The sequence below is a fragment of the Mobula birostris genome, chromosome 4 (genome assembly GCF_030028105.1).
Source record: "Mobula birostris isolate sMobBir1 chromosome 4, sMobBir1.hap1, whole genome shotgun sequence".
NCBI classification, from domain to species: domain Eukaryota; kingdom Metazoa; phylum Chordata; class Chondrichthyes; order Myliobatiformes; family Myliobatidae; genus Mobula; species Mobula birostris.
The window spans coordinates 72,172,328-72,316,506 of record NC_092373.1 but is presented as its reverse complement, the minus strand read 5'-3'; the positions used below and the strand labels follow the sequence as shown (position 1 = coordinate 72,316,506).

The following is a 144,179-nucleotide window of genomic DNA, read 5'->3' as shown; positions in this document are numbered from 1 at the left end:
GGCATTGAAGTCCCCGAGAACGATGAGCTTCTCTGACTGTGGGATGGCTGAGATGAGGGCGTCGAGTTCTTCATAGAACTTGTCTTTAATGTCACCTGGGTTGGTCATGGTGGGAGCGTAGGCACTAATCAGCGTAGCACTCTTCTTGTTTGCAAGTGGGAGCTGAAGTGTCATCAGGTGGTCGTTGATGCTCTCTGGGTGCTTGGTGAGTTTACGGGCGAGGTTAGAATTGATGGCAAATCCCACGCCTGCTTCTCGTCGTTCAGCGCTGCTGCAACTGCTCCAGAAGAACATGTATCCACCACTACGTTCTGTCAGCTGGCCCTTGTCTGCTAGGCACGTTTCACTGAGAGCTGCTATGTCCACGTTGTAGCGAGCTAGCTCTTTTGCAACCAGTGCAGTTCTTCCCTCTGGTCTGCCTGCCTTGACGTTATATCGCAGAGTTCTCACGTTCCATGTGCCAAGGTTGAGCACAATCACTTTCTTCTTCACTGTTGTAGGTCGACCGCTGTGAGGTGATCCCCACCAGCCGCGGTAAGCTGGCCAGGGTGAAGTGAAGCAGACTATGTCTGAGGCACCTTTTCCAGCCCCTTCCTCCATGGAGGTGAGCAGAGCTGCTAAAGAGGGCTGCTCAGACACCCAGGGGGCTGCCGAACTCAACTGCTGCTTCAGTCCAGTAGAGAGCGACCCTATGCCCTGGGCCGCCTGGGTGCAGGTTTGTGACTACAGCTTCCAGTGTATCCGTACCTGCTGCTTCGCCACTCCCCCATCGCCACAGAACTTTAGGTTGCGCGTTGGGTTTGAAGTCATGACTTTGTCTTCAAAATCAGAGATTGGGAATTGACAGCAACTGACACCTCTTACTCTCTGTTAACCATCTCTCTACCAATTGAAAGGCAAAGGAAAGTGATGGGATATTCTCCCTGGTCTGGGTTAAGTACAGTTCTGATGGCATGCAAGATAATCTATATCAACAAGCAGAAAGCTACATTCTGGAGCTGTACTGTGCTGTCTTGCAGCTCTTCTGGCCCAGTTTGAATCTTTCATTTGTAAACTTGTGCTATGAAATTGTACGCGCTCCTTGTTATCACACATTCCAAAGATGAGCTCAATGGTTTATTGTCATTATCATAATTTGTTAGTGTAATTAATAATGCAATTAGTTAATGTAATTTGCCCCCTCTGTAGCTGCATGTGGCTCTATGCTGACATCCAGGAAAACTTCATAAAAAAACTTTTCCCCCTCCATAAAGAAACCATTACCAACTACTATAGGTATGATTACAAAGCTTCAGCACTTTGTCAACACCATTTGTGCAAATATAAAAATTAATTAATACATCAGACTAAGGGTCTGTGAAGGTTGGATGAAGCGTCTCGGCACGAAATGTTGACTCTTTATTCCTTTCCATTGATGCTTCCTGACCTGTAGGATTCCTTCAGCATTTTGTGCAAGTTACTCTGGATTTCTAGCATCTGCAGAATCTCTTGTGTTTATCAGACTATTGGAGCTTTCTGTCCTGTCTCTGAGTTTATTGTGGAACAGGATGTTATTTAATTAAAGAGCCACTTGGCCCATCAGATCTACACAAGCTCACAGCAGGGAAATCCCACCATGATTTATATCACTGTAGTCCTGAACTCTCTCATTTAAACATCACCGCTCCTGACTGTTCTGCCACTGACCTATGCTAAATTTGGGCACTTAAATGGAAACTGGCTTAAACACTCAGCAAGTATTAACTGATGTCATCATCTCTCTGTACAAATTTCAGGGTGCTGTCATTGGCGTCATGCCACATTTTTGCTGGTTCTGTCTTCCTTCTCTAATTGCTGAGTCTCAAGTAACGTGTTGAAAGATTTCAGAAGAGCCTTCAGAACATTCAAATGCGGGCTGTGCTAAAGAAATGCAATGAAACGTGGACATTCGACCAAATTACTTCATTACTTGTTTTATATTTATGTGTTTCATGACTTAATTTATTTAACTGTTTGATACACATTTCGCTTACTGCAATTCATAGCTTTTTTTTACTGTATCGGGACATCAGGTGCGGCTGTTGGAAACCTTGGCACCCGATCTCTCGTTCTCTGTCACTGTGAGTCTCCCTCTCACTGTAGCTGAAGCGATATTTCTCTGTCGCTTGTTAGTGAGAGAGAACCTGTTGAGATGTTGAAAAGCTCAAACAAATAAATAGAGGGATAGCTCAAGCGAAGCAGCCAGTGAGTGAGTGGAGCTTTGAGGCTTTGACTCGAGAGGCTTCGACGAGAAGAGGCGGAGGACAAGCTTGCTCGCAGTTGGTCTTTACAATGTCTCCTGAGATGGTGATGTGCCTCTCATGTGAGATGTGGCATTCTTGGGGGAACGCCCTTCTCCCGCAGAGTCACATCTGCCAGAAGTGGATACGGCTGGACGATCTGGAAGACCGTGTAAGGAATCTGGAGCAGCACCTGGATGACCTTTGATTCATAAGGGAGAATGAGACAGTCATAGATGAGAGCTACAGGGAGGTAGTCACACCTAGTCTGTCGGAAGCAGGTCGTTGGGTGACAGTCAGAGGGGGAAAGCGAAGGTGAGCAGACAGGTAGTGCAGAGCACCCCTGTAGCCATTCCCCTGAATAATAAGTTTTTCGTCCTGGATACTGTTGGCGGGGACTACCGACCAGGTGTGAGCCACAGTGGCAGGGCCTCCGGCACTGAGTCTGACCCGGTGGTGCAGAAGCGTGGGACGGAGAAGAGGAGAGCTGTTGTCATTGGAGACTCTATAGTCAGGGGAGCAGACAGGAGATTTTGTGGACATGAGGAGGACACCTACACGGTTTGTTGCCTCCCGGGTGCCAGGGTCCGGGTGCACGACATCCTGGTACGAGAGGGAAAGCAACCAGAAGTCGTGATACATGTTGAGACCGACGACATAGGCAGGAAGAGGGATGAGGTCCTGAAGTGTGAGTTTTGGGAAATAGGCAGAAGGCTGAAGAACAGGACCTCAAGGATGGTGTTCTCAGGATTGCTGCCAGTGCTACGTGACAGTGATGGTAAGAATTGGAGGAGATGGCAGTTGAATGTGTGGCTGAGGAGTTGGTGCAGGGAGCAGGGTTTTAGATTTTTGGATCACTGGGATCTCTTCTGGGGAAATGGGACCTGTACAGATTGGATGGGTTGTACCTGAACTCGAGGGGGAGCAATATCCTTGCAGGTAAGTTTGCTGACATGGTTCGGGAGGGTTTAAACTAATTTGCAAGGGGGATGGGACCCAAAGCGATAGAGCAGTGAAAGAAGTGCTTGGAGTAAAGCCAGATCGAATATATAGAGAGGCTTTGAGGAAAGAGAAGCAGAATAAACGGTGTAAAGACAGTAAGGTAGAAGGGCTGAAATGTGTGTACCTCAATGCAAGAAGCATCAGGAACAAAGGTGATGAACTGAGAGTTTAGATACATACATGGAATTATGATGTAGTGGCCATTACAGAGACTTAGCTGGCACCAGGGCAGGAATGGATTCTCAATATTCCTGGATTTCAGTGCTTTAAGAGGGATAGAGAGGGCGGAAAAAGGGGAGGAGGGGTGGCATTACTGGTCAGAGATACTATTACAGCTACAGAAAGGGTGGGTAATATAGCAGGATCCTCTTTTGAGTCAGTATGGGTGGAAGTCAGGAACAGGAAGGGAGCAGTTACTCTATTGGGGGTATTCTATAGGCCCCCTGGTAGCAGCAGAGATACAGAGGAGCAGATTGGGAGGCAGATTTTGGAAAGGTGCAAAAATAACAGGGTTGTTATCATGGGTGACTTTAACTTCCCTAATATTGACTGGCACCTGATTAGTTCCAAGGGTTTAGATGGGGCAGAGTTTGCTAAGTGTGTCCAGGATGGATCCCTGTCACAGTATGTGGACACGCCAACTAGGGGGAATGCCATACTAGATCTAGTACTAGGTAATGAACCAGGTCAGGTCACAGATCTCTCAGTGGGTGAGCATCTGGGGGACAGTGACCACCGCTCCCTGGCCTTTAACATTATCATGGAAAAGGATAGAATCAGAGAGGACAGGAAAATTTTTAATTGGGGAAGGGCAAATTATGAGGCTATAAGGCTAGAACTTGCGGGTGTGAATTGGGATGATGTTTTTGCAGGGAAATTTACTATGGACATGTGGTCGATGCTTAGAGATCTCTTGCAGGACGTTAGGGATAAATTTGTCCCAGTGAGGAAGATAAAGAATGGTAGGGTGAAGGAACCATGGGTGCAAGTGAGGTGGAAAATCTAGTCAGGTGGAAGAAGGCAGCATACATGAGATTTAGGAAGCAAGGATCAGATGGGTCTATTGAGGAATATAGGGAAGCAAGAAAGGAGCTTAAAAAGGGGCTGAGAAGAGCAAGAAGGGGGCATGAGAAGGCCTTGGCGAGTAGGGTAAAGGAAAACTCCAAGGCATTCTTCAATTATGTGAAGAAAAAAAGGATGACAGGAGTGAAGGTAGGACTGATTAGAGATAAAGTTGGGAAGATGTGCCTGGAGGCTGTGGAAGTGAGCGAGGTCCTCAATGAATACTTCTGTTCAGTATTCACCAATGAGAGGGAACTTGATGATGGTGAGGACAATATGAGTGAGGTTGATGTTCTGGAGCATGTTGATATTAAGGGAGAGGAGGTGTTGGAGTTGTTAAAATACATTAGGTCTGATAAGTCCCCGGGGCCTGACAGAATATTCCCCAGGCTGCTCCACGAGGCAAGAGAAGAGATTGCTGAGCATCTGGCTAGGATCTTTATGTCGTCGTTGTCCACGGGAATGATACCGGAGGATTGGAGGGAGGCGAATGTTGTCCCCTTGTTCAGAAAAGTTAGTAGGGATAGTCTGGGTAATTATAGACCAGTGAGCCTTACATCTGTGGTGAGAAAGCTGTTGGAAAAGATTCTTAGAGATAGGATCTCTGAGCATTTAGAGAATTATGGTCTGATCAGGGACAGTCAGCATGGCTTTGTGAAGGGAAGATCGTGTCTAACAAGCCTGATAGAGTTCTTTGAGGAGGTGACCAGGCATATAGATGAGGGTAGTGCAGTGGATGTAACCTATATGGATTTTAGTAAGGCATTTGACAAGGTTCCACACGGTAGGCTTATTCAGAAAGTCAGAAGGCATGGAATCTAGGGAAGTTTGGCCAGGTGGATTCAGAATTGGCTTGTCTGCGGAAGGCAGAGCGTCGTGGTGGAGGGAGTACATTCAGATTGGAGGATTGTGACTAGTGGTGTCTCACAAGGATCTGTTCTGGGACCTCTACTTTTCGTTATTTTTATTAACGACCTGGATGTGGGGGTAGAAGGGTGGGTTGGCAAGTTTGCAGATGACACAAAGGTTGGTGGTGTTGTGGATAGTGTAGAGGATTGTCAAAGATTGCAGAGAACATTGATAGGATGCGGAAGTGGGCTGAGAAGTAGCAGATGGAGTTCAACCCGGAGAAGTGGGAGGTGGTACACTTTGGAAGGACAAACTCCAAGGCAGAGTACAAAGTATATGGTAGGATGTTTGGTAGTGTGGAGGAACAGAGGGATCTGGGGGTACATGTCCATAGATCCTTGAAAGTTGCCTCACAGGTGGATAGGGTAGTTAAGACAGCTTATGATGTGTTAGCTTTCATAAGTCGAGGGATAGAGTTTAAGAGTCGCGATGTAATGATGCAGCTCTATAAAACTCTGGTTAGGCCATACTTGGAGTACTGTGTCCATTTCTGGTCACCTCACTATAGGAAGGACGTGGAAGCAGAGGAGATTTACCAGGATGCTGCCTGGTTTAGAGAGTATGCATTATGATCAGAGATTAAGGGAGCTAGGGCTTTACTCTTTGGAGAGGAGGATGAGAGGAGACATGATAGAGGTGTACAAGATAATAAGAGGAATAGATAGAGTGGATAGCCAGCGCCTCTTCCCCAGGGCACTACTGCTCAATACAAGAGGACATGGCTTTAAGGTAAGGGGTGGGAAGTTCAAGGGGGATATTAGAGGAAGGTTTTTTACTCAGAGAGTGGTTGGTGCGTGGAATGCACTGCCTGAGTCAGCGGTGGAAGCAGATACACTAGTGAAGTTTAAGAGACTACTAGACAGGTATATGGAGGAATTTAAGGTGGGGGCTTATGTGGGAGGCAGGGCTGAGGGTTGGCACAACATTGTGGGTTGAAGAGCCTGTTCTGTGCTGTACTATTCTATGTTCTATGTTCTAAGTGTTGGGATGGATATCAGTTTTTGTTGGACTCTAAATCATGGTCTCTGGAGGCTTTGTCCTGCCTGCTTGGTGGTGGTGGGGCTGATGCTGTTTGCTGAAATAAGTGGGGGCAGGGTTGATGATTTTGCTGCTGCTTGTACATGGGGGCTTTGGGGTTCTTACGTATTTTCTGTCATTTGTTCACTGAGTTTTCTTCTGTTTTGTGGATGCCTGGGGAGAGTACGAATTTCAGGTTGTATTCTGCATACATTCTCTGATATTTATTGGAATCATTGACCCATTGAACCACAAATGTGGCCTGTAGCTTCTAATAATTTGTCAAGTTAACTCTCCATCCCTGTTGTACTTTGATCTGTTCATGGGATCCTACATTCCTTCATCAGGTGCACGGTGAACTGAAGGAACAAAACACCTTGCAAAATGTCAAATAATAGCCTTCTAAATGTAAGTAGTTTGTGTTTCTTTGATAATTTCAGATTATTCTACATTTGTGTCTGTTAACTAGATCAGTCCTCCCATTTACATCTTTCCTCTTTCCAATCATATACCTTCCCTTTTGTTTCTCCCCCGTTCCTCTTTCTGTATATGGATCTGTTTCTCTCTGTTCCTGATCCTGATAAGAGACATTGAACTGAACTGTGAATTGTTTCTCTCTTCACAGGTGCTGCTTGACCTGCCGAGTATATCCAATACTGTTTATTTTATTATGTTATTTTTCACTGAAAGATACTGACTTGTACTTGAGATTGTCTGAAAAATATCTATTGCCCATATCCGAACCCTGGCATTTAGTGTCTTTTGCACATTTACACATGATGGCAAATCAAGAATGGTTTGTATCCTCGTACCAAGAACCCCATTTCATTTTTGGTAAAGAAAATGTCAGAAATAAGAACTATAACTGTTTTGTTGATTGGAGGAATGTCAACTGGCAGAATTTTTTGCCTTTTGGCAAAATCAGCCTTATTATCATTGAATGACAATCAGACCTGTGCTCCAAACACACAAAAAACCAGGGAAGATTACACATGGCGTTGTTTGAAGGCAGTCTATTATCTGCACTCAGTGTCTGCACTGATTTTGTTCATTTGTGGTCAGTTAGGTGTCCATGGTGGTGTGCAGTGAACAAATTCCTCCATCCATAACTACTGGGAACTAACAGACAGTTTTATGACACTGTGGTGTATTAGTGGAGTTTTGGTTTCATCTATTTCAGTTAAATGCATAATTTGTTACTCAGTTGAAAGGTGGTCTGTCTTTTTTAAACAGTTTTTACTGGAACAGCTGATAATTCGGCCAATATGTACTGGTTCTGATGTACCAATTAACCAGAATCCACTGCACTTGCTGATAAAAATAAGACATCTATAGTTGTGTCTAATTATTTAAAAACTTGAAATTTAAAAATTTTGTTTCACTGTTATTTTGTGTTTCAATTTCATCTTAATCAGAGTCAAATTTGTTATCACTGACATATATTATGAAATTTGGCATTTTATGACAGCAATAAAAAATAAATCAATTGTGCAAAAGAGAAACAGTAAGGTAGTTCTCATGGATGGGTCAGAAATCTATGATAGATGGGAAGATGCTGTTGCAAAAACATTCAGTGTGTGTCTTCAGGCTCCTGACCTCGTCGCTGATGGTAGTAATGAGAAGGTGGCCTGTCCTGGATGGTGAGGGCTCTCAGTGATGGATGTGCACTGAGACACTGCCTTTTGAAGATGTCCTTCATGTTGGAGAGGCTTTGGCCTATGCTTGTGTTGGCAGCCACTTTTGATTCTGTACATTGGAACCTCCATAACAGGCTGTGATGTAACTATTCAGAATGCTCTCCACCATTCATCTAATAGAAATTTACTGATGTAACCCAGGTTAATTAACCCAAAGATGTAATGTTAGAAAGCTCCAGCAGAGGAGGGATGGAAATGAAAATAATTACAATGAAAGAGAACTTGATAAAGATACATATGTGAGAACAAGGCGTGGTTGACGCAGGTGTGGACAAATGACAGAAAAACAATAAACCATTAGAAACTAACTAAGGATATAAATTATTTAAAGTGAATTTACTATTTGGTATCTCTACTTATTTACTGGAAATCCTCAGGGTGAAAGCCTTGGAGGAGAGACGATATTGATAAACGATTTATTGAAGCTGCAGTTATAATGGGGACCAGATATTGTCAGAGGATATCAGCAGAGAATAGTGTCCAAGATCTCTATCTTGTAACCGGGAATTAATTCTGTTAAATCATACCAAGTGGTTTTTGGTGAGTAAAACACTTTTACTATTCCAAGTGTATAATTTGTGTATGAAATATGTTCAGTAGTGTTGTAACTGAGAAATGCATGTAAATGACAATGTGATATTAAGTTATTTTGAAATTGAAAATAGAATGTGTATATGAACTTACGGACTGTAATTCTGTTGTTTGCAGGTCAGATTTTTTTTGTTGTGTAAGTATTATGAATCGACCTTCCATTGATGACCTACTATTTCATCCAAAACACCATGAAACAAGCTATCGAAGAACCAGTGCAGGAATGAAACGTTTCAAGATGCACAGAATTCAATACTGTTGTATATAGAAGTTTATTTCTCATTTGAAGGATCTGAATTTGATTTTCTGGAAGAACTAATTATTTTTTCAAATACTTTTCATAAGTTACTGAATGAGATTTACCTTGTTTAAAACTTATGATGTTGGAGAATTTATCATGAAAGGAGTTAAGTTGTATATATATTATTGTGGGGTTGAGTTTGAATACTGAACTGAATATAAAACTGAGTTTAACCATAACACTTAAAAATAGGAATTTAGTCTAGTTTCCCCACTAACCAGGGGTAATTAATAAGCAGATGTTGATCTGTAAACCTTTTAGTAAGGAATAAGATGCTAGAATTCCAAAGCAATACACAAAATGCTGGAGGAACTCAGCAGGCCAGGCAGCATCTATGGAAAAGTTAAACAGTTGACATTTCGGGCCAAGACCCTCCATCAGTCCTGCAGCATTTCATGGTGAGTTTCTGTAGCATTTTGTATGTGTAGACATTGACATGCCTTCATCGTGATTGCATCAATATGTTGATTCCAGAATAGACCCTTTGAGATGTTGACAACTTTGAAACTGCTCACCTTTTCCACTGCTGAGCCCCAAATGAACACTGGTGTGTATTCTCCCATTTTCCCTTCCTGAAGTCCCCATTTAATCCTTGGTCTTGCTGATTGCTGTTACTACACTACTCAACCAGCTCAGAATTCAAGATGAGATAGTAAATTGGATTAGACATTGGCTTTGCGGGAGAGCCAGAGAGTGGTCGTAGATGGTTGCCTCTCTGACTTGAGGCCTGTGACTTGTGGTGAGCTGCAGGGATCAGTGCTGGGTCCATTGTTGTTTGTCATCTATATCAATGATCTGGATGATAATGTGGTAAATTGGATCAGCAAATTTGCTGATGATACAAAGATTGGAGGTGTAGTAGACAGTGAGGAAGGTTTTCAAAGCCTGCAGAGGGACTTGGACCAGCTGGAAAAATGAGCCGAAAAATGGCAGATGGAGTTTAATACAGACAAGTGTGAGGTATTGCACTTTGGAAGGACAAACCAAGGTAGAACATACAGGGTTAATGGTAAGGCACTGAGGAGTGCAGTAGAACAGAGGGATCTGGGAATACAGATACAAAATTCCCTAAAAGTGGTGTCACAGGTAGATAGGGTCATAAAGAGAGCTTTAGGTCCATTGGCCTTTATTAATCAAAGTATTGATTATAAGAGCTGGAATGTTATGATGAGGTTGTATAAGGCATTGGTGAGGCCGAATCTGGAGTATTGTGTTCAGTTTTGGTCACCAAGTTACAGGAAGGATATTAATAAGGTTGAAAGAGTGCAGAGAAGGTTTACAAGGATGTTGCCGAGACTTGAGAAGCTCGGCTACAGAGAAAGGTTGAATAGGTTAGGACTTTATTCCCTGGAGCGTAGAAGAATGAGGCGAGATTTGATAGAGGTATATAAAATTATGATGGGCATAGATAGAGTGAATGCAAGCAGGCTTTTTCCACTGAGGCAAGGGGAGAAAAAAACCAGAGGACATGGGTTAAGGGTGAGGGGGGAAAAGTTTAAAGGGAACATTAGGGGGGGGGGGCTTCTTCACACAGAGAGTGGTGGGAGTATGGAATGAGCTGCCAGACGAGGTGGTAAATGCGGGTTCTTTTTTAACATTTAAGAATAAATTGGACAGATACATGGATGGGAGGTGTATGGAGGGATATGGTCCGTGTGCAGGTCAGTGGGTCTAGGCAGAAAATGGTTCAGCACAGCCAAGAAGGGCCAAAAGGCCTGTTTCTGTGCTGTAGTTTTTCTATGGTTTCTATGATGGTGGAAGAAAGGAAGCCTCTTTCTTTGAAAAACGAGGACATCTTCTTCGTTCTGTAATGAAAAGCCTCATTCTGAGCACAGATCCGGCAGAGACGGAGGACTTGAGAAAAGGGAATGGCATTTTTACAAGTAGCAGGGAGGGAAGAGGTGTAGGTTAGGTAGTTGTGAGAGCCCTTGGGTTTGTAAGAGACATCAGTGGATCAGCTGTCTCTGGAGATAGAGATAGTGAGATTGAGAAAGGGAAGGGAGGTGTTGGAAATGGACCAGGTGAATTTGAGTGCAGGATAGAAGTTGGAGGCAAAGTAGATGAAGTCGACAAGTTCAGCACAGGTGCAGAAAGCAGCACAAATGCAGTTATCGATGTAGCATAGGGGAAGTGCGGGACGGTCACCAGTGTGGGCTTGGAACATAGACTGTTCCACATACCGACAAGCAGGCAGGCATAACTGGGACGCATGCTGGTGCCCACGGCTACCCCTTTTGTTTGAAGGAAGTGGGAGGACCCAAAGGAGAAATTATTTAGAGTGAGGACAAGTTTCGCTAGAGGGATGAGAGTTGTGGCGGACGGACACTGGTTAGGTCTAACCTAATCCAGCATCTGCAGATTTTCTCTTGGTTTGTGATTGAAGTACTGTATGCAGTTTTGGTCACCTTTGTAAAGAAAAGACGGATACAATGTTAAAATAGTACAGAGGAAATTTATGAGGATGTTTCCAGTTCTGGAGGACTTGAGTTATAAGGAAAGGTTGAATAGGTTAGGACTTTGTTCTTTGGAATGTAGTAGACAGAGGGGAGATTTGATAGAATTATACAAAATTATGTGCGGTATAGATAGCGTAAATGTAACCAGGCTTCTTCCACTGAGGTTGAGTGGGACTTCAACTAGAAGTCATGTGTTAGTGGTGAAAGGTGAAAAGTTTCAGGGGAACATGAGGGGAAACTTCACTCAGAGGGTCTTGAGAGGGTGGAACGAACCGGCTGTGCAAGTGGTGTGTGCGAGCTTGATTTCAACATTTAAAAGAAATTTGGATAGGTACATAGATGATCTGGGTATGGAGGGCTATGTTTTCAGTGCAGGTCAATGGGGCAAGGCATCTTAAATAGCTTGGCACAGACTAGATGGGCCAAAAGGCCTGTTTCTATGCTGTAGTTTTCTGTGACTCTGTGATTCTATTTCTCTGTACAAATTTCAGTGTACTGTCATTGAGGTCATGGTGGGTTTTGGCTGGTTCCATTTCTAGTTCCTGAGTCTCAACTAATATGTCGAAAGATTTCAGCAGAGACTTCACATCATTCAAATATAGGCTGTGGAAAACAAATGCAATGAAACGTGAACGTTTGACCAATCCCATCAGCAGGGAAGTGATCTGATTGTGTTTTTCTAAGTATGATAAAGATTAAATTTCTATTTACTGGAAGCACACTCAGAAAGAGGAAATCCTGTCCCCACCCATTCAAGTTGTTTACTTTAAAGTGCCTCTGTATTAATCCTCCTGGAAACCCCTTAACAATTTAACTTAGTGAATCCACACCAGTGACTTCTCAGCTCTGTCTCAGCTCAATTTGTTTTCCCATTCTATATCTACTTTGCTTACTAGCTCTTCACTCGTCAATCTTAGTGTCATTCTGTGCTTTGTATTATGCACTCTCTCCTACCTCCTGGGCCCTCCACTGCTAATCTATGCAAACACTTCCTTGTAACACACATAAAAGTTGCTGGTGAACGCAGCAGGCCAGGCAGCATCTCGAGGAAGAGGTATGGTCGATGTTTCGGGCCGAGACCCTTCATCAGGACTAACTGAAAGAACAGCTAATAAGAGATTTGAAAGTGGGAGGGGGAGGGGGTGATCCAAAATGATCGGAGAAGACAGGAGGGGGAGGGATAGAGCCAAGAGCTGGACAGGTGATTGGCAAAAGGGATATGAGAGGATCATGGGACAGGAGATCTAGGGGGAAAGAAAAGGGGGAGGGGGGGAAGCCCAGAGGATGGGCAAGGGGTATAGTGAGAGGGACAGAGGGAGAAAAATGAGAGTGAGAGAAAGAATGTGTGTATATAAATAAATAACGGATGGGGTAGGAGTGGGAGATGGGGCATTAGCGGAAGTTTGAGAAGTCAATGTTCATGCCATCAGGTTGGAGGCTACCCAGATGGAATATAAGGTGTTGTTCCTCCAACCTGAGTGTGGCTTCATCTTGACAGTAGAGGAGGCCGTGGATAAACATATCAGAATGGGAATGGGACATGGAATTAAAATGTGGCCACTGGGAGATCCTGCTTTCTCTGGTGGACAGAGCGTAGGTGTTCAGCAAAATCATCTCCTAGTCTGTGTCGGGTCTTGCCAATGTATAGAAGGCCACATCGGGAACACCGGACGCAGTATATCACCTCAGCTGACTAACGGGTGAGGTGTCGCCTCACCTGGAAGGACTGTCTGGGGCCCTGAATGGTGGTGAAGGAGGAAGTGTAAGGGCATGTGTAGCACTTTTTCCGCTTACAAGGATAAGTGCCAGGAGGGAGATCAGTGGAGAGGGTTGGGGCGGACGACTGGACAAGGGAGTCACGTAGGGAGCGATCCCTGCGGAAAGCGGGGGAGGTGGTGGGGAGGGAAAGATGTGCTTAGTGGTGGGATCCCATTGGAGGTGGCGGAAGTTATGGAGAATTATATGTTGGACCCGGAGGCTGGTGGGGTGGTAGGTGAGGAGAAGGGGAACCCGATTTCTAGTGTGGTGGTGGGAGGATGGAGTGAGAGCAGATGTGTGTGGAGTGGGGGAGGTGCATTTGAGAGCAGAGTTGATGGTGGAGGAAGGGAAGCCCCTTTCTATGAAAGGAGGAGGACATCTCCTTCGTCCTGGAATGAAAAGCCTCATTCTGAGAGCAGATGCGGTGGAGACAGAGGAATTGCGAGAAGGAGATGGCATCTTTGCAAGAGACAGGGTGAGAAGAGGAACAGTCCAGCTAGCTGTGAGAGTCAGTAGGCTTATAGTAGACATCAGTAGATAAGCTGTCTCTAGAAATAGAGACAGAAAGATCTAGAAAGGGGAGGGAGGTGTCAGAAATGGACCAAGTAAACTTGAGGGCAGGGTGAAAGTTAGGGGCAAAGTTAATGAAGTCAACGAGCTCAGCATGTGTGCAGGAAGCAGTGCCAATGTAGTCGTTGATTTAGCAAAGGAAAAGTGGGGGACAGATACCAGAATAAGTTTGGAACATGGATTGTTCCACAAAGCCAACAAAAAGGCAGGCATAGCTCAGACCCATACGGGTGCCCATAGCTACACCTTTAGCTTGGAGGAAGTGAGAGGAGCCAAAGGGGAAATTATTAAGAGTAAGGACTAATTCCGCTAGATGGAGCAGAGTGGTGGTAGGGGGGAACTGGTTAGGTCTGGAAACACTTCCTTGTCCTTGGTTTGAGATCCGGGAATTTTTGCCAATCTCTTTGCCACAGTGGGGGTGGAGGAATTATATTCTCTGCTTGCCCAAACAAATAATAAATCAAATGATTGATCCACCTGACTGCTGGAGATCAGATTGACTGAATGTTAAAAACAGATAAACACTTGAATTACTGAAGTTTGTCAACCAGATGCTGATAAAAGGGATTAGTATAATAGGGAACACATGAGATTCTGCAGATGCTGAACATCCAGAGAAACACACAGTCAATGCTGGAGAAACTCAGGTCAGGCAGCATCAATGGAAATGAATAAACAGTTGATGTTTTGGGCTGAGGCCCTTCATCAGGATGGGAAAGTGTGGGTGAAGAAGCCAGAATAAGAAGGTAGGGAGAGAGGAAGGAGAACAAGCGAGAGGGTGATAGGTGAAGCCAGGTGGGTGGGGGGGGGGTGGAGATGGATGAAGTAAGAAGCTGGGAGGTGATGTGTGAAAAATAAAGGACTGGAGAAGAAGGAATGTGACAGGAAAGGAGATGGAACCATGGGAAAATCAGAAGGAGGATGGACACCAGGAGAATGTGAGGAGAAGAAGGAGGAGGGAGGCTGGAATTGCGAATTGAAGAAGAGGGAAGGAGGAGTGGAAAAATTACCAGTGCGGGAGAAATCATCCACATCTCGGTTTCCTGAACATCTGCCCTCACCCCACCTTCCCATCACCTTAACAGGGGCACAGGCCCTCTTGCCCTCTCCTACCACCCTATGAGACCCACCACCAGCACATCATTCTGCACAGCTTCCATTAATATGGAAGTATTAATATGGCAGCCGCTCTAGAGAAATTGGCCAATGACACTGCTGATGCCCTAACTGACGTGCAGACTCAAGTGAAAGACCTAACAACAGAAGTAGTAGCCCTTAGGACGGTAGCCTTGCAAAATAGAATGGCCCTGAACCTACTCTTTGCCGAAAAAGGAGGGGCATGCGCCATGGTAGGGCAGGAATGTTGCACTTATAATCCCAATGCCTTAGAAAACATAACTGACTTTAGTCAACACATAAGTGGAAAAATTGAGGAGATTAGAAAGATAAGGAAATAGCTTAAGAATTTTGGTTCAGGAACGAAATGGTGGGAAATAATAGGGGGATGGTTTTTATGGCTGGGGAAGCTGGATTACCCCTGGGATAACTATAGTGGTAATGGTACGTGTTTTAGGGTGCTGTGTATGTGGAGCATTACGATTGTATTGTTACCAGTTAATGAAAAGAGCCTTACTTGGAGCTGAAAATGTCCCTATGATACCCCAGATGGTGAGAGAAATGCGCAGTAGGTGAAACTGGTGGAGAGAGGAGGTACATCCTGGCAAAGAAAGACCCTTCCAGAGGGTTATGAACCCCCATGAGGAAGAGTAGGGAATACCTCATGAGGAATGTTGATCTGAAAGGATCAACAAGGAGGGAACTGTGGAAGAATTTAAGACTCTTTGGATATGTAGCCGTTCATCTAATCGCTTGTGAATGCTCTTAAAATTTAGCTGAAGTCTTTCAAGTCTTCAAATTTAGCTAAAGTCCTTGCTAAAGTCTAAACAATGTTTTGGCACTACATTTACGTCATGCTCTTGTTTGTCGAAAATTAGTCCGAAGTTCAAAGTCACGTTGTTTGTTACATTCTAGACCTAAGTTCATAGTCAAGCAATGTTATTGTTAATTGCTTTTGGCTACGTACGCTGTGTCTATATAATGACACATATCTGAAAGCTAACCAGAGCTTCTGAACACCACTTTTAGGAAAAGAGGCTCTCCCTTATATAATGCATAAATAAAGTCCTCTAGTCTGAAACAATTCTCTGAGTCGGCCTGATTTGTTCTGTCTGCTGCTCCTGAGATTTTTCCACAACAGCGTGATAGGTGAAGCCAGGTGGGTTGGGGGGGGGGTGGGAAGATGGATGAAGTATGAAGCTGGGAGGTGATAAGTGTGAAAACTAAAGGACTGGCGAAGAAGGAATGTGACAGGAGAGGAGAGGAAACCATGGGAAATCTGAAGGAGGATAGACACCAGGAGAATGTGAGGAGAAGAAGAAAGAGGGAGGCTGGAGTCGTGAATTGAAGAAGAGGGAAGGGGGAGTGGCAAAATTACCAGTGTGGGAGAAATCATCCACATCTCCTCCGTTTCCTGAACATCAGCCCTCACCCTACCTTCCCATCACCTTAACAGGGGCACAGGCCCTCTTGCCCTGTCCTACCACCCTATGAGACTCCACCTCCAGCACATCATTCTGCACAGCTTCCATACACCAAACACAAACACAGGACCATATACCCAACACAAACACAGGACCATATACCCAGCACAAACACAGGACCATACACCCAGCACAAACACAGGACCATACACCAAACACAAACACAGGACCATACACCAAACACAACTTCACCTCTACCTCCACCCACTCTCTGTGATTCCCTTGGATTTGTCCCTCCCCACAAATCTCCAGCCTGGCACTTATCCTCTCCTAACAAATTCCTTCTTCTCCAGCCCTTTACCTTTTTCACCTTTTCTGTGATATCACTCCAGAGAAACATTGATTCATTTCTTAATGCATGTATGCATTTCTAAATAACAATAAAAGAGGACTGAGTGTTCTCATAATCTAATCTAACCTGTCACCTCACAGCTTCTTACTTCATCCCCCTTCTCCACCCAACCGGCTTCGCTCATCATTTTCTAGCTTGTACCCCTTCTGCTCCCCGACTCCTCATGTCTTCTTGCTCGGGCTTCTTCTCCCTTCCTTTCCAGTCCTGATGAATGGTCTCAGCCAGAAACATTGACTTTTTATTCATTCCCATAGATGCTGCCTGATCTGCTGTGTTCCTCCAGCATTTTCACTGTGTTACAGTGTAAGTTGGTCTTTGTTGACATAGACTTTGTGGGCTGAAAGATGTGTGTCTGTGCTGTTTGAATTTGTCACCCAATTAACCTTCATGTAACTGCATTATTGGTTGCCAGCATTTGTCAAATTGGACCTTCTGCAATCTCTATATTGAGAAAACCAGATTAAAAATTGAAAAAAGTCTTTCAAAATTAGAACTTCTACCTTTACAATAAAATTCAGCAGATGCTAGTCTGTGCACAAAGCTTGTGTTTTCCATTGGCAGATGACTATTTATACGGTACAGTACACAGGCTCTGAGTTAGGGACATGACTGGATGCAGACTAGGAGCTGGGACAAGAACACAGACTTGGGCTAGGACATCGGCTAGGCAAGTGAGACCAGGACTAGGAACTGGGAACTAGGAGCCTGGGCTTGGACTCCGAGCCAGAGACTGGACAAGGACCCAGAATCTGGGTCTTGACTCAGGCTCGGACCCTGGAAGTAGGCGAGGACAGGACGTGGCTACAGGACCGGACATGGCTTGAGTTCCTCGAGGCGAGGACATGACGAGGCTTGGGTTTGGACTCTGAGCCAGATACTGGACAAGGGCCCAAAACCTGGGACTTGACTCGGACTCGGACTCCGGAACTAGGCAAAGACATGACGTGGTCTTGGGAGATAGGACTAGGCGAGGCTACAGGACAGGACGATAGACTCTTGGGCAAGACGAGGGATCTCCAGTACAGGACGAGGGAACTCCAGCACAGGACAAAGCACGTGGATAGGAGGAGGCACATGGACAGGACGAGAACATGAAGCCTTCACTTGGTACTCGGGAAGCACCAAGCCTTGGACTTGGGACGACAGGAACGCAGAACACAGAGCCTTGGTCTTGGGGAGCACAGGAACACAGAGTCTTGGTCTAGAGCATGGCAACACAGAGCCTTGGACCTCAGAAACAGGAACATGGAATGCAGAGCTGGGACCCCTCCTTGGGAACAGGACGTAGGGCTAGGACTCATACACAGAATGCTGAACACAACGAGACAGTTCCCAACACTAGGTAGCGGCAAACGGCCAGATCTACCTAGTGAAGGCGTGGACATAGAGATGGTTCCAAACAATGAAAGACAGTTCTTTCTCTAGGCACAGCTAGGCTCCAGTCTAGCTCCAGCGGTAGAACTTGACAGCAATATCAGCCAGGATGCAGGCGAGGTTGCAGGCAAGTCTTCAGGCCAATGCTTCAGACACCGGTTGGAGGGCAAGGCTCCAGACGCAGGTTGCAGGCAAGGCTTCAGACAGAAGGTGAAGGGAAGGATAGGGAACTGTCCAGTAACTGAAGCTGAACCGAGGAGCTGTTTATGTAGCCAGCCCAAAATGAGAATCATGTGACAGGACAAGGGAAAACTGGAAAACCTGGAATAAGGATCGATGGACCGGACCGTGAACCTGAATGCAGACTTCATGGACTATACCATGACAGCAGCCTTATAAAACCCCACATCTGGAATATTTCATTCAGTTCCAATTGCCCCTTTATAGGAAGGATGTCAATATTTTGGAAAGTGTGCAGAAGAGATTTATCATGATGCTGTCTGGATTAGAGAGCATGTGCTCTCAGGAGAGGTTGGACAAACTTGAACTCTTTTCTCTGGAACGATGGATGCCGAGGCCTGATAGATGCTCATAATATTATGAGAGACATAGGCAGAATAGACAGTCAGTAACATTTACCAGGGTTGAAATGTTTAATAGCAGAGGGCATGTATTTAAGGTGAGGGGGGGTAATTTCAAAGGACACGTGCAGTACAAGATTGGTGGATGCCTGGAATGCGCTGTCGAGGGTGGTGGTGGAGGCAAACACAACAGGTGTTAGATAGACACATGAATGTGCAGGAAATGGAAGATCATGGACATTGTGTAGGCAGAAAGCACTAGTTTTGTTGGACATTTTATTACTGATTTAATTAGTTTAGCACAGCATTGTGGGCTGAAGGGCCTGTTTCTCTGCTGTACCATTCTATGTTCTATTTTCTCATTCACCTGTCAGAATGTGAGATTGTCCATTGGAATGTGAGGACAAATTGGAGCAATCAGATGGTGCAATGTGTTCACAGGAAGAGCATCCAGCCACACAGTAACCTGATGTCGGGATCAAAGCCAGGTCCCTTCAGTTGTGAGGCAACAAACTTAAATGTTGCATCACTGGGCTAATGGTGTAGTTACATCAGCACTGGACTTCAAGGCGAATGATCCTGAGTTCAAATCCGGACAGCTCTTTCAACACTTTCCACCTGAGCTGGGTTGAGCGGTCAGCTAGCAACTTGACCTTGTGAAAAAAACAGTCAGATGCTACGGAAACAGCAAAACTACCACCCAATGCGCCACAAGGTGTAGAAATGAACGACAACAACAATTTGGCCACACTATCTTTTCCTTCAACAACTTTCTAAACTATGCCAAAAGTCCATAAGTCCATAAGATATAGGAGCAGAAGTAGGCCATTCAATCAATTGCTGATCCAATTCTTCCAGTAATCCCCACTCCCCTGCTTTCTCCCCATACCCTTTGATGCCCTGTCTGATCAAGAACCTATCTATCTTTGCCTCAACAGACACTCGTGGCAACAAATTCCACCGATTTACCACCCTCTGACTAAAGTAATTTCTTCGCATCTCTGTTCTAAATGGATGTCCTTCAATCCTGAATTCATGCCCTCTTGTCCTAGACTCCCCAACCATGGGAGATAACTTTGCCATATCTAAACTGTTCAGGCCTTTTAACATACAGAATGTTTCAATGAGATCCCCCGTCATTCTCCTGAACTCCAGGGAATCAGCCCAAGAGCTGCCAGACAGTCCTCATACGGTAACCCTTTCATGACTGGAATCATTCTCGTGAGCCTTCTCTGAACCCTCTCCAGTGTCAGTATATCCTTTCTAAAATAAGGAGCCTAAAACTGCACACAATACTCCAAGTGTGGTCTCACGAGTGCCTTAAGGAGTCTCAACATTATATCCCTGCTCTTATATTCTATACCTCCAGAAATGCCAACATTGCACTTGCCTTCTTCACAACAGACTCAAACTGGAGGTTAACCTTTTAGGGTATCTTGCACAAGGACTTCCAAAGTACCTTTGCATCTCTGCATTTTGAATTCTCTCCCCATCTAAATAATAGTCTGCCCATTTATTTCTTCCAGCAAAGTGCATGACCATACAATTTCCAACATCGTATTTCATTTGCCGCTTCTTTGTCCATTCCCCTAAACTATCTAAGTCTCTCTGCAGGCTCTCTGTTTCCTCAACATTACCCACTCCTCCACCTATCTTTGTATCATCGGCAAATTTAGCCACAAATCCGTTAATCCCATAGTCCAAATCATTGACATACATTGTAAAAAGCAGCGGTCCAAACACCAAACCCTATGGAACTCTACTGGTATCCAGCAGCCAGCCAGAATAAGATCCCTTTATTCCCACACTGTTTTTTGTCGATCAGTCAATGCTCCACCCATGCAAGTAACTTCCCTGTAATTCCATGGGCTCTTATCTTGCTAAGCAGCCTCATGTGTGGCATCTTGTCAAAAACTTTTTGAAAATCCAAGTGCCCCACATCTACTGCATCTCCTTTGTCTACCCTGTTTGTAATTTCCTCAAAAAATTGCAGAAGGTTAGTCAGGCAAGATTTTCCTTTTAGGAAACCATACTGGCTTTGGCCTATCTTGTCATGTGCCTCCAGGTAGTCTGTAATCTCATCCCTGACAAGCGATTCCAACAACTTCTCAAGCATAGATGTCAGGCTAACAGCTCTATAGTTTCCTTTCTGCTGTCTCCCACCCTTCTTAATTAGCAGAGTAACATTTGCAATTTTCCAGTCATCTGGTACAATGCCAGAATCTATCGATCTTGAAAGATCATTGTTAATGCCTCTGCAATTTCTCCAGCTACTTCCTTCAGAGCCCAAGGGTGCATTCCATCAGGTCCAGGAGATTTATCCACCCTCAGACCATAAGCTTCCTGAGCACCTTCTCAGTTGTAATTTTCACTGCCCATACTTCATTTCTCTGACACTCTTGAATGTCCAGTATACTGTAGATGTCTTCCACTGTGAAGACTGATGCAAAATACGCATTTAGTCCTCTGTCATCTCTGCATCTCTCATTGCAATATCTCCAGCATCATTTTGTATTGGTACTATTTCTACCCTCAACTCTCTTTTACCTTTTATATACTTAAAAAGCTTTTAGTATCTTCTTTGATATTAGTTGCCAGCTTCCTCTCATAAGTCATCTTTTCCTTCCTAATGACCTTCTTAGTTTCCTTCTGCAAGTTTTTAAAAGCTTCCCAATCCTCTATCTTGCCACTAGCTTTAGCTTCCTTGTATGCCCTCTCTTTTGCTTTTACTTTGGCTCTGACTTCACTTGTCAGCCATGGTAGTGTCCTTCTTCCCTTTGAAAATTTCTTCTTATTTGGAATATATCTGTCTTGACTTCCCTCATTTTTTAAAGAAACTCCAGCCATTGCTGCCCTGCCCCCTACACCAGTCTCTCATCCACACAACAATATACCTGATTATGCTATTCTTGCACTCATTAGCACATGGCACAAGCAACAATCCCAAGATTACTACCCTGGGGGTCCTGCTTTTCAGTTTCCCACCCAACTCCCTGAATTGTCTCTTCAGGACCTCCTCCCTTTTTCTACCTATGTCATTGGTACCAATGTGTACCAAGACTTCTGGCTGTCCACCCTCTCCCTTCAGAATACTCTGCACCCGATCTGAGACATCCCAACCCTGGCAGCTGTGAGGCAACACACTGTGTGGTTATCTCTATCAGGCTGACAGAAACTTCTGCCTGTTCCTCTCACTCTGAAATCCCCTATGACTACCACATTCCTCATCTCCTTCTCTTTCTTCTGCACCACAGAAACAGGCTCTATGCGAGGGAACCGGTCGCCGTGGTTGTCCTCTATCAGGTCACACCCCTCAACAGCATCCAAAGCGAGATAACTATTACTGAGGGGGATGGCCACAGGGTTGCTCTCTACTATCTGAGCTCTTCCCTTCCTTGACAGTCACCCCCTTTTCTAACTCCTGCAGCCTCATCCAGATCATTCCCAGCTGCTCTGTCAGATTAGATATTGCAAACATCATTTATCTTGAGAAATTGGGCATGAACTGCTAATCCATATATGTCATTTAATCCTGAGTATGATTACCACCATATTCCACTCTTGCACTTTAATTCCATTAGACATTACAGAAAACTCAGCACTCAATGATCCAATTTCCATACAGGTTATTTTGAAAATTGCCATACTCAGAGAAATATGGATTGTACTAGTGAATATAAAGAGTTACTATTAGAATTGTCTGCATTTATATGGAAACAACATTGGCCAAGGATGAAATTACTGGATTTAAGCAGGATTTTGGGTTTATTCCATGTTGTGGGTTACTTGTGTTTTGGCCAGAATGGTTAGGTAGGTAACTGTGAATTATTTAGATCCCCTTTGAATTGATAGGCTCAGTTAATATTCAGAAGTAAATATTCCTGGAGGGATAAATAAATTTTGACTTGTACTATTTATATGGTGAGGATTTATGCTTGATGAAATATTCAGTTCACCATCAAATGATTCAATTGGGGAATTGGTTCTAGCTGCATTTGTGCAAGAAAAAAATAAATTATATTAATAAATAAAAGAGAAATAAATATTGAGAAGATGAGATGATGAGCCCTTTAAAGTGAGTGCATAGGTTGTGGGAACAGTTCGGTGATGGGCAAGTGAAGATGAGTGAAGTTATCCACACTGGTTCAAGAGCCTGCGGGTTGAGGGGTAATAACTGTTCCTGAACTCGGTGGTGTACATCCTGACTCCTGCACCTTCTTTCTGATGGCAGGAGTGAGAAGAGTATGTGGCCTGGATGATGGGGGTCCTTGATGGACGCTGCTTTCCTGTAACAGCGCTCCATGTAGATGTGCTTAAAGTTGAGGAGATCTTTATTTGGATGGACTGGTCCTTATCCACTACTTTCTGTATGATTTTCCATTCAAGGGCTTGGTGTTCCCATAGCAGGCTGTGATGCAGCCAGTCAATATACTCTCCAAAACATATCTATAGAAGTTTGTCAAATTTATAATGTCATCCTGAATCTTTGCAAACTTCTAAGGAAGTAGAGGTGCTGTCATGCTTTCTTTGTAATTACACTTCTGTGCTGGTCCCAGGACACATTTTCTGAAATTATAACACAGAGTATGTAAAGCAGTTGGCTCTCTCCACCTCCAATCCCCTAGTGAGAACTGGTTCATGGACTTCTGGGTTCTTCCTCTGGAAGTCAATAATCAGCTTCTTACTCTTGTTGACAGTGAGTGAGAGGTTGTTCTTGTGGCCAGGTGAATGAGAATGCTGGTGGGATGGCTGAACCTATGAGAGTGCAGGAAGTAAGATGACACATGACTAATGAAACTGCTGCTTAGCCAATGAGAATGAAGTGGATGGGAAGGAGAAAAGGGGCTTGTTCTGATGTTGTTCTGTTTTGTTGCTGTTGGGTTGTTACTGGAGTTGTTCTGCTGATCATTGAGGGCATGCTATGTTGGCACTGGTTAGCACCACAGCCAGTCGTAATGATAGATGTGGGTTCAATTGTAGCACTTAAGAGAAGTTTGGATAGGTACATGGATAGGTGTGGTATGTATGGCTATGGCCTGGGACACCATTACGAGGCAGTGCCAATGGAAAAGTCAAAGTTTATAAGTGATCACCTGGACTGGTGTGACATTTTAACGGTTAGTGGATCAGTGAGAGTACTCAAGGCAAGATAGCAGGAGTGGGACAACGTTCAAAGGATGCTCCCAAAGAATACATTACAGGAGTCAGCAGGGAGAGGGGTAGTGTTCACAGGAGTTCAACAGTAACATCACTGTGTTTTCTAGGGGACTGCAGGGAGTGACATTTTCATGATTCATATGTGTTTCTCCCTGCAATATTTCAGTCTATTGGACAAGGGGGCAAGATAAATGAACAATCCCACCTCTACCATTCCTGAGTTCACAGACCCAGTGTCACCATGGAAACCAGTTGTGCCTTTCACTCTCATCATGTCATTGTAACCCAGCCAATGAACAGGGCCTTTACTAAACATGGAGATGCCGAGGTGTGCCCACTCAGGTAGAAGTCAACCCTGACATCACAAGGTTACTGTGACACCAGTGGGACACATCACAATGTAGCATCTTGAAAGGTTTCAAACTCTGGTCACTTGGAGACCAGAGGAAGATGCACTGTTTGCTGCTCTGGAGGCTGGTCTAGACACAATGCTCGAAAATGCCTTGTTCTGGGCTTCAGATTTCCTTGACTCTCAGATGGCGATGATGAGATTTGCTTGGGCCCCAAGTGAGAAATTTGGTCCTGGATCTTCCTGCTCACCAGCATTTTCAATGGAGTGGCACTGATCGGATCAGGACCTGGAAAATTCGAACCTGCAAACTAACAACATCACAGTGAGCAGAAAGGTCTCGTCTTGGACTCTAGAATTCTTCTTTCCTGTGGGATTTCATTGTGGCCTCTACTTGCAGGACTCGTTTGAAAACACAGACTGGAACATGTTCAGGGAGGTGGCTACCTATGACCATCACATTAACATTGATGAGTATGTGTATCTGTGACTGGCAATATAGAGAATTGTACTGAGGATGTCAACATTATTAAACATATCTCTGTGAGGGCAAGTCAGAAGCCATGGTTGACAATAGAGGTTTGGGCACTGCTGAGACATCAGGATACCGTCTTCAGTTCAGGCAATAAGATGGCACTCAGGACTATAAGAACTGTGTTTTCCACACCATCAGGAATGCAAAACGTGATTATTCACGGAGGATACATAGACATTTCTGTAACATCAGAGACACAAGGTGCATGTAACTGGGCATTCAGACCATAATGGACTTCAAGACCACCCTGTGCTCAAAACTCTGATAGGTTAAATGCCTTTGGTGCGCCTCATGGTGTGGAGAAACATTGTTTCGCTTGGCGACATGCACCTATATGATTGAAAAGAAAATAAACTTGGACTTGAACATTAGCTTCTACTCTTCCTGAACTGCATTTCCACATCAGGAAAGGATGGACAGAGCAGTGTGTTGAAGAGAGCATATTCTCATGTTGCTACAATGTGGGTTGGTTTGTCCCTAAGTGTGACCCTCTACTGGTGGACATCCCAGCATGTGATGTTATGGTCTCTGACTATTCACATCCAGCGAGAGTAATCCTGAATCCTCGTGATGCCCCTCCTCACCAGGAATGTGTCCATGGATCTCCTGTGTTGCAGCATCTGAATGAGCCGGAGTCTCAGGAGCCCAGCCTTCTCCCGGCTTGGTGCAGTTGCTCTCAGGCCCTTCAGATGCTTTGCCACCTGGGTGGGGACCACCCTGAGGACCAGTGGGCTTCAAGGCCAATGGACATGGATGTGTTCAGCTGGGATTTCCATAGGCACAAAGAGTGAAGGAACAATGGACATTATCCAATTCCAGACTTGGGGCTGAGTTAAATCAGTGTGTCTTCAGACAGACAGTATGACCAGAGTCTGGACATCTGCAGGTAATGCAGGGCTCCTCTCCTGGGTCTCTCTATCTCTTGACACACTGCTTCCTATTGGTGCTCGAATGATGGGGTGACACTCCTGGCCACATCAGTCGGAGTCTGTCAATCCAACAATTGGCTCCCTCAGCTGCTCTGAGTTTCACCCTCATGAGTGGATGATCCACACGGAGTCAGTCCGAAATCCCTTCTGAACTCAGGAGTGTTTTGGCTGAGTAATCTGCTCACACCCCTAGACCATCATCATTCTGCTTGGACCTCAGTCAGACAAGATGGAGGCTCCAGTCTGTGGTTCTTGCCTGGAGAGAAGACAAGCTCCATTGTAAGCTGGTCCTTTGCTCGCTGTTCTCTGGTAAGCTGCTCTTCATTGATCAGATAATGTGGCATTTTCCACCCGGCTGTTTGTCCCCATGGTTTTTTATTGTCACATGTACCAAGACACAGTGAATAGCTGGTCTCGAATACTGTTCACACAGATCAAATCATTACATGGTGAATTGATGTAGAACAAGGGACAAGATTAACAATGCAGAATAAATTATAAAATCTATAGAGAAAGTGCAGAGTAGGGAAATGATAAAGTGCAAGATCATAAGGACATAGACTGAGTGGCCAAGGTTCCATCTTGTAAAAGTGGTACATGAAAGAGTCTGATAACAGCGGGGTAGAAGCTGCCCATGAGCCTGGTGATACGTACCTTCAAGCTTTTGTAAGTTTTGCCTGATGCAGGAGGGGAGAAGAGAAAATGTTGTGTGGGCCCTTTGATTATTCTGCCTGCTTTATTGAGGCAGTGAGAAGTGTAGACAGAGTCCACAGAGGAGACTCTGGTTTCCATGATATGCCGAACTGTGTTGACAACTCTGCAGATTCTTTCTTGTGTTCATGTATAGAACAGTTGCCATACAGTGCGGGTTTGCATCCAAATAGAATCCTTTCTATGATACATCAGTAATATTTAGTAAGGGTCAAGACTGAAAAAGAAAAATATCTAGTCTAAGGTAGGGTTCTTCAGGTCAGCTCAGAGACCCAGTGGCAGTGTGGAAGAAGCTGTTGTTTAACTGGGTTAATGTTCAATTGTGATTGTGTGGGCAGTGGGAAAATTATCCCTCTTGTGCTTCTTGATCTCATCACTCGAGATTCGAGACTTGAGATAGAGTTAGACTTGGGATTAGGGTGGGGTCTTTAGGCTCCTGTACCTCCTGCCTGATGGCAGCGCATTGTCAGATCATGGCAGCAGACAGAATCTAACTCGAAGGCTCCGGTCTGTTGTTCTTGCCCGGAGTGAAGATGTGGGAGGAAGCCAGAGCAACAGTGGGAAGCCCACACATCACAGAGAGAGCAGACATCTCCTGATGTCTGGATGCAGCTCAGGTCCCTGCAGCTGGAGAGCAGAATTGTTCAATAATGCATGACTGTGTGATGGATATTTACTGCTAGGCCATGAGAGGCTTTCTTGTACAGCAGCATGACTTTCCCAAAGAGTCAGAGTTGTTTCTGACAAAGTTAATTCAACTGATAACAAACATCCCTTGCTCAACATCTTGTTGTGAACAGGAACCAGTTTTCCGTTCTTAATGTAAATTGCAAGCAGAATCCGTTTTAAGTTAGAAAGGCTCCTGGGTTGGTTACTAAAGGATATGTTTTGCAAAGTGAGTTGCTCATGAGACTTCGTCCCTGCATTGGCCAAACAGAAGACATTAAAACTCCAATATAAAACTATTGAGCCCCCAAACTGCTATGGGTGAAGAAGTGTGATGGATATTCACTTTCTGAGTTCTAAAAAGCTTATTGCCAACCTCAGTTTTCTAGTACAGCAGCATGACTTTTTCAAAGGGTTGAAGTTATTTCTCACAAAGTTAAAATTCTAACAAAATTGTAGCTAATTTATTTGCACCGTTGTCCTCAGAAGCTTTGAGACCATCTGTATAAATTATTTCAACCTAGCAATGGTATCTGGAACATATCATATGCAGATGATGTTATCTGGTAGAAAATGTCCTTAAGCAATCCTAGTATATTACAGCACTGCTCCTGTGGTCAAACATGAATCAACTCAGGGACACACTCGATACCAATCTGGCAGCCTGACAAACAGGGAAAATGCTGGGACCTAGAATGAAATATGCAATAACAGAACAAAATAATAAGAATGTAAAGATTTATGAATAAGGTGTCATATTTGATGATTTTAGTAGATTTTTTGAGTATATGACTAGAGAATAGATAACAGAGATTCAGCAGACATCATGTTCTGACTTTTTGGAGGCTTTCAATAAAGTCCCAATGAAGAGCGTGTCAAGACGGTTGGAGTTGGGTATAATATTCTGACATGAATTGGGAACTGGTAATTGGACAGAAGCCTAAGAGTAGGAATGAATGTCACACTCAGGTCCCAGGCTGTGTCTGATCGGTTAAAGCAGGGATCAGCACTTGGCATCCAACTATTCAGGAACCACAGCAGCATTTTGATGGAGAGGGTGAAATGTTGTATTTCTTGGTTTGCTGACAAGACATATATGGGTTGCATTGAGAATCTGAAGGAGGATGAAAAGGGGTTTCAGTGGGATAAAGGGAAACTGACTGAGGCCACAGGAATGTGGCACAGTACAGAAAAATAGAGTGATTCTAAAATGTTGAGAGATTGAATAATGTTGATGTTCAAAGGATCCCAAGTGATTTCACACTGAAGTCAATCAAAGCCAACATGCAGGTGAAGCAAGTAATTAGGAAGACAAATGTTGGGTTTTATTGAAAAAAAGTATGAGTACAGGACAGCTTACCACAATAGCAGTATATAAGACCATGTCTGGGTTTGTCGAACTCTGGTTCTCTGTTTGCCTGGGGTCCCCCATTCACCCTGTCTGATGTCTGTACATTAGGTGTCAGCCTACCCAATGAAGCTACAAGAGCAAGTTGTGAGGAAGAGAAGTCGATCAAAAATTGGCAATGCATCTCACCCAAAGTTTCTCACGGATTTTACACATACATCTTGTAAGCCAGCCTGCCAGCCTTGAAACCTCTGCAGAACACCGCTGGTGTACATGTCAGATGGCCAGCAAAAGTTCTGGTGCAGTGACTGGAGACAGAGATGAAAGCAAGTTGATGTGAGCAGTACAGCAGAAGGAAGTGGGCAATTCTATCATTACAAATGTTAACCATACAACTATATTGGTGGCAGGTTAACATTAGGTTCACCACTGATTAAAGTGTTGTAAGTATTAGCTACAGATCTTAGAAATGTATATCTTAGCAGGGATGTGGGCTTGAGCAATATTTTAACTATGAACTATCTTCTAATATCATTATCTGTTAATTGTATTATTGTAAGATGATTTTAGTCTATGGAATTACTAAATATATTGACAGCACACTTAAATGCATACAGTACATATTTAAACCACTGTGAAGGGCAACAATCACGGACTGATAGAGTAATTCAGCACAGGAACAGGCTATTTCACCCAACTCATTCATCAAGTAATTTCTCTGGCAACAGGTTTCATACACTCACCTCCTTCTGTATGAAGAAGTTGCTCTTCAGGTGTCTTAGATTTTTCCCTTCACGTCTTCAACCTATGTCTCACGACTGTATACACCACTGAAGGATAAGTTCTCCGTCTCCTGTGATGCTGTGTTTCTCAGGGAGTAACCAACATTTTTCAAAACGTTGCATAATTTAAATTATAAAGACTCCTCGCAAGTACTTATAATGGATTAAACATCTGATGGATGTGAGTGGGTAACATGTCAGAGGTTTTTGTCTACATTTTGTGATTTGAACAACTTATTTTTGTTTCTGTTTCCATTTATTCATTTAAATAGACTTGCACCACATTCCTTTTTGCGTAACTCTGTTCAATATAAATTTTATTTTACAAAAGATTATAAAATAGTTGAATATATTTTAATAACATTACCACTCCAGATGATATACTACTTAATGCACCAGCCTATTTTTGGATATTTGAATACTGACGCACTTCACAAGTTAACACTTTTAAACTTAATAAAGCAAGAATATTGTCCGGGAAGTGCTTGCAGAAGAACACACTAAACACAAAGACAATCAATTATGATTTCCTCATATTATACAGAGAATGTTGCAGAAAAATATAGAGACATGATTATTATGCACTTAAACTGTATATACACATAATGCATTAGTCCACTTAAACCAGGGCTGGGTGTTTTATGGAAGATGAAATGACAATTATTTATTCCACTTATGGATTCTCAGATCACATCACCATTGGAACAATGAATGAAACAATCTGGCACAAGAGAACAAAGGGTCAGGCATATTACAATGTTTAAATGACTATTCTGCATTTTTGTACCTTCTGCAATCTCTGATCTAGATTGTTTACTTTCAGAATTGTTCAATTAGAATTAGAATTTAAAGAAGGATCCTGAACAGGTTTTCGAGTGGGATTTTGTATAGCAATCAGCATTCAATTTGGAGTGGGACTTGGAGCGGGATGTGGATTCGGAGTGGGACTTGGAGCAGGATGTGGTTTTGGAGCGGGACCTGGAGTGGGACTTGGACTACCGAATGAATCGGAATCTGAAATGGGATTGGAGGTCTGATCTTGAGTACGATTCCACATGGGAATACTTGTTTGCCTTGGGGCTACAGGTACAGCACAATGAAAAGAATACTCAGATGATTCACTGCAAATTGCCTTTGTGTTAAGGCAGGCAAAGCAAAATTCCACATGGCATCTGATGCACACGACATATTTGCACAGATTTTTATTCTCTATAGTCAACCCAGAAGTGGGAGAAGCACAGAATTTTAGGACAATTTTGAATATTGCTGTAAGGTAAAGTTTTTGTGTCACAATTCTTCAAGGCTTCCAGCTGGATATTAATGCATCCTTTATTGTCACATTTATCAGAGCGTGGAGCTGGGCCTTTCCACTCCTTCATACATTGCCAGCAAAATTCAAAAGGGATTCCATCGTTGGCCGTGCAGACTGAACAAGTCACTGATATGTTCGTCTCATCTTTCCATTCCACATAACTCCCACACCTAGGACACCAAACAAAGACAGATGATGAAATTAGTAATTAAGGACATACACTTCTGATAATCCACTGTACATAATAATGTAATCCTAGCTTTTAAATGTTATGGCATCTCCTGCATTGATATTTTTTGATGTTCCATACAAATTAAAAGTTTGTTGTAATTTAGACATGAAATCATTATCGCAGTAACAATATCTAGATTCCCGACCCCCCCCCCCCCCCCCGGAAGTGTAACACCTAAGCAATTGGCTAAGTATTAAATACATTGAGAGATTTCTGGAGTGATATTCAACTGATGATCAATTCTTTGATCAAATGGGTTTCTACCACAGTCACTGAATGAGACTGTCTTCCCCTGACATTGATTTACAGTGGAGTCACAGAGTCATAGATTCAACTCCGTGCAAACCAAGCCATCCATCTGAGCTGATCGCATTTCACAATCAGAATCAGGTTTAATATCACCGGCATGTGTCATGAAATTTGAAGTCTTTGTAGCAGCAGTAACATGCAATAAATAATAACAGGGAGAAAACCATGAATTACAGTAAATACAGTGTCATGAAAAAGTTTGGGCACCCTGGTCAAAATTTCTGTTACTGTGAATAGCTAAGCAAGTAAAAGATGACCGGATTTCCAAAAGGCATCAAGTTAAAGATGACACAATACTTTGATATTTTAAGCAAGATTACTCCTTTATTTCCATCTTTTACAGTTTTAAAATAAAAAAGTAAAAGGGCCTGAAGAAAAAGTTTGGGCACCCTGCATGGTCGGTACTTAGTAACACCCCCTTTGGCAAGTATCACAGCTTGCAAGCGCTTTCTGTAGCCAGCTAAGAGTCTTTCAATTCATGTTTGGGAGATTTCCGTCCATTCTTCCTTGCAAAAGGCTTCTAGTTCCGTAAGATTCTTGGGCCGTCTTCCATGTTCTGCTCTTTTGAGGTCTATCCACAGATCTTCAATGATGTTTATGTCGGGGAACTGTGAGTGCCGTAGCAAAATCTTCTGCTTCCACCTCTTGAGATAGTCCATTGTGGATTTTGAGGTGTGTTTAGGATCATTTTCCTGTTGTAGAAGCCACCCTCTTTTCATCTTCAGCTTTTTTACAGATGGTGTGATGTTTGCTTCCAGAATTTGCTGGTATTTAATTGAATTCACTCTTCCCTCTACCAGTGAAATGTTCCCCGTGCCAGTGGCTGCAACACAAGCCCAAAGCATGATCGACCCACCCCCGTGCTTAACAGTTGGAGAGGTGTTCTTTTCATGAAATTCTGCACCCTTTTTTCTCCAAACATACCTTTGCTCAATGCAGCCAAAAAGTTCTATTTTAACTTCATCAGTCCACAGGACTTGTTTCCAAAATGCATCAGGCTTGTTTAGATGTTCCTTTGCAATCTTCTGACACTGAATATTGTGGTGAGGACGCAGGAAAGATTTTCTTCTGATGACTCTTCCATGAAGGTCACATTTGTGCAGGTGTCGCTGCACAGTAAAACAGTGCACCACCACTCCAGAGTCTGCTAAATCTTCCAAAGGTCTTTTGCAGTCAAACGGGGGCTTTGATTTGCCTTTCTAGCAATCCTACGAGCAGTCTCTCAGAAAGCTTCCTTGGTCTTCCAGACCTCAACTTGACCTCCACCTTTCCTGTTAACTGCCATTTCTTAATTACATTATGAACTGAGTAAATGGCTACCTGAAAACACATTGCTATCCTCTTATAGTCTTCTGCTTTGTGGGTTTCAATTATTTTAATTTTCAGAGTGCTAGGCAGATGCTTAGAGGAGTCCATGGCTGCTGATATTTGGGACAAGTTTTGAGGAGTCACAGTATTTATAAAGCTTTGAAATTTCCATCGCCTGGCCTTTCCTAACGATGATTGTGAAAAAGCCATAGCCTTAACCAGCTGTTTAAGGTCTGAGACCTTGGTATAATTTGAGAGCTCAAATCTCTTGGGATGCCAAACTTTTGCATGGTGCTCCTTTCCTTTTTCTCCACTCTAAAATCGTACAAACAAAAATAATACACTCATCATGCTTAAAATGTTGAAAAGAATGTTTCATCTTCAACTTTATGACTTTTGGAGATCAGTTCATCTTCTACTCACTTAACTATTCACAGTAACAGAAATTTTGACCGGGGGGCCCAAGCTTTTGCATGCCACTGTATATATACGGTATATAATAGTTAAGTTAAATAGGGAAAAATATAAAAATAAAAAAGTAGCGAGGTAGAGTTCATGGGTTCTATGTCCATTCAGAAACTGGATGACAGAGGGGAAGAAGCTGTTCCTGAACCACTGAGTGTGTGTTTCAGGCTCATGAACCTCCGTGATGGTAGCAATGAGATGGGGTATGTTCTGGGTGATGGAGATCCTGAATGATGGATGCGGCCTTTTTGAGGCATTGCTCCATTAAGATGTCCTGGATGCTACAGAGGCTAGTGCTCACAATGGAGCTGACTATGTTCATAACTTCTTGTAGTTTCTTTTGATCCTATGCGGTAGCACCCCATCATACCAGACGGAGAAGCTCATTTGCTTGTGTTTGATACATATGTCTCTAAATCCTTCCTATTCTTGGTTCATGCTGATCTCCACAATATAAAGTAAGGAATAGTATATATCTTATTTCCAACAACCTAGGAAAGAAGAGTCTGATGCTGTGGCTCAGAAGAGAATGGAGGAGAAGAGGAATGCAGTATTGATTGGGGATTCCATTAGACAGGAGATCCTGTGGACACCATAGAGACACCTAGATGGTATAATGCATCTCGGGTGCCAGGATCAGGCCATTTCAGATTGGGTCCATGGCATTCTAAAGGGGCAGGGGAAGCAGTCTTGATCAATTTTGGCACCAATAACGTTGATAAGAAAAGGGAGGAGGTCCTGAAGAGAGAACTTAGGGAGCTAGGTAGAAAGCTGAAAAGCAGTACCTCCAGGATAGTAATCTGTGGATTTTTGTCTGTGTCACAGGCCAGTGAGGGTAAAATACAAATAATGGAAGGTAAGTAATATTTTCATTCTAGCAACAATTTCAGGTTTATTATCACCGGCATGTGTTGTGGAATTTGTTAACTTAGCAGCAGCAGTTCAATGCAATGCATATATAGAAGCAGCAAAAATAATAATAAATAAAGAGAACAATCACAGTATAATTATATTGAATAGATTAAAAATCATGCATAAACAGAAATAAGATATCCTGAAAAAGTGAGGTGGTGTTCATGGTTTCAATGTCCAGTTAGGAATCGGATGACAGAGACGAAGATACTGCTCCTGCATTACTGAGTGTGTACCTCTTACCTGATGGTAACAGTGAGAAAAGGACATGCCCTGGGTGCTGGAGGCCCTTAATAATGGACGCTGCCTTTCTGAGACACCACTTCTTTAAGGTGTCCTAGGTACTTTGTAGTCTAGTACCCAAGATGGAGCTGACTAAATTTCCGACGCTCTTCAGTTGTTTTTTGCTCCTGTGCAGTAGCTGCTCTCCCATTACCAGACAGGAATGCAGCCTATCAGAATGCTCTCCATGGTACATCTACAGAAGTTTTTGAGTGTTCCTGTTGACATACCAAATCTCCTCAAACTCCTAATGAAGTATAGTTGCTATCTTGTCTTCTTTATATTTGCATCAATACGTTGGGACCAGGTTAGGTTCTCAGAGATCTTGACACCCAGGAACTTGAAAATTCTCACTCTCTCCACTTCTGATCTCTCTATGATGATTGGTTCATGTTCCCTTGTCTCACCCTTCCTGGAGTCCACAATCAGCTCTTTCGTCTTATTGGCATTGGGTGCAAGGTTGTTGCTGCGACACCACTCCACTAGTTGGCACTGAAAAGTTCATGGATCCTGTATCTTGTCTAACCTGATGCAGGGTCAGAGAACTATTTTTCTAACCTACATACTGTGAATTCCACAAACTCCTTCTGACAGAATTCATGCAGAATCCATTGTTGGAACATGACTGAGGGATTGACAATCAATAATTCTGGGACTTTCACATTCACGAGCACCAGTAAAAAAAATGTTGACAAATCTGTGTAGAACTATTGGTGAGAATCATGCTACAGAATTAACAGTCTAGAAGTGATACAATACCTGGATGTGTATAATCCACATATGAAGCTTAAACACAAGAGATTCTGCAGATGCTGGAATTCCAGATCGACACACACAAAATGCTGGAGGAACTTAGCAGGTCAGGTAGCTATGGAAATGAGAAAATAATCAACATTTCCAGTTGAGACTCTTCTTCAAGACTGGAAAGGAAGGGAAAGATGTCAGAATAAAAATGTGGGGGAAGGGAAGGAGGACTAGCTAGAAGGTGATAGGTGAAGCCAGGCGGGTGGCAAAGGTCAAGGGCTGGAGAAGAAGGGATCTAATAGGAGAGGAGGGTGGACCAGGAGAAATGTAAGTAGGAGTGGGTAGAAGGAGGAAGTGATAGGGAGGTGAGGAGAGGTCAGAGGTCAGAGTGAGGAATAAAACAAGAGGAGCCTTTGGCAGCTTTAGGCCTGTACTCACTGGAATTTAGAAGAATGCAGGGGAATCTCATTGAAACCTATCGAATGTTGAAAGAACTAGATAGGAAGGATGGTTCCTAGGGTGGGGGTATCCAGAACTAGAGGGGCTCAAAATCAAGGGGAAACCCTTTGGTAGAGAGTTAAGGAGGAATTTATTAAGCCAGAGAATAGTAAATCTGTGGAATGTTCTGCCACAGACTGGTGGAAACCAAGTCTGTGAGTATATTTAAGGTAGAAGTTGATCATCTTCTGATCCGTCAGGGGATCAAAGGATACGGCGAGGAGGCAGGTCGATGGGGTTGAATGGGATCTGCGTTCAGACATGATGGAATGGCAGAGCAGACTCAATGGGCTGAACGGCCTAATTCTGCTCCTATATGTTATGGCCCTTGGTCTGAGAGGCAAGTGTGAGGGAAAAAATTACCGGAAGGAGAAACCGATGTTCATCAGGTTGGAGGCTACCCAGACGGAACATCAGATGTTGCTCCTCCACCCTGACTATAGCCTCATTGTGACAAAAGAGGAGGCCATGGACCACATGTCAGAACAGGAATGGGGATAGGAATTAAAGTGTTTGGCCAAGGGGAAATTCTGCTTTTGACGGTGAAGAAGAGGTGCACAGCAAAGAGATCCCTCAATTTTTATTGGGTCTCATCAATGTAGAGAAGGCCACATCGGGATCTCTGACGACAATAGATGCAGGTGAAGTTTCCACACCAAGTCAGACCGCTAGGGGCCCTGAATGGAGGTAAGGGCCATGAATGAGGAGGAGGATGTGTCACACTTTTATCGTGTGCAGGGATATGTGCCAGGAGGGAAATCAGAGGGGAGGTTAGAATGGCCATGGGAATCAAAGAGGGAGTGATCCCGGTGGAAAGTAGAGAGTGGGGGTAGAAGCAAAGATGTGTTGGGCTAGTATTGAAGATGGTGGAAATTGTGGAGAATAATAGGTGAGGCCAAGAGGAATTCTAAACCTGTTCAGAAGTGGGTGTCTGGAAGAGGAAGAGATGCAGGTGAGGGCAGCATCAATGGTAGAGGAAGGGAAATCCCATTCTTTGAAGAAGGAGGACATCTCTGATGTCCTGGAAAGGAAAGCCTCATCCTGGAACAAATACAGTGGAAATGAAGGAACTGAGATAAGAGAACAGCATTTTTACAAGAGACAGGGTGAGAAGAGAGATAGTTCAAGATAGCTGTGGGAATTAGTAGGTTTATAAAAGTTGTGGGTAGATAGCATGTATCCAGGGATGGATACATGCGAGATCGAGAAAGGAGAAAGGTGAGCCAAGTGAATGTAAGGGTAGGTTGGAAGTTGGAGGCAAAGTTGATGAAATTAACAAGCTCAGCATGGGTGCCGGGAGGAGCATCAATGTAGACATCAAGGTATCACAAGAAGAGTTGGGGAGCAGTACGAGGGAAGGTTGGGAACATGGACAGGGTGGTGGTAGAGGAAAACTGGTTGGATCTTTTTTTGCAGAAAGATTTAAGGCCTTCTTGATGCAGGGGGGGTGGGGCGGTGGGTAGAGTGTATAGACAAGTACTTCACGAACCTTGGTTTTCGCCCTCAGCCGGCACAGACTGAACAGCTTCCCGTCTGTTCTGGTGTGGAGGTAGACACCATCAGCTGATGTTCCAAAGGCATGTTTCAGCAAAGGCAGCCACTACACTACAACAGTCCAAAAACCATTTGTCTGCGGGTCTGATGGGAAAGTCCTTCTTCTCCAACTCTTTACCTTTACCACCCATCTGAGTTCATCTCTCATCTTCTAGCTAGTCCTCCTTCCACGTGCCCCCCCCCCCCCCCGCCTCCATGTTCTTATTCTGGTGTCTTCAACTTTCCTTTCCAATCCTACAGAAGGGCCTCAGCCTGAAACACGGACTGTTTTCTCATTTTCACGTATAAAACTTGTCAGTTTATTTCATGTCAGCCCCTCAGTGTATCTTCATTTCTTCATGTACTCATCCACTTTCCTCACCTGCTTTGCAATTGTTCTCAGTTACTATATATTTTTCTCTAGTCTCTCCTGAATTCCCGATGGCATTTCTTCTTGAAAGCTCTGTATTAAAGTATCTAAAATTGTATTCTTCCACAGTGAAAATTTCTTCTCTACATTGATCATTTCAAATCTTCTTATAATTTTAAACACTTTGATCAGGTAATCTCTCAGTTCTCTTTTGCAGAAAACTGGTCAGTTAACCTATTCATTGTTATAGTCTTTGGGAAATCCTTGTGAGAATCCTGGCTTATTATGTTGAAACTTCTGTTATATAGTGGTCCCTTTTTAAAACATTGCCTGTCAACCTCCCTGAATATTACCTCATTCTTCAGACTCTCACACCATCCCAAGCTTCACAGCTTTCTCAAATCCAGTAATGACCCCTATTTATTAGCAGTTAGTTAGATGCCAGTCCTGCTTTACCTGTTTGTATTCACAGTAACTTGAAGCAGCGAGAGTGACAAGCCTCTCTTCAAAAATCTGCCGTTCCTCAACAGAGAGCAATGCGTGTCTGCACACCTCCATGTAGGACCATTCCTCTCCACATCCTTCATCTGTCTCATCTATTAATGCAGGGCAGTGGAATTTGAAATGACCCTGGAAAAAGACATTGAAAAGTATTGTAAAATACTCCCATTTAAAAAGTGGATTGAGCATGAGATATAACAGAAATGATTGTTTGTGATATCCACCTGACTTATACGGGTCCAACACCATTCTGTTGGAGGAATGGGATCCACAGCATGTCCATAGGACATTTCCACTCTGTAAACATTTGGGTCATCATCTCCCGCAATAGAACATTTTGTTGGAATTACTACAGAACTTGTTTAAGGATTTACGTATACACCAACCACAAATTCTTGAACAGTGCTTTCATTAAAAGTATTTGCTTGGATAAAACAAAATAAAATGGTTCAATAAATTTGATCTGATTGGTAAAGAGACTACCAGAAATGTGAGTGAAGAAAGGAATAGATTTTCCAATGGTTACAAAACATATATTTGATTTGAAGGAGCTCTGGGTTGTTTTCTGTTATAGAACATAGAAAAGTACAGAACAGGAAAAGGCTCATTGGTACATCATGTCTGCACCAACCATGAAGCCAAGTTAAACTAATCCCATCTGCTTGCATAGGGTCTGTGTTCTGTCAAACTCTTTCAGTTCATGTGTCTGTTTAAATTCTTCTTCTACGCTGCAGCATATCTTTTTCTGTCACCTCCACTGCAGCACGTTCCAAACATCTACTAATTCCTGTGTTCTCCCTAAAGTAGCCAAGGGTTTTAAACAAAGACAACGTAATAGTATCATCTAAATTTAGTGTTTATATTTCTGAAAAAAATTAGAAGCACGAACCATTTGATTAAGGTTATTATGATTTGAAAATCCTTTCAAATTATTAATAGTGACTGGCATGTAAAATTACTTCTACCAGATTTAGGTCTACTGACTAGATCTTAACATCCCACACCTCACCCGAACTCAGCTCCCCTGATAATAACCTAGGGACTCTCTTTCCTCTCAGTGTCTCACTTGGTTTGTGTCCTCTTGCCAGTCAGTGTGCCAAAACTCTGCAGGTCGTGCCTGCATCACTGGAAGAGGCCATTGCCCGTTGATAGTTGCAACATGAGGTTGGAATGTCAGAGCTGCTATATGATGCATTCCTACCTGAAAGTAATATTTGTAGAACGCTGAAATCTTGGCAACATAGCTGAAGTCCCATCAAATATGGCAGACTTTCCTGGCAAATCCTGCGACATAGGTCCGTGATGTAGGATATGGGACTGGGCTTTTCCTGGGCTGAGGCATATAGTTAGGAAGCCACACCCTACTCAAAGGGACAGGCTTTTGAACTTTGTTGCAAACTATAACTGACAGCTCAAACCCAACAGGCTTACCATTTTACATTTAGAGACAAAGAGCACAAGATGTAGCACATCAGGATACCACAGACACAAGAGAGAAGAGTAACTCAGCATAAATCAACAATGTTTGATTGCTAATCCACAGAAGAACAAGTACAAGTAACAAAAAGATAAATTATAAATGATTATAACAGTAAAGAATACTTGACCGAGTACATAAACCATTTATTGGTTTAAAGTAAAATGTAATTTTGTTCAAATGAAAGAATGTAAGACCATGTGATATAGGAGCCGAAGTAGGCTATTCGGCCCATCAAATCTGCTGCGCCATTCAATCATAGCTTATCCAATTCTTCCAGTCATCCCAACTCCCCTGCCTTCTCCCCATCCCCTTTGATGCCCTGGCTAATCAAGAACCTATCTATCTCTGCCTTAAATGCACCCAGTAACTCGGCCTCCACAGCTGCTCATAGCAACAAATTCCACAGATTTACCATCTTCTGACTAAAGTAATTTCTCTGCATCTCTGTTCTAAATGGACATCCTTCAATCCTGAAGTCGTGCCCTCTTGTCCTAGCATCCCCTACCATGGGAAATAACTTTGCCATATCTAATCTGTTGAGGCCTTTTTACATTTGGAATGTTTCAAAGAGATCCCTCCTCATTCTCCTGAACCCTAGGGAATACAACCCAAGAATGCCAGATGTTCCTCATATGGTAACTCTTTCATTCCTGGAATCTTTCTCAAAAATGTTCTCTGAACCCTCTCCAAAGTCAGTATATCCTTTCTAAAGTAAGGAGCACAAAACTGCACACACTACTCCAAGTTTGGTCTCACGAGTGCCTTATAGAGCCACAACATCACATCCCTGCTCTTATATCGTGTACCTCTAGAAATGAGTGAGAACATTGCATTTGCCTTCTTCACCACTGACTCAACCTGGAGGTTAACCTTTAGGGTGTCCTGTACAAGGACTCCCAAATCCCTTTGCATCTCTGCATTTTGAATCTGTCTCCACCTACATAATAGTCTGCCAGTTTATTTCTTCCACCAAAGTGCATGACCATACACTTTCCAACATTGTATTTCATTTGCCACTTCTTTGCCTGTTCCCCTAACCTACCTAAGTCTCTCTGCAGGCTCTCTGTTTCCTCAACACTACCCACTCCTCCACCTATCTTTGTATCATTGGCAAATTTTTCACAAATCCATTAAGCCCATAGTCCAATTCATTGAAATACATCATAAAAAGCAGCAGTCCCAACACTAACCCCGTGGAACTCCACTTAACCGGCAGCCAACCAGAATAAGGTCCCATTATTCCCACTCTCCGTTTTCTGCCAAACAGCCAATGCTCCACATACTCGAGTAACTTCCCTGTAATTACATGGGAATCTTATCTTGCTAAGCAGCCTCATGTGCAGCACCTTGTCAAAGGCCTTCTGAAAATCTAAGCACACCACATCTCCTTTGTCTAACCTGCTTGTAATTTCCTCAAAAAATTGCAGTAGGTTAGTCAGACAGGATTTTCCCTTCAGGAAACCATGCTGGCTTTGGCCTATTTTGCCATGTGCCTCCAGGTACTCCATAATCTCATCCCTAACAATCAATTCCAACAACTTCCCAACCACTGATGTCAGGCTAACAGGTCTATAGTTTCCTTTCTGCTTCCTCCCACCCTTCTTAAATAGCGGAGTAACATGCACAATTTTCCAGTCATCTGGTACAAAGCCAGGATCTATCAATTCTTGAAATATCATTGTTATTGCCTTCGCATTCTCTCCAGCTACTTCCTTCAGAACCTGAAGGTGCATCCCATCAGGTCCAGGAGATTTAACCACCTTTAGACCATTAAGCTTCCTGAGCACCCTCTCAGTCGTAATTTTCACTGCATTTACTTCAATTCCCTGACACTCTTGAATGTCCAGTATACTGCAGGCGTCTTCCACTGTGAAGACTGATGCAAAATACGCATTCAGTTCCTCTGCCATCTCTGCATCTCTCATTACAATATCTCCAGCGTCTTTTTCTATTGGTCCTATATCTATCCTCTATTCTCTTTTACCCTTTATATACTTAAAATGCTTTTAGTATCTTCTTTCATATCAGTCGCCAGCTTCCTTTCATAATCTAGCTTTTCCTTCTGAATGGCCTTCTTAGTTTCCTTCTGCAAGTTTCTAAAAGCTCCCCAATCCTCTATCTTCCCACTAGTTCTGGCTTCTTTGTATACCCTCTCTTTTGCTTTTACTTTTGCTCTGACTTCACTTGTCAACCATGGTAGTGTCCTTCTTCCCTTTGAAAATTTCTTCTTATTTGGAATATATCTGTCTTGCAGTTCCCTCATATTTCGCAGGAACTCCAGCCATTGCTGCTCTGCTTTCCTTCCTGTCAGTGTCCCTTTGTAATTTGTAATCCACAACCTCAGCTGCTGTTTGGAGGCCAGTAAGCAACTGCCATTTGGGTCCTTTTACCCTTGCCCTTTCTTAATTCAACCCACAGAGACTCTACACCTTCCGATCCTTTGTCATCCCTATCCAATGATTTAATATTATTTCTTATACACAGGGCCACACCACCCCCTCTGCCCACTAACCTATCTTTCCGATACAGTATACCGTAAATCCTTGGACGTCCAGCTCCCAGGGTCTTTTTTTTCAATGGAATGATTTTAATAAGACAGATGAAAACTAAAATAAAACCAAACAATTTGCAGCCACATACTATGAAATGGTTGCAAAAGTCACTTATATTACTTTCCATGAAAATTACAATGACCAGTTAGGCTACTAACCGATAGGTTACCCACGCGGTCACGGGGAGAAATGAACTGGGAACTTCGACGCCCCGAGCTGTAATAACTCGCGCTAACCGCTAAGCTGCCGTGGCGTCTTCAAGTTCATGGACACCATGATTGGCGAAAGCATTAATTTTTACTTCACATAAGACAATGATCATAAACTGATTCTGACTTAAAAGGGGGAACAAAACTCAGAGGACAATATGCATTGGAAGTAGCTCAGGGAATGTATACTGAACTAATACCCGGAACTAGCAGATAGTCTTTTGAAGGCAAGTTGAACAGACTATGGCTGGTATGAACTGAGTTTAGAGGAGCATGTGAGAGGGACTTTATTTAAACATAAAAAATCCTGAAAGACCTTGACAGGATGTAAAGAGTATTCTGTTGTGGGAGATTCGAGAACCGGTGTCGGCGTGGGGTGGGGTGTACTGTTGAAAAATAAGTGCTCCCCGCTAAAGACAGAAAAAAAATGTACTTTTTTTCCCTCATAGTCTTTGGAATTCCCGTCACAGAAGCGCAGTGTCACCAAAATCTTTTGAATATTTCAAGTCAAATTTAAATAGGTTCTTAACAAACAAATGGTTGAAAGATTTCCGTCGGTAGATGGGAATGGGGAATTGTAGTAATGATTTTTTTTTGCGTGGCAAACCAAAAATTGTTCAAGTATATCACAAACACTTTGGAGTATTATTACCGACCTCTCACTATCCAAGCCTACCGAACCAGGTCCGGGCTAACCTGGAGATCTATTTCCATTCTGGGACCTCGACCAGCTGAAGACCCACGTAAATCGCCCGTACGCTTTCAGCCCCAGCGGCACCGTAAATCTGGGACGGCAACAATTTGTGCACAGGCACTAGAGTGAGTTTGTCCACCCAAACTCGGCGTTGGGGGTCAGTCCTTATTTTACTCATGATGTGATGTATATTTACCTGTGATCCCGTCCGGTCGCTTAACAAATTTCAATCCGTTGTAAACGTAATCGCGGCTCATTCCTCCGCAGTTGTTCCTATCCGATGCACCTACACAACAGGGGAGTTTATGTCGATCAGAAATTACGATTGTAGGTTACGCCAAACAAGTGCAGTGAAATGTAAACCCACCGCCCACGCCCTCGAAAAGGAGGAGGTTTATTCTGTTAACTTCCGGGTGCAATTTGTCTCCGAATTATCACTTTTCCTCCGGTTTAACGTTTTATTTGGACACTTCTTGTTGCTCTGTTAAAAATACGGCTCACAGGAAAGTTTGCCCTGTTTTATGCCCACCCCTCCCAGAGATATCCCAACATTATGTCCATTTCTGACATTGACTTGCTAACCTTGTTCCCCTAGTCGGTTCACAAGACATCGAACAGCCCAGCCCTTCAGCTGGAGTTACGTAAAACAAGTGAAACTAAATTCAGTTCATTTTAATAGACCTTCACGGATATTTGAGCAGCAACCGAAGTTTCTGAGACCAAAATGGGAAAGATCTATCAAGTGTGCGTCATTGGTTTGAAAGGCGAAAGAATTATGGTTGATATATCGGAGTTGGAAGCTGAATTTAATGCGATGAAGATTGTTAACTTTAAAAAAATGCTGATAACCAAAATGCCGTCTTTATTAGGTACTTGTATAACATATCGTATGGGTTTCTGAGATGAAAATTGGCTAGGTAGTCTGACCTTCCAGGTTATGGAAGTTGACATGGGTACCTCGATATTCCATGTAACTTCGCCGATCGAGGCGGCATTGTTTCCTTTACTTTTAATTGTTTTCTCGAGTCATTTCTGGATATGAGTATGTTTCATTTTAAAATCTAACTATTTATTAATCAGGGTTGCTCAATGGTTCGTTCTTTTCTGAATTTCTCTCTTTTTAAGGTGTCGCGAAGGTGGATGATTTGCGCCTCGTTTTCAGCGACAAGCAACTGGAAAACGAGAAATTATTCTCCGATTACCAGATCAGGGACAAATCCACAATACTCATCATAACAGAACTAGTTGGAGGAGCAGTTGAATAGAAGATTGAAAATGCACTCTGAAGAAGAATTGTACTGTCGTGACCTGTGTTTATATCGCTGGTGATATGATTCAGAGACATGAGACGCAATTGTGGCTTTAATGTGTGTATATAAGCTAGTGTTTCCAAAAGTAGATTTGGTTTATATTCTGATGAAGGATCTGGGCCCTAAACGTCGAGTATTTACTCCTTTCCACAGATGCAGCCTGGCCTGCTGAGTTCCTCCAGTATTTTCAGTGCGTTGCTTGGTATACCTTCTGTGTATACGTTGACGTTTGTTGTGAGAAATTGGGTTCAATTGAACACTTCGTGTAGAAGAGACAAAAGAGAGCGCAGAGGGTGGAATCTGGCGCAATACGGGGACGGGGTGTGGGGTGGGATGGAGGAATGTAGCGAATCAGGCAGCATCTATGGAAGGGAATAAACAGTCGAAGAAATCAGAAGAGTTTGTTGGTGTGGAATGTTCTGCTTTTTTTTTCTCGTGCAAGTCCTTGCTTAGTTATTACAAAATGTGGTTTTATGTCATAATTAGAATATTTTCCGTGTTGTTTTTCAACAGTTGGCACATTTTCAGAGAGGTGGTGGCACATCTCTGCCCCTTGTTATGGATCGGGTGAGCCTGTGGCATGTCGGATTGTCTGGTGACCATTAGTTTTTGTTGGATTGTAGATCATGGTCTCTCTTTGGGGCTTTGCAATTGCTTGTTTGGTGGGTGGTGGGTGCTGATGCTTCCTGCTGAAATAAGTGGGGGAGGGGGAGGGGGAGGGTTGATGCTCTGCTGCTGCTTGTGCAGGGCGGGGTGAGAGGGAGCTTTGGGTTCTAACGTTTTACTGTCATTTATTCTTTGGGATTCTCTTCTGTTTTTGTGGATGTCTGTGTAGAGCAAGAATTTCAGGTTGTATACTATATATATTCTCCGATATTAGATGAACCATTTTCCTATTCAATTTTATGTCATCAATCTTGATTTTGTTTTTGGTGCAAAATCTTTCATTTCCTTCAATGGCAGTGAGCATTGTGTTCCAATGTATCTGGCATCTGGTGATTTGACAAGATTGGACCAATAGGATCTTAACTTCCTGGACTGAAATGATTGAAGTCTCAGATTCCACTCCAACTCTCATCTTGTTTCGGATCTGAGCGTCAGTTCCCCAACGTGGTGCTGGGGAACCTAAATAAGGCTGGTCCTGTCAATGCATCCACGGTGAATTAGCCTACAGGCATTGATAAAATGACAAGAAGGAAAATGGAGGAAAAAGGAGCAAAGGAACCAAAACATCCAGTAAACAATCCTGGGTGGGCAACAGTGGTCAAAGAAAATAGGCACTATGAACAATTTGATCCTGTTTACTGGATACTTGGCGCTCTGTGGTACATCTTGTATAATAAAGATGAACTCTTAAACTTTCAGTCTACATGGTCATCATTGCCCTTGGTCCTTGTCTACCTGTCTACACTCTTTCTTTAACTGTGAAACTACATTCTGTGGTTTGTTTCCCCCTTTTTCTAACACCTCAATGTACTGATGTTTAGAATTATCTGTCTGGACAGCAAGCGAAACAAAGCATTTCACTGAATCCTAGTACATGTGATAATACCAAACAATTGTCAAGTTATCTGTACATGAAGCACAAAGGGAAGGATTCCTCAGCTGCTGCAGATGATGGATAAGTAGGTGTCAGGGTTTCAGGTGAAATATTCACATCCAATTGAAAACATAAAATGTAATTGAAAACTCAGGGCAGCAATGGCGTGACCACATTGACCACTTGGCACTGTAATCGGCTTGTTCTAAATGGAACTTTATCTTGTATGTATCATTTATGTTTAAATATGCTTTTCTTGTGACAGTTTTGTCTCTGATTTTATGCGGCTCTGATGCAGCAGCAAGTAAGCATGTACTTGTGCATATGACAATTAACTCAACTTTGACTTGAAGAGCAATAAAATAAATACATCACTCAATAGGTCCTGGACTTGGAGCTGATCTGCTTGAGTTTGAGGCTTCTGTCTGAATACAAAATTGGCTTGGTGGTAGGTGGCAGTGGACCATTGCTCTTCAGATTGGGAAACTTTGAGATCAGTGTGATGCCACAAGATTCAATGCAGGATCTTTTAAAGTTCATCTGATACTCTGATGATTTGGAAGAGAATATAGGTGGCATGATTAGAAAGTTTGCAAATAATACTAAGCTTAGTGATATTGTATTGTGAAGAATGTTGTCTAAATATGCAAAAGAAACTAGATTAACTGGAAAAGTTGGCAAGGGAATGGCTGACAGAATTTAACACAGACAAGTGTGAGATGTTACATTTCAGTTGGGTAAAATGTGGCTGGATCTGCACAGTAAATGATAGGGCCTTGGAGAATTTTGTTGAACAGAGAGACCTAGAGATACAGGTACAAGAGTTCTCAGAATGTGGCAACATGAGTAGACAGGCATGAAGAAGGCATGTGTATGGTTGTTTTCGTTAGTGGAGGATTTGAGTAGAGTCGGTACATATTGTTACAGTTGGACAAATCTTTGGTTTGTCTACACTTGGATTACTGTGTTCAGTTCTGGTTGTCAATCTATAAGAAAGATGTGATTAAGATTTGCAGAAAAGATTCATCGAATGTTGCCTGGACCAGAGAACATGAGTTAGAAATAGGGATTCAATAAGCTGGGAACTGTCTCCTAGGTGAAAAGAAGGCTGAGGTGTGACCTTGCAGAGACTTATAAAGCTATCAGAGGCCTAGATTGAGGAAATAGTACAGTCTTTTTCCAGAGGTCATGTGTAAAAGGTGACGGGAGAAAGATTTAAAGGTGATCTGAGAGACAGGTTTGTTTTACATAGTGCATGGTGGCTATGAGGAACAAACTGCCAAAAAAAGTGCCACTTGATATACTGGCAAAGGGACACAAGATGGCAGCAAACTGTGATCTCTGTTGAAGTTGCTTATTTCTTTTTGGGTCAATGAAGACAGCGTGGGAAGTGGGATCTGGTTCAAGTTTATGATCAGAGATGTGGGGTAATTGGAGAACAGGGTAGATTCTGCAGTCCCTGCTCCACATTCAAAGGCTAGGGATGTGAACTTGGGACACCCACGGGTTGGCCAGAATGTCCAGCCAGATGTTGGACCAGCAGGCTAGTGTGGACAAAGGCTGGTACCACCACTCCCCACCCCCAGCCCAGAGAGTTGTCAGCAGGTTCCAGAGAAGGGATTCCATGTAGATGGGAAAAATGAGGTCGATGACCCCCAGCATCAAGAATAGGTGAGATCAGAGTTTGAGGCCTAGTATTCAGGCTTCTGCCATCAGTGAGCTCAGAGTTCGAAGTCTGGTGTTTGGTGATTGGTGGGTTCTGGGATCAAAGACAAGGATCGAGGCCTAAGGTTCAATCAGAGCTCCAGAGGTTGAGGACCCTGGATCTGTGAATTGATGCGAGTCCACTGGGGTAGCTGACGACCCAATATCTGCATGTCTGAGTCTGATCCTGGGTCCGCTGGGGGCTGAATGTCGATGAAGACAGACTACCTTGGGGTTAGAGGATTGTGTATGTGTGTGGATAGGAGGGAGGAATGGGGTCGGTTTTGCTGTTGTGTCCTGTGTTGTTCTGCCAAGCTTTGTGGGCATTCTATGTTGGCACCAGAATGAGTGCTGCCCCAGTACACACTCGGGTGTGTTGGTTGTTAATGCAAATAACACATTTCACTGCGTGTGCCGTAATAAACTTCAATCATGTGATAATAAACTTCAATCTTGAAGCTGAGGCACTGAGTATAACTATTGTGATGTCCTGTTGCAAATGTACAAAACTTTGGAGAGACCCCACTTCAATACTCTGTACAATTCTGGCTGCTACATTACAGGAACAATATGGTAGTGTGAGGGGATCCAGAAGTACCCCTATTAACTGTTTGGAGAGAGACATTTATCATTGATGGTTTGTTTGGAAAGGAGAGAGAGACAGAGTTATTTACCACTGATATGTTGCTTTAGAAAAGAGAGAGAGAGAGAGAGAGAGACAGAGAGAGAGAGAGAGAGAGAGAGAGACGAAGATTAACGGTTGGACTGTCACTTTAAGGCATTGGAAGTAACTTTGGACTTTTACTGAGTTTGGAGTTGGAGACAGCACCGAGCAGCTTGAAGGTTGCTATGGTGACCAAAGGCTGGTTGTTGATGTTACGTTCAAGGACATGTTGCCTGCTTGCACTGCTTTACAGCCAAAGGAAGGAGGGACTCTTTGAATGACAGGTGATGCTCAGCCTGGTGAAATAAATGGGAGGTCAGATGATACAGACCTCAGACACATGATCTGGACACTGAATGAGCATTGTTGTGCCCGCAGAGAAAGTGGGTTTTGGAGGATCGATCAGGCGGATTGATCCAAATTACAATTCCAGTTTGAAGGAGAAGAGGTTGACTCGTGGGGAGTTGTCTATGTGTCCACCCTTGCCTGGGTGATAGCTCCACCACAGAAGACCAGTCCCCCTGCTTAAAGTCACAGTCGGTGACTTGTAAAGGATTTCGGAGGACGACGAGAAGATCGACGGTATCAGCTCACCTGAAGACTCAACTCACTCTCTCTCTCTCTCCATCACTACTCAACTCAATACCACCAACTGAACTGAACTGAACTTTACTCAACATCGTAAGACTGTATCTTTTTACCCCTAGACTTAAAGAAGCTTGTTTTTTTCATACATATATATTCCACACTTACTTTTATGTATAATCATTGTTAACCTGTTTGATTTATTTACATTTATATTATTGTATTGCGTAGTTACTAATAAATATTATTAGTGTATAGCAATACGAGACTCCAAAGTGTTTTCCATCTCTGCTGGTTCTTTATCCCCGTCACGGGGTATGTGACATAAATGGGGCCACAGAGAGAGTGCAGAAGAGATTCATCAGATGTTCAGGATCTGGATGCAGAGTTTCCACCCAAAATATTGACAATTCCTTTCCTCCCACCAATGCTGCTCGACCTGCTGATCAGACCCAGTATCTCCCAGCAAACTACATCTGCATGAAGTGCATCCAGCTGCAGCTCCCTGAATTCCATGTTAGGGATCTGGAGCAGCAGCTGGATGACCTTTGGCTTGTACAGGAGAGTGGGAGATCACCGGTCAGAATTACAGGGAAGTGCTCACCCCTAAGTTGCAGGAGGTGGGTAGCTGTGTGACTGTCAGGAGCAGGAATAGGACAGTAAATAGGCAGTTAGTGCAGAGCAACCCTGTGGCCATTCTCCTCAATAATAAGTACACTGTTTGGGAAACTGTTGTGGGGGATGACTTCCCAGGGGAATGCCATGGAGACCAGGTTACTGGCACTGAGCTTGGGTCCATGGTGCAGAAGGGCAAGAGGGAGAAGAGGGGAGTGGTAGTGATTGGGGACTCAATAGTCAGAGGAACAGACAGGAGATTCTGTGCACATGGACAGGACAAGGGGTGATATGTTGCCTCCCAGGTGCCAGAGTGAGGGACGTCTTGGATTGCATCCACAGCATTTTGGAGGAGGAGAGAGAAGAGCTGCCAGAAGTTTTGGTATATATTGGTACCAGTGACGTAGGAAAGAAAAGCAAAGGGGTCCTGATGAGGGGATTTGGAGAGCTAGGCAGAAAGCTGAGAACCAGGACATCCAGGGTAATGATTTTTCAATTGCTACCTGTGCCACACACCTGTGAAGGTAGAAACAGGATAACTCGGCTGAGAGACTGTTGCAGGGGGTCAGGGCTTCAGATTTTTTAGATCATTGGATCTCCTCTGGGGGAGGTTTGACCTGCACAAAAGGGATGGGTTGCAGGTGAACCCAAAGGGGACAAATATTTTCATGGGTAGGTTTGTTAGAGCTATTGGGGAGGGATCAAACCAGTTTGGCAGGAGTATGGGAACCAGAGTGAAGGGACTCAAGATAGAACAGATGGTAAAAAAGCAAAGATTGCGTGTAGTCAGTCTGTCAGAAAGGGTAGGCTGCTGATAGGACAAAATTACAGCCAGCAGGGTGAATATCAATGCATTAGGAATGCAGAGTCATAAAGGTTAGCTAATACAGCGCTCTTTATATCTCAATGCACGGAGGTAAGAAATAAGGTGAATGATCTTGCACTTTTAACATAATCAGAGATGATATTGTGGCCATCACTGAATTGCGGCAGAAGGATGTTGCTAGTTGGGAGCTGAAGGTCCAACGTTCAATGTTGGATTGGTGGGACAGGAGGGTAGGCAGAGGGGATGGCATGGCTCTGCTCATAAAGAATGGCATCAAATCATTAAAAAGATGTGACATAACATGGGAAGATGTTGAAGCCTTGTGGGTTTGAGTTAAGAAACTGCAAGGGTAAAAGGACACTGATGGCAGTCATATGCAGGCCTCCCAGCACTAGTGGGAATGTGGACTACAAATGACAGCAGGAAATAGAAAAGGCATGTCAAAAGGGCAATGTTATGATAGTTACGGGAGATTTTAACATGCAGGTAGATCGCGAAAATCAGGTTGGCAATGGATCTCAAGACAGTGAATTTGTTGAATGCCCACGAGTTAGCTTTTTAGAGCAGTTTGTCATTAAGCTTACTAGGGGATCGGCTATACTGGTTTGGGATGTTATGTAATTAAGTTGAAGTGATTAGGGAGCTGAAGGTAAAGGAACCCATGAGTTACAGTGATTACAATGTGATTGTGTTCAACTTGAAATTTGATAGGGGGAAGGTAAAGTACGGTATGACATAGCAATATTTTGGTTGAGTAAAGGAAATTACCATGGTATGAGAGAGGATTTGGCCAAAGTAAATTGGAAGGAGATGCTGGCAGGGGTGACAACAGAGCAGCAATGGCTTGACCTTCTGGGGAAAATGTGGAAGGTGCAGGATAGATGTATTCCAAAAACAAAGAAATACTCAATCGGCAAAATAGTACAACCATGGCTCGAAGGAAAGTCAGAGGTAATGTAAAGGCAAAGAGAGGACATACAACAAAGCAAAAACTAATGGGAAGATAAGAGGACTAGGAATCTTTTAAAAACCTACAGAAAGCAATGAAAAGAATCAATAGGATGGAAAAAATGAAACATGAAAGAAAACTAGCAAACAATATCAAGATGGATAGAAAAAGCTTTTTCAAGTGTATAAAAAATAAAAGAGATGAGTGGATATAAGACTGGTAAAAAAAATGAGGTCGGAGAAATAATAATGGGGGACAAGGAGATGGCAAATGAACTAAATGAGTATTTTGCATCAGTATTCACTGTAGAAGACACAAGCAGTGTGCCAGGTGTTGAAGAGTGTGAGGGAAGAGTAGTGACTGCAATTACTATTACAAGGGAGAAGGTGCACAGAAAGCTGAAAGACCTAAAGGTGCATAAGTCATGGGGACCAGATGAACTGCACCCCTGGGTACTGAATGTGGTAGGGGTAGAGATTGTGGAGGCATTAGTAATGAACTTCCAAGAATCATTCGACTCTGGCATGGTTCTGGCTGACTGAAAAATTGGAAATATCACTCCACTCTTTAAGAAACAAGGAAGGCAGCAGAAAGGAAATTATAGACAAGTTAGCTTGACCTCAGGGGTTGGGAAGATGTTGAAATCGCTTGCTAAGAATGAGGCTATGACTTGGTGATACAGGAAACAATAGCACAAAGTCAACATAGTTTCCTTAAGGAAAGATGTTGCCTCACAAACTTGTTGAGATTGTTTGAGGAGTTTACAAGCAGGACAGACAAAGACGATGCAATAGATGTCGTATATTAGGACTTTCAGAAGGCCTTTGACAAGGTGCTACACATGAGGCTACTTACCAGGTTAAGAGCCCATGGTATTACAGGAAAGTTACTGGCATGGCTTATTGATAGGAGTCAGCAAGTGGGAATAAAAGGATCCTTTTCTGGTTGGCTGCCAGTGACTAGTAGTGTCCTGAAGGGGTCGGTGTTGGGACCGATTCTTTTTATGCTATATATCAACGATTTAGGTGATGGAATAGATGGCTTTGTTGCCAAGTTTGCAGATGATACAAAGATTGGTGGAGGGGCATGTAGTGTTGAGCAAACAGGAAGGCTGCAGAAGAACTTAGGTTTGGAGTATAGGCAAGAAAGTGGCAAATGAAATACAATGTTGGAAAATGCATGGTCATCCATTTTGGAAGAAGAAATAAGTGTGTAGACTATTTTGCAAATGGGGAGAAAATCCAAAAATCTGAGATGCAAAGGGACTTGAGTGTCCTTGTGCAGAACACCCGAAAGGTTAGCTTGCAGGTTGAGTCAGTGGTGAGGAAGGCAAATGCAATGCTAGTATTCATTTTCGAGGTCTAGAATACAAGAGCAGGGATGTGATGCTGGGGTTGAGAAGGGGAAAAAAGGATCAGCTGTGATCGAATGGCAGAGCAAACTTGTTGGGCCAAATGGCCTAATTCTGCTCCTATGTCTTATTGTCTTATGGTCTTATCACCATCTGGTATGGCGGTTCCAAAGCACATGATTGGAAAAAGGTGCAGAGGGCTGTAAACTCATCCAGATCCATTACAGGCTCAGCCCTCCCACCATCGAGGATATCTTCAAAAGGCAGTGACTAAAGAAAGAGGCATCCATCATTAAGGACCCTCACCATCTGGAACATTCCATCTTCTCATTACCAGCATCATAGAGGTACAGGAGCCTGAAGACTCATACTCAATATTTTACGAACAGTTTCTTTCGCTCCGCCTTTGATTTATGGATGGTCCATGACTCTATGAACACGACTTTGTGACTCATCTTTTGCACTATCTATCTCTCTATTTATCTTTATAGAACAGTACAGCCCTCTACCAGGCTCTTCAGCTCACAATGGTGTGCTGAACCAATTAAATTAGTAATTAGTGAAATGGCTAACTAAACTAGTCTCTCCTGCCTGCAAAATGTCCATATCCTTCCATTTTCCTCACATTCATGTGCCTTTTAAAAATATCTCTCAGAAATCTCTAATGTCTTTGCCTCTACCACCACACAAGGCAGTACATTCCAGGCACCCGCCAGTATCTGTGTAAAATATTGGCCCCTCATATCTGCTTTGAAATTATCCCCTCTCATTTTAAATGCATAACCTCTGGTATTAGATATTTCAACCCTGGGAAAAAGTTACTGTCCATCTACTCCATCCATGCCTCTCTCAATCTGGTAAGTCTCTATCAGATCTCAGTTTATCCTTTGCCATGCCAGAGGAAACAACCCAAGTTTGTCCAACCTCTTGTGATAGCACATGCCCTCTAGTCCAGGCAACATCCTGGTAAACCTCTTCTGCACTCTCTCCAAAGGCTCGACATCCTTCCTGCATATAAACCTGCCTGCATATCTGTTCCTCAATATCTCAGTGACTATTGTGAGTCTGCAGTACAATCCCATCAGAGTGTCTCCTATTTTTTTCAATTCTACACATTTCCACTCAATGGACGGGTCCTTCTTTATGTCCCCTCTGAATTCAGCTATGATACTGTTCCTGATTAGTTGTGCAACTCCCCCTCCACTTTTATATCCCTCTCTATCTTTCCTAAAACATTGAAACCCTGGGATATTAATCTCCCATTCCTGTCCCTCTCTCGACCAAGTCCCTGGAAGGGCCGGAACACCACAGTTCTACATACTGATCCATGCTAAAAGTTCATCCCCTTTACTTATAATACACCTAGCATTAAAATACACACATTTCACACTATCTAGCCTATTCCTGCCCTGACTAACACGTGGCACCGGCAGGAATCCAGAGATGATTACTTTGGAGGTCCTGCTCTTCAGCCTCTTCTCTAACTTCCTGTACTCACTGTGCAGGATCTCTTCAGTTATTGTGACCGTGGTGATTGTTTACATCTTGCACTATACTGCTGAAACAAAACAACAAATGCCATAACATATGTCAGTGAAAATAAACCTGATTCTGATTCTGGAGGGAGCAATAGAGGCAGATGCAATTACAAAGCTTAAAAAAATGATTTGGACAAGCTGCTTAAACAGAACAGACATTGAGGAATACAGACCTAACGTGGACAAAATGAATTTGCATGGATAGGCATCACGATCGACATGGATGACATGGGCAAGAGGCCTGTATCTGAGCGATATGATTCCAAGAAATCTCATTTATCTAGGCTTCTCATTAAGTTACTTCACAGTACCTTCTGAGCCAGTGAGTTATACCACCCAGAAGAACAAATACAACATTTAGCTCAAAAAAGTCTTGTTTCCCGCTGATGTTGTGATATCACCCCTTATTTTCAGCACCACCTCAGATTCATAGGGTGAGAAACTTTGCCCCTGACTCCACCATTCAGCTGGAACTTCTTAAAATCCCATTCCATGTCTGGTACTCTCCTGATTTGATCGAGAGTGAAATTTACTGAGGATCTGCAAACTACTGAACAAACTTCATGAGTTGTCCGAATTGACCCAGGACTTCAGCCCACCAGCCCGGTGTTTATGTGAATCATCAACCTCGGTCACCTGACTGTACATGCACCACTTGCGGTCTGCCAACAGTTCTCAGCTCTCTGGGGAGGTTGTGTCACCCCTGCCAGTTGTCAGTAATGTCCTATCACTCATTTAGTTTCCTGTCCGAATGGCTTAACTTCCTTCTCATTACAACTCAGTTGCTAGCATTTGCAAGTGGCCCAGGAATAAAAAGACTTGCGTAACCGCATAAAATTTGTGTAAATAGATGCATTCAAAGGCGAGTGGGGTGGATTAAAGTCGTCCTCCGCTCTCACACACGGAATTGGATGGCCAATACTACTGGGACCAGGACATAATCGATGGGGTCCCCCCTCCTGAAATCCAAATCAAAACAAATTGGTTTTAAATCCCACCTGAAAGATCCGGCAACAACTGCCTATAAAGCAATATTTCTCTGTACAACATGTTTGTAATGAGCACAAGTGGGCACCATAGTATACTAAACCTGTTACTCCTTATTACTAAACCTATGACTTCCTTATTTTTTTCCGGTCTGTAGAGACGGCCCCATGGTTCAGAGAATGTGAAATAGAAAGTTTTATATATATTAAAAATGCTAACAAGTGACAAAAAGGCATTCTTAGTAGAAGAGTGTATTTGGCGCCAATAATCCGAATAAATGTTGCAACTTTCAACTAGTAATTCGTGATTATGTCCTTCGTAACTAGTTGCAGAACTTCGTAGTGACTCCAGCGTTGGGTTTACAGTTGGATACCTGTCACTCTCTCTTTGTACTGGTTCCTAAAGTCTATCGGCTATCAAAGTATGAAGCTTAAATCACCTTTAATCAAATGTGTTACTGTAAAGAAAAAAATCTTTCGGCATTGAGCTCCTGATAAGATGAATTCTCTGGTTGAATTTAAGGATAATGCGTTGCCGAACAGTTTTCTCTCTCTCTCTCTCTGTCTGTCTGTTGTTTATAGCGACTTTATAACTTAATTTTGTTGGTAATGTTTTACAGACCGCAAGAAAATGATGGGCAGCAAACCAGGTAAGGCGATGAAAGTAGCGGCCTCGTGCGGAGTTGGGGCGGGGGGGTGGGAGGTGTGGGTGCGACGGGGGAGGATGAGAAGTCAATTCGAAGTAGAATGGCACGTCACGAGTCAAGGATCAACGTTCAGTGGTGGACAAAGTTGTTAAAAGAACGCGATCAGTAGTTATACCACATTCCTATTGTAGGCGTTGGGCGGAATTTTGAAAGTTCTCCAATGATTTCCCTCTGCCCCAGTCTTCCATGCTGTTCAAGAGTTTCTGTATTACTGTAACACTGAACTTCGAACTGCAGACTTCCAGACATCCCACCTCTACCGGGAGTTCCGGGAGTCTCCCGCATATCGACAGCGGCTCCCTGATGCCCTCAAGTTATATACAATATCCCAGAAATAGATTTTTTAGAGAGGGAGAGGGAAGAAAAGAACGAAAGAAAATGAATGAATCCTGCTTGGTCTCTCTTTGTGCTAAGTAGACCTATCAGTTTTCTCTGTGGGTGGGTTGTACAGTCGACCTCTCTCTCTCTTCCATATTCCATCAGTTCAGTTACTGCCGTCTGTAATGACGCTGAAATCATCCGGACAATTGTCGGTGATGAAATACAAAAACCTGGTGAAGAAATTGCCAAGGCTGGCGGTGACAACCTGACTACGTGAGGCTGTCCTGTATGGGTGGGGCATGTTGGCCTCTTAAAGGGGATTCGAGCGGGGTTAAATTTGGAGCAAAATTCCAAAATCGCCCCCACCGAGGTCCTGTCATTTGGACAGTGAACTGTTTACCTGTGCTGCGCACTTTATATGCATTTTGAATTACACTTTATTAAATCATATAGTAATATATTGTTTTATGTGGTGTGCATGATATATGTATTATGGCTACACTGTGGTCCATACAGGGGTTGTTTCGTTTGTGGACAATCAGCCAGATGATAATAAACTTGAACTTGAAGATACAGAACTTCTAAATCACTCATTAAAAATCCCTCATTTCGATGTAAGAAAGTAAGTTCTGATCCCTACTATTCGTCGTTGCTGTGGCTATCCTTCGAGGTCGCGGATGATGGCCTTTGTTCTGTTCATCTATAAGAAGAGGCCCACAGAGTGAAGACGCCTGTGCGTGTATTTGTTTAACGTGTACTTGATGTTGCACTCCAAGAAGCACACGATACTTCACAAATCAATAGACAATAGACAATAGGCAATAGATGCAGGAGTAGGCCATTCGGCCCTTCAAGCCAGCACCGCCATTCACTGTGATCATGGCTGATCATCCACAATCAGTATCCAGTTCCTGCCTTATCCCCATAACCTTTGATTCTGCTATCTTTAAGAGCTCTATCCATCTCTTTCTTGAAAGCATCCAGAGACTTGGCCTCCACAGCCTTCTGGGGCAGAGCATTCTATATATCCACCACACTCTGGGTGAAAAAGTTTTTCCTCAACTCCGTTCTAAATGGCCTACCCCTAATTCTTAAACTGTGGCCTCTGGTTCTGGATTCACCCATCAGCGGGAACATGCTTCCTGCCTGCAGCGTGTCCAATCCCTTAATAATCTTATATGTTTCAATAAGATCCCTCCCAGCCTTCTAAATTCCAGAGTATACAAGCTCAGTCGCTCCAATCTTTCGACATATGACAGTCCCGCCTTCCCGGGAATTAACCTTGTGAACCCACGCTGCACTCCCTTAATAGCAAGAATGTCCTTCCTCAAATTTGGAGACCAAGACTGCACACAGTACTCCAGGTGTGGTCTCACCAGGGCCCTGTACAGCTGCAGAAGGACCTCTTTGCTCTTATACTCAATTACCCTTGTTATGAAGGCCAGCATGCCATTAGCTTTTTTCACTGCCTGCTGTACTTGCATGCTTGCTTTCAGTGACTGATGCACAAGAACACCTACATCTCGTTGTGCTTCCCTTTTTTGTAACTTGACTCCATTTAGATAATAATCTGACTTCCCGTTCTTATCACCAAAGTGGATAACCTCACATTTATCCACATTAAACTGCATCTGCCATGCATCTGCCCACTCACCCAGCCTGTCCAAGTCACCCTGCATTCTCATAACATCCTCCTCACATTTCACACTGCCTCCCAGCTTTGTGTCATTGGCAAATTTGCTAATGTTACTGTTAATTCCCTCATCTAAATCATTAATATATATTGTAAACAGCTGCGGTCCCAGCACTGAACCCTGCGGTACCCCACTGGTCACCGCCTGCCATTCCGAAAGGGACCCGTTAATCGCTACTCTTTGTTTCTGTCAGCCAGCCAATTTTCAATCCATGTCAGTACTCTGCCGCCAATACCATGTGCCCTAATCTTGCCCACTAATCTCCAACTGATCAACTGATCAACCAACTGAATCCAAATCAACCAACTGATTCCAGTGGCATGGAAACTACGACGATTGGAGCTGATGGATTTGTTGCAGCCTTCATCCGCCTTCACAGCCATTGAGTTTGAAGAAACTTCGTCTGCCCGTTCCACCGTTGAGGTCTTGGTTGGATTGTTCTTTGTCAGGGACCTCACTCTCGACCTTACCGCTGTGGGTGGCCCTACCAGGAGCATAGCTCCAGGTGGCATCGCTCTTGGGATCACAGGACTACAGAAGCCACTCCACTGCAACAAAGTGACAATCCACAGAGAAGTCCGGAGTGTGTGAGTGTGTGTGTGTGTGTGTGTGTGAGAGAGAGAGACTATGGACGTATATGTGATTGGACGTTGTCCGAATGGACGTTAAGTGGCGCACACCAGAAATAAGGATACACCTTATGCTTTTATTTCTTTTAGGGACCACAACATATTAGGGAGGCTAAGCACAGGGAAGGCTGCTCAAGTATTTCACAGTTTTTTTCAGCAAAAAACTAAAGTCTGACAGAGAAGATCACTAGAGCTGAGGTGTACTTTACATCTTTTATCGTTAAGCATAACCTGCCATTCCAGGTGAGTAAGCACACAGGCAAGCTATTCAGAAAAATGTTTCCTGATTCAGAAATAGCAAAAAACTATGTCTGTTCATCAACCAAGACAGCAGCAATTGTGAACATGGCCATTAAGACAGAATTCAGAAGTCAGCTGTCTCACAAAACACTTGTGAATCTGTTGTCTTGCAAAATTAACAAATTCATTGACACAGACTGTTATGAGGTTGAGACTTCCGGTTGAGACCTCCCTGAAATGACTTTTTTGCAGGGTGGGACGTCTGCATTTCACTGTTTTAACCTGGTAGTCATTTATTCAACCTTTGCACTCTTGGCTCAAAACATCCTCTGAATAATTCTCAAAAATGTGGCATATTTCTGTTTCCAAAATACCGTTTAATATCTCTTCTTTTCGAGTCTGATTCAGTTGCTGGTGGAACATCTCTAATACTCTCAGACACCAGTTGGTAAGTTAACTGGTGATTGTAAATTGTCATCTGATTGGGTTAGGGTTAATTTGGGGGTTGCTGGGCTGTGCAGTTCAAAGGGTCGGCAGGGCGCACTCTGGGCTTTATCTCAAGCAATCTACAATACAAATATATATCATCTTCTTTTACCCAATTATACTTTGTCCTTTCACAAGCAAGAGAAATCTGCTGATGTTGGAAATCTGAGCAATGATTTTGGGCGGAGACCCTTCAGCAGAACTCTTCCATAGATGCTGCCTGTCCTGCTGAGTTCCTCCAGCATTCTGTGTGTGCTGTTTTGAAATTTCGCTGTTTATCATAAAGCTTTTTGCTATACTTTCTTACATTGTGAGGATTGTTATAAGGAACCACCGGAAACTGAATTGACGTTATTTGGACATAAAACTACTTTTCTATTTTCTTCCTGGTTTTATTACAGGTAAACATTTTGTTGGATTGAAAACTCGGGGAGCCACGAGTTATCTGAACACATTACTTCAAACATGGTTCATGACCGAGGAAGTTAAAGAATGCATTGCCAGGTAGGATTGAGAATTGCATAATGACTACTCTATTTTATATAGAAATACTGTGTATAAAAGTACTTCAGTAAGAAACATTTAGAGGGATATTAGCCGAACAAAGGCAAATGGAACTAGCTGAGATGTAAATCTTGGTCAACACAGACCAGTTAGGCCAAAGATGCCATTTCTACACTGGAGGATACTGTGTTTTGAGGAAAATAAATATCCAGATTAATAAAAAGTTTAGAACTTAAAAGTTGGTGATGAACGTTTATTTGGGATGTGGAATGCAACCTAGATAACCACAAGTAAGGATTACCAGAGGAAGGAATGCAATGGTGATGTCTGTAAGTTCAGTACATTTATTCAAGACTTAAGACAAGGACAGAACATGTTGGAAATATTCAGCAGCTCAGGGTGGTCCTATGGGGGACAAATGGGAGTTCATGGTTTACAGCAGCAGTAGTTTCTATTGCTTATTGATTATTCAGTCATGATTGATTAACTCAATTCTAAAAATAATGGGGGACTTACAAAAGTAACATTTATTCTGTAGGTACAGGGACATTTCAAAATTAAAATGTGCATCAAATTGATATTTGTGGTGGCCACATCATTGGGGAAAAAGTTCTGAGTTCAATGATTTTTCGGAAGACACTGGTAAAATCAACATTGTGAATTAGTAAGGGGAAAATCAAGTTAAAATAATTGGTTATTTTTATCAATGGGTAACACATAATGTGGGTCAAAGTAAATTTATGACCAATATATATGCTTGTCACCATATACAACCCTGATTCATTTTCTTGCAAGTATACTCAATAAATTCAATAACCAGCATACAATGAATTAAAGACTGCACCCAACAGGGCAGACAACCAGTGTGCAAAAGGCACCAACATTGTAAATACAAAAGAAAAATACAAAAGAGAAAAAAATATATATTTGATAAATATGGAGTCTTTGAGAGTGATTCAAGAGGTTGTGGGCACATTTCAGTGATGGGCAAGTGAAGTTGAGTGAAGTTATCCTCTGGTTCAAGAGCTGATGGTTGGAGGGTAATAACTGTTCCTGAACATGGCTGTGTGAGTCCTTGCGTTCCTGTATCTTCCTGATGGCGACAGGAGCAGAGAGCATGTCCTGGGTGGTGGGGGTTCCTGATGATGGATGCAGGTTCCCTGTGACAGAACTCCATGTAGATGTGCTCACTGGCAAGGAGGGCTTTACCTGTGATGGGCTGGGCTGTATCCACTACTCTGTTATCGGATTCTCAGTGCAATGGCATTGGTGTTTCCGTACCAGACCATGATGCAGCCAGTCAATAAACTCGTCACTACACAGCTACAGAGGTTGGCTGGAGTTTGAGATGTCATCCTCAATCTTCGTGGAGGTGTTGCCGTGCTTTCTTCAGAATTGCACTGAAATGCTGGGCCCAGGACAGGTCCTCGGAAATGATAGCACTGCGGAGTTTAAAGTTGCTGACCCTCTCAGAGGTTTTAAGCAATGTAAAATTTCACTGTTTCATATTATTGCAGCTGCAAAGAAGAAGATTCATTAATTTGTGAGTTGCGATGTCTGTTTGAACGATTATCAGATGGGAATGAACGGTCCTTGAGCACAGAACAGTTGACTTCCCAATTGAATTTGAATGGTAAGCAATAGACACATCCATGCTTTCATCAGTTAGCAGTATGCCAGCTTACTGATTTAAACAAAGTTTCTCAAATCCATACCATTCTGCTGCTTGATATATTTATGATTGAAATCTTCCATAGTTGGGGACAGTTTTGTGACTCACAAAAGAAAGGCATTTCGATGAACTGAAAATGGTTTCAAACTCCATATGCTCAACAAATACATGTGTAAATTTGCTTGCAGTTCCCGTTATTCTTCAAGATTGAAATACAGTAACATGATAGCCAGAGGTTAAATTACCAGAGATCTGGTCTCACAATCCAGAGAGCTGAGTTCAAATCCCATTGCAATATTTATTAAAAAAAATTAAACTACAGAGTTTCTTATGGTGGTTATCGAGATTTGCAACTATTAGCTGGCAGATTTGGGTATTAAGCAAAAGGTGAGATCAGTATAACATCCCCAGTCTGAGTGACGGAATTACCATTAGTCCCAGAAGTTTCCTGCTGGGCTTCAGCAAGACCAGGCAGAAAGTGGTGGAAGGGATGAAGGGAGGAGGTGCACAAGGAGTCTGGTCAAGATGCCCATAAACCAGAAATTTACCAGTGATACATAATGGAATAATTGTTGTCTAGGCACTCAATGAGGGAGTTACTGAACAAATAAATAAAATAAAATGGGATTTGTGTAAATGGGTGGTTGGTGCAGATTTAATATACTGAAGGGATTTCTGCAAATACATAGCAAAAATTTCAAGTTGATGATTTTTCATCAAAATCTGATGGAAGGTCGTCAACCTGAAACATTGGCTGTACTTTTCTCTCAAGCCAAATGGTTGAGTCATCTACAAGGGAGGCTGGTTGACCGGCTGAATGCCTCTATCATTTTCAATTTATTACTTCAAATTCATACGTCTGCAATTTATATTATAAAATTCATAATCACAGAACATTAACTGGGATATCGATGCTAATATAAGCAACTATTATTTGAACTTTTATCCTTACTTTAACACTTTTTAAAAACCATTTTGTGAAGTTTACGAACAGAGAAATATAGAAGAATGTTTTCACAGTCTGGTGAACAAGCTGTATAGCAAAATGGATCAGGAGCATAATATTCTGAAGGTAAAATTGATCTGTTGTGATACTAATAATGGATTTGTTTTTAAAGTGTGCCTCGGTTTACCTCTAATTCGATCCGTACTTTTCATTTTCATTTTCCTGTTTCCTTCTTTAGCATTATTTCTGTACAAGTACCTTTCATTCTTTACAACCTGTTTCCTTAAATGTTCCTTCAACTGTTTGCTCGATCTTCAGTTGATCACCTGTTCTCCCATGGTCCAGGACATACTGAAAATCACTTTTGAATGTTTTCAAAATCCCCTGTAAGATGTGAAGCCAAATGGTTGAGTCATCTACAATAACAGCCTTGAAAAGATGGTGGGGCAAGTACATGGATAGGCTTAGAATGATATTTGCCAAATACTTGCAATCTCAGCTTAGCTTGAATGCACATCTTGGTCAGCATGGATCGATTGGGCCAAAGGGCCTGTTTCTGTGCTGTATGACTCTGTGTACAATGAACGATTTGTACTGCACTCATAAACCGATTTTTATTGATGTATTTCTGCCATTGTTACAATTCACTCACTGATCTGGTCTTTCTCTGCCAGAGCCTCTGGTTGTGACTATTCATGCACTGACTTTCCAGAGAGTCGAGTTAAGTCAAGTCAAGTCAAATTTATCTACAAAGCACATTTAAAAACAACCCATGTTGACCAAAGTGCTGTACAAACCATAACAGGTAGCTAAAATCACAAATACAAGAAACATAGATATAAACAACAAGGCACACAGCTTATAGGCACAAAATAAACAACACATGAGAGTAAGCACAAGCCAAAAATCAGCCACATGAGGAAGATTCAAATGCTAGTGAAGAAAGGAAAGTTTTGAGCCTGGCCTTAAACGAGTCAGTGGAGGGGGCAGATCTGATAGGGAGGGGAATACTGTTCCACAGTCTAGGGGCTACAACAGCAAAGGCGCGGTCACCCCTGAACTTAAATCTAGATTGCAGAACAGCCAGAAGCCCCAAGTCAGCCGACTTGAGGGACCTGGAAGTAGAATAAGGGGTTAGAAGATCAGAAATATAGGAGGGGGCCAGCCCATTTAGGGCTTTATAAACAAACAGGAGAACCTTAAAATCAATTCTAAACCGTACTGGTAGCCAGTGGAGAGAGGCTAGGATAGGAGTAATATGGTCCCTCTTCCGGGCACCTGTCAGGAGTCTGGCTGCGGCGTTCTGGACCAGTTGCAGGAGAGACAGGGATGACTTGACTAATCCCAGTACACAGGGAGTTGGAATAGTCCAAATGGGAGGATATAAGGGCGTGGATGACTTTCTTGCAATCCTTAAAAGAGAGAAACAACTTGATTTTGGCAATAGTACGAAGTTGGAAAAAATTGGCTTTTACTACTGCATTAACTTGCTTGTCAAACTTAAAGGTGGAATCAAACATCACATCAAGGTTTTTGACATGGGGTTTGACAAGGGTGGACAGGTTACCAAGAGTGTTGGTAATCACTTTGATGGAGTCAGGGGCGGCCAAATAGGACAACTTTAGACTTTCTTTCATTCAGCTGTAGGAAGTTTTGTGCCATCTAACACTTTATGTCCTTAAGGCAGTTCATGAGGCTGACTCAATTTGACTGGTCGTTTGGCTTCAATGGGAGATAAAGCTGTGTGTTGTCATCATGACAATGGAAGGAAATGTCGAGCGACCCACCCTCTCCTTCAGTCAGTTCAAATTTCCATCTCAAGCACACACAATGGACACAGAGTGTCTGACGTTCCTCAAGGTTAACCACACCACCTTTGCACAGTGAAATGTCTTGTCACTGAAAAGTGCTGAGGAAGAAGGAGGAAGGGTTTAAACACAGGCAATCGATTGATAGGTATCTATCACTATACCTTTATCACCTTTGATCACTTTTGTTGCCTTCCTGATGGAAAAGTTTGCTCCTCTTCACCATATTAATTCAATGTCTGAGGGGTACTCCTGAAAAACACTGATATTTATCCCATCAGACATTTTTATAAGGCAGCTATACAATTCTCACATTAGTCAATGTTTCAAGTCTGTAAGTGTTGATATGAATTCTTTAGAGAATAGGGTGTGGCTAGACACAGCTCAATCACCATCTATAAATTCACTGATGACTCACCTATTGTTGGCAGAATCTCAGACGGCAATAAGAAGTTCATGGGAGTGAGATAGAGCCTGGTTTAGGCTGGTTGAGTGGTGTAGCAACAACAATCTTGGACTTAATGTCAGCAAGACCAGGAAATTTCTTGTGGACTTCAGGAAGGGAAGTTAGGAGAACACACTCCAGTCCTCAGCGTCAGAAGTGAAAAGGGTGGGTGGCTTCAAGTTCCTGAACTTCAGCATCTCAGAGGATCTGTACTGGGCCCTACACATTGATACAATCATGAAGAAGGCTGCAGAGTTTGAGGATATCTGTTATGTCACCAAAGCCTCTGGCAAATTTCTACATATGTACTGGAGAAAGCATTCTGACTGGTTGCATTGCCACCTGGTGTGGAGGCTCCAATGTGCAGGGTGAAAAGGGGCTGCAGAAGGTGGTGCTTCACGAAGGCGGCATCCATCATTTGGGACCCTCACCATCTGGGGCATCCCCTCTTCTCATTGCTACCATCGGGGAGGAGGTACAAGAGCCATCATTAACGATCCCCAGAACACATGACATACCCTACTCACTCTGTTACCATCAGAAAGGAGGTATTTTGCATTACTATTTTAATGTAACTATTTTATATATATAATGTACTGTAATTCAGATTGTTTTCACATGTTTATTTGTCATGTATTTCATTGTACCGTTGCTGTAAAGTTAACAAAGTTCATGGCATATGCTGCTGGTGTTAAGTCTGATTCTGATTCCCGTCTGCCATCAGATTTCAGAACGACCAGTAAACCCATGATCACAATCTTAGTGTAGGCACATGGCCAAATGATTAAGGCATTCAACTAACAATCTGAAGGCCGTGAGTTCGAGCCCCAGTCGAGGCAGCCTTTTGTGTCTTGAGCAAGGCACTTAATCACACAGTGCTCTGCGACGACACTGGTGCCAAGCTGTATGGGTCCTAATGCCCTTCCCTTGGACAATATCAGTGTCGTGGAGAGGGGAGACTTGCAGCATGGGCAACTGCTGGTCTTCCATACAACCTTGCCCAGGCCTGCGCCCTGGAGAGTGAAGACTTTCCAGACGCAGATCCATGGTCTCACAAGACTAACAGATGCCTTTACAACCTCACAATTCCACTTTTCTACAATTCATTTATTTATTGTACAGAGTAGGCAGTCGTCGATCCCAGGGGATCATGGATTTATGCCTTTGGTGGACTGTGTCCTCTCCAGGGTGCAAGCCTGGGTGGGAAGATTTGAGGATCTCGCTGTTGTCCATGCAGTGGGCTCCCCCTCTCCATGTCACTGATGTAGACCAAGGGAAGGGCAAGTGCCCATACGGCTTGGCACCAGTGTCATCGCAGAGGTTGCCAGAGTGAAGTTGTAAACAACATCAAACTGCCTTAGGGACCCCGGCTCCAGATTTCTTCCTCGGGGTTTACATCCAAAGCCTTTCTGATGGGTGGGTATGGCCGCAAGGCAGCAGGGGTTTAAACTCAGAGTTTTCCTCTGTAAGGCAGGCTGCTGTCCAAGCCTGACAAGCCCCAGCTGTCTGAAGCAGGTGCCAGTGGCCTGCCTTGGCCCCTGCTCTTGTCAGTAGAAACAGTTCTGCCGGGTCTACGTGAAGGGCAAGAGTTGCACTTGGTTTTCAGAGGCTGTTAGAGTCGTACGCCATTTGGAACAGTTTATAGATAGTGGGAGCTTATCCCCACTACCAGCCCTGCCATGATAACTTTAGGAATGTAGTTATTGCACATTATGGTAATTTTTGCATCTTGTACTGTACTGCTGCCTAAAACAGCAAATTTCACAACACATATCAGTGATAATTAACCTGATTCTGGTTCAGGAAAGCAATGACTCCAGTGTCACAGGGAGAACAATGGCCGGTCACTTCCTTCTTGTGCCACACTCCTGTGAAGTTCCATCTGGAGTTGAACAAGAGCATCTATACAGTCTTGTTCACAAGGTATCATATTCACGTGACGTTCATCCCTTAAGGATATTTATTGTACACCTTAATCAAACAAATGAGGAATCAGTGTTCTTGAGAGCAATTTATAAAGTATCAGTTTTCTTGTATTAAATTCTAACTGATGGATCACAGGCTCAGTTCTCATTGGGTTATGTCTTGTAGATTTATCAGGTCACAATGGTTAACTCATTGAAGTGTTTAAAATGCACACAATCCATGGATGAAGACACTTTTTTCCTGGATATACCTCTATCTGTTTGCTCGGCTGATGCTGCAGAAAAGCTTGAATCCATGGTAAGTAAAAAAATACAAGGAAAATAAGTCAAACTTTTTTAAAAATTAGAGCAATCGATTACTTTCCTACAGTGAGTTTGACATCACATTTTATGTTGGTTTCATGAAGATGAGTCTGGACAATTTACAAATTAACTATCCATTGTTTCACAATGACTGATGTTTTAAACAGTGTCAAATCTGTAGGCTTCTATTTTTGTAAATTTGAGAAGGATGGGATTGTTAACATGAGCAACTTTGGAATCCATGATAGAGTAGCGACTAGTGTGATGCTATTACAACACAGGACGTTTTCGTGTTTGGAGTTCATTTCCGGCGCGGTTCTGTGAGAGTTTATACGTTCTCCCCCTGGATTGTGTGGGATTTCTCCTTTAGCTCCCACAGTCTCTGATGTATGGGGGTCGTAGGTTACTTGGTCATTGTAAATTGTCCTGTGATTAGGTTGGGGTTAATTGGGGTTGTGAGGTTGCTGGGGCAACGTGGCTCGAAGGGCCAGAGGGGCCAACTCCACACTGTATTACTAACTAACCAACTGACTGACCACCTGTATTGTTTCCTACCTCAAAACATAAATTACTTAATCCCAAAGGAAGAGAGTAAACGATCAAAAAATTTAGGGATACCGAATCTCTTTTGAACTCAGAAAGACCTTGCATGTTCATTCTTTCTTAAATTCAGTTTTGGCAAAGTGTTGAGAAATCACTTCGGTAGTTTTGCCAACAATTTGACAAGTTGATGGTATCACCTTGACTGCATTCCAGCATAGAACCTCTCCTGGAGAGTAGTGGCTGAATTGGAGTTTCGCCACCAGTTATGATGGAAAATCTGATCACTGACCTGCACCAGTTTAGACTTGGGACAAGACTAAATAAATCGAGTTACATTTTAGTGAAGAGGGACATCTCTGAGAGTTAGTATAAGCATGATTAATTGTCAACTTCAATATTTTTAAACATTTTAACTATTTTAATCATTTACGACTCATTTCTAAAATAATTACTTCTTGTACTAGGATTTCTTGTTGACTAATAGTTTTTAACTGTACGTAACTGTCTGTGAAATTCAAAGTATTTTCACACACTTAGCAGCCTGGTATGTTAAGTTTTCAGATAACAATTGTGCCTCACCTGTGCCTTGTATTGGTCACCTCTAACAAGAGAGATGAACCATCTCGTCTTAATATCTAGTGGTATTGCCATTGACAATTTGCCTATTATTAATATTCTAGGTTTTACCACTGAGTAGAGAGTCTATTTGTGCAGTAACTACCAGTTACAGCATGCATTGAAGCCGATGCAACAGCTGACAAAGTGTTTTGGAAATGGGACACCATGGTGGCGTAACGGTTAGCACGACCCTACTACAGTTCGGGTGACAGAATTTGGAGTTCAGTTCTGATTCCATCCATAAGATCCTTCTTGTGAGCATGTGGCTTTCCTCTGGGTGCTCTGGTTTCTTTCACGTTCCAAAGACTTACTGGGTAGTAGGTTAACTGGTCATTGTGAATTGTCCTCTTATCAGGCAAGGGTTAAACAGGAGGGTTGCCTGGTGGGGCAGCTCATTGGGCTGGAAGGGTCTGTTTCACGCTGTATCTCTGAACAAAATAGACATCATCTGGCACCTTTTCACTATCCTGTTCCTTTCTTCTTCAAGGAAAAGGGTCTTGAACAGTTTTTGAAGAAGGTAAAAATGAAAGGTGACAACAAATTTTATTGTAACAACTGTGAGATGAAGATTGAAACAGCATCAGTAAGTATTCCAATCAGTCATCCTGGTATTTCTGTAATTCTTCATGCTGCAAATCAGAGGAGCAGTAGAAGCAACTGAATGGTAAAAATAATATTTGTTCATGGACAAGTCATCTCCTTGAGTCCTGTAGTACTGCCAGATGTCAGTGCAATGTTTTCACTGATAATACATGTCTTACATTTCAACTGAAATGCTTTGAATTCGGTTACAACTACATGGCATTACTTTTCCACCTGTTTTGGAATTTACAAAATCTCAGGTAACATTTTTGTCATTAGTAACAATACTTCAGTTTAAGATAAAATTGAATTTTAAATTGTGGTGCATTCCAGAATGTTGTAATTTGCATCATTCATTTTTAGTATGATTAACTCAGCAACCCAAGGGGATTAAAAAGCATTTTTCTATCGGGGCTCCAGATTATGGTTGGCAGTAACTATCAGGTAGTTCTTTGTAATGCTGTTTTCTTTATTTTCCGCATTTCTTCGTCGTTGACAGTAACTCTTACCCACTTCTTGCTATTTAATACTTGAGTTATCAAATATTAAAAAAATAAGGTTCAGCTTTTTCTCAGAGTTAGCATTTGGAGCATTTTGATTTTTCTCTGAATATTCACTGTGTTTTAGGTTGGAAATAGAACTGGGCTAATGCACTATTTATGGCTCTGATATATCCAGTGCTAGATATTGTAGCTACTCTGGTCTATCTTGCCTGGCTTCTATATTTATGATACTTGGGCAATACAATGCTCATATTCTTCATTCTATCTGAAACCATGTGATCTCTATAAGATGTGAGAAAGAACAGAACTGTGTCACCAATAGACTGTGTGGTTTCAGTGTTTGATCTCGACAGTCTCTCTTGTGTTGTCAAGACTGTTACAAAACACATCTAACTGTGATTTCACAGCATTTGCCATGTGAGATCATTGGTTGCACCCGTCTAACCACTGAAGTCAACAGAACCAATACACCTGGCACATGATGCTCTCACCTGAGGTTACCTTCAGTGACAAAGTTGAAAATCTCCCCTGGTATTTACAATCACATTAATTTTATATCTTAATTGAAGTTTACTTTTTGTTACAGGATGTTTGTAATGACTGGTGTCTAAAATTAACAGTGAACAGGGTAAGACATGCATATAAATGTATTCATGTTGTAGGAATTTGTGGCTCACTTGGAGAGTATTTTCTCAGTTACATGGGGATTACATCCACATCTTCAGTTGCCACAGTGCAACATGATGGCATAAATCCCTGTGCAAGAATGGGAGGAGAAAGGATAGGGTAATCTTTTCCAAACAAAAACATCTATTGTTCAATATTTGGAAATGTAGACTCAGTTGTAGCATTCTGGGGGCAGCTATGCTTCAAGTGTTTGATCACAACAAGCTACAATGTGAACCAGTGTTTGTACAGGGCTCAGTAAACAGGGATCCTTATAGTAGGAAGTCTTCACCATCACCACTGTCAGCAGCAGTAAGGTATCGTGTTGAAATTATTCATTTCAGCCAATCAGTTCATAGCAGAAACATACTGAGGTAGTTTTCACATTGAATGACAGTACATGACTACTGTCCATTGACCTACCAGCTCTCCCCTAAAAATTAGTCACAGGAAAGTATAACACAGAAAGAAGCCCTTTGACTAATCTAGTCCATCCTGAAATCTTTTAAACTGCCTATTGCCATCGACCTGCACCAGGACCATGGCCTTCCTATGCCCCTCCCCTACCCCTACCATCCATGTACCTATCCAAACTTCGCTTAAGTGTTGAAATTGAGATCGCCTGCACCACTTGTGCTGGCAGCTCATTCCACACGCTCATGACCCTCTGAGTGAAGAAGGTTCACCTCGTGTTCCCCTTAAACTTTTCACCATTCACCCTAAACCCATGACCTCCAGTTGGAGTCCCACCCAACCTCAGTGGAAAAAGCCTGCTTGCAGTTATTCTATTGATAACCCTCATTAGCTTGTATGCCTGTATCAAATCTCCTCTCAATCTTTGATGTTCTAAGGAATAAATTCCTAACCTATTCAATCTTTCCTTGTAACTCAGGTTCTCCAGACCAATTAGCATCCTTGTAAATTTCCTCTGCACTCTGTCTACCTTATCTACTTCTTTCTTGTTGGTAGGTGACCAAAACTTCACAGAATACTCAAAGTTACGATTCACCAACATCTTATACAGCTTCAACATGCTGTTTTCAAAACAGTTCACTTGAAGCATGGTGTAGTGTCCAGTGGCCACACAAGTGCACACATCTGACACTAGTTAGACACCATTCAGCAACAGTCTCTTGCCCAAATTAAGCAGCATAATGACTCAAATAACTCATTGCGTTCACATTTAGGATCTTTAAGCTCTCAGTCTCCTCCATGACAGCATCATTGATGTCAACAGTGGCATGTTCCGAGCCCCACTTCCTGCAGTGAATGTTCACCTCCTTCGTTTCATTGACATTGATGTCTTGACTCAAGGCCACAATGCTCTCTATCTCCTCCCTGGAGAAGAGTAATCTCATTCTCAAAGCCACATTATCGCAGTTGGTTGCAATCTGTGCAAACTATTCCACAAGTTTTCTGCATTCTCCTGCCATCTTTTTGTAGCTGGAAATGAATATGTTTGCTCCCTTTTCCAGTGCTGACTGAGGGTATCAGAGAAAAAATGTTAACAGTTAACCTTTCCTCAGGTGCAGCATGTATTGTTGACACTTTTCAGTAATGCTGTTGCTACATTAGGCATTTAATTTAGTGATCATTCAAATCTTGTGTATTTTACATTGGATTTCACATCAGATTGCAGAAAAATAAGCTTTCCTCATGCAAATCAGGCTTCTACATTTGTGCTCTTTTTCAACTATTTTTAAAGAGTTAGTGTTTATTCACGTTTGAACCATAAAGATTCAAGATTCATCATTGTTTAATGTTACTTCCACTACACAAGTGTAAAGAAGAACATGTTACTCCAGATCTGATACAGCACAAAATAAACACAGTAAGGTAAAGAATATAATAAAAGGCACAATAAATATAAATACACAAGCAAGCTGATTTACATAAATTGATTGTATGTCCATCAAGTGACACGAGGCACAGGAGTGTCTGTACGTGAGGTGACTGACAGGAAATGATAAAGTAGTGGTGGGGGGAGGTGTGGAAGCACTGGTCAGTGGGTGGAGATATTGACCAACCTTGCTTCATGGGGAAAGTGAAGGTTTTTGAGTCTGGTCCTGGCATGGATGTTAATTTGCCATTTAAACGAGATCCTCCCCTCATCCTTCTGGATTCCAGTGAGTACAGACCTAGAGCCATCAAAAGTTCCTCATATGATAACCCTTTCATTCGTGGAATCATCTTTGTCAACCTTCTCTGGAGCCTCTCCAATGCCAGCACATCTTTTCGAAGATGAGAGCCCCAAAACTGTTCACAATAGTCAAGGTTAGGCCTCACCAGTACCTTATAAAGCCTCAACATCACATCCTTGCTCTTGTATTTTAGACCTCTTGAAATGAATACTAACATGGCATTTGCCATCCTCCCCACTGACTCAGCCTGCAAGCTAACCTTGAGGGTGTCCTGCACAAGAACTTGTAAGTCCGTCTGCATCTCAGATTCCTCCCCGGTTTTCTCCCTGTTTAGAAAATAGTCTGCACATTTATTTCTACTACCAATGTGCATGACCATACATTTTCCAACATTGTATTTCATTTGCCACTTTCTTGCCCATTCTCCTAATCTGTCTAAGTCCTTCTGCATCCTACCCGTTTCCTCAACACTACCTGCCCCTTCACCAATCTTTGTATCATCTGCAAACTTGGCAACAAAGCCATCTATTCCATCACCTAAATCATTTATATACAGCATGAAAAGTAGTGGTCCCAACACTGACCCCTGCGGAACACCACTGGCAGCCAACCAGAAAAGGATCCTTTATTCCCACTCGCTGCCTTTGACCAATCAACCAATGCTCTAACCATGTTAGTAACTTCCCTGTAACATCAGGCACACTGCTAGGGTCTTCCGCAGTGAAGACTGAAAAAAATACTCATTGAGTTCATCAGCCATCTCCTTGTCCCCCGTTATTATTTCTCCTGCCTCATTTTCTAGCTCTCCGAGATCCACTCTCTTTTGTGTTTAACATAAACTTTTACTATCCACTTTGATATTATTTGCAAGCCTGCTTTCATATTTCCCTTCTAGAGATTTTTTCAGTTGCTCTCTGTAAGTTTTTAAAGACTTTCCAATCCTTGATCTCGCCACTAATTTTTTTCTTTGTTTTATGCCCTTTCTTTTACTTTTACAATCGTTTTGATTTCCTTTGTCAGCCATGGTTATACTATTTTACCATTTGAGTATTTCTTCATTTTTGGAAGACATTTGACCTGCACCTTCCTCATTTTTCCCAGAAATGCACGCCCCCAGCTCCTTCCAATTTACTTTGGCCAACTCCTCTCATACCACTGTAATTTCACTCACTCCATGGAAATACTGTTACATCAGACTTTACTGTTGTAGTGTGGATGAAATCAGTGGAGAGACAGAGTTACTGGTTGATACAAAGCAGCTTCTTTATTCAACACAACAAGATACAGCAGGCATCGTACTGACGGAGATGCTTTCAGTAGGAAGGTCTGCTAGCCCAATGTGGGCTCGATATTTATATGCTAAACACAAAGGCAATCGCTACTTAAAAAGTTATAGACAATGCACAGACAATGCTTCCTTTTGAAGCTACCTACAAACATTACACCTTCTGGCTTCATCCTTTCCTTCCAATGCCAACATGTCTGGGTTGGTATCCACAGCCTTTAGGGATGCAAGTTAAATCCACAATACACTTATTTAGCATTTTACGTGCTAACATAGAAGATAATTAATATTTATAAAGTATAGATAATACTGTCTTCGAAACTACAGCATCTGGTCAAACTACGGCGCCAGGAGCATCTGGTATTCACACCTTTTTAGGAAGCACATTGTTGTGGACTCAATCCACAGTACTTGGTCAAATAAAAGTCTGGTGGCCAAAGTCATTTAAGTGTAAACGATTCATCTACCTAAAAAAAACTCACTCGAACATTGGCTATGCATTCTTTTACTTTTAACAAATGTGTGAAATGTTTTATTCTTTCTCACTAACTCCACAACTATTTTACCATTTGAGTATTTCTTCATTTTTTGAGAACATATGACCTGCACCTTCCTCATTTTTCCCAGAAATGCGCGCCAGCAGCTACTTCCAATTTACTTTGGCCAACTCCTCTCATACCACTGTAATTTCACTCACTCCACGGAAATACTGCTACATCAGACTTCACTTTCTCCCTGTCAAATTTCAAGTTGAACTCAATTATATTGTGATCACTCGTTCCTATGGGTTCTTTTACCTTTACCTCTCTGATCGCCTCTGGTTCCCTAATAGGCTTAACGACAAATTGCTCTAAAAAGCCATCTCGTAGGCATTCAACAGACTCGGTCTCTTGTGATCCATTGCCAACCTGATTTTTCCCAATCGACCTGCGTGTTAAAATCTCCCAAAACTACCATAACATTGCCCTTTTGACTCGCCTTTTCCTATTTCCTGTTGTAGCCTGTGGTGCACTGTTGGGAGGCCTGTATGTAACTACTATCAATGTCCTTTTACCCTTGACGTTTCTCAACTCAACCCACAGGATTCAACATCTTCCGATCCTATCTCACATCTTTCTACTGATTTTATGCCATTCTTTACCAGTACAACCACACCACCCCCTCTGCCTACCTTCCTATCCCTCTGATTGTCATAGGGGGTGCACTGGGAGCAGACCCAAATTCAAGACAGAGACACTGAAGTACTAGGAACAGGATTAGACGTGACAAGGAAGCAAGGGGGAGAGGGGAAGAAAAGACCCTGGACATGACACAGGCCCTGAACGAGACAAGGATACAGGGCCTAGGGTAGGACTTGACTAGGATAGTGGAACCAGGACATGGAACTTGGAACTAGGAGCCTGGGCCTGGACTCCGAGCCAGAGACTGGACATGGACCCAGAACCTAGGTCTTAACTTGGGCTCGGATCACGGAACCAGGCGAGGACATGACGAGGCTACAGGACGTGGCGTGGCTACAGGATGGGATAAGAGACTCCACGACAGGACAAGAGAACTCCAGCCCAGGACAAGGGAAGCCCAGCACTCGGCTGGGCAAGGTACTCCTGGGCTGGGTGAGACACATGGACAAGATGAGAACACAAAGCCGTGGCTTGGACAGGACAAGGTTATTGGACGTGGCTGGGACTGAACGAGACACCGAAGCCTTGACTTGCTCAAGGGAGAGACAGGAATGCAGAGCCTTGGTCGAGGGAGATGCAGGAACGCAGAGCCTTGGTTGAGGGAGGTGCAGGAACTCAGAGCCTTGGTCGAGGGAGAGGCAGGAACGCAGAGCCTGGACCCCTCCTTGGGTACAGGATGTAGGGCCGCGACTCACAACACAGAATGTAGTGTATGACGAGACGGTTTCCCCACACAATGTAGCAGCAGACGGCTGGACCTACCTACTGAAGGCATGGACACAAAGACAGATCCCAACACTCGGTAGTGGCAAATGGCCAGACCTACCTAATGAAGACGTGGACACACAGGCAGTTCAAAACAATGTTAGACAGCTCTTTATCTTGCTCTGGCGATGGGACTTAACAGTGGTGCAGGAGAGGGCTTCAGATGAGGCAAGGCAAGGCGAGGCGAGGCTTAAGGCAAGGCTCCGGGAGGAGGGTGTAGGGTAGGGTTACAGACAGGGGATTAGGACAGGGACAATCCAGCAGCCAGAGGCTGAATCCTGAAGCTATTTATGAAGCCAGCCCAAATGAGAATCAGCTGCCTCAACAGAAACTGGGGAAAACCGGAAAACCTGGAATAAGGAACATAGGCCGGACTGTGAACCGTGAACCTTACTCCATGGAAATACTGCAATATCAGACTTTACTTTCTCCCTATCAAATTTCAAGTTGAACTCAATTATACTATGATCACTGGTTCCTACCTAATGAAGACGTGGACACACAGGCAGTTCAAAACAATGTTAGACAGCTCTTTATCTTGCTCTGGCGATGGGACTTAACAGTGGTGCAGGAGAGGGCTTCAGATGAGGCAAGGCAAGGCGAGGCGAGGCTTAAGGCAAGGCTCCGGGAGGAGGGTGTAGGGTAGGGTTACAGACAGGGGATTAGGACAGGGACAATCCAGCAGCCAGAGGCTGAATCCTGAAGCTATTTATGAAGCCAGCCCAAATGAGAATCAGCTGCCTCAACAGAAACTGGGGAAAACCGGAAAACCTGGAATAAGGAACATAGGCCGGACTGTGAACCGTGAACCTTACTCCATGGAAATACTGCAATATCAGACTTTACTTTCTCCCTATCAAATTTCAAGTTGAACTCAATTATACTATGATCACTGGTTCCTATGGGTACTTTCATCTTAAACTCTCTAATCACCTCTGGTTCATTACATAACATTAAATCCAGTACAGCTGATTCCCTAGTAGACTTAACGACAAATTGCTCAAAAAGCCATCTCGTAGGCATTCAACAGACTTGCTCGCTTGAGATCCATTACCAACCTGATTTTTCCCAATCGGCCTGCATGTTAAGATCTCCCATGACTACCATAACATTGCCCTTTTGACTCACGTTTTTCTATTTCCTGTTGTAACCTGTGGTCCACCTCTCAGCCACTGTTGGGAGGCCTGTATATAACTGCTATCAATGTCCTTTTACCCTTGACATTTCTCAACTCAACCCACAAGGATTCAACATCTTCCGATCCAATGTCACATCTTTCTACTGATTTTATGCCATTCTTTACCAGTAGAAACACACCACCCCCTCTGCCTACCTTCCTATCCCTCTGATGTAACGTGTAACTTAGGACATTCAGCTCCCAACTACAACCATCCTTCAGCCACGATTCAGTGATGGCTACAACATCATACATAGTAATCTGTAACAGTACAAAAAAGTCATCCACTTTATACTACGTACATTGAGATACAACACATTGAGTACCGTGTTTGCTATCTTTTCTGATTCTGCATCCCTAATGTTTTAATATTCAGCCTGTTGGCTGCAATGAAGTCCCATCACCTGCCTGCCCTTCCTGACAATCTGACTGCATGGTTATCTTTACTTTTTTACCATCCATCCCTTCCCCCCTGCAAAATGAGTTTAAACCGTCACCAACAGCTCTAACAAACCTGCCCACAAGAATGTTGGTCCCCCTTGGGTTCACGTCACTTTTGAACTGGTCATACCTCCTCCAGAAGAGATGCCAATGATCCAAGAACCTGAAGTCCTGCCCCATGCACCAGCTTCTCAGCCACACATTTATCTGTCAATTCATCCTGTTCTGCACTCACTGGCATGTTGCACAGGCAGCAATCCAGAAATTACTACCCAGGAGGTCCTGCTTCTCAGCTTTCTACCTAGCTCTCTAAATTGTCTTTTCAGGACATCTTTGCTTTTCCTTTCTCTGTCACTGGTACTAATATGTCCCAAATCATTTGGCTGTTCTCCAAAATGTTGTGGACATGATCTGAGACCTCCCCGAACCTGGCATCTGGAAGGCAACATACTGTCCGGGTGTAACGTTCCCATCTACACCATCTCCTGTCTGTCCCCTTCACCATTCAGTCCTCTATCACTACCGCTCTCTTCTTCTCTCTTTTTCCCTTCTGCACCGTGATCCATACGCAGTGCCTCTAACCCGGTCACTGTGGCATTCTCCCGGGAGGTCATCCCAAACGTAAGTATCCAAAGCAGTATACTTGTATTTGAGGTGAATGGCTGCAGGTGTTCTCTGCTCTAACTGCCTATTTCCACTTATCCTTACGGTCACCAAGCTACACGTCTCCTGCAACTTTGGGATGACTACTTCCCTGTAACTCTGATCAATTATCTCTTCACTCTCCCGTACAAGCCGAAGGTCATCCAGTTGCTGCTCCAGATCCCTAACACAGTCTTCAAGGAGCTGCAGCCGGATGCACTTCACTCAGATGTAGTTCCCCGGGAGACTCTGGGTCTCCTGGTTCTCTAACATCTGGCAGGAAGAACACACCACAGCATTTAATTGGTACAATAAGAATGAAAAAAAAAACAAAAAGGAAAATTAACAGACGCTTTACACAGAGTCAACCCCTTTTCCGAGCCGAAGCCTCTTTTGAGCCAAAGCCTGATGTTTCAACTCTTGCCACTGGCCCACTCCTGCCAGTGGCCATTCCGCTTAACCCTTCTGTATTTCTCTATAGTTCATAGAGCTCTGTTGTCGCCGCTGTTAGGCCCCATACATATGAGAACCATGTGTTGGTCAGAGTAAACAATGTACTGAGTGCATTGGAACATGGAATATATCAGAATCCTGGAGCACTGCACACAGGCAAATGAACTTCCCTGAGATAAACTGTGAGTGAGCAGGACATCGCTGTTAAGGGACTCTGTCCAATTATTGAAAAACTAATATCCTGCTTTCTTTCTTTCATGCTCTCACACAGATGAATAATGTGGATGTTGTAAAAGGTGAAGAAACACCTGTTCAATCACAAGAAGTGAAGCAGGAATGTTCTGAGGACATTACAGCAGGAAATCCTGAGACCCCTCAAGGTAGGTTGGAAGCTGCGGGCACAAAGCATCAGCATGGCTGGTGGGCTCGAGCACCTGCTGCAAGAAACATGACTGACCACGTCGGAATATTCATAAACCCTTCTTATGTTCTTAATTCATTTTCTCCTTTAGACCAATCACAGCAAATTTCAACAGGAGAAGGGGTAAGGAAACATCAAGTACTGAACATGAACAAGTCCTCTTCTACCTTTTCTTTAATAAACCGCTCACAGTTCCTGCTACAATTGATCATTTTTCCCACTGTCACCAAGTCACTGAAATCCATCCAGGCTGGATCAATTAAAAAAAATTGCATAATTTTTCTCGTGATATTGGGCATGCTCTCTTTCACCTTTAGCAACTGTGTGAAATGATTTATTCTTTCTGACTCACTTCACAACTCAGAGAAATATTACTCTCTCCCCTCACAGTTTCTGAAACATTTTTGGGGTGTTTTCTCAGAAAAGGGCTTTGTTAATCGAGAAAATCTGCAGATGCTGGAAATCCACACAACACAAAATGCTGGAGGGACTCATCAAGCCAGGCAGCATCGATGGAAAAATGATACAGTCCTGCTGAAGGGTCTCAGCCTGAAATGTCGAATGTGCTTTGTCCTGACTGAGTGTATCAGAGCACAAATGTTAACAATTAACCTTTCCTCAGATGTGGCATGTATTGTTGACACTTTTCAGCAGTGCTGTTGTTACATTCAGCATTTAATTTAGGGAGCATTCAAATTTTGTGCATTTTACTGTCATAACGGGGGCATTGGGAACACACCCAAATGCAAGACACAAACGCTGAAGTATTAGGAGCAGGACAAGGTTTATCAAGAAATCAAGGGGAGTCAGGAAGAAACAATGCTGGACATGGGCACAGGCCCTGACGAGACAAGGACACCAGGCCTGGGCTAGGACTAAGTCTAGGAAAGCGAGACCAGGACAAAGAACTTGGAACTAGGAGCCTGAGCTGGGACTCCGAGCCAGAGACTGGACAGGGACCCGGAACCTGGGCCTTGACTTGGGTTTGGACCCTGTATCGAGGCGAGGACAGGACGTGGCTACTGGACTGGACGTGTCTAGGCTACAGGACTGGACGTGGAACTCCTGCACAGGACGAGGCACATGGACAGGACAAGAACACAAAACTTGATTTGGACAGGACGAGCTTCTTGGACTAGGCTTGGACTAGACGAGGTCCTTGGACTAGATGAGGTTCTAGGACATGGCTTGGACTAGATGAGGTTCTAGGACGTGGCTTGGACTAGATGAGGTTCTAGGACATGGCTTGGACTAGATGAGGTTCTAGGACATGGCTTGGACTAGACGAGGTTCTAGGACGTGGCTTGGACTAGACGAGGTTCTTGGACGTGGCTTGGACTAGATGAGGTCCTTGGACTAGACGAGGTTCTAGGACGTGGCTTGGACTAGACGAGGTTCTTGGACGTGGCTTGGACTAGATGAGGTCCTTGTACTAGACGAGGTTCTAGGATGTGGCTTGGACTAGACGAGGGAACTCCAGCACCGGGCTGGGCGAGCAACTCCAGCACATGACGTGGTTCTTGGACTAGGTTTGGCTCAATTCTTGGACTCGGCTTGATTAGGCCCTTGGGTACGGAGCCAGGACTTCTTCTTTAAGTGCAGGGCCAGGACCCTTTCTCGGACGCAGGGCTGGGATGACTGCTGAGGATACTTGCCCAGGTGACTGCCGAGGTTAACTGCCAGGGATTCAGATGGGGAGGGGAAGGGAACAGTCCAACAACAAATCCTTGGTTTGCAGACGTATTTGTGCCAGCCCAAAACAAGAATCAGCTGCCTCAGTTAAGGCACCCAACGGAACAAGTGAAAACAGGAAAACTTGGAATAAGGATCGATGAACCGGACTGTGAACTGGAATGTGGTATTCACGGACCGGACCATAACAGTATCCCCCACTCTATGGAAGCCTCCTGGCAACTGAACAGGCTCTCCAGGACTAAGGACGAACTGAGCGGGTTGGTGGGGGGGGGTATTCAACAGGAGGGAACCAAGGATGGCGAGAGTTAAATGACAGTGTCTGTGTTGCTGGGTCCACGTAGGGCTGGACTGTTCTGTCATAAGGAGGTGTTGGGAGTGGACCCAAATGCAAGACACAGACACTGAAGTACTAGGAACAGGACAAGGTTTATCAAGAATGCAAGGGGAGTCAGTAAGAAACAACGCTGGACATGGACACAGGCCCTGGACGAGACAAGGACATAGAGCCTGGGCTAGGACTAAGACTAGGAAAGCGGGATCAGGACAAAGAACTTGGAACTAGGAGCCTGGGCTAGGACTCTGAGCCAGAGACTGGACAGGGACCTGGAACTTAGGTATTGACTCGGGCTCGGATCCCAGACCTAGGCAAGGACTGGACGTGGCTACAGGACTGGACGTGGAACTCCTGCACAGGACGAGGCACATGGACAGGACGAGAACACAAAGCCTTGACTTAGGCAAGACGAGGTTCTAGGACGTGGCTTGGACAAGATGAGGTTCTAGGACGTGGCTTGGACTAGATGAGGTTTTTGGACATGGCTTGGACTAGACGAGGGATCTCTAGCACCGGGCTGGGCGAGGTACTCCTGGGCTGGGCGAGGGAACTCCAGCACAGGACATGGCTCTTAGCCTGGGTTTGGCTTGGTTCTTGGACTCGGCTTGATTAGGCCCTTGGGTACAGAGCAGGACTCCTTCTTGGAGCACAGGGCCAGGACCCTCCTATGACGCAGGGCCAGGATGCTTTCTAGGACGGAGGGCCAGGATGACTGCTGAGGATACTTGCTGAGGTGACTGCCAAGGTAAACTGTCGGGGATTCAGATGGGGAGGGGAATGGAATAGTCCAGCAGTGAATCCTTGGTTTGCAGAGGTATTTATGTGCCAGCCCAAAGTGAGAATCGGGTGCCTCAATTAAGGCACCCAATGAAACAAGGGAAAACAGGAAAACCCAGAATAAGGATCAATGAATCGGACCGTGAACCGGAATGTGGATTTCACAGACCGGACCATGACATTTACGTTTGTTTTCAAGATGAGAGTGCAGAAAAATACACCTTCCTATTTAGACCATGGTACTGCACTTGTGTTGAGTGTTCTTTTCCAAGTATATTTTGGAGTTAGTGTTAATCACTTTTAAGCCATAAAGGTTCAATATTGTTTCGTATCTTTTCCCATGAAAAGGTGTAAAGCAGAACAAATAATTGTTAGTGTGGATCCGATGCAGCACAAAATAAACACAATGAGATAAAGGAAGTAATAAAAAACACAATAAATATAAATACCCAAGACAGCTTATATAGATTGTTTGTTTGTCCATGAAGTGACGCTAGGCACAGGAGTGTCTGTACATAAGGGGTCCTGACAGGAGATGATAAAGTAGGGTGGTGGGAGGTGTGGAAGCATTGGTTCGTGGGTGGAGGTGTTGATCAGCCTTGCTGCTCGGGGAAAGTAAATGTTTTTGAGTCTGGTGTTGCTGGAGTGGATGATAAGTCGCCTCATCCTGATGGGAATAGGACAAGTAATCCATGAGGAGGGTCGGTGGGATCCCTTTTCCACATCCTTCTCTATATATATCCTTGATGGTGGGTAGCCTGGGACAGGAGATGTGTTGGGCAGTTTTCTTTTTATTTTATTTTATTTTTATTTGGGGAAGGTATTCGCAAGTATTATACAAACTTTTTTTACATGTATAATTTTTAACATTTTTTATATATGTATAAATCTATAATTATTTATACATTCACAAGTACACATTGAGATGATATGAAAAGTAATTAGGCACTTAAATAATTATGTGCAGTTGTAATTCCACTCTATTAAACTAAGCAATGATAATGGTTGTTAAAAAATAGTAATAATAGTGGTTGAATAATAATTTCCACGTATCTCTTCTGGTCCATTTCTTTCTGGTCCAAAATATTGTATGTAACCCTATGTAACTTCTATCATAGGTGTTCATATCTTATCTCGTTCATGTTTGCTCCTACCCACAAACATACTTGTCCAATCCCTATGTACTTATTTACTTCATTTTATCATTTTTTTTCCTTTCCCAAATCTTTTCTTTTACGTCTGTTAATTCCCCGTTTTCCCAGAAAAAAAAAAGAACAGTAAATATTCGAACCAAGGGCGCTTACGTTAACACTATTACTATGTTGATGAGGAAAGCAGTATAAACCATTAGGAGAGTCATCTAAAGTCTGCTCGTTTTGGGGTTATGAATTCAATCCATTTATTCCAAATTCGATATAATTTTTATTTTTGAATTTTCAGAGTAAGTCATCTTTTCCATTTTAAATATTTCCAAAATAATTTCATGCCAATCGTCTAATGTAGGTGATGTTGGATTTAGCCACTTTCTGGTGTTTGATTTCTGACTTGCCGTGAAAAGGGCCTACAGCAGCTTTATATCTTTCTTCTGTTCAAAAAACAATACATGCCCCAAATAGAGAGTCTCAAAGTTCAGAGGTATCTGGGTCTTAAATACCTTAACTAATGTTCTGTGAATACCTTTCCAATATAAACTTAATTTAGGGCAATCCCAAAACATACGGAAATGACTTGCCTCTTTGGAGCCACACGTTCTCCAACACGTCACGTTTGTGACTTTATGTTTTTCCTGGTATGGGGTCTTGAAGTATCTTATAATATTTTTCCAGTAATGTTCTCTCCAAATCCAAGAGTTAGTCGAAGACCACTGAAAACTGCATACTTGCCCCCAAGCCTCCTCTAGAAGTACCAACCCCGCTTCTTTATCCCACTTCTCTTTAATATTCAATGTGTTTTCATTTTTGGCATGAAAGAGGGCATTATATAATCAAGAAATTGATTTACTTGGCATTGAACTGTAAGCTGAATTCAGAATCTTGAAAAATTATAATTCTACTGTTGATAAGTCTGCATATCTACAACTCTGGTTAACATAGTGCTGTACTTGAAGGTACCAAAAAGAAGTCGTTGTGTTCTAGGCCATGTTTGTCCTGCAGGAATTGGAAACTTTGTAATACTCTTTAATGTGTGAATGAGAGGTAGGTTGTAAGACCTTTCTTTATCCATAGTTCAAATCTTTTATCTCCTTTGTTGGGAAGGAATTCGGTATCATATGCACAACATCTGAAAAGTTTTAACATGTTATTGATTCCACATGAATTAACCACCTTCTGCCATACTTTTAATGTGAGATTTATCCAGCTGTTTTTAAACTTTTCCAATTGGGCCATCAATCCTTTGTCTGCTATTGAGGCCTGTAGAGGAAAACTGTCAACCAATCCAAATTCTATTTCCTTCCATCTAGCCTTATATTCCCTATTACACCAATAAAACAGAGAGATTATCTGTGAAGCATAAAAATTGTTTCTCAAGCAAGGAAGTGCCATACCTCCTCCTTCCTTTCCTAACTGTAAGGTGTTAAATCGGATTCTAGGTTTCTTTCCTTGCCAGATAAAACGGGAAATCCATTTGTCCCATTCTCTGTATTGATTATCATCCACCTCCACAGGTAAAGTCTGGAAAAGATAACAGTAACCGAGGGAGAATATTCATTTCTTTGGTATTTATCCTTGAATTTAAACTTTATGTATATTTGCTTTTATCTCTGAAATTAATGGCCCATAATTTACCTGTGATAACGTTGAAAGATCTCTTGGCAGGGTTATTCCTAAATATTTTAATGATATAGCTTCCCACTTAAGATCATATGTATCCTGCAGTTTTTTGGATGTTGTATAATTTAGGGACATAGCCTGTGTTTTCTTTACATTAATTTTATAACCTGGTATTTTACTGAGCTCATCCAACAGTGTAAACAGTCCTATAAATGATTTTTCTGGTTCACTCAGATAGATTAAAATGTTATCTGCGAATAATGCCACTTTCTGTTCAATCCCTGCCACGTTGATACCTTTTACAATTTCGCTCTGTCTTATTAGTTGAGCAAGAGGTTCAATTATAGTGCAAAAAGGAGGGGAGAAATTGGGCATTCCTGTCTAGTTCTTTTCTCTGAAATAAAGAAGTCATAGAGGTCCCTCTTTATCTTATTTCGAGCTGTAGGCCTGTCATATAAAGTCTGGATTGCTTTAATAAACTTTTCTTGAAAGCCGAATCTTCCTAACACTCTGTATAAGAATACCCAAATAACTGAATCAAAAGCTTTCTCAGTGTCTAATCCCACTACCATTGTCTCTGTCCCATTCTTAGTAACCTGTTCTAGTATGTGTCAAGTTCTCTTTATGTTGTCCTGAGTTTGTCTTTGTTTTCTTTTGTAATTCATTTTTATTATTATTATTTGTTCTTATTTTACAAAGCAGCACGCATGTCATAGAGCAGATAGAGTACAGCATATTTACACAGCCATCCCAAGACAGGAAAACAAATAAAACTTAGAAAGAGAATGAAGTTCTAATTTAAGTTTAAATTAACATGCAACCAAAATTGATCCCACACGTCTTGCACTTTTCCCTCACCGTTAATTCTTCCCAACATGTGTTCATATGATGACATCTTAAACATTTTCTCAGTCCATTCCTTCACTGTGGGATATCTGGGTTTTTCCAGTTTTGCAATATAATTCTTGCAGCTGAGATGAGACCCACCTTAAAAATAGTGACATTGTCATTATTTACATTAGGTATCATTGTCCTATCATCCAGGAGACAAAGCCATGGGCACAAGGGCAGTGTGGAACCCGACCAATTCCACAACAAATTGAGAACTTTATACCAAAATGGACGAACCATGGAACACTCCCAAATCATGTGAAAATATGTGCCCATCCCATTTTTACATTTCCAGCATAAATTATTATCAACAATCCCTATTTTTATTGAGTCTAGTTGGTGTCCAATAATATCTATGTACTATCTTATATTGAATAAATTTCCCTCTCGCTTCCCTAATATGTGTACCCACATTTGATAAAATATTTGACCACTCATTATCTTCAATATCGCTTCCAAGATCCTTCTGCCATGCTGCTTTGAGATTATTACACGATTCACCCACAGAGTGCTTGAACATTTTATAAAACACTGATGGTTTATAAACTTCCTGTGGTAATGTGAAGTATTCAGTTAAAGGGTTACTTTGTGGGTCACCGTTCTTGAATATGCTACTAATGCAATGTCTTCTTTGCAAATACTCCAGAAATTCCCTTTATCTACAGAGTTATATTTCCTCTGCAAATCCACATATGACATAAAAATATCATTCTCATAGAGATCACCAACTGTATTTACACCTTTAATCTTCCATTCTTTCCAGTACACCGTTCTTTTCCCAATGTGTATCTCAGTGTTATTCCAGAGCGAGGAGTATAACTGGTTTAAATGCGAAATTCTACAAGCTTTATAAATTGTACTGCACACACTCCTTGAGTGAGATAGTATAGGATTTAGATTAGTCTTGTTTTCCACATGTTGGGAGAGGATGTTAAGGGGAGAGTGTGGTGCAGCCAGGCTCTGTTCTATAATTACACAATCTAAATCAACATTAGCCCTGTCCCAATGTTTAGCTAACTTGGTCATTTCAAAGGATAATTTATATACCCTGACTTCTGGTATTCTGAGCCCACCCATGTCCCTGCACATACACATCTTACTCTTTTTAATTCTGGGCTTCTTCTTATCCCATAGAAAATCCCTGATAATTTTGTTGTATTGCTTGTAGATCACATCTGATATAGTTAAAGGAAGCATCATAGAAAGATAGTTAAACTGAGGTGCTATGACCATTTTAACTACATTGACTTTACCACAGAGTGACAGTCTCAGAGATTTGCCCCCACTTCTCCAGATTATTTCTTATCCTACTCAATAATGGGTCATAATTTAAAGTAATTATTTCATCCAAATTCTAATTAAGTTTGACCCCCAGATACTTCATTCCAACTGGCACCCATCTGAAATTAAACTGAGATACTGAATTTGAAAAAAACTATTTTGACATTAGCATAGCCTCAAATTTATTGCAGTTGATTTTATAACCAGATACTTCAGAATATAATTGAATTGTTTTCATTCGTGGGGGTAAGGAGTTAGAAGGGTCACTACTCAGTAATAAAATATCGTCAGCATATGACATCAGCTTATACTTCTTTCCACCTCCCTTCACTCCTCTAACATTTAGATCTGCTCTAATCATGATTGCCAGCGGTTCCAAAAAAATCATAAATAAGAGGAGAGGGGGCAGCATTGGTGTGTACCCCGTGAGATGTTGGAAAATGGGGATATGATACCATTTGTAATAACTGCAACCTTAGAGTTTTTATACAAAATTCTAATCCATGATTTAAAGATAGAGCCAAACCCAAAGAATGACAAGGCTGTGGTTAAAAATCTCTACTCAATCCTGTCAAAGGCCTTTTTGGCGTCAAGGGAGATGGCAGTAACTGGGATACTACTTGCGGAGTTCAGCCATATTAAGTGTCATTAGGATCTGCCTCTAATGAAGCCAGCCTGGTCAGTATTAATTATAGATGGCAATACTTTCTCTAATCGCAAAGCCAATATTTTAGTCAGTATCTTACAGTCCACATTAATTAAGCTTATAAGCCTATAATTGGAGGGATCTATTGCCTCCCTGTCTTTTTTTGGGGATCAACGATATTAATGCTTCATTAAATGTATTCGGTAAAGATTCCAAATTAAGTGCTTCTAAATAGATTTTTGTTAGAATAGGAGCCAATATGTCCAGAAATTTCTCATAATATTCAACTGGGAAGCCATTCATACCCATTTCCCCATTTTCATAGCCCGTCTGACCTCATCCTCAGTAATTGGGGCATCCAAGGACTCAGCTTATTGTGGGGATAATGTAGGCAATTTTATGTTAGCAAAAAACTGATTCAGCTCCTCCTGGTCATGGTTAAACGGTGATGCATATAAATGTTCATAGAACTGTTGAAAAACTTTGTTTATTTCCTTAGATGATGATACTAATGTATCTCCTTTCTTAATTACAGGTATAACACTATTCGTATTCTGCTGCTTTAAATATCGTGACAGCAGCTTACCAGCTTTGTCAGCACCTTTGTAGAAACTTGTTTTTGATCTAAATAAATCATATTCTGCTTCTTTGTTATATATGTTATTTAGCTGGAATTTCAAATTGCACAGATATTTGTATAAGTCCTTGTCTTTAAATTTCCAAGCAATACAAATTTAAGTTTTTTGTGAATTAAAATCATTGTCCCATTTTGTTTGCTATTAAGTGATGAATAGAATACCTGACCCACCCAATCTCTTCTAAATTTCAATGCTTCAACATCTTTAAAATGTGTTTCCTGGACAAATGCAACATCAATTTGTTTACCTTTAAGGTATGATAAAATCTTTTTCATCTTGATTGTGTTTCCACACCCATTAATGTTCCATGATATGAAATTAACCATTTTCATGTCCTAAACTTCATGCACAGATATGCAAAAACATACATTTTCCCGGATGGCTGAGTCTGGAATGCAATAACTCCAAAAAATAGTCCAAAAAAAAACCTGCTGTACTCTATTCTATCCCCGTGCTCAATTATTACCAAAAAACACGCAAATGCTGCACTCTCAAACAAGTAAACAACCAACATAACCCAAAAACGTATAAATAATATATTCCTGCCAGATTAACTAACAAATAAAAACAAACAGGCAGGATAAGCTCCACAAAGAAACAGAAAGGAAAAAGACACATGATATGGTCTGCAAAGTGCCATGCCAGCTAGCAAGCCTCACCCTAATCAGACCGCTTCATCCAGCTTCCCACCCACCCTGTTATACCTAAAAAGTTATCTCCACCTATCACTGTGATCAAATCCTGCCCCTCAGTCAATGCCAGCGCCACAGTTTTTCTGAATGAATTCCGAGTTTGTCTTTGTTGAATAGATCCAGTCTGGTCTAAGTGGATGAGGCCAGGTGGAAGCTTTTCCAGTCTGTGCACTAATATAGATGTAAATAATTTGTAATCCAAATTAAGAATGCTGACTGGCCGGTAATTAGCACATTCTAGTTTATCTTTATCTTCTTTAGGAATAACTGAAATAATCACTTCTCTCCAAGAAGGTGGAATTCCTGGAGGTGGAATTTCTCCTCTTTGTAAGATCCAACTAAAGGTGTTAAGTAATAATGGGGCTAACTGTGACTTTGGCGATTTGTACCTCTCTGAGGTAAACACACCCGAGCCTGGAGACTTTCCAGCCTTCAATCCAGAGAGGGCCACGTTCAGTTCTTTGGCAGTTTTTTGGCATTCATTTTATAAATCTGTGAGCTTGGGTAGATCTAAAGAATTCAGGGAAGTGTCTAAATAGGGCTCATTGGAGGCCCGGGGTTGAGAGTACAGCTCTCGATAGTATGTTTCTAAACTCTCTTGAATTTTCCCTATTATACTCTCCACAAGCTTTGTTTTTGGATTCTTTATTTTATGAATTGTATTGTCTGCTTGTTGTTCACATAACTTATATGCCAATAATCTAGCTGTTTTACCTCCTACTTCATAATCGTTTTGTCTCAGGTAAAGAAAATTTCTTTGAGTTTCCAATGCATAAATATCATCAATTTCACTTTGCAATTTCTTAACTTCCTGTTTTAAATTAGAATTAATTTTGTTGCTGTCTACAACTTGAAGTTGTTTTAATTTTCCTAGATAGTCTGGTAATTCTTGTGCATTGATTTTTTTCATGTGAGTGGTAATGGAAATAATTTTTCCTCTCAGTACAGGTTTCAATGTATCCCATAAGATCACTGGTAATGTTTCTCCCGTGTCATTAAGGTCTAGGTATTCTTTGATTTCTCCCCTTAATCTCTCCATTACTTTTGGGTTATTGAGAATATATGAATTTAACCTTCGTGTTTTCCTCATTTTCCTTTCCAGGATTAGAGACATGGAGACTGGGCTATGATCCAACAGATCAATTGTTGCAATATTACAGTCTTTTATCCTGAGTCTATCCATGTTAAATATAAAAAAATAGTCTATCCTCAAATAAGCTGAATGATGGAAAGAGTAATGTATATAGTCTTTACTCGTGGGGTGTAATTCCCTCCACACATCTATAATTCTCAACTCCTCTATCAATGATTTCACTTTCCTAGTCAGAGGTTTGTTCTGAATCACTGTTCCTGAACAATCTAATGCAGGGTTTAACCTAATATTAAAATCCCTCCACAGATTACTACCCCTTGAGAACTGACCATCAGGTCAAAAATGTGTCTATAGAATAACCATTCACAACCTGGTGGAGCATAAACATTCAACAATATCATTTCAGTACCTTCTATTCTTCCTGTAATTTTTACGAATCATCCATCCTTGTCTTTAGTCTCTGAAATACGTTCATAATTAAGAGCACTTGATATTAAAGTAGCTACCCCTCTTTTGTTGCTCAATTTATATGATGAATAAAATACATGCTTAAAGCCCATTCTTTTTAATTTTGCATGTTCAGATTGGCTCATGTACGTTTCCTGAAGGAAAGCCATTTGTGCCCTCTCTTTTTTTAACTTACACATAATCTTATTTCTCTTAATTGGATTCAAAATCCCATTAACATTATAGGAAATTATTTTTACCAGTTTAATTTGCATTTTTCTCTAGTAGGAATAAAAACCATAGAAACCATAGAAACTACAGCACAGAAACAGGCCTTTTAGCTCTTCTTGGCTGTGCCGAACCATTTTCTGCCTAGTCCCACTGACCTGCACACGGACCATATCCCTCCATACAATTCCCATCCATGTATCTGTCCAATTTATTCTTAAATGTTAAAAAGAACCCGCATTTACCACCTCGTCTGGCAGCCCATTCCATATTCCCACCACTCTCTGTGTGAAGAAGCCCCCCTAATGTTCCCTTTAAACTTTTCCCCCTCACCCTAAACCCATGTCCTCTGTTTTTTTTCTCCCCTTGCCTCAGTGGAAAAAGCCTGCTTGCATTCACTCTATCTATACCCATCATAATTTTATATACCTCTATCAAATCTCCCCTCATTCTTCTACGCTCCAGGGAATAAAGTCCTAACCTATTCAACCTTTCTCTGTAACCGAGCTTCTCAAGTCTCGGCAACATCCTTGTAAACCTTCTCTGCACTCTTTCAACCTTATTTATATCCTTCCTGTAATTTGGAGACCAAAACTGAACACAATACTCCAGATTCGGCCTCACCACTGCCTTATACAACCTCATCATAACACTCCAGCTCTTATACTCAATACTTTGATTAATAAAGGCCAGTGTACCAAAAGCTCTCTTTACGACCCTATCTACCTGTGACACCACTTTTAGGGAATTTTGTATCTGTATTCCCAGATCCCTCTGTTCCACTGCACTCCTCAGTGCCTTACCATCAACCCTGTATGTTCTACGTTGGTTTGTCCTTCCAACGTGCAATACCTCACACTTGTCTGTATTAAGCTCCATCTGCCATTTTTTAGCCCATTCTTCCAGCTGGTCCAAGTCCCTCTGCAGGCTCTGAAAATCTTCCTCACTGTCTACTACACCTCCAATCTTTGTATCATCAGCAAACTTGCTGATCCAATTTACCACATTATCATCCAGATCATTGATATAGATGACAAGTAACAATGGACCAAGCACTGATCCCTCTGGCACACCACTAGTCACAGGCCTCCACTCAGAGAAGCAATTCTCTACCATCACTCTCTGGCTTCTTCCATCCAGCCAATGTCAAATCCAATTTACCACCTCTTCATGTATACCTAGTGACTGAATTTTCCTAACTAACCTCCCATGCGGGACCTTTTCAAAGGCCTTACTGAAGTCCATGTAGACAATATCCACTGCCTTCCCTTCATCCACTTTCCTGGTAACCTCCTCAAAAAACTCCAATAGATTGGTCAAACATGACCTACCACGCACAAAGCCATGTTGACTCTCCCTAATAAGTCCCAGTCTATCCAAATGCTTGTAGATTCTGTCTCTTAGTACTCCCTCCAATAATTTACCTACTACCGTCGTTAAACTTACTGGCCTATAATTTCCCGGATTACTTTTCGATCCTTTTTTAAACAACGGAAAAACATGAGCCACTCTCCAATCCTCCAGCACCTCACCTGTAGACAGCAACATTTAAAATATTTCTGCCAGGGCCCCTGCAATTTCAACACTAGTCTCCTTCAAGGTCCGAGGGAACACCCTGTCAGGTCCTGGGGATTTATCCACTTTAATTTTCCTCAAGACAGCAAGGACCTCCTCCTTTTCGATCTGTACAGTTTCCATGATCCTTTTCTAAACAAACAGTAAGCAATCCCTTCTCAACAGTAAACTGGAACATAAGACCACACACTAGACATTTTTGAACGTATAACATTTGAAAATTTTCCCTGACTTCCAACAGTGAGGCCTGAGCACCGACCCGCCTCAGTTCAGAGGGATAACCCCTATCTTCACCCTGTGTTAGGGGGCCCTCTGCAGTGTGAACAATAATAGAGAATTCTCTCCTGTTTATGTCTCAACCCTATTGCTATCATTCAAGTTCTTCTATCTAGTTTATTTTCAGTTACCAGCTTTCATTTTACCTTTAAGTCTGGTTTAATCTTTTCAGTCATTTCTCTTAATTAATCTGTACTCTCTGTACGTTCACGTCTGAATATTTGCAGCTTTTCCTTATAGTTTGACACTCTGGTTCATGTGGAGTGTCCTCGCCGCACTGGCTGCCACGACTTCTGCTGAATCCTCTCCAGTAACGACTCTGGTTGGGTGATAACTTTTATGGGTTGTCCCTGGTCCACCAGGTCCAACTTTGCCTCCTCCACTGTAGCGTAGGTTTTTGTCCCTTTGTTGTAAAAGACTCTTAGCTGAGCTGGATACAGGGTCTGGAATCTGATGTTGTTTTCTTTCAGGACCCTCTGTGCCTCCGCGTGTTCCTTCTGTCTGGCAAGGACTCCCCAGTGCGTAATCGTGGTCAAAGATGATTTTACAGTTGCTCCACGTGAAACCTTTCTTTTGCCATGCCCGTTTAAGCACCTCTTCCTTTATGCTGTAACTGAGAAATCTGACTAGAATCGATCTGGGCTGGGCGCCTGCCGGAGGCTGCGGTGCTAACGCGTGGTAGGCCCTTTCTATCTGTAGGTCTTTTGTGTCCAGTATATCAAGGTTCTCTCTCACCAGCTTCTCCACGAAGGAATCACCAATCCGGGTTTACCTTCAGCTCCTTCGGGAACTCCATAGATCCTCATATTTACCCTCCTTGAGCAGCCTTCTTGGTCTGTTAGCTTCCACTGGAGCTGCTCTTGTAGCTTCAGCATTTCTGCTATGTGGTAAACCATATATATGTTGTAACTGGGTTAACTGTCTGGACACGCCCCTCTGCTGACTGCCCCTGTGGCTCCTCCCGCAGTTCCTGAATAAAGGTGAATTCACCTTGCCCCTCCCCCTCAGTCCGGGGGGCAGACACTCAGCATGGAGGTTGTATTGTACAGCGAATAAAAGCCTTTCAGTATTTTACATCTTCAGTCTTTTGGAGTTATTGAAGGTGCTTCATGCTATCATTTCCTCTGCGTTTTGCAGCCTCCCTTCAGTCCCTACAATCCTCGCTTCGGCTTCATCTAACCTCAAATTAGTTCCTGCTATTCCTCCTTTAATATCGTCCAGCTGTTTGTTGTTATCTTGTCGGAAATCATGAATCACCGATTCTTCCTCAATACCTCTGTCCTAGCTATCTGTGGGGGAGTCAGGCCCCTTGTCTTGCTGCTTCTCTTTATATTTATCAGCCTTCTGAGCGGATGTTTTATTCTTGTTCTTAGACATCATCCTTGCCCCTTTTATTGATATAGTTATACAATACTAAATATTTGTCTAATTTTGACTTTGGGGCCATTTACCTTCTTTTTTGTCTTTTTTGTCGAAAGACCTTTCCCTACGTCACCATTCCCTTGATGACCTGGAAGTCATCGAGGAGTAAAAATCTTTACTGTTGGGCCGTTTTCTCTACCCGTTGTAGAGCTTTCCTATCTGCCATGTAGTAGGTTGCTTACTGTGCAGTGTTGCAACATGTTAGGGAGCAGTCTTCTGTGGATCTGTAGAATTAAGTGAGTGTAGATGTGCATAGTCCAGCTGTCTACCACCTCCTCAGAAAGCTAAGGCATTGGTGAGCTATCATAATTGTGTAGGGTGTGTTCTGGGACCATGAGAGCTTGTGCAAGATCTGAGGTCCCAGGAGTTTAAAACTGCTCACAGTTCCACTGGTATGCTGTCACTGTAAAGAGGAGTGTGAGTCCTCCTGAAGTAAATAACCATCTCCTTTGTCTTGTTGACATTGAGGAAGAGGTTGTTCGCCTGGCAGTAGACCTCGAGCTCTTCTACCTCTTGTTTTTAGGCTGTCTGGTTGTTGTTGGTGATGAGCCCCACTACTGTCATGTCATCAGTGAACGTGACTATGTGATGACATAGGGGTCTGATTTGTAGTCATGTGTGAGCAGTGTGGACAGCAAACGCTCTGGGGGGCCCCTGTGTTGAGGGTGATGGGGAGGGAGGAGCAGTTGTGCATCCTGACTATCTGAGTTCTGTTGGTTAGCAAGTCCAACACCCAGTTGCACAGTGGTATTTTTAGACTGAGGAGTAGGAGTTTGTTCATCAAGGTCTGTGGAACAATAATGTTGAATGCTGAACTGATCTCCAGAAACAGTATTCTGGCATGAGTGACCTTGTTCTCTAGGCGTATCACCCACAACCATGTATTCGGCAGTGGAGTAGATACGCCAATTGCACTTGTGAATATGCACGTGCCAGCTAATTATTATTTCATTGTGATAGTATTTAACTCCATTCATTCCATCATAATATTTATTGAGACTTGGACACAGCACAGCCTCCCTCTCAGTCCCACCTGAGTTTTCTTGATTTCAGTCTGTTGGGGTTCCCAGGTCTCTCTGGATCCCCAGTCTCTCAGTCTGTTGGGATTCCCAGGTCTCTCTGGATCTCCGATCTCACAGTCTGTTGAGGTTCTCCAGGCCTCCCTCTTAAATTCCTCATTTCTCTCGAGTCAACCCTGAATCTCGAATTTTCAGGTCTTCCTGGGCCATCAGGTGCCAGCTATCGGGAGGGTGGTCCTGTAATGCCTTCTTCAGGCCTGTGCAGAGCATCAGAGAGCATTGGTCTCTGAGGTGTTTAGAGCACCTGAATTAGTTAATTGTTGCTTAACAGCAGTTATTAATAGTTTAAGAATTCCGTGTTTTTCTTAAGCAACTCGCTGTTTGTAATCTGGTTTCCTGGTGCTTTCTGTTTAAGTTTATTTTGATAGGCTCAATGGATTCTGTGTTAGTTTATTGTTGCAGCAGGTGCCTGATAAGTTCCAATCGGAGGGTCCTCATTGAGAATGATCCGTCTCCCAATGTCACTTGGTCGAATTACCTCTGTACAAGCTCTTGTTTCTGTCTCTACGTGGAAGTCTTTGGCTCCGATATTGGCAGTGCACGCCATGGCACTTATCTACCAGCATCACTGAAGGGCATCTTGGACAAGTCCCTCATCCAGGACTTCCAGCGGACACAAGTCTGTGGTGTCTCGAGAGGAGTGCCCTGTCACAACCACGGATTCAGCAGAGCAGTAGATACGGCAATTACGCTTGTGAATATGAATGTGTCAGCTAATTATTATTTCATTGTGATAGTATTTAACTCCATTCATTCCATCATAGTACTTATTGAGACTTGGATACAGCACAGCAACGCTTCGCTGCCTGCTTGCATTCAGCCTTGCCTGAGAAATTGGACTATTAAGTCAACCGACTCTGAAGACTAGCGTTTATTGTTTTCTCTTCCCTTTAACACTGAACTCATAAGAGGGGTGATTGATAAGTTTGTGCCCTAAGGTAGAAGGAATCAATTTTAGAAAACCTAGCATATTTATTTGTCAACATAGTCCCCTCCTACATTTACACACTTAGTCCAGCAGTCGTGGAGCATACAGATCTTGGGCCTCCAGAAAGTGCCCACAGCATAATACCTTTATTATTTTCACTTAAGAAAAAATATTTTCAGTCTAGGACAATTACATGGTCTTGCATATGGATAAAGGAAAAGATACATAAAAATTTATGTTGAACTCTGAATCAAGAGTTGTGGAAATCTTGTGTAAATGACATCATCTGTAAAGAAAATTTTACATTCTTTCAAGTACTCTTTCGCAAAAATCCTAAAACAAAGTACCACAAATCTGAAATAAATATTGAAAAAACTGAAAATATTGAACAGGTTAGGAAACAGCTATGGCAAGAGAAACAGGGTTAACATTTCAGATCAATGAAACACCTTGATCTGAAACATAGAAAACCTACAGCACTATACAGGCCTTTCGGCCAACAATGCTGTGCCAAACATGTACTTTAGAAATTACTGAGGGTTACCCATAGCCCTCTATTTTTCTAAGCTCCATGTACCTATCCAGGAGTCTATTAAAAGACCCTATCGTATCTGCCTCCACCACCGTCAGCGGCAGCCTATTCTACGCACTCACCACTCTCTGTGCAAAAAAAACTTAACACCTGATGTTTTCTCTGTATCTACTTCCAAGCACCTTAAAATTGTGCCCTCTCAGGGCACAGACTCTGAGACATTCACTCTTTCTCTTTCTTCAGATACTGCCTGACCTGCTGAGTATTCACAACATTTTCTGTATTCAATTTCATCTTTTAGCAGGATTTTGGCCAGTACTTCTAAGAAAACTAGACCATTTTCCAAAATGCTTACAGATATTGGTCATCCTTGTATCGTGGTAAAGAAGTTATGTCCTTGACAGGAAGATGTTGAATATGTCTTGTCTGTTTGATAGCATCAAAATTAACTCAGTTTGGTCAATTTGTCAGTGGTGTAAATGCAAATGACTGGCCAGTGCAAAGAAAAGTGATATCAATGATACCTTTCTGTTGCATTTCTCTGCTTTAGGAGAAAAGGTACGAATTGTTTGCAATATGGCACCACAGTGGAAGCTATGGAAGTTGCCACTATTATGCTGAAATCAAATCAGACTCTGGTGACTGGTACAATTTTAATGATGAATATGTTAAAAAGGTAAAAATTAAGAATACAATCAGAAGTTGTCTAAAGCAGCATTATACCTCACACAATAGAATCTGATTATGTTGTTGGAGGTTAATCATCCCATTCATACTATATGAGATTACTGTAGGAGCTGAGACTGAACTTTATTTACTTAGCTCTCGATAATTCCATGCCAGCTTGTTTTCGAGATGAAATGTAAACATTAATAATATGACAGGATTAACACTAAACACATCAGACTGATCATGTGAGCTACCAGACAGTGGCTTTTTCTTTATTCATTTGTAGAATGGCATTGTTATTGCCCCTGAGAGAGTGCTGAATCACCTGCTTCATCTCTGCACTCTAACTGTACCTTTTCCTACAACGCTGTGAGGTGGAGGGTTCCCAGAATTAGACCTAGAAATTATGTAAAAATAATTACTATATATATCTCGACATTAAGAGAGTGTGCAGTTTTGGAGGGAGAAATGTAAAAACAGGCATGTTATGTGTCTTTCCCTCTGATAAAAAATGTATAGGATTGAGAAAAGCTGACAAATAAGCTTACTCAGAACTGAGATAGGCCATTATTTCACTGAATTTATTGTTGATTATTTCCGAATAATTATTGCATTTATTGTGTTAGAGCTTTTAGTTCTTAACCTCGTGTCATATAACTTCCTGACAGACAGTAACATTTTGATCTTTTTCTTTGCATGTTGTCAATGAATATTTATTCGTCATGACATTTCATTAAGGAAAAGGATATCTATCTAGGGTAATGATCAAATATTTTCAATGCATAATCTATTGTGGAAGAAATTTTAAAGTTAACAAGCATTATTACATTATTTTTGAAAGACACTACACTTGAAAGTCATCACTCAAAGGACTTGCAGTATAGTATTCTACATTAGATTAGGTGATCACTTGTTTAGTGAAGTAGAAATTTTAAAATGTATTTAAATTGATCTGCAAACCAGATAGAAGGGCCCAAACCTGGGAAATTAAGGAACTTGGTCAGAACAATGTACATATTGATCCATTTTGGTAAAGACATTATGTATGCTCTCATCTCTTTTAAAACCTAAATTATTTAATATTTCCCAGTTCCAAAACTGCTTACGTGCTTATGTACAGACTGATCGATACAAACTACAAAGCAGGTATGATGATTTGTAGAATTCACTGGTAATTATTTTATCATTGATTTACATACTAACATGCAATGGGTTTATAAACTTTGTTAATTATAGTATTGTAACATCTATTTTTTTTCTTGCTTTTTCATGTATTTTGATGAACCATGAGTCTTCCACCTTAGGATAAACCTAAAAAATGCTAACTTTTTATTTCTTAATTGGATAGAACAGTATACATAATACTGGAGGACCTCAGCAGGTCAGGCAGCATCTATGGAGGGGAATGACCAGTCAACAATTTGGGCCAAAACTGTTTATTCCCCTCCATGGATTGTGTCTAACCGGCTGAATTCCACCAACATTTTGTGTGTTGCTCTGGTTTTCCAGCATCCGCAGAATCTCTCATGTTAATGAGACAATGTTTGTTTCCCTGGTTCTCTTTTACTGCTTATGTAGACACACAATAGGGTAATGTTGTCCTTACTTTGTATAGTAATGCTACTTTCCATTCTATTGATGTATCGTATTGGTGGTGCTGGTGACAAACGGATTTTAGTGTTGTCAAATATCAAGAAGCAGATTATAGAATTTTCCTAGATCATTTTACTTGTGATGCATAACCATCAATTCCATCATCTGAATCATTGACATATAATGTAAACTATCATAACTATGTTATGAGAATGCAGGGTGGCTTGGACAGGCTGGGTGAGTGGGCAGATGCATGGCAGATGCAGTTTAATGTGGATAAATGTGAGGTTATCCACTTTGCTGGTAAGAACGGGAAGGCAGATTATCATTTACATAGAGTCAAGTTAGGAAAAGTGGAAGTACAACGAGATCTAGGTGTTCTTGTACATCAGTCACTGAAAGCAAGCATACAAGTACAGCAGGCAGTGAAGAAAGCTAATGGCATGCTGGCCTTCATAACAAGGGGAATTGAGTATAAGAGCAAAGAGGTCCTTCTGCAGCTGTACAGGGCCCTGGTGAGACTACACCTGGAGTACTGTGTGCAGTTTTGGTCTCCAAATTTGAGGAAGGACATTCTTGCTATTGAGGGAGTGCAGCGTAGGTTCACAAGGTTAATTCCCGGGATGGCGGGACTGTCATATGTCGAAAGGTTGGAGCGACTGGACTTGTATGCTCTGGAATTTAGAAGGCTGAGAGGGGATCTTATTGAAACATATAAGATTATTAAGGGATTGGACACGCTGGAGGCAGGAAGCATGTTCCCGCTGATGGGTGAGTCCAGAACCAGAGGCCACAGTTTAAGAATAAGGGGTAGGCCATTTAGAACGGAGTTGAGAAAAAACTTTTTCACCCAGAGAATGGTGGATGTATGGAATGCTCTGCCCCAGAAGGCTGTGGAGGCTAAGTCTCTGGATGCTTTCAAGAAAGAGATGGATAGAGCTCTTAAAGATAGCGAAATCAAAGGTTTTCAGGATAAGGCAGGAACTGGATGTTGATTGTGGATGATCAGCCATGATCACAGTGAATGGCGGTGCTGGCTCGAAGGGCCGAATGGCCTACTCCTGCACTTTTTTCTATTGTCTATTGTCTATAAACAGAATCGGTCCCAACACAGATCCCTGTGGGACACCACTAGCCACCAGCAACCAGACAGAAAAGGCTCCCTTCATACCCACTCTTTGCCCCCTGCCAATCAGCCACTGCTTTATCCATGCCAGAATCTTTCCTGTAATACCATGGGTTCATAGGCTTGTTAAGCTGCCTTGTGTGACAACTTGTCAAGGGCCTTCTGAAAATCTAAGTACACAACATCCAACAATTCTCCTTTCTCCTATCCTGCCTGTTATTTCTTCAAATAATTCCAACTGATTTGTCAGGCAAGATTTTTCCTTGAGGAAACCATGCTGACTATGGCTTATTTTATCATGCGTGAGAATTAACCTGGGAACTCATCCTTATTAATCGACTCCAACATCTTTCCAATTACTGAGGCCATACTTAATGTCCTATAGTTTCCTTTCTTCTGACTGTCTCCGTTCTTGGAGAGTGATATTTCCAATTTTCCAGTTTTCCGGAACCATTCCAGAATCTAGTGATTCTTGAAAGATCATTCCTAATACCTTCACGATCTCTTCAGCCACCTCTTTCAGTACACTGTGGTGTCCAACATCTGGTCCAGGTGACTTATCAATCTTCAGACCTTTCAGTTTCCGAAGAACCTTATGTCTAGATATGGTAACTTTACACACGTCATGCCCCCTGACACCTGGAACTACAATACTACTCGTGTCTTCACAGTGCAGACCGATATACGTCCACCATTTTGTTGTCCCCCATCTATTATATGTCCTTTCTTTGGCTTTTATATTGGCTTTGACTTGTTAGCCACAATTGTATCATCTTTCCATTAGAATACTTTTTTTCTTGTACTCTGTATTCTTATATGTAAAATCAATAATAAAAATATTGGAAAGAGAATACTTCTTCCTCTTTGGGATATATTTATATATATCCTGTGCCTTCTGAATTGCTTCCTGAAATTCCAGCCATTGCTGCTCTAATATCATCCCTGCCAGTGGTTTTTTCCAATCAATTCTGGTCAACTCATCTCTCTTGCCTCTGTAATTTCTTTTGCTCCACTGCATTACTGACACATCTGACTTTAGCTTCACATTCTCAAATTTCAGGTTGAATTTGATCATATTATGATCACTTGCCCCAAGGGTTTTTCACCTTAAGCTGTCTAATCAATTCCAGTTCATTGCAGAAACCATAATTTAACATAGCTGATTCTCTAATGGGCTCAACCACAAGCTGATCTAAAAAGCCATATTGCAGGCCCTCTAGAAATTCTCCCTCTTATAATCCAGCACCAACCTGATTTTCCCAATCTACCTGCATATTGAAGTTCCCCATGAACATGGTAACATTGCCCTTTTGGCATGCATTTTCTATCTCCCATTGTAATTTTGTAGGCCACATCATTACAGTTGTTTGGATTTTCTCTACAACTCACATTTGGGACTTTTTACACTCGCAGTTCCTTATGAACCCCCTTTTCACTGGGCATCTCTAGAGACACGACATGTTCGCCGCTCGTTGACAACCACTGGACTTAGTGGTAGGAAAACCACCTTTTTTTTTCAAACTCCGTGCATCTAGGGTCGGTATGACTTGGGTCTCACCAAAACCGTGAATTTGGGATGTCTCAACCACCCAAACCCCGATCTGTGTGAATACTATATAAATACTGCCCTATGCAATTAGCAGTTGGTAGGAAATTACAGATCGCACACTGCATACAATTGTAAAGAAAGTATATTTACAAATTTCAACATTATCAAACAGTAGAAAAATAAAATAAAACGTCCATTACAGTTAACCCAGTCCAAATGTTCACATGTGTTGGAGCTCATCTCGAAGTCGTCTTTAACTCACACTCTGGACCCACGGTCAGCATGAAAGTCCACACCACCTTCCGGATGTCGCTGAAACAGACGGGCTCCCCCACGGGAGCATTGGTCCTTCCTGCTTGAAGCCATTCATCTGCATAAAACAACTTGTGCAACAGGGACAGCATCCTCAGACATCTTCCCTCTTGTTTCTCCCAGCTTCCGCCAAAAACACATCGACCCACACCAGTGACCATCAAAAGACTTCTCTATCCAGTTTTCTCTAGAACCTTCTCCCACTTCCACCATCCAGATTGGCTGACACAACATTCCTAAGTTCAACAACATAACCCCTTATCGTTAGCTCAAATCTAAACATGCTGAAAGCAGATCAGACTGCTCTTACAGAACTGCTAAAATGAAATACCGACAGCTGCAGTAAAAATCTTATCCAGCGTGTTACACTTAGCTCTATTCACAATGATTTAACACCATCCGACCCTATGTTACCTCTTTCCAATGATTTGATTTCATTGCTTACCAACACAGCAAAGCCTCCCCCTCAGCCTTCCTGTCTATCCTTTTGATACAAAGTGTATCATTGAACATTGTGTTCCCAGCAATAATCTTTCAGCCATGGTTCACTGATGCCTACAACATCAGACTTGCCAATCTGTAGCTGTGCTGCAAGTTCATCTACCTTATTCCGTATACTGCACGATTCAGATATAACGTCAGTCTTGTATTCACTCTTTTCAATTTTGTTGCACCATGTGCAATGTTTTGATTCCTAACTTCATCAGCAGTCTTACCAACATCTACCTCCACACCTCTCCACAATCTGTCTGACACTCTGGTTTTCCTCCAACTCTTGTTTAAACCCCACCGTACAGCATTAATATCAAAGAATATATATAGTATACAACCTGAAATTCTTGCTCTCACAGACATCCACAAAAACAGAAGAGAACCCCAAAGAATGAATGACAGTAAAACGTTAGAACCCAAAGCTCCCTCTCACCCCACCCTGCACAAGCAGCAGCAGAGCATCAACCCTCCCCCTCCCCCACTTATTTCAGCAGGAAGCATCAGCACCCACCACCCACCAAACAAGCAATTGCAAAGCCCCAAAGAGAGACCATGATCTGCTATCCAACAAAAACTAATGGTCACCAGACAATCCGACATGCCACAGGCTCACCCGATCCATAACAAGGGGCAGAGATGTGCCACCACCTCTCTGAAAATGTGCCAACTGTTGAAAAACAACACGGAAAACATTCTAATAATGGCATAAAACCACATTTTGTAATAACTAAGCAAGGACTTGCATGAGAAAAAAAGCAGAACATTCCACATGAACAAACTCTTCTGATTTCTATGACTGTTCATTCCCTTCCATAGACGCTGCCTGATTCGCTACATTCCTCCAACCCACCCCACACCCCGTCCCCGTATTGCTCCAGATTCCACCCTCTGAGCTCTCTTCTGTCTCTTCTACATGAAGTGTTCAATTGAACCCAATTTCTCACTACAAGCGTCAACGTATACACAGAAGGTATACCAAGCAACACACTCAAAATGATGGAGGAACTCAGCAGGCCAGGGAGCATCTATGGAAAGGAGTAAATAGTCTACATTTAGGGCCCAGATTCTTTATCAGAATATAAACCAAATCTACTTTGAAAAGCACTAGCTTACATACATACATTAAAGCCACGATTGCGTCTCATGTCTCTGAATCATATTACAGGCGATACAAACGCAGATCACTGCAGTTCAATTCTCCTTCAGAGTGCATTTTCAATCTTCTATTCTACGGCTCCTCCAACTAGCTCTGTTATGACGAGTATTGCGGATTTGTCCCTGATCTGGTAATCGGACAATAATTTTCTCGTTTTCCCGTTGCTTGTCACTGAAAACGAGGCACAAATCATCCACACTCTCGGCACCTTAAGAAGAGAGAAATTCAGAAAAGAACGAACCATTGACCAACCCTGATTAATAATAGTTAGACTTAAAAATTAAACATACTCATAATCCAGAAATGACTCGAGAAAACTGAATTCAAAGTAAAGGAAACAATTCTGCCTTGATCGGCGAAGTTACATGGAATATCGAGGTACCCATTGTCAACTTCCATAACCTGGTAGGTCAGACTACCTAGCCAATTTTCATCTCAGAAATGCATACGATATGTTATTCAAGTAGTCATAGTCATAGTCATAGTCATAGTCATACTTATACTTTATTGATCCGGGGGGAAATTGGTTTTTGTGACAGCTGCACCATAAATAATAAATAGTAATAGAACCATAAATAGTTAAATAGTAATATGTAAATCATGCCAGTAAATTATGAAGTAAGTCCAGGACCAGCCTATTGGCTCAGCGTGTCTGACCCTCCAAGGGAGGAGTTGTAAAGTTTGATGGCCACAGGCAGGAATAACTTCCTATGACGCTCTGTGCTGCACCTAATAATAATAATAAAAATAATAATAATAATACCTAATAAAGATGGCAGTTTGGTTATCAGCATTTTTTTATTGGTAACCATCTTCATCACATTAAATCCAGCTTCCGACTCCGATATATCAACCATAATTCTTTCGCCTTTCAAACCAATGATGCACACTTGATAGATCTTTCCCATTTTGGTCTCAGCAACTTCATCTGTTAAAATGTTAAAGGTCTATTAAAATGAACTGAATTTAGTTTCACTTGTTTTACGTAACTCCAGCTGAAGGGCTGGGCTGTTCGATGTCTTGTGAACCGACTAGGGGAACAAGGTTAGCAAGAAAATGTCAGAAGTGGACATAACGTTGGGATATCTCTGGGAGAGAAGGGCATAAAACAGGGCAAACTTTCCTGGGGGCCGTATTTTTAACAGAACAACAAGAAGTGTCCAAATAAAATGTTAAACATGAGGAAAAGGGATAATTCAGAGAAAATTGCACCAGCAAGGAAGTTAAAGGAATAAACCGCCTCCCTTTCGAGGGAGTGGTTGGAGGGTTTACATTTCACTGCACTTGTTGGCTTAACCTACAATCGTAGTTTCTGATCGACAAAAACTCCCCTGTTGTGCAGGTGCATCGTATAGGAACAGCTGCGGAGGAATGAGCCGCGATTCCAGTTACAACAGATTGAAATTTGTTAAGCGACCGGACGGGATCACAGGTAAATATACATCACATCATGAGTAAAATAAGGACAGACCCCCAACGCTGTGTTTGGGTGGGCAAACTCACTCTAGTGTCTTGTGGCACAAGTTGTTAGGGATGAGATGGAGTACCTGGAGGCACATGGCAAAATAGGCCAAGGCCAGCATGTTTTCCTGTCTGACTAACCTTCTGCAATTTTTTGAGGAAATTCCAAGCAGGGTAGACAAAGGAGATATGGTGTACTTGGATTTTCAGAAGGCCTTTGACAAGGTGCACATAAGGCTGCTTAGCAAGATAAGATTCCCATGTAGTTAAAGGGAAGTTACTCGAGTGGGTGGAGCATTAGCTGGTTGGCAGAAAACAGAGAGTGGGAATAAAGGGATCCTATTCTGGTTACCAGTGGAGTTCCACAGAGATCAGTGTCGGGACTGCTGCTTTTTATGATGTATGTCAATGATTTGGACTGAGGTACTAATGGATTTGTGGTTAAATTTGACGATGATACAAAGATAGGTGGAGGAGCGAGTAGTGTTGAGGAAACAGAGAGCCTGCAGAGACTTAGATAGTTTAGTGGAATGGGCAAAGAAGTGGCAAATGAAATAAACTGTTAGGTGGTCTATGTCATGCAGTTAGGTGGAAGCAAAAAACAGGCAGACTATTATTTAGATGGAGAGAGATTCAAAATGCAGAGATGCAAAGGGACTTGGGAGTCCTTGTGCAGGATACCCTAAAGGTTAACCTCCAGGTTGAGTTAGTGGTGAAGAAGGCAAATGCAATGTTGTCACTCATTTCAGGAGGTACAGAATATACGAGCGTGAGACCAAACTTAGAGTATTGTGTGCAATTTTGTGCTCCTTATTTTAGAAAGGATACACTGACATTGGAGAGGGTTCAGAGAAGATTCACAAGAATGATTCCAGGCATGAAAGGGTTACCGTATGAGGAATGCCTGGCAGCTCTTGGGCTGTATTCCCTAGAGTTCAGGAGAATGAGGGGAGATCTCTTAGAGACATTCCGAATGTAAGAAGGCCTGAACAGATTAGATATGGCAAAGTTATTTCCCATGGTAGGGGATTCTAGGACAAGAGGGCACGACTTCAGGATTGAAGGAAATCCATTTAGAATAGTGATGCGGAGAAATTACTTTAGTCAGAAGATGGTAAATCTGTGGAATTTGTTGCTACGAGCAGCTGTGGAGGCCAAGTCATTGGGTGCATTTAAGGCAGAGATAGATAGGTTCTTGATTAGCCAGGGGAGCTGGGATGACTGGAAGAATTGGATCAGCTATGATTGAATGGCGGAGCAACACTCACAACACGCTGGAGGAACTCAGCAGGTCAAGCAGCATCCGTGGAAAAGATCAGTCGACATTTCGGGCCGGAACTCAGGTTCCGGCCCGAAATGTCGACTGATCTTTTCCACGGATGGTGCCTGATCTGCTGAGTTCCTCCAGCATGTTGTGAGTTTTGCTTTGACCCCAGCATCTGCAGATTATTTTGTGTTTATTGAATGGTGGAGCAGACTTGATGGGCGGAATGGCCTACTTCTGCCCCTATATCATATGGTCTTACATTCTTTCATTCAAACAAAATTACGTTTTACTTTAAACCCATATATGGTTTATGTACTCGGTCAAGTGTTAGGCTAACAATTGTTTACTGTTATAATCATTTATAACTTATCTTTCTGTTACTTGTACTTGTTGTTCTGTGGATTAGCAATCAAACATTGTTGATTTATGCTGAGTTACTCTTCCCTCTTGTGTTTGTGGTATCCTGATGTGCTACATCTTGTGTTCTTTGTCTCTAAATGTAAAATGGTAAGCCTGTTGGGTTTGAGCTGTCAGTTATAGTTTGCAACAAAGTTCAAAAGTCTGTCCCTTTGAGTAGGGTGTGGCTTCCTAACTATATGCCTCAGCCCAGGAAAAGCCCAGTCCCATATCCTACATCACGGACCTATGACACAGGATTTGCCAGGAAAGTCTGCCATATTTGATAGGAATTCAGCTATGTTGCCAAGATTTCAGCGTTCTACAAATATTACTTTCAGGTAGGAATGCATCATATAGCAGCTCTGACATTCCAACCTCATGTCGCAACTATCAACGGGCAATGGCCTCTTCCAGTGATGCAGACACGACGTGTAGGGTTCTGGCACACTGACTGGCAAGAGGACACAAAACAAGTGAAGCCCTGGAAGGAAAGAGTTGTTATTATCCGGGGAGTTGTGTTCGGGTGAGGAGTGGGATGTTGAGATCTAGTCAGCAGATATAGAGAAGGATATTGTGTTTTCTTTTCCTAATTTTGGTGGAAATAATTTTACATGCCTGCCACTATTAATAATTTGAAAGGATTTTCAAATCATAACAACCTTAATCAAATTGTTCTTTCTTCTAATGTTTTCAGAAATAGGAACACTAAATTTAAGGTATTTTTCTTTGTTTAAAACCCTTGGCTACTTTAGGGAGAACACAGAAATTAGCAGATGTTTGGAACGTGCTGCTGTGGAGGTGATAGAAAGAGATATGTAGCAGTATTGAAGAAGAATTTAAACAGACACATGAACTGGAAGAGTTTGACAGAACACAGACCCTACACAAGCTGATGGGATTAGTTTATCTTGGCTTCATGGTTGGTGCAGACATGATGTACCAGTGAGCCTTTTCCTGTTCTGTACTTTTCTATGTTCTATAACAGAAAACAACCCAGAGCTCCTTCAAATCACACCAGGATACACTCCAGTCAAAATGAAAATATATGTTTCAAACCATTGGAAAATCTGTTCCTTTCTTCACTCACATTTCAGTTAGTCTCTTTACCAATCAGATCAAATTTATTGAACCATTTTATTTTGTTTTACCTAAGCAAATGCTTTCAATGAAAGCACTGTTCAATGAAAGTAATATTTGTTGTTGTTGTATACTTAGCGCCTTAAACAAATTCTGTAGTAATTCCAACAAAATGCTCTGTTGCAGGAGATAATGACCCAAATGTCTACAGAGTGGAAATGTCCTGTGGACATGCTGTAGATCCCATTTCACTCACGGAATGGTGTCGGACCCGTATAAGTCAGGTGGATATCACAAACAATCCTTACTGTTATATCTCATGCTCAATCCACTTTTTAAATGGGAATGCTTTACAATACTTTTCAATGTCTTTTCCAGGGTTATTTCAAATTCCACTGCCCTGCATTAATAGATGAGACAGATGAAGGATGTGGAAAGGAATGGTCCTACTTGGAGGTGTGCAGACACGCATTGCTCTCTGTTGAGGAACGGCAAATTTTTGAAGAGAGGCTTGTCACTCTCGCTGCTTCAAGTTACTGTGAATACAAACAGGTAAAGCAGGACTGGCATCTAACTAACTGCTAACAAATAGGGGTCATTACTGGATTTGAGAAAGCTGTGAAGCTTGGGATGGTGTGAGAGTCTGAAGAATGAGGTAATATTCAGGGAGTTTGACAGGCAATGTTTTAAAAAGGGACCACTATATAACAGAAGTTTCAACATAATAAGCCAGGGTTCTCACAAGGATTTCCCAAAGACTATAACAATGAATAGGTTAACTGACCATTTTTCTGCAAAAGAGAACTGAGAGATTATCTGATCAAAGTGTTTAAAATTTTAAGGAGTTTTGAAATGATCAAAGTAGAGAAGAAATTTTCACTTGTGGAAGAATACAATTTTAGATGCCTTAATACAGAGCTTTCAAGAAGAAACCCCATCAGGAATTCATGAGAGACTAGAAAAAAAATATAGTAACTGAGAACAATTGCAAAGAAGGTGAGGAAGGTGGATGAGTACATGAAGAAATGAAGATACACTGAGGGGCTGACGTGAAATAAACTGACAAGCTTTATATGTGAAAATGAATACACAGTCTGTGTTTCAGGCTGAGGCCCTTCTGTAGGATTGGAAAGGAAGGGTGAGGACACCAGAATAAAAACATGGAGTGGAAAGAGGACTCGCTAGAAGATGAGAGATGAACTCAGATGGGTGGAAAAGGTATAGAGTTGGAGAAGAAGGGCTTTCCCATCAGACCCGCAGACAGATGGTTTTTGAACTGTTGTAGTGTAGCAGACGCCTTTGCTGAAACACGCCTTTGGAAAATCAACTGATGGTGTTTACCTCCACACCAGATTGGACGGAAGGTTGTTCAGTCTGTCCTGGCTGAGGGCGAAAACCAAGGTTTGTGAAGTACTCATCAGGGACATGTTGTTTGCAGACGATGCGGCACTGGCAACACACTCTGAAGAGCAACTGCAACACCTCATGGACAGCTTCTCAAGAGCCTGCCAGGACTTCAGCTTGACCATCAGCCTGAGGAAGACCAACATGTTGGGCCAAGGCATTGAGCACCCCAATGCTATTACCATCAACAACTACGAGCTGGAGGTAGTTCACGAGTTTTCACCTTTGCTCCACCATCACGGACAGTCTCTCTCTAGACCCCGAGATCAACAGACAGATCGGACGAGCAGCCTCAACATTCGCCAGGCTGACAAAGAGAGTCTGGGAGAACAGAAAGCTGATGACGCACACCAAAGTTGCAGTCTACAGGACCTGCGTCCTCAGCACACTGTTTTACGGCAGTGAGACCTGGAGCCTCTACTACAGACAAGAGTGACGTCTCAATACCTTCCAACTTCACAGCCTGAGACGCATCGTGGACATCAAGTGGATTGACCGAGTCACCAACAGTGAGGTCCTGGCCCACGTCCAGATACCCAGCCTCTTCACCCTGCTCCAGCAACACCATCTCCGCTGGCTGGGCCACGTACACTGCATGTCAGATGGGAGGATCCCGAAAGACCTGCTGAACGGGGAACTGGCCTCCAGCAAGAGAGCACAAGGGTGGCCCCATCTTCACTTCAAAGGTGTCTGCAAGAGAGATATGAAGTCACTGAACAGGAACATCGAGAGGTGGGAGGACATTGCAAGCGATCGCTCTCGCTGGAGGCTGGAACTACGCAGAGGTCTAAAAAGAGAAGAAGAGAAGCTGAGGCTTGCTGCTGAAGAAAAGTGCACTCGCCGAGAAAACAGCACCAAGACAACACTGGAGGACAGCGCCTTCAAGTGCAGTCGCTGCAGCCGAGACTGTCACTCCCGTGTGGGCCTCTACAGCAACAACAGACGCTGCTCTACCAACACAGACTGAAGCAAGACTTTCCAGGCACAGATCCATGGTCTCACAAGACTAATGGATGCCACCACCACAAGTGTAGTGGATTGACCTCTACCTTGCAGAGGCCAGGAGGCACAACCCCACTCCAGTCCATCAAAGAATTGTATCCAACCCCATCACTAACCTCATCAACTCTGGAAAACTCCAACTTCCCTGACCCTGCACTGCTCATCTCATTTCTAGCTCCCACCCAAAATCCACAAATCCGAGTGTCTGAATAATCCTATTGTCTCTACCTGCTTCAGCCCTACAGAACTCATGTCTGCATACCTTGACTCCATTCTATCCCACTTGGTTCAGTCCCATCCCAGCTACATCCACAACACCTCACATGCTCTTACCCTCTTCAACAACTTAAATTCCCTGGCCCCAACCACCTTATTTTCACCATGGACATCTATACACTCTACCCCCCCACCACCCCATCAAGAAGGCATTAAATCTTTCTGCAAAAGAAGACCCAACCAGTTCCCCTCTACCACCACCCTCACCCTAAACAATTTCTTCTTTGGCTCCCCTCAATCTCCCCAAACTGAAGGAGTAGCTATGGGCAACTGCATGGGTCCCAGCTATGCCTGCCTTTTCAATGGCTATGTGGAATAGTCCATGTTCCCAGCCTTCCCTCGTAATGCTCCCCAACTCTTCTTGTGATACTTTGGTGACTGCATTGGTGCTGTTTCTGACACCCTTGCTGAATTGGTCAATCTCATCAACTTTGCCTCCAGCTTCCAGCCTGCCCTTAAATTCACTTGGTCCATTGCTGACAACTTTCTCCTTTCTCGATCTCTTTTTCTCCATCCCTGGATACATTCTATCTACCAACAACTTTTATAAACCTACCAATTCCCACAGCTCTCTTGACTATCTCTCTTCTCACTCCTCTTGTAAAAATGCTGTTCTCTTTTCTCCATTCCTTTATTTCCACTGTATTTGTTCCAGGATGAGGCTTTCCTTTCCAGGACATCAGAGGTGTCCTCCTTCTTCAAAGAATGGGATTTCCCTTCCTCTACCATTGATGCTGCCCTCACCTGCATCTCTTCCTCTTCCAGACACCCACTTCTGAACAGGGGTAGGATTCCTCTTGGCCTCACCTATTATTCTCCACAATTTCCACCATCTTCAATACTACCCCAGCACATCTTTACCTCTACCCCCACTCTCTACTTTCCACAGGGATCACTCCCTCTTTGATTCCCATGGCCATTCTAACCTCCCCCCTGACCTCCCTCCTGGCACATATCCTGGCGCACGACAAAAATGTGACGCATCCTCCTCCTCATTCACGTCCCTTACCTCCATTCAGGGTCCCAAACAGTCTGACTAGGTGTGGAAACTTCACCTGTGTCTATTGTCCTCAGTGATCCCATGTGGCCTTCTCTATATTGGTGAGACCCAATAAAAATAGGGGGACCACTTTGTTGTGCAACTCTTCTCCACCGTCAAAAGCAGAATTTCCCCTTGGCCAAACACTTTAATTCCTATCCCCATTCCTGTTCTGACATGTGGTCCATGGCCTCCTCTTTTGTCATGATGAGGCTATAGTCAGGGAGGAGGAGCAACATCTGATGTTCTGTCTGCGTAGCCTCCAACCTGATGAACATCGGTTTCTCCTTCCGGTAATTTTTTCCCTCACACTTGCCTGTCAGACCAAGGGCCATAAGATATAGGAGCAGAATAAGGCCATTCAGCCCATTGAGTCTGCTCTGCCATTCCATTATGTCTGAACCCGGATCCTACTCAACCCCATCCACCTGCCTCCTCGCCATATCCTTTGATCCCCTGACAGATCAGAAGACGATCAACTTTTACCTTAAATATACGCACAGACTTAGCTTCCACCAGTCTGTGGCAGAGCATTCCACATACAGTAGAAGTCAGAAGTTTACATACACCTTAGCCAAATACATTTAAACTCAGTTTTTCACAATTCCTGATATTTAATCCTGGAAAACATTCCCTGTCTTAAGTCAGTTAGGATCACTACTTTATTTTAAGAATGTGAAATGTCAAATAATAGTAGAGAGAATGATTTATTTCAGCTTTTATTTCTTTCATCACTTTCCCAGTGGGTCAGAAGTTTACGTACACTTTGTTAGTATTTGGTAGCATTGCCTTTAAATTGTTTAACGTGGGTCAAACATTTTGGGTAGCTTTCCACAAGGTTCTCACAGTAAGTTACTAGAATTTTGTTCCATTCCTCCAGACAGAACTGATGTAACTGAGTCAGATTTGAAGGCCTTATTGCTCGCACACGCTTTTTCATTTCTGCCCACAAATTTTCTCTCTGATTGAGGTCAGGGCTTTGTGATGGCCACTCCAATACCTTGACTTTGTTGTCCTTAAGCAATTTTGCCACAACTTTGGAGGTATGCTTGGGGTCATTGTCCATTTGGAGGACCCATTCGTGACCGAGCTTTAACTTCCTGGCTGATGTCTTGAGTTGTTGCTTCAATATATCCACATAATTTTCCTTCCTCATGATGCCATCTATTTTGTGAAGTGCACCAGTCCCTCCTGCAGCAAAGCACCCCCTCAACATGATGCTGCCACCCCCATGCTTCACGGTTGGAACGGTGTTCTTTGGCTTGCAAGCCTCACCCTTTTTCCTCCAAACATAACGATGGTCATTATGGCCAAACAGTTCAATTTTTGTTTCATCAGACCAGAGGGCATTTCTCCAAAAAGTAAGATCTTTGTCCCTATATGCACTTGCAAACTGTAGTCTGGCTTTTTTATGGTAGTTTTGGAGCAGTGGCTTCTTCCTTGCTGAGCAGCCTTTCAGGTTATGTTGATTTAGACTCATTTTACTGTGGATATAGATACTTATCTACCTGTTTCCTCTAGCATCTTCACAAGGTCCTTTGCTGTTGTTCCGGGATTGATTTGCACTTTTCCCGCCAATGTACGTTCATCTCTAGGAGACAGAATGCATCTCCTTCCTGAGCGGTATGACAACTGCGTGGTCCCATGGTGTTTATACTTGTGTACTATTGTTTGTACAGATGAATGTGGTACCTTCAGGCATTTGGAAATTGCTCCCAAGAATGAACCAAACTTGATATCATTTTCTGACCTCAATCCAAAAGAAAATTTGTGGGCAGAACTGAAAAAGAGCGTGCGAGCAACGAGGTCTACACACCTAACTCAGTTACACCAGTTCTGTCTGGAGGAATGGAACAAAATTCCAGCAACTTACTGTGAGAAGCTTGTGGAAGGCTATCCAAAACATTTGACCCAAGTTAAAGAATTTAAAGGAAATGCTATCAAATACTAACAAAGTGTATGTAAACTTCTGACCCACTGGGAAAGTGATGAAAGAAATAAAAGCTGAAATAAATCATTCTCTCTACTATTATTCTGACATTTCACATTCTTAAAATAAAGTAATGATCCTAACTGACCTAAAACAAGGAATGTTTTCTAGGATGAAATGTCAGGAATTGTGAAAAACTGACATTAAATGTATTTGGCTAAGGTATATGTAAACTTCTGACTTCTACTGTATTTACTATTCTCTGGCTTAAGAAATTCCTCCTTTACTCTGTCCCAAAGGGTTGCCCCTCGATTTTGAGGCCCTCTAGTTCTGGATACACCCACCCTAGGAAACATCCTCTCCATATCCTCCCGATCTAGTCCTTTCAATATTCAGTAGGTTTCAATGAGATTTCCCCGCATTCTTCTAAATTCCAGTGAGTACAGGCCCAAAGCTGCCAAACGCTCCTCTTCTTTTATTCCCCACTCTGACCTCTGACTTCTCCTCACCTGCCCATCACTTCCTCCTGGTGTCCACTCCTACTTATCTTTCTCTCATGGTCCACTCTCCTCTGCTATCAGATCCCTTCTTCTCCAGCCTTTACCTTTGCCACCCACCTGACTTCACCTGTCACCTTCTAGCTAGTCCTCCTTCCCTTTCCCCACCGTTTTATTCTGACATCTTTCCCTTCCTTTCCAGTCTTGAAGAAGAGTCTCAACCAGAAATGCTGATTATTTTTTCATGTCCATAGCTACCTGACCTGCTAAGTTCCTCCAGCATTTTGTGTGTGTTGATCTGGAATCTCAGCATCTGCAGAATTTATTTTGTTTAAGCTTTATATGTGGACCATACACATCCAGGTATTGTATCACTTCTAGACTGTTAATTCTTGCCAATAGTTCAACAAAGATTTGTCAACATTTTTTTTTATTGGTGGTCGTGAATGTGAAAGTCCTAGTCATGTTCTAACAATGGATTCTGCATGAATTCTGTCAGGAGGAACTTGTGGAATTCACAGTATGTAGGTTAGAAAAATAGTTCCCTGACCCTGCATAAGATTAGACAACATACAGGATCCATGAACTTTTCAGTGGAGTGGTGTCACAACAACAACCTTGCACCCAATGCCAATAAGATGAAAGAGCTGATTGTGGACTTCAGGAAGGGTAAGACAAGGGAACATGAACTAATCATCATAGAGAGATCAGAAGTGGAGAGAGTGAAAACTTCCAAGTTCCTGGGTGGCAAGATCTCTGAGAACCTAACCTAGTCCCAACATATTGATGCAGCTGTAAAGAAAGCAAGATAGCAACTATACTTCATTAGGAGTTTGAAAAGATTTGGTATGTCAACAGAAACACTGAAAAACTTCTGTAGATGTACCATGGAGAGCATTCTGACAGGCTGCATTACTGTCTGGTAATGGCTCGGGGGGGTTGGGGGTTGGGGTGGTGGGCGGCTACTGCACAGGAGCAAAGAAAACTGCAGTATGTCGGAAATTTAGTCAGCTCCATCTTGAGTACTAGCCTACAAAGTACCCAGGACACCTTCAAGAAGCGGTGTCTCAGAAAGGCAGCGTCCATTATTAAGGTCCTCCAGCACCCAGGGCATGTCCTTTTCTCACTGTTGCCAAGAGGTACACACTCAGTAATTCAGGAACAGTGTCTTCGCCTCTGTCATTCGATTCCTAGAGGGACATTGAAACCTCACTTTTTCAGTATATATTATTTCTGTTTATGCATGATTTTTAAATCTATTCAATATAAGTATACTGTGATTGATTTCTTTATTTATTATTATTTTTGCTGCTTCTAAATTATGTATTGCATTGAACTGCTGCTACTAAGTTAATAAATTTCATGACACATGCCAGTGATATTAAACCTGATCCTGATTCTGAAATGCGATCAGTTCAGATGGATGGATTGGTTTGCACGGAGCAGTTGGACCAAAGGGCCAGTTTATGTGCTGTATCCATCAATGACTCTGTGACTCAAAGATGTGATTCCGCTGTAAATCAATGTTAGGGGAAACACAGTCTCACTCAGTGACTGTGGTATAAACCCATTTGATCAAAGAATTGATCATCAGTTGAATATCACTCCAGAAATCTCTCAATGTATTTAGTACTTAGCCAATTGCTTAGGTATAATGCTTCTGGGGGGGGGGGGGAGCGGGTGGGTACTGCAATAACGATTTCATGTCTAAATTATAGCAAACTTTTAATTTGTAGGAACATCAAAAAATATCAATGCAGGAGATGCCATAACATTTAAAAGCTAAAATTACATTATTATGTACAGTGGATTATCAGAGGTGTATGTCCTTAATTACTAATTTCATCATCTGTCTTTGTTTAGTGTCCGAGGTGTGGGACTTATGTGGAACAGAAAGATGGGATGAACATATCAGTGACTTGTTCAATCTGCACGGCCAACGATGGATTCCCTTTTGAATTTTGCTGGCAATGTATGAAGGAGTGGAAAGGCCCAGCTCCACGCTCTGATAAATGTGACAATGAAGGATGCACTAATATGGAGCTGGATGCCTTGACGGATTGTCTCACAAAAACTTTACCTTACAGCGAAATTCAAAATTGTCCTATAATCCGTGCTTGTCCCACTTGTGGTTTTCTTATAGAACATAAAGATATGTGCAAATATGTCACATGCATCAGATGCCATGTGGAATTTTGCTTTGCCTGCCTTAACACAAAGGCAATTTGCAGTGAATCATCTGAGTATTCTCTTCATTGTGCTGTACCTGTAGCCCCAAGGCAAACAAGTATTCCAGTGTGGAATCGTACTCAAGATCAGACCTGCAATCCCACTTCAGATTCCTATTCATTCGGTAGTCCAAGTCCCGCTCAAAGTCCCGCTCCAAGTCCTGCTCCACCACCCGCTCCACCACCCGCTCCAATACCACGTCCCCCTCCAAGTCCTGCTCCAAATTGTATTCCGATTGCTAAACAAATTCCCACTCAAAAACCTGTTCAGAATCCTTTAAATTCTAATTCTAATTGTACAATTCTATAAGTAAACAATCTAGATCAGAGATTGCAGAAGGTACAAAAACGCAGAATAGTCATTTAAACATTGTAATATGCCTGACCCTTTGTTCTCTTGTGCCGGATTGTTTCATTCATTGTTCCAATGGTGATGTGATCTGAGAATCCATAAGTAGAATAAATAATCGTCATTTCATCTTCCATAAAACACCCAGCCCTGGTTTAAGTGGACTAATGCATTATGTGTATATACAGTTTAAGTGCATAATAATCATGTCTCTATATTTTTCTGCGACATTCTCTGTATAATGTGAGGAAATCATAATTGATTGTCTTTGTGTTTAGTGTGTTCTTCTGCAAGCACTTCCCGGGCAATATTCTTGCTTTATTAAGTTTAAAAGTATTAACTTGTGAAGTGCGTCAGTATTCAAATATCCAAAAATAGGCTGGTGCATTAAGTAGTATATCATCTGGAGTGGTAATGTTATTAAAATATATTCAACTATTTTATAATCTTTTGTAAAATAAAATTTATATTGAACAGAGTTACGCAAAAAGCAATGTGGCACAAGTCTATTTAAATGAATAAATGGAAACAGAAACAAAAATAAGTTGTTCAAATCACAAAATGTAGATGAAAACCTCTGACATGTTACCCACTCACATCCATCAGATATTTAATCCATTATAAATACTTGCAAGGAGTCTATATAATTTAAATTATGCAACATTTTGAAAAATGCTGGTTATTCACTGAGAAACACAGCATCACAGGAGATGGAGAGCTTATCCTTAGTGATGTATACAGTCGTGAGACATAGGTTGAAGACGTGAAGGGAAAAATCTAACAGACACCTGAAGAGCAACTTCTTCATGCAGAAGGAGGTAAGTGTATGAAACCTGTTGCCAGAGAAATTACTTGATGAATGAGTTGGGTGAAAGGGCCTGTTCCTGTGCTGAATTACTATCAGTCCATGATTGTTGCCCTTCACAGTGGTTTAAATATGTACTGTATGTATTTAAATATGCTGTCAATATATTTAGTAATTCCATAGACTAAAATCATCTTATAATAATACAATTAACAGATAATGATATTAGAAGATAGTTTATAGTTAAAATATTGCTAAAGCCCACATCCCTGCTAAGATACACATTCCTAAGATCTGTAGCTAATATTTACAACATTTTAATCAGTGGTGAACCTAATGTTAACCTGCTACCAATATAGTTGTATGGTTAACATTTGTAATGATAGAATTGCCCACTTCCTTCTGCTGTACTGCTCACATCAACTTGCTTTCATCTCTCTCTCCAGTCACTGCACCAGAACTTTTGCTGGCCATCTGACATGTACACCAGCAGTGTTCTGCAGAGATTTCAAGGCTGGCAGGCTGGCTTACAAGGTGTATGTAATCCCTCAGAAGCTTTGGGTGAGGTGCATTGCCAATTTTTGATCTTGACTTCTCCTCTTCACAGCTTACTCTTGTTGTAGCTTCATTGGGTGGGGTGACATCTAATGTACAGACATCAGACAGGGTGAATGGGGGACCCCAGAGAGACAGGGAACATGAGCTCGACAAACCCAGACAGAACCTTATATCCTATAATTGTGGTAAGCTGTCTTTGCTCCTGTACTCATATCTTTTCTCAATAAAATCCAACATTTATCTTTGCTTCACCTGCAAGTTGGCTTTGATTGACTAGTGTGAAATCACCTGGGATCCTTTGAACATCAATATTATTCAATCTCTCAACATTTCAGAATCACTCTACTTTTCTGTACTGTGCCACATTCCTGTGCCCTCAGTCAGTTTCCCTTTATCCCACTGAAACCCCTTTTCATCCTCCTTCAGATTCTCAATGCAACCCATGTATGTCTTGTCAGCAAACCAAGAAATACAACATTTCACCCTCTTCATCAAAATGTTGCTTTAGCTCCTGAAAAGTTGAATGCCAAATACTGATCCCTGCTTTAACCGATCAGACACAGCCTGGTGACCTGAGTGTGACATTCATTCCTACTCTTAGGCTTCTGTCCAATTACCAGTTCCTAGTTCATGTCAGAATATTGCACCGAACTCCAACCGTCTTGACACGATCTTCATTGGGACATTATTGAAAGCCTCTAAAAAGTCAGAACATGATATCGGCTGGATCTCTGTTATCTATTCTCTAGTCATATACTCAAAAAATCTACTAAAATCATCAAATATGACACCTTATTCATAAAGCTTTACATTCCTATTATATTGTTCTGTTATTGCATCTTTCATTATAGGTCCCAGCATTTTCCTTGTTTGTCAGGCTGCCAGATTGGTATCGAGTGTGTTCCTGAGTTGATACATGTTTGACCACAGGAGCAGTGCTGTAATATACTAGGATTGCTTAAGGACATTTTCTACCAGAAAACATCATCTGCATATGATATGTTCCAGATACCTTTGCTTGGTTGAAATAATTTATACAGTTGGTCTCAAAGCTTCTGAGGACATCGGTGCAAATAAATTAGCTACAATTTTGTTAGAATTTTAACCTTGTGAGAAACAACTTCAACCCTTTGAAAAAGTCATGCTGCTGTACTAGAAAACTGAGGTTGGCAATAAGCTTTTTAGACCTTAGAAAGTGAATATCCATCACACTTCTTCACCCATAGCAGTTTGGGGCTCAATCGTTTTACATTGGAGAGTTTTAAATTTGTGTTTGGCCAATGCAGGGATGAAGTCTCATGAGAAACTCACTTTGCAAACCGTATCCTTTAGTAACCAACCCAGGAGTCCTTCTAACTTAAAACGGATTCTGCTTGCAATTTACATTAAGAATGGTAAACTGGTTCTTGTTCACAACAAGAAGTTGAGCAAGGGATGTTTGTTACCAGTTGAATTAACTTTGTCAGAAACAACTCTGACTCTTTGGGAAAGTCATGCTGCTGTACAAGAAAACTGAGGTTAGCAATAAGCCTCTTATGGCCTAGCAGTAAATATCCATCACACAGTCATGCATTATTTAATAATTCTGCTCTCCAGCTCCAGGGACCTGAGCTGCATCCAGACATCAGGAGATGTCTGCTCTCTCTGTGATGTGTGGGCTTCCCACTGTTGCTCTGGCTTCCTCCCACATCTTCACTCTGGTCAAGAACAACAGACCGGAGTCTCCGCCTTAGATTCTGTCTGCTGCCACGATCGGACCATACGCTGCCATCAGGCAAGAGGTACAGGAGCCTGAAGACCCCACCCTAACCCCAGCTCTAACTCTATCTCAAGTCTCGAATCTCAAGTGATAAGATCAAGAAGCACAAGAGGGATGATTTTCCCACTGCCCACACAATCACAATCGAACATTAACCCAGTTAAACAACGGCTTCTTCCACACTGCCACTGGGTCTCTGAGCTGACCTGAAGAACCCTACCCTAGACTAGGTATTTTTCTTTCTCAGTCTTGACCCTCACTAAATTTTACTGATGTATCAGAGAAAAGATTCTACTTGGATGCAAAGCCGCCTCGTTTGACAACCGCTCTGTACAAGAAAACAAGAATCTGCAGAGTTGTCAACGCATCTCAGCATATCATGGAAACCTGAGTCTCTTCTGTGGACTCTGTCTACACTTCTCGCTGTCTCACTGAAGCAGGCAGAATAATCAAAGGGCCCACACAACATTTTCTCTTCTCCCCTCTTGCATCGGGCAAAACTTACAAAAGCTTGAAGGTACGTATCACCAGTCTCATGGGCAGCTTATATCCCACTGTTATCAGACTCTTTCATGTACCAATTTTACAAGATGGAATCTTGGCCACTTAGTCCATGTTCTTATGATCTTGCACTTTATCATTTCCCTACTCTGCACTTTCTCTATAGATTTTATAATTTATTCTGCATTGTTATTATTTTCCCTTGTTCTAACTCAATTCACAGTGTAATGATTTGATCTGTACGAACAGTATTCAAGACCAGCTATTCACTGTGTCTTGGTACATGTGACAATAAAAAACCATGGGGACAAACAGCCGGGTGGAAAATGCCACATTATCTGATGAATGAAGAGGAGCTTACCAGAGAACAGCGAGCAAAGGACCAGCTTACAATGGAACTTGTCTTCTCTCCAGGCAAGAACCACAGACTGGAGCCTCCATCTTGTCTGTCTGAGGTCCAAGCAGAATGATGATGGTCTAGGGGTGTGAGCAGATCACTCAGCCAAAACGGTCCTGAGTTCAGAAGGGATTTTGGACTGACTCCGTGTGGATCATCCACTCATGAGGGTGGAGCTCAGAGCAGCTGAGGGAGCCAATTGTTGGATTGACTGACTCCGACTGATGTGGCCAGGAGTGTCACCCTGTCATTCGAGCACCAATAGGAAGCAGTGTGTCAAGAGATAGAGAGACCCAGGAGAGGAGCCCTGCATTACCTGAAGATGTCCAGACTCTGGTCATACTGTCTGTCTGAAAACACGCTGATTTAACTCGGCCCCAGGTCTGGAATTGGATAATGTCCATTGTTCCTTCACTCTTCGTGCCTATGGAAATTCCAGCTGAACACATCCATGTCCATTGGCCTTGAAGCTCACTGGTCCTCAGGGTGGACCCCACCCAGGTGACAAAGCATCTGAAGGGCCTGAGAGCAACAGCACCGAGCTGGGAGAAGGCTGGGCTCCTGGGACTTCGGCTCATTCAGATGCTGCAACACAGGAGATCCATGGACATATTCCTGGTGAGGAAGGGGCATCACGAGGATTCAGGATTACTCTTGCTGGATGTGAATAGTCAGAGACCATAACATCACATGCTGGGATGTCCAGCAGTAGAGGATCACACTTAGCGCCAAATCAACCCACATTGTATCCTCGTCCAGGACTCACAGACTTCGAGCCTGTGACTTCCAGACCTGTAGAACCAGGTACCTCAACTTCGGGACTCACCGATTTCTGTTGTCAACCCTCAGGCCTCATCAAGACGGGAGGAGAAGATGGCAGTGCGACGCAGTGCACGCAGCTCTCCAGTGAAATGATATCATCAGTTAATTAGGGGCCGTGGACAATTCTGATTTGATGGAGACAGATGTGAGAAGCAGAAGAACATCTGGAGAACTTTCTGAAATGCCTGGTTTGCTGCTGTTGTTACTGTGCGATCGAAAATCTCCAGAGGGTAGGCCCCAAAATCCCCGACTATGCCTGCTGCTGGCGACCAAGGCTGAGGTTGAAACGTTCGGATAGAGATGGTGCTCGGTACTCGGTGTTGGAGGCCGATCAGAGCTCGAAGTTTTCAGATGACTTGGAGTCAGACTGTGGTCGGGCATGGCAGGGAGAGTTTTCTTCCTTCTCCTGTCTGCGTGAGATGTGGGACTTCCGAGAAAATTTGAACTTTTTTACTGTGCCATGGCCTGTTCTTCATCAGGTTATGGTATTGTTGCACTGTTGTAACTATATGTTATAGTTATGTGGTTTTGTTAGTTTTTCAGTCTTGGTCTGTCCTGTGTTTTTGTGATATCACACCGGAGGAATATTGTATCATTTCTTAATGCATGCATTACTAAATGACAATAAAAGAGGACTGCGTGTCCTCATAATCTAGTAATCTAATAACCTAATCTTTCAGTATTGATCCCAGGACTCGATAATTATAAGACTTGAACTCTGGACTTGCAGGGCTACTGATGCCAGAACATGTTGCCCTGGGGACGGGGGTGTCATCTGATCCTGGGACTCACTGACCTAAGTGGACATATTGAACTTGATCATGACCCATGAGGATTGCATGTCTACATCCTCAGTGCCTGCCAACTCAACGTCTGTCCTTGGAGATCACTGGCCTTCAACCATGGACACTGACCTGGACTCCTGTCCCAAATACCTCATTAACTGCCCCTGACCTCTAATACACCATCCCTGTCCCTAAACTCTGACCTGTCTCCTAACTCCATGTGCTGTCCCCAAAACCATCCCTTCTAACTTAAACAAGTAAATCTAAACCAAAACCTTGATGGTCCACGTGTCCTCTCACAACATTACGGCACAGTAAATTCTTTACTTCATTCTCACTGGCTGAGGAGCAGTTTTATTAATCATGTGTCATCTTACTTACTGGACTCTCATAGGCTCAGCAATCCCACCAGCATTCTCATTCACCTGGCCACAAGAACAACCTCTCACTCACTGTCAACAAGAGTAAGAAGCTGATTATTGACTTCCAGAGGAAGAAACCAGAAGTCCATGAACCAGTTCTCATTGGGGGATTGGAGGTGGAGAGAGCCAGCTGCTTTAACATACTCAGTGTTAAAATTTCATAAAATGTGTCCTGGGACCAGCACAGAAGTGTAATTACAAAGAAAGCATGACAGCACCTCTACTTCCTTAGAAGTTTGCAAAGATTCAGGATGACATTGTAAATTTAACAAACTTCTATAGATTTGTGATGGAGAGTATATTGACCAGCTGCATCACAATATGGGATGGTATGGGAACACCAAGTCCTTGAATGGAAAATATACAGAAAGTAGTGGATAAGGATCAGTCCATCCAAATATCCACCGTCAACCCTTTAAGTATCATTTGCCAGTCTATCTTAGCTAATTCACGTCTCATACCTTCAAAGTTACCCTTCTTTAAGTTCAGAACCTTTGTTTCTGAATTAACTATGTCACTCTCCATCTTAATAAAGAATTCCACCATATTATGGTCATTCTTACCCCAGAGGCCTGTCACAACAAGGTTGCTAATTAACCCTTCCTCATTGCTCAATACCCAGTCTAGAGTAGCCTGCTTTCTAGTTGGTTCCTTGACATGTTGGTTCAAAAAACCATCCCGCATACATTCCAAGAAATCCTCTTCCTCAGCAACTTTACCAATTTGGTTCACCCAATCTATATGTAGATTGAAGTCACCCATTATAACTGCTGTTCCTTTATTGCATGCATTTCTAATTTCCTGTTTAATGCCATCCCCAACCTCACTACTACTGTTAGGTAGCCTGTACACAACTGCCACCAGCATTTTCTGCTCCTCAGTGTTATCCATATCGATTCCACATCCTCCCGGCTAATGTCCTTCCTTTCTATTGCGTTAATCTCCTCTCTAACCAGCAATGCTACCCCACCTCCTTTTCTTTCATGTCTATCCCTCCTGAATATTGAATATCCCTGAATGTTGAGCTCCCATCCTTGGTCACCCTGGAGCCATGTCTCTGTGATCCCAACTATATCATATTCATTAATAACAATCTGCACTTTTAATTCATCCACCTTGTTACGAATGCTCCTTGCATTGACACACAAAGCCTTCAAGCTTGCTTTTACAACACTCCTAGCCCTTATACAATTATGTTGAAAAGTGGCCCTTTTTGATTTTTGCCCTGGATTTGCCGGCCTGCCACTTTTACTTTTCACCTTACTACTTTTTGCTTCTACCCTCATTTTACACCCCTCTGTCTCTCTGCACTTGTTCCCATCCTCCTGTTGTGAACTAATCTCCACTCTCCTAGTCTCTTTAATTTGATTCCCACCCCCCAACAATTCTAGTTTAAAGTCACCTCAGTAGCCCTTGCAAATCTCCCCACCAGGATATAGGTCCCCCTAGGATTCAAGTGTAACCCGTCCTTTTTGTACAGGTCACACCTGCGCCAAAAGAGGTCCCAATGATCCAAAAACTTGAATCCCTGCCCCCTGCTCCAATCCCTCAGCCACGCATTTATCCTCCACCTCATTACATTCCTACTCTCACTGTCGCATAGCACGGGCAGTAATCCCGAGATTATTACCTTTGTAGTCCTTTTTCTCAACTCCCTTCCTAACTCCCTATATTCTCCTTTCAGGACCTCTTCCCTTTTCCTACCTATGTCATTGATACCTATATGTACCACGACCTCTGGCTCCTCACCCTCCCACTTCAGGATACCTTGGACGCGATCAGAAATATCCTGGACCCTGGCACCAGGGCGGCAAACTACCATTCGGGTCTCTGGACTGCATCCACAGAAACGCCTATCTGACCCCCTTACTATCGAGTCCCCTATTACTACTGCCCTCCTCTGAGCCACAGGGCCGGACTCTGTGCCGGAGGCATGGCCACTGTCGCTTCCCCCAGGTAAGCTGTCCCCCCCAACAGTACTCAAACAGAAGTACTTATTGTCAAGGGGCACAGCCACAGGGGTACTGTCTAGTACCTGACCCTTCCCCTTCCTAACTGTGACCCACTTGTCTGCCTCCTGTGGCCCCGGTGTGACCACCTGCCTGTAACTCCTCACTCTCCCTGACCAGACGAAGGTCATCGAGCCGCAGCTGCATCGAACATGACGGTTAGTTGGGTGACAGATTCATAAAGCACAGACACACATCTTTCAGCCCACAAAGTCAATGTCAACAAGGACCAAATGACACTGTAACACAGTGAAAATGCTGGAGGAACACAGCAGATCAGGCAGCATCTATGGAATGAATAAAAAGTCAACGTTTCTGGCCGAGACCATTCATCAGGACTGGAAGGGAAGGGAGAAGAAGCCAGAGCAAGAAGACATGAGGAGTCGGGGAGCAGAAGGGGTACAAGCTAGAAAATGATGAGCGAAGCCGGTTGGGTGGAGAAGGGGGATGAAGTAAGAAGCTGTGAGATGACAGGTTAGATTAGATTATGAGAACACTCAGTCCTCTTTTATTGTTATTTAGAAATGCATACATGCATTAAGAAATGAATCAATGTTTCTCCGGAGTGATATCACAGAAAAAGTGAAAAAGGTAAAGGGCTGGAGAAGAAGGAATTTGTTAGGAGAGGATAAGTGCCAGGCTGGAGATTTGTGGGGAGGGACAAATCCAAGGGAATCACAGAGAGTGGGTGGAGGTAGAGGTGAAGTTGTGTTTGGTGTATGGTCCTGTGTTCGTGTTTGGTGTATGGTCCTGTGTTCGTGTTTGGTGTATGGTCCTGTGTTTGTGCTGGGAATATGGTCCTGTGTTTGTGCTGGGTATATGGTCCTGTGTTTGTGTTGCATATATGGTCCTGTGTTTGTGTTGCATATATGGTCCTGTGTTTGTGTTGGGTGTATGGAAGCTGTGGAGAATGATGTGCTGGTGGTGGGTCTCATAGGGTGGTAGGAGAGGGCAAGAGGGCCTGTGCCCCTGTTAAGGTGACGGGAAGGTAGGGTGAGGGCAGATGTTCAGGAAATGGAGGAGATGTGGATGATTTCTCCCGCACTGGTAGTTTTGCCACTCCCCCTTCCCTCTTCTTTAATTTGCGACTCCAGTCTCCCTCTTCCTTCTTCTCCTCACATTCTCCTGGTGTCCATCCTCCTTCCGATTTTCCCATGGTTCCCTCTCCTCTCCTGTTATATTCCTTCATATTCCTTCTTCGCCAGTCCTTTACTTTTCACAGTTATCACCTCCCAGCTTCTTACTTCATCCATCTCCCCACCCCCCCCACCCGCCTGGCTTCACCTATCACCCTCTCGCTTGTTCTCCTTCCCCTCTCCCTACCTTCTTATTCTGGTTTCTTCACCCACGCTTTCCCATCCTGATGAAGGGCCTCAGCCCAAAACATCAACTGTTTATTCATTTCCATTGATGCTGCCTGACCTGAGTTTCTTCAGCATTGACTGTGTGTTTCCCTGGATGTTCAGCATCTGCAGAATCTCATGTGTTCCCTACTATGATAATCCTTTTTTCAGCATCTGGTTGACAAACTTCAGTAATTCAAGTGCTTGTTTTCAACATTCAGTCAATCTGATCTCCAGCAGTCAGGTGGATCAATCCTTTGATTGATTTATTTTTTGGGGAAGAGGAGAATGTACTTCCTCCACCTCCACTGTGGCAAAGAGATTGGCAAAAATATCCGGCTCTCAAACCGAAACAAGGAAGTGTTTGCACGGACTAGCAGTGGATGGCCCAGGAGGTAGGGGAGAGTGCATAATACAAAGCACAGAATGACACTAAGATTGACAAGTGAAGAGCTAATAAGCAAAGTAGATATAGAATGGGAAAACAAATTGAGCTGAGACAGAGCTGAGAAGTCACTGGTGTGGATTCACTAAGTTAAATTGTTAAGGGGTTTCCAGGAGGATTAATACAGAGACACTTTAACGTAAACAACTTGAATGGGTGGGGACAGGATTTCCTCTTTCTGAGTGTGCTTCCAGTAAATAGAAATTTAATCTTTATCATACTTAGAAAAACACAATCGGACCACTTCCTTTCTGATGGGATTGGTCAAACATTCACATCTCATTGCATTTGTTTGGCACAGCCTACATTTGAATGATGTGAAGGCTCTGCTTAAATCTTTCGACATATTAGTTGAGACTCAGGAACTAGAAATGGAACCAGCTGAAACCCACCATGACCTCAATGACAGTACACTGAAATTTGTACAGAGAAATAGAATCACAGAGTTACAGAAAACTACAGCACAGAAACAGGCCCTTTGGCCCATCTAGTCTGTGCCAAGCCATTTAAGATGCCTTGCTCCATTGACCTGCACTGAAAACATAGCTCTCCATACCCAGATCATCTATGTACCTATCCAAATTTCTTTAAAATGTTGAAATCAAGCTCGCACACACCACTTGCACAGTCGGTTCGTTCCACCCTCTCAAGACCCTCTGAGTGAAGTTTCCCCTCATGTTCCCCTGAAACTTTTCACCTTTCACCATTAACACGTGACCTCTAGTTGAAGTCCCACCCAACCTCAGTGGAAGATTCCTGGTTACATTTTCCCTATCTATACCGCACATAATTTTGTATAACTCTATCAAATCACCCTCTGTCTTCTACATTCCTAAGAACAAAGTCCTAACCTATTCAATCTTTCCTTATAACTCAAGTCCTCCAGAACTGGAAACATCCTTCTAAATTTCCTCTGTACTTTTTTAACATTATTTACATCTTTCCTGTACGAAGGTAACCAAAACTGCATTACAATTCTCCAATCACAAACAAGAGAAAATCTGCAGATGCTGGATTAGGTTAGACCTAACCAGTGCTCCTCCGCCACATCTCTCATCCCTCTAGCGAAACTTGTCCTCACTCTAAATAATATCTCCTTTGGGTCCTCACACTTCCTTCAAACAAAAGGGGTAGCCGTGGGCACTAGCATGGGTCCCAATTATGTCTACCTGTTTGTCAGCTATGTGGAACAGTCTACGTTCGAAGCCCACACTGCTGACCATCCTGCACTTTTCATACGCCACATCGATGACTGCATTTGTGCTGCTTCCTGCAGCTGTGCTGAACTTGTTGACTTCATCCACTTTGCCTCCAACTTCCACCCCGCCCTCAAACTTACCTGGTCCATTTCCAACACCTCTCTTCCCTTTCTTGATCTCTCTGTCTCTATCTCCAGAGACAGCTTATTCACTGATGTCTCTTACAAACCTAAGGAGTCTCACAACTACCTAGACTACACCTCATCCCACCCTACTACTTGTAAAAATGCCATTCCCTTTTCTCAAGTCCTCCGTCTCTGCAGCATCTGCTCTCAGAATGAGGCTTTTCATTATAGAACGAAGAAGATGTCCTTGTTTTTCAAAGAAAGGGGCTTCCTTTCTTCCACCATCAATGTTGCCCTCAACCGCATCTCTTTTATTTCACACAAGTCTACTCTTACCTCATCCTCCCTCCACCTTGCCAGGGATAGGGTTCCTCATGTCCTCACCTACCACCCTACCAGCATCAACATCCAGCAAATAATTCTCTGAATCTTCTGCCACTTCCAACGGGATCCCATCACCGAGCACATCTTTCCCTCCACGCTCCCCCCCCTCACATTCTGCTCTCCACAGGGATCGCTTTCTATGCAACTTACTTGTCCTCTTGTCCCTCCCCACTGATCTCCCTCTTGGCACTTATCCTTGCAAGCAGAACAAGTGCTACACTTGGCCCTACACCTCCTCCATCACTACTATTTAAGGCTCCAAACACTCCTTCTACGTGAAGCGACACATCACCTGTGAGTCTGTTGGGGTCATATACAGGTGTGGCCTCCTCTATATCAGCGAGACCTGATGTAGATTGGGAGACCGCTTCGCCGAGCATCTACGCTCCATTTGCCAGAATAAGAGGGTTTTCCCAGTGGCCTCCCATTTTAATTCCACTTCCCATTCTCATTCCCATATGTCCATCCGTGGCCTCCTCCACTGTTGGGATAAGGCCACACTTAGGTTAAAGGAACAACGCCTTATATTCCATTTGGGTAGCCTCGAACCTGATGGCATGAGCATCGATTTCTCAAGCTTCTGGTAATGGCCCCCAACCCCCCCTTCTCCATTTCCCATCCCCTTTTTCCCTCTCTCACCTTATCTCCATTCCCACCCATCAACTCCCTCTGGTGCTCCTCCCCCCGTTTTCTTTCTTCCACAGTCTTCTGTCTCTTTTGCCAATCAACTTTCCAGCTCTTTACTTCATCCCTCCCTCTCCAGGTTTCACTTATGACCTGGTGTTTCTCTCTCCCCTCCTGCCACCTTTTAAATCTACACCTCAGCTGTTTTCCCTCCAGGCTTGCTGAAGGGTTTCGGCCCAAAATGTCGACTGTACTCTTTTCCTAGATGCTGCCTCGCCCAAAATGCTCAAAATTAGGCATCACCAACGTCTTACATGACTTTAACAAAACATCCCATCTCCTGTACTCAATAACACACACAAAATGCTGGAGGGTCTCAGCAGGCATCCCTGCTGCCCTCCTTTACTCAATACTTTGATTTATGAAGGCCAAAGTGCCAAAAGCTTTCTTTATGACCCAGTCGATCTATGACACCACTATCAATGAATTATGGACCCCTATTCCCAAATCCCTTTGTTCTACAGCACACCTCAATGCCCTGTTGTTCACTGTATAAGACTTTCCCTGGTTGATCCCACTGAAGTGCAACACCTTGCACTTGTCTGCATTAAATTCCATCTGCAGTTTTCAATCCAATTTTCCAGCTGGTCTAGATCCAGCTCCAAGCTCTGATCATCTTCCTCATTGCTCACTACACCCACAATCTTGGTGTCATCCGCATATTTGCTGATCCAGTTTACCACATTATCATCCAGATCATTGAGACAATGACAAACATCAATGGACCCAGCACTGATCCCTGCAGCTCACCACAAGTCACAGGCCTCAAGTCAGAGAGGCAACCATCTACAACCACTCTCTGGCTCTCCCGCAAAGCCAATGTCTAATCCAATTTACTATCTCATCTCGAATTCCGAGCTGGTTGAGTGATGTCGTAACAACAATCAGCAAGACCAAGGATTAAATTTAAATCATTCATGGCTCAGCAGTGGAAAAGGTGAGCAGTTTCAAAGCAATCAACATCTCAAAGGATCTATTCTGGAATCACCATATTGATGCAATCACGATGAAGGCATGTCAATGTCTACACATACAAAATGCTACAGAAACTCACCATGAAATGCTGCAGGACTGATGGAGGGTCTTAGCCCGAAACATCAACTGTTTACTCTTTTCCATAGATGCTGCCTGGCGTGCTGAGTTCCTCCAGCATTTTGTGTATTGTTTTGGAATTCTGGCATCTTGTTCCTTACTAATGGTTTACAGATCAACATTTGCTTTTTAATTACCCCCAGTCAGTGAGGAAACTAAACTAAATTCCTTTTTTTTTTTAAAAAGTGTTATGGTTAATTTCAATTTTAGATTCAGATCAGAATGTCTACAAATTCAAACTCAACCCCAAAATAATATATATACATCTTAACTCCTTTCATGATAAATTCTCCAACATCACAACTTTTAAACAAGGTAAATCTCATTCAATAACTTATGAAAAGTATTTGCAAAAATAATTAGTTCTTCCAGAAAATCAAATTCAGATCTTTTGAAAAAGAAATAAACTTATATATCTAACCGTATTGAATTCTCTGCATCTTGAAACGTTTCATTCCTGCACTGGTTCTTCGACAGCTTGTTTCATGGTGTTTTGGATGAAATGGTGGGTCACCAATGGAAGGTCGATTCATAATACTTACACAACAAAATAAAATCTGACCTGCAAACAACAGAATTACAGTCCGTAAGTTCAGATACACATTCTATTTTCAATTTCAAAATAACTTAATATCACATTGTCATTTACATGCATTTCTCAGTTACAACACTACTGAACATATTTCATACACAAATTATACACTTGGAATAGTAAAAGTGTTTTACTCACCAAAAACCACTTGGTATGATTTAACAGAATTAATTCCTGGTTACATGATAGAGATCTTGGACACTATTCTCTGCCGATATCCTCTGACGATATCTGGTCCTGTCATCAGGAGGGTGGCTGGGAATGGACCCAAGTGCAAGACACAGACACTGAAGTACTAGGGACAGGACTAGGATACAGGGCGATGGCAAGGACATGGACAGGAAAACCAGGAACCTGAAACAGGACTGAATAAGAGAGCTAGGAGAGCGGGCTTGGACACCGAGGCAGAGATTGGACAATGACAAAGTACCTGGGTCTTGCCTCTGGCTCGAACCCCTGAATTAGGCAAGGACGAGGCTTGGCAGGCAGGCAGGGTGAGACTGCAGTCTTCAGGCTTGAGGCTAGAGATTAGAGGCAAGGCTTGAGGCTGGGCGGGAGTCTGGAGTCTACAGGCTTGAGGCCGGGCGGGAGGCTGGGGCCTTGCGGCTTGCGGCCGGGCGGGAGGCTGGGGCCTTGCGGCTTGCGGCCGGGCGGGAGGCTGGGGCCTTGCGGCTTGCGGCCGGGCGGGAGGCTGGGGCCTTGCGGCTTGCGGCCGGGCGGGAGGCTGGGGCCTTGCGGCTTGCGGCCGGGCGGGAGGCTGGGGCCTTGCGGCTAGAGGCCGGGCGGGAGGCTGGGGCCTTGCGGCTAGAGGCCGGGCGGGAGGCTGGGGCCTTCCGGCTTGCGGCCGGGCGGGAGGCTGGGGCCTTCTGTCTAGAGGACGGGCAGGAGGCTGGAGCCTTCAGGCTAGTGGCTCTGCAGGAGGCTGGAGCCTTCAGGTTTGAGGCTGTGCAGGACGCTGGAGACTTCAGGCTTGAGGCTGGGCAGGAGGTCTAGAGTCCTCAGGCCAGAGGCTGGGCAGGAGGCTAGAGTCTTCAGGCTAGTGGCTCTGCAGGAGGCTGGAGCCTTCAGGCTAGAGGCTGGGCAGGAGGCTGGAGTCTTCAGGCTCGAGGCTGGGCAGGAGGCCAGAGTTGTCATGGTCCGGTCCGTGAAGTCTGCATTCCTGTTCACGGTCCTGTGCATCGACCCTTGCTCCAGGTTTTCCTGCCTACCCTGTTTCTGCCTTGTTGAGCTCTTATTGAGACAGTTGATGCTCGTAGCGGCTGGCTGCTTAGATACCTTCAGAGACCAGGGTGTGGCTGCTGGATTGTTCTTGTCCTTACTCCTTGTATCCCTTGCTCTACCTTCTGTTTCTTTGCCTGAAGCCCTGCCTTGTCTTGCCGGTAACTCTTGCCTTGTCTCGCCTGCAGTCTTGTCCTGGAGCCACACTGTACCTAGCTCCCTTCCAGTCCCTTGCCTCCGCCCAGGTAAACTGGGCCGTCTTGCCGTTACCTGCGGTTAGTTCTCTCCCTTCCTGTCCCTTACCTGCGTCGGGTGGTGATCCGCGCCCTGCCCAGGAGGAGCCTGCCAACCTCGTCTCAAGTCTCCTACCTCCAGCCTCGACTCAAGTCTCCTGCCTCCACCCTCGCCTCACCTCAAGTCACCTGCCTCCAGCCTCACCTCAAGACTCCTGCCTCCAGCCTCCCCTCACCTCAAGTCTCCAGTCTCCAGCCTCGCCTCAGGTATCCTGCCTCCAGCCTCCCCTCACCTCAAGTCTCCAGTCTCCAGCCTCGCCTCAGGTATCCTGCCTCCAGCCTCGCCTCACCTCAAGTCTCCTGCCTTCTGCCAAGCCTCGCCTCGTCTCTTGCCCGTAGCCTCAAGCCCGAAGACTCCAGCCTCATCCTGCCTGCCTGACAAGCCTCGTCGTTTCCTAGTTCTGGGGTCCGAGCCAGAGGACAGACCCAGCTTCTGGGACCTTGTCCAGTCTCTGGCTCGGAGTCCAAGCCCGGGCTCCTAGCTCTTTTGTCCAGTCCTGTTCCAGGTTCCTGGTTTTCCTGTTCATGTCCTTGTCATCGCCTTGTATCGTAGTCCTGTCACTAGAACTTCAGTGTCTGTGTCTTGCACTTGTGTCCGTTCTCAGCCACCCAAGTTATGACAGGAGTCTCCAGGCTTGCGGCCGGGCGGCAGGCTGGGCTCTCCAGGCTTGCGGCCGGGCGGCAGGCTGGGCTCTCCAGGCTTGCGGCCGGGCGGCAGGCTGGGCTCTCCAGGCTTGCGGCCGGGCGGCAGGCTGGGCTCTCCAGGCTTGCGGCCGGGCGGCAGGCTGGGCTCTCCAGGCTTGCGGCCGGGCGGCAGGCTGGGCTCTCCAGGCTTGCGGCCGGGCGGGAGGCTGGGCTCTCCAGGCTTGCGGCCGGGCGGGAGGCTGGGGTCTCCAGGCTTGCGGCCGGGCGGGAGGCTGGGGTCTCCAGGCTTGCGGCCGGGCGGGAGGCTGGGGTCTCCAGGCTTGCGGCCGGGCGGGAGGCTGGGGTCTCCAGGCTTGCGGCCGGGCGGGAGGCTGGGGTCTCCAGGCTAGAGGACGGGCGGGAGGCTGGGGTCTCCCGGCTAGAGGCCGGGCGGGAGGCTGGGGTCTCCCGGCTAGAGGCCGGGCGGGAGGCTGGGGTCTCCAGGCTTGCGGCCGGGCGGGAGGCTGGGGTCTCCAGGCTTGCGGCCGGGCGGGAGGCTGGGGTCTCCAGGCTTGCGGCCGGGCGGGAGGCTGGGGTCTCCAGGCTTGCGGCCGGGCGGGAGGCTGGGGTCTCCAGGCTTGCGGCCGGGCGGGAGGCTGGGGTCTCCAGGCTGGAGGACGGGCGGGAGGCTGGGGTCTCCAGGCTGGAGGACGGGCGGGAGGCTGGGGTCTCCAGGCTGGAGGACGGGCGGGAGGCTGGGGTCTCCAGGCTGGAGGACGGGCGGGAGGCTGGGGTCTCCCGGCTGGAGGCCGGGCGGGAGGCTGGGGTCTCCCGGCTGGAGGCCGGGCGGGAGGCTGGGGTCTCCCGGCTGGAGGCCGGGCGGGAGGCTGGGGTCTCCCGGCTGGAGGCCGGGCGGGAGGCTGGGGTCTCCCGGCTGGAGGCCGGGCGGGAGGCTGGGGTCTCCCGGCTGGAGGCCGGGCGGGAGGCTGGGGTCTCCCGGCTGGAGGCCGGGCGGGAGGCTGGGGTCTCCCGGCTGGAGGCCGGGCGGGAGGCTGGGGTCTCCCGGCTGGAGGCCGGGCGGGAGGCTGGGGTCTCCCGGCTGGAGGCCGGGCGGGAGGCTGGGGTCTCCCGGCTGGAGGCCGGGCGGGAGGCTGGGGTCTCCCGGCTGGAGGCCGGGCGGGAGGCTGGGGTCTCCCGGCTGGAGGCCGGGCGGGAGGCTGGGGTCTCCCGGCTGGAGGCCGGGCGGGAGGCTGGGGTCCGCAGGCTGGAGGCCGGGCGGGAGGCTGGGGTCCGCAGGCTGGAGGCCGGGCGGGAGGCTGGGGTCCGCAGGCTGGAGGCCGGGCGGGAGGCTGGGGTCCGCAGGCTGGAGGCCGGGCGGGAGGCTGGGGTCCGCAGGCTGGAGGCCGGGCGGGAGGCTGGGGTCCGCAGGCTGGAGGCCGGGCGGGAGGCTGGGGTCCGCAGGCTGGAGGCCGGGCGGGAGGCTGGGGTCCGCAGGCTGGAGGCCGGGCGGGAGGCTGGGGTCCGCAGGCTGGAGGCCGGGCGGGAGGCTGGGGTCCTCAGGCTGGAGGCCGGGCGGGAGGCTGGGGTCCTCAGGCTGGAGGCCGGGCGGGAGGCTGGGGTCCTCAGGCTGGAGGCCGGGCGGGAGGCTGGGGTCCTCAGGCTGGAGGCCGGGCGGGAGGCTGGGGCCTTCCGGCTTGCGGCCGGGCGGGAGGCTGGGGCCTTCCGGCTTGCGGCCGGGCGGGAGGCTGGGGCCTTCCGGCTTGCGGCCGGGCGGGAGGCTGGGGCCTTCCGGCTTGCGGCCGGGCGGGAGGCTGGGGCCTTCCGGCTTGCGGCCGGGCGGGAGGCTGGGGCCTTCCGGCTTGCGGCCGGGCGGGAGGCTGGGGCCTTCAGGTTTGAGGCTGTGCAGGACGCTGGAGACTTCAGGCATGAGGCTGGGCAGGAGGTCTGGAGTCCTCAGGCCAGAGGCTGGGCAGGAGGCTGGAGTCTTCAGGCTCGAGGCTGGGCAGGAGGCCGCAGTTGTCATGGTCCGGTCCGTGAAGTCTGCATTCCTGTTCACGGTCCTGTGCATCGACCCTTGCTCCAGGTTTTCCTGCCTACCCTGTTTCTGCCTTGTTGAGCTCTTATTGAGACAGCTGATGCTCGTAGCGGCTGGCTGCTTAGATACCTTCAGAGACCAGGGTGTGGCTGCTGGATTGTTCTTGTCCTTACTCCTTGTATCCCTTGCTCTGCCTTCTGCTTCTTTGCCTGAAGCCCTGCCTTGTCTTGCCGGTAACTCTCGCCTTGTCTCGCCTGCAGTCTTGTCCTGGAGCCACACTGTACCTAGCTCCCTTCCAGTCCCTTGCCTCCGCCCAGGTAAGCCAGGCAGTCTAGTCGTTACCTGGGATTGGTTCTATCCCTTCCTGTCCCTTGCCTCCGCCCAGGTAAGCCAGGCTGTCTTGCCGTTACCTGCGGTTAGTTCTCTCCCTTCCTGTCCCTTACCTCCGTCGGGTGGTGATCCGCGCCCTGCCCAGGAGGAGCCTGCCAAGCCTCGTCTCAAGTCTCCTACCTCCAGCCTCGACTCAAGTCTCCTGCCTCCACCCTCGCCTCACCTCAAGTCACCTGCCTCCAGCCTCACCTCAAGACTCCTGCCTCCAGCCTCCCCTCACCTCAAGTCTCCAGTCTCCAGCCTCGCCTCAGGTATCCTGCCTCCAGCCTCGCCTCAAGTCTCCAGCCTCGCCTCACCTCAAGTCTCCTGCCTTCTGCCAAGCCTCGCCTCGTCTCTTGCCTAGCCCCAAGCCTGAAGACACCAGACTCCTGCCTAGCCTGATGCCTGATGACTCCAGCCTCTAGCCCCTTGCCAAGCCTGGCCAAGTCTCTGGCCCGTAGCCTCAAGCCCGAAGACTCCAGCCTCATCCTGCCTGCCTGCCAAGTCTTGTCCTTGCCTAGTTCTGGGGTCCAAGCCAGAGGCATGACCCAAGTTCTGGGTCCTTGTCCAGACCTATTCCAGGTTCCTGGTTTTCCTGTCCATGTCCTTGTCATCACCCTGTACCCTAGTCCTGTTCCTAGTACTTCAGTGTCTGTGTCTTGCACTTGGGTCCATTCCCAGCCATCCACCTTATGACAGGAGTCTTCAGGCTCGAGGTTAGGCAAGAGGCTGGAGTCTTCAGGCTCGAGGCTAGGCAAGAGATGAGGTGAGGCTTGGCAGGAGGCTGGAGACTTGAGACTTGAGACTTGAGGCGAGGAGAGGCTGGAGGCTGGAGGCTGGAGGCTGGAGACTTGAAGCAAGACAAGGCTGGAGGCAGGAGACTTGTGGCGAGGCGAGGCGAGGCTGGAGGCAGGAGGCTGGAGACTTAAAGTGAGGCTTGGCTCCTCCTGGGCAGGGCACAGATCACCACCCAACAGAGGCAAGAGACAGGAAGGGACAGAACCAATGCAGGTAATAGCAAGACGGCCTGGCTTACCTGGGCGGAGGCAAGGGACAGGAACAGGGGCAGGGTGGCTCTAGGACAAGGCTGCAGGCGAGACGAGGCAAGAGTTACCAGCAAGACAAGGCAAGGCTTCAGTCAATGCAAGGCGAGATGAGAACTTCAGGCAAGGTGAGAGTTACCGGCAAGACAAGGCAAGGCTTCTGGCAAAGCAAGACAAGACAAGACAAGAACTTCAGGGGAGGCGAGAGTTACCAGCAGGGCAGGGCAGGGCAGGGCAGGGCAGGGCAGGGCAGGGCAGGGCAGGGCAGGGCAGGGCAGGGCAGGGCAGGGCAGGGCAGGGCTTCAGGCGAGGAAACAGAAGGCAGAGCAAGGGATACAAGGAGTAAGGACAAGAACAATCCAGCAGCCACACCTGGGTCTCTGAAGGTATTTATGCAGCCAGACCCAATGAGCATCAGCTGCATCAATTAGCTCAACAAGAACAGAAGTAGGGTAGTTAGGAAAACCTTGACCAAGGATCGATGGACTGGACCATGAACTGGAATACGGACTTTACGGACCGGACCATGACAGGTTTCCATTATAGCTGTAGCTTCAACAAATCATTTATCAATATCGTCTCTCCTCCAGGGCTTTCACCCTGAGGATTTCCAGAAACTAAGTAGAGATACCAAATAGTAAATCTACTTTAAATAATTTAGATCTTTAGTTAGTTTCTAATGGTTTATTGCGTTTCTGTCATTTGTCCACACCTGTGTCAACCACACCTTGTTCTCACATAGGTATCTTTATCAAGTTCTCTTTTATTGTAATGATTTTCATTTTCATCCCTCCTCTGCTGGAGCTTTCTAACATTACATCTTTGGGTTAATTAAACTAGGTTACATGAGCAAATTTCTGGAGATGAATGGTGGAGAGCATTCTGAATAGTTACATCACAGCCTGTTATGGAAGTTCCAATGCACAGAATTAAAAGTGGCTGCCAACACCACCACAGGTCGAAGCCTCTCCAACATGAAGGACATCGTCAAAAGGCAGTGTCTCAATGCACCATCCATCACTGAGAGCCCTCACCATCCAGGACATGCCACCTTCTCATTACTACCATCAGCGAGGAGGTCAGGAGCCTGAAGAAACACACTGGATGTATTTGCAATATCTTCTTTCCATCTGCCATAGATTTCTGACCCGTCCATGAGAACTACCTTACTTTCTCTTTCCCATGATTGATTTATTTTTTATTGCTGTCATAAAATACCAAATATCATGATATTTGTCAATGATAATAAATTTGATTCTGATTAAGATGAAGTGGAAACACAAAATAACAGTGAAACAAAATTTTTAAATTTCAAGTTTTAAGTAATTAGACGCAACTATAGACGTCTTATTTTGATCTGCAAGTGCAGCGGATTCTGGTTAATTGGTACATCAGAACCAGTACATATTGGCTGAATTAGCAGCTGCCCCAGTTAAAATAGTATAAAAAAGACAGATCACCTTTCAACTGAGTAACAAATGATGTATTTAACTGATATAGACCAAACCAAAACTCTACTAATACCACCACAGTGTTATAAAACTGTCTGTTAGTTCCCAGTAGTAATGGATGGAGGAATTCGTTCACTGCACACCACCACGGACCCCAGACCGACCACAAATGAACAAAATCAGCGCAGACACTGAGTGCAGATAATAGACTGCCTTCAAACAATCCCATGTGTAAACCTCCCTGTTTTTTTGTGTGTTTGGAGCACAGGTCTGATTTTCATCCCAGGATAATCAGTTTGATTTGGCCAAAAGACTACACTTGACATTCCGCTAATCAACAAAACAGTTATAGATCTTGTTTCTGACATTTTCTTTACCAAAAATGAAATGGGGTTCTTGGTACAAGGATTCAAACCATTCCTGATTTGCCATCATATGTAAATGTATAAAAGACACTAAAGGCCAGGGTTCAGATATGGGCAACAGATATTTTTCAGACAATCTCAACTACAAGTCAGTAACTTTCGGTGAAAAATAATGTAATAACAGAAACAGTATTGGATACACTCGGCAGGTCAGGCAGCACCTGTGAAGAGAGATTCAATTCACAGTCTGGTTCAATGTCTTTTATCAGGATCAGGAACAAAGAGAAACGGGTTCAGATACAGAAAGGGGAAGGGGAGAAAAACAAAAGGGAAGGTATATGATTGGAAAGAGGAAAGATGTAAATGGGAGGACTGATCTAGTTAACAGACACAAATATAGAATAATTTGGAATTATCAAAGAAACACAAATTACTTACATTCAGAAGGCTGTTATTTGACATTTTGCAAGGTGTGTTGTTCCTTTAGTTCACCGTGCACCTGATGAAGGAATGTAGGAGGCGATGAACTGATCAAAGTACAATAGGGATGGAGAATTAACTTGACAAATCATTAGAAGCTACAGGCCACATTTGTGGTTCAATGGTTCAATGATTCCAATAAATATCAGAGAATGTATGCAGAATACAACCTCAAATTCGTACTCTCCATAAGCATCCACAATACTGAAGAAAATTCAGTGAACAAATGACAGAAAATACGTAAGAACCCCAAAGCCCCCTCTCTGCACCCCCATATACAAGCAGCAGCAAAATCATCAACCCTCCCCCTACTTATTTCAGCAAACAGCATCAGCCCCACCACCACAAAGCAGGCAAGGCAAAGCCTCCAGGGACCATGATTTAGAGTCCAACAAAAACTAATATCCATCCCAACACTTCGACATCTCAACAGGTTCTCTCTCTCACCAACAAGCAACAAAGAAATATCGCCTCAGCCACAGTGAGAGGGAGACTCACAGTGAGGGAGAACGAGAGATCGGGTGCTAAGGTTTCCGACAGCCGCACCTGATGTCCTGATACAGTAAAAACAGCTATGAATTGCAGTAAGCGAAATGTATATCAAACAGTTAAATAAATTAAGTCATGAAATACATAAATATAAAACAAGTAATAAAGTAATTTGCTCGAATGTCCATGTTTCATTGCATTTCTTTAGCACAGCCCACATTTGAATGTTCTGAAGGCTCTTCTGAAATCTTTCAACACGTTACTTGAGACTCAGCAATTAGAGAAGGAAGACAGAACCAGCAAAAATGTGGCATGACGCCAATGACAGCACCCTGAAATTTGTACAGAGAGATGATGACATCAGTTAATACTTGCTGAGTGTTTAAGCCAGTTTCCATTTAAGTGCCCAAATTTAGCATAGGTCAGTAGCAGAACAGTCAGGAGCGGTGATGTTTAAATGAGAGAGTTCAGGACTACAGTGATATAAATCATGGTGGGATTTCCCTGCTGTGAGCTTGTGTAGATCTGATGGGCCAAGTGACTCCATAATTAAATAGCATCCTGTTCCACAATAAACTCAGAGACAGGACAGAAAGCTCCAATAGTCTGATAAACACAAGAGATTCTGCAGATGCTAGAAATCCAGAGTAACTTGCACAAAATGCTGAAGGAATCCTACAGGTCAGGAAGCATCAATGGAAAGGAATAAAGAGTCAACATTTCATGCTGAGACCCTTCATCCAACCTTCATAGACCCTTAATCTGATAGTATTAATTAAATTTTATAGTTGCAGAAATGGTGTTGACAAAGTGCTGAACCTTTGTAATCATACCTATAGTAGTTGGTAATAGTTTCTTTGTGGAGGGAGAAATGTTTTTTATGAAGTTTTCCTGGATGTCAGCATAAAGCCACATGCAGTTACAGAGGGAGCAAATTACATTAACTAATTACATTATGAATTACACTAACAAATTATGATAATGATAATAAACCATTGAGCTCATCGTTGGAATGTGCGATAACAAGGAGAACGTACAAGTTCATAGCACAAGTGTACGAAGGAAAGATTCAAGCTGGGCCCAGAAGAGCTACGAGATAGCAAAGTACAGCTCCAGAATGTAGCTTTCTGCTTGTTGATGTAGATCATCTTGCAAGCCATCAGATCTGTACTTAACCAGATCAGGTAGAATATCCCATCACTTTCCTTTGACTTTCAATCGATAGAGAGTTGGTGAACAGAGAGTAAGCGGTGTCATTTCCTGTCAATTCCCAATCTCTGATTTTAAAGACAAAGTATTTATCTGCTAGTACAAGTTAAGTTTCTAATTCATGCCCTGTGTTTCTAATTCATGTTTTGTGTTTCTGTGATATCATACCGGAGGAACATTGTATCATTTTTAATGCATGCATTTCAAAATGACAATAAACGAGGACTGAGTGTCCTCATAATCTAATCTAATCTAATCTAGTATCCCAAGTTGTTGCTAGAGAGTCACATTGGTTTTTGAGAGGATTTTACATGGTCAGACTCTACTTCATGACAAGTCATCATTACCCAGCTCTTGTGTGGTTTGAAAGCTTGAGAGCCCCAGACTAACTGTGGTTCAGCAATTTCTGCAAAGAGGGACAGACCGGTCTGTTCTGTGGGGAGTTGCAAATGAAATTGAGTATTATGCTATCAACTGCAAGCATCCACATTGCAGATCTTATAACCAAGGGCAAGGCATTGATGAAAATTCTGAAAACCATTTTCTACTGTGATATTGTTTGGAGGGCTGATGGCCCAGGGCAAAGCTATTCATTTACAATAACCACCCCCTCTTTCCTGACTGTTGGTGTGGTTGCACCGTTTCATTCCAATTGTCCTTACTTTTACTGAGCCAACTTGATACTGCACTTGGTCATAAGTTATAGAATTGTAAATGTGGTCATTCTTGCCTTAACTCTGGAATTCAGCTCTCTGTATATGCCTGGAACATATCTGGACTGCATGTGAAAGACTTGGCAGAACTACACTAAGCAATAAGTGCTGATGAAAAGCACTGTCCATGATACCTTCTTTGCTGGTGTTTGGGAGTATCTGACTTGAAAGTACTGTCATTAGCTGAATTTCTTTTGTCTTTTTATTTGTCAGCAAGACATTGCTCATTCCTGGACAATATTCATACCTGGATAATGTCCATAACTTTCAACTTTTCCTACTCTGCATTGATGACTGTATTGGTGCTGCTTTTCCTGCACCAATGCAGAGTACGTCGGCTTTATCAGCATCTAACTCAAGGACGGTATAGGCGGCGCCATGATAAGGTGCTCCTGGCTCTTGCTGACACACTAGAGTGGGAGGGATGCAAGAAGAGGACGGCTGGCACAGATTTGAGGAAGGTCATCACCTTCATTAAAGAGGGAGCTAGGCCTTTCGTAACCAAACAACCAAAGCTCAATCTGCTGCTAACGGCCAGGTCCTGGGAGATGAGGGTCGATGTGGGAAGAAGGTTGCAGATCCCGGGTGTGGTGCACACAATCTTATGCCCAGACATTGTACTGTGGTCAACCAAAGGCAGGAAAATTATTCTGGTTGAGTTGACTGTGCTGTGGGAGGAGGGATGGGAAGAGGCCCACTGGAGAAAGGCCTTGAAGTACCAGCCCTTAGTGCAGGAGTGTAAAGACAAGGGATGGCAGGCATGGTTGTTCCCTGTGGAGATCAGCTGCAGAGGTTTCCCAGCCAAATCAGCATGGCAGTTGTTGTCAGATCTGGGCATGGACGAAAGGAGCCGAAAACAAGCAGCTGGTAGGATGGGGGAAGAGGCAGAATGAGCCTCTTGTTGAATTTGGAGTAGGCGAGAGGAGGGGAGCTGATGGGCAGTGATTTGGCCACCACTGCCGGCCCACCAACTGGAGAATGTCGTGGTTAAGGGTCGAAACACTCTGTGAAGATTGGGAACCACCTGATGACATCTGCTCCTGGCTGAAGGCTACGGTTACCTTGTAAGGTAACTGGAGAATGCACCCTATCAGGTGTATGTAACAGGTAATCTCTGGTTTGTACCAGTGGCTTCCAGGAAAGACTGGATGGCAACCGAGGAAGGTCGGTGATGCTGGAGAGACAGCTGACCTCCAGGAAAAACTGGCACGGGCTCACGAAGCTAGCAACCTTCTGGGCAGCACTCGCAAGAGGGCACCACTCAAGCTAGGACTGAACACGAGAAGCAATACCCTCAGAGTCTCCCGAGAGGTGGGGAGGATGAGAGACTCAACAGGACAGTCATACCGGCAATGGCCAGGATAGGAAACACGACTAGGAGGAAGCTAAAGCAAACCACACTAACTGGAGAGGAATTCACAGTAAGGTGTCATTGCGGGAAAGTCTGCAAAAACATCAGGGGGCTCAACATACACCAGAGCAGGTCTAGATGTGGATCAATGGTGACCCAAGTGCAGCACATGGACTTAGTGTCTGGTGAGACGAAGGAGAATTCCAGCCAGGAAGCACCGCACAGAGCTGAAGATCTCCCCACACTTGAGTTGCCTCAGCACCAAACAACAGACCAAGTGAGTTCCTCCTCGGCTACCCCAATCCATTCGTCAAGGAAAGACAGGATCAAATGGCCTAGATCATCAGACAACGTCGCCTGGATGCAGTTCGATGATGATCTAGACGGCATCCTGGAAGTTGCCTTAGCAGGTCCAGTACACAGAGAGGTCGACTCACTCACAGCCATAGCGTACAACCTAGCTAAGGAACGATTTGGCCCAATGGAGCGGAAAAGCCAGCCGGACTTACCGCGGCAACCAAATAGAAGGGAAAGGGAGGTTCATCGCTTGAGAGGTTTAAACAAGAGGTTTAAAACCAGCTCACTGCCGGAAAAAGAAGGTATCAAGGACTTAACCAGTATGCTGCAGGAAAAGCTGTGCAAACTCCGGAGGGCGGAACATCTGCGACAGCAAAGAAGGAAGAAAGAGAAAAGGCGAGCGCAGTTTGTGAGAGATCCATTCAGCTTCACCAGGACTCTTCTCGGCCAACAAAGATCTGGTCTACTATCCAGCTCGAAGCCAGAGGCAGAGGAGTTCCTGCGGGAGGCACACAGTGACCCACGGAGGGGTCAGGGACTAGGAACCAATCGGGCTGTGCATAGACTGGCAAATCTATCAGTTGAGCTGAATGGGAAGGAGCCTACATGGCAGGAAATCCAGGACATCATCCGGAAAGCTAAAGGATCAGCTGCCCCAGGCCCAAGCGGCATACCTTATAAGGTGTATAAGAAATGGTCAAAGTTTCTTCAGAGGCTGTGGAAGGTCATGAGAAAGATCTGGGCCAAAGGTACTATTCCATCAAGTTGGAACTTGGCAGAGGGATGCTTTATTCCAAAGGAAGAGGATTCTTCCACAATTGCCCAGTTTAGGACAATTTCTCTCCTGGATGTGGAACGTAAGATTTTCTTTTCTTTGCTCGCAAGTAGGCTGACTTCTTATATGATGCAGAACCGCTATATCAACACATCCATCCAGAAAGGCGGTATTCCAGGCTTTTCGGGGTGTCTGGAACACACCTCAATGATTAGCCATTTGATCCGTGAGGCCAAGCAGAAAAAAGGCGACCTAACAGTTGTCTGGTTAGACCTCGCGAACACCCACGGGTCTATTCCACATGACCTCATCCTAGAAGGACTCGACAACTACTATATCCCAGTGGCTATTCGAAACATGATCACCAGCTACCTAGGAGGATTCAAACTCAGACTTACATCAGCCCATTTCACAACTAGTTGGCAGGACCTCCAGAAGGGGATTCCAACAGGGTGCGCCATCTCCCCTCCCTATTTATTACGGTAAAGAACCTTCTATTATCAGCAGCAGAACCAGTGGCCCGACGCTGGAGTCGGGTATTGTTCAGCCGGTTCTACGAGGGTTCATGGACGACATCACTATAACAACTGTGTAACATGTCTAAGCAAGATGGGTATAGGAAACCCTGGGTAATGTAGCCACTTGGGGGAGGATGTCCTTCAAGGCCAAGAAGTCCGGGTGCATGATGATCGGAAAGGGCAAAGTTACTAGCAAGTTTAGCCTCCAGGTTCAGGGTGAGGTCATCCCTTGCATCAAAGATAACCCGATAAAATGCTTGGGGAAGTGGTTTAATGTGTCACTGACAGATGGGGCCAATGTCACCAATGCTGTGAAGCAGACAGAGGAATGGCTGAAGAAGATCGACAAATCCGGACTTCCGGGTAAATTCAAGACCTGGCTGTACCATTACGGCATTCTGCCCAGGCTTCTCTGACTCTTCACACGTTATGAGTTCCCCATGACTGTCGCAGAAGGCATCGAGAGGAAAACCAACAAGCACCTGCGGAGATGGATGGGAGTTCCCCCAAGCTTCTCTTCAGTGGGCCTCATTCGTTCTGGGCAACTGCAGCTTCCCCTGTCATCTGTTGTGGAGGAATTCAAGGTGGCAAAATGCAGAGCCTTATTAAGCTTGAGAGATTCCAATGACGTCTTGGTAAAGCACGCAGGCGTTACAACCAGATCTGGGCACAACTGGGCAGCCAACGCAGCTGTGGAGGAGGCAGTGTGTTCTCTGAAGCTGCAATATATCATCGGCAACCCCTGCGTCGGGCAGCAAGGCCTCGGCTCAGTTCACTGCCAGAAGTGGGAAACACAAGCATAAGGAACAGGCGAGACATGATACAGGCAGAAGTACAGATCCGTGAGGAAGAGAAGCAGATTTCAAAGGCAGTGGAACAAGGGTCCCAGGGTGCCTGGACAAAATGGGATCTGCCTCAGTGCAAGATCTCAAGGGCAGGGTTATGGAGACTGGAGCCCTTCCGTATTTCCTTCCTCTTGCGATCCGTGTATGACACCCTTCCTTCACCAGTGCATCTGTACACATGGGGGATGAGAGAGGACACAAACTGTGAGCTCTGTGGTCAAAAGGTGACACTGGCTCATATACTGTCTGGGTGTAAAACAGCTCTAACTCAAGGATGGTATAGGTGGTGCCATGATAAGGTGCTTCTGGCTCTTGCTGACACACTAGAGCGGGAGAGATGCAAGAAGAGGACGGCTGGCACAGATTTGAGGAAGGCCATCACCTTCATCAAAGAGGGAGTTAGGCCTTTTGTAACCAAACAACCAAAGCCCAATCTGCTGCTAACAGCCAGGTCCTGGGAGATGAGGGTCGATGTGGGAAGGAGGTTGCAGTCCCTGGGTGTGGTGCACACAACCCTACGCCCGGACATTGTACTGTGGTCAACCGAAGACAAGAAAATAATTCTGGTTGAGTTGACTGTGCTGTGGGAGGAGGGATGGGAAGAGGCCCACTGGAGAAAGGCCTTGAAGTACCAGCCCTTACTGCAGGAGTGTAAAGACAAGGGATGGCAGGCATGGTTGTTCCCTGTGGAGATCAGCTGCAGAGGTTTCTCAGCCAAATCAGCATAGCGGTTGTTTTCAGATCTGGGCCTGGATGAAAGGAGCAAAAAACAAGCAGCTCGTAGGATGGGGGAAGAGGCAGAACGAGCCTCTTGTTGGATTTGGAGTAGGCGAGAGGAGGGGAGCTGGAAGCCAGGAGCAGATGGTCGAAACACTCGGTGAAGGTTGGAAACCACCTGATGACATCTGCTCCTGGCTGAAGGCTACGGTTACCTTGTAAGGTAACTGGAGAATGCACCCTAACAGGTGTATGTAACAAGCAAGGTAATGGTTTCATTATGGAGGAGGAAAAGTTTTTTATGAAGTTTTCCTGGATGTTAGCATAGAGCCACATGCAGTTACAGAGGGGGCAAATTACATTACCTAATTACATTATGAATTACACTGACAAATTACAGTAATGATAATAAACCATTGAGCTCATCGTTGGAATGTGCGATAACAAGGAGAACGTACAAGATCATAGCACAAGTGTACGAAGGAAAGATTCAAGCTCGGCCCAGAAGAGCTGTGAGACAGCACAATACATCTCCAGAATGTAGCTTTCTGCTTGCTGATGTAGATCATCTTGCATGCCATCAGAATTGTACTTAACCCGGACCAGGGAGAATATTCTATCACTTTCCTTTGCCTTTCAATCGATAGAGAGTTGGTGAACAGAGAGTAAGCGGTGTCATTTGCTGTCAATTCCCAATCTCTGATCTTAAACACAAAGTATTTATCTGCTAGAACAAGTTAAGTTTCTAATTCATGCCCTGTG

At 43.7% G+C, this 144,179-nt stretch overlaps 1 protein-coding gene and 2 long non-coding RNA genes across 8 annotated transcripts; 1 reads left to right on the top strand and 2 right to left on the bottom strand.

Moving 5' to 3' along the window:
• Window positions 1-29,305: 29,305 nt before the first annotated feature.
• LOC140196407 (uncharacterized) lies at window positions 29,306-42,897 on the bottom strand. Of its 5 annotated transcripts, none has more exons than XR_011885705.1 (5): window positions 42,603-42,897; window positions 37,427-37,600; window positions 36,557-36,672; window positions 34,585-34,693; window positions 29,306-30,487 (listed from the first exon to the last, which is right to left on the bottom strand). It is a non-coding gene; the product is annotated as an uncharacterized lncRNA (long non-coding RNA). The 5 variants fall into 5 exon arrangements; XR_011885703.1 differs by having other exon boundaries at window positions 34,585-34,745; window positions 36,557-36,667; XR_011885702.1 differs by having other exon boundaries at window positions 34,585-34,745; window positions 42,603-42,896.
• Window positions 42,898-54,652: 11,755 nt separating this feature from the next.
• On the top strand, window positions 54,653-106,488 carry LOC140196405 (ubiquitin carboxyl-terminal hydrolase 17-like protein 19). Its single transcript, XM_072255548.1, has 15 exons — window positions 54,653-54,896; window positions 55,095-55,124; window positions 57,916-58,068; window positions 58,953-59,055; window positions 60,573-60,688; window positions 66,018-66,149; window positions 67,803-67,898; window positions 68,987-69,028; window positions 77,423-77,531; window positions 77,664-77,695; window positions 95,428-95,553; window positions 96,285-96,304; window positions 96,637-96,692; window positions 103,117-103,206; window positions 106,357-106,488. The coding sequence occupies exons 5-15, from the start codon at window positions 60,686-60,688 to the stop codon at window positions 106,392-106,394; spliced, it is 744 nt and encodes a 247-aa protein (XP_072111649.1). The 5' UTR covers window positions 54,653-54,896; window positions 55,095-55,124; window positions 57,916-58,068; window positions 58,953-59,055; window positions 60,573-60,685; the 3' UTR covers window positions 106,395-106,488.
• Window positions 101,750-136,536, bottom strand: LOC140196406 (uncharacterized). Of its 2 annotated transcripts, none has more exons than XR_011885699.1 (3): window positions 136,462-136,536; window positions 128,455-128,595; window positions 101,750-101,982 (listed from the first exon to the last, which is right to left on the bottom strand). It is a non-coding gene; the product is annotated as an uncharacterized lncRNA (long non-coding RNA). The 2 variants fall into 2 exon arrangements; XR_011885700.1 differs by lacking the exon at window positions 136,462-136,536 and adding an exon at window positions 128,764-129,095.
• Between the last annotated feature and the right edge of the window lie 7,643 nt (window positions 136,537-144,179).

Bases quoted from the DNA above. Each gene is read 5' to 3' on its own strand.
- LOC140196405 (XM_072255548.1), top strand. The intron at 66,150-67,802 runs GTAAGTAAAAAA...TTCTTCTTCAAG, and splicing joins CAGAAAAGCTTGAATCCATG to GAAAAGGGTCTTGAACAGTT. The intron at 95,554-96,284 runs GTAAAAATTAAG...CATTTCATTAAG, and splicing joins ATGATGAATATGTTAAAAAG to GAAAAGGATATCTATCTAGG.